Here is a 144,179-nt window from a genome sequence, read left to right as displayed (position 1 = left end):
TTGCGTGCTATGTAGTTCCTTGATATATATTTTAATTCGGTGTTGGCAAATTCATGAAAGGTGTCAATTTTCGATCTAATGTCAGGCAGTAGCCTAACATCTTGCATAGCTTCATATTCAAACTCCAATTGTCGTATTTCAGATTCTACCTTTGCCAGTTTTCGTTGAATATCCTTCAGGATACCTGCGTGTTTACCAATACAATAACCCCGTACAGTGACCTTAAAGGCCTCCCATAGCGTTCCCGCACTTCTCACAGAACCGGCATTGTGTTCAAAGTATTCTACAATAGCCTGGCGGAGTTCAGATCTAAACACCTGGTCTTTTAGCACTTTCTGCTGCAGCCGCCATGTGAACTGTCGCGTAGTGTGAGTGGGGATGTCAAGTGTCAGCCAGATGGGTGCATGGTCTGATAGCGTCTTGGGCATGTGCTCTATGGGGGTCGTCCATGTGCAAACCTTCTGCGTAGCCAGCCAGTAGTCTATTCTAGACCATGAGTTATGAGCAGTGAACGTGCAGGTACCTTCCCTGCAGCCAGGGTTGCGTAGCCGCCATACATCTAGCAAAGCACAGTCCTCCATGCCATCTCTCAATACCCCTGCCGCTTGCTTACCATACCTATCGACTCCCGTGGATCTGTTCAGGGCTGGGTCTAAACAGGTATTAAAATCCCCTCCCCAGAGGATCGCGGCAGGTGGGAGCGTGCGTAGTTTGGCTAATATCTGAATAAAAAGGGACGGATTATCAGTATTAGGTCCATATACTGTAACGATTGTCAAAGCAGGGCCCCAAAATTCCCATGTACCAGCGCATAGCGCCCCTGGTCATCCTTGAGTGAATGGATGTGTTGGAAGAGAGTACCTCGCCTAATCAGGATTAGCACTCCTCTACCACACGTGGAGTACGACGACGCCACCCTGTATGTTGCCCAGCGTGCACCAATTTTACTTTCTGTAAGAGATGTTAGATACGTATCCTGGAGGCATGCCACATCTACTCTATGATGGTCTAGGCATGCAAGGACTTTGTGTATCTTTTGTGGGTTATGAAGACCCCGTACGTTCCATGTCATGAATGTTAAGGGTCTTGTTTGTCTAGTTTTCCGCTCTGTACTCATACAACGTGTCTAAAGCAAGTGCGAAGGCAATGTGTGTGAACACTAATGTCTGAGCAACTGAGAACACTGTCCGATGGCCGACAAGGCTTTTCTGTGTTTTTCCCCTGCCTCCCCCCTCCCACTTCGCTGCACCCACAATTGCGAAGACAATACCCATACAGTTACATCTACCCCAACCTACCCTCATCCCTCCCCCCCATCATAGAAAAAACTAACTGTGGTATACACAGGGTGATGAGAGCTTCCAGACCGTTGCCCAGTGATATGAAAATCACATGGGTAGTCGCTCGCATATCAATAAGTCCTCTGCTCACCTCAGCCTGCAGGGCAATAGCTATAAGACAATTTTAACTTACACCAAAACAAATCAAACATTTTGGTTACCACTATGAAGCTTATACATATTCATGGCATAGAAACATATTAAGTTAACACTATTGCATAGTACATGGGTACACTTAGCTGTTGTCTGTTTTTGGAACTGTATTTTCTGTCGAGCACCCTGCCTTTGAGCTATACTACGCAGGTTTTGTACCGTGACTCTATCGTAATCATTGACCTTGATTCTGCAGCTGCCACAGACTTCAGCAGACTTTTCCGCCGAGGCACTTGACATGAAACAATTCCAAACAAGTTTTTGCGGTTCTTGCCACAGTCCAATAAGTGTAGTCTCTCAGATATCTTGTGGGCTGTCCAAATAGTCTCCTTATTCGACATCAGAAGTGTTACTCCAGTTCGCCTCTTGGCGACCTCCTGCGCGCTCCCCGCAGATCTCTTTGTTGTAGAAACTTCACATCTTTGGGGTCATTATACACAGTATTTTTACCACCATCTGTAATCCCGAAGCAGGCTGGATAGAGCATTACGTATGATATATTGCGGTCTCTTGATTTTTTCTTCACAGGCACAAACTTCTTCTTCGCCTCCTGGACCAATGGCGTAAAGTCTGGGTAGATAATAATGTCCATCCCTTCGTGTGACAAGCTGCCTAATTCTCTAGCCCTTCGGAGCGCCGCATCCCGGTCTCTATAATTTAATAGCTTAGCTATGATAGGGAGGGTTCTGGCTCCAGGCGGTGGTGCGGATGCCAGCGATCTGTGTACTCTTTCTATAATACATACATCTGAAAAAGACTCCCTACCCATCAGGGATATAAGTAGTTGTTCAACATAACGTTCCATTGCCCCCGTATGTTTTGTTTCTGCTGTACCCATGAGGCGTATGTTACTCCGTCTAAAGCGCGTTTCAATATCCTCATTGTTGGAAAACGGGGCAGCATCTGTGAGGCCTGCACAAATAACATGACTACATTTGTCCTTCACTGGGAACCAAACACCCAATTGTAGCGCCTGACTCTCAGAGGGTAGCGTTGCAGAGCAGTCTGAGGCTTACTCAAGGGAGGTGGTGTGGGCTAGTAATCGCCATTTGCAGGTGCACAAAAATAACACTCAATAATTGATTGTCCAGTCTGTACTTTGCTTTATAAAAGTAAGAGTACATTTATTAAACACACACACTACTCAATACTATGCACCAATTTACAAATATACATAAGCTGTTGGAATTACTTTGTGACATTGCATAACATCTCCACCCCTCCCGCAAAGGAGGGGTGGGGTCTAGTACCACCACTCCCATGTATGCACATCAACTTGCCCCCAATGCAGATAGTTGAACATAACCTGGAGCGAGGGCCCTGCGCACTGGCACCATCCCAGTGGCGACCCACCCCATTACCTCAACAAGCATTAAAAAGGGGTAAACCTGCCTTGGTGACACATGACCCTGACTGAGCATCTCCTATTGACCATACAGTAGGCACCTCTATATCTTAAGGGCTAGCAGTCTGGGGTCTTCACCTAAGCGCAGCAGCAAGGATCCATGTTTACGCATACTTTAGAATGACAGTACTCATCACCTTGGTTGATCATTTGAATGCATGGCAATTACAGCCCCTAAAGGCATCACAGATGAAATCACAGGATTACGCATCTACAGCCAGACAGCCTAGCAGGACTGTCTGGCAACATAACCCCACTTGGCTTATGACATCTCCTTACACATGTGACTTACAGTCCCTTCAAAAGAAGTACTCCTGCAGTTAGCCTCTTCACTTTAAAAGGAGTCACAGGTAAAAGCATGGGATTACGTAAATACAGCCAGACCCCCTAGCAGGAAGGTCCAGCAACATAACTCCATTTAGCTTAACATCACCTTACACAGGTACTTCACTTTACACGTGTGACTTTCAGTCCACCTAAAAAGAAATAACCAATAGTAAATGCATTTCGGTGCAATTACACCACTTCACCTCCAGGGGATGCCCTTCTCCAGACATCCCCCAACTCAGCCCTTCACTCCGTGATGCACTTCATAGTACACCCTCAGCTGTAGAACATAAGTTCCAGCCTAGAAGGTGTTAAAGGCTGGCTGAGCCCTTGAGAGGTTATTCTTTCAGATGCCCCGTGAAACTTAGGGGTGGACTGTTCTTCTTTATGCTGGGGGAGACTGCACCTGCTCCTGCAGCCCCCTGCACCCCTTTTCACACGTGAGGGTGACACCCCTCCTCTGGGGGCCACCAGGCACCAAAATGGCAGATTTCTTCGTGATGGGGGGGGGGGGAAGACTGCGCCTCTCCAACAGCTCCCCCAGCACCTTTTCACAAGTAAGGGTGACCCCCCTCCTCTGGGGGCTACAAAGCACCAAACGGCAGCTTTCCAAAGGCCTGGCGACACATTATGGGGCGCTTCATGCTCCTCTTTACCAGCCCCCACCACTGGGAACACTCTCCTCTGCCCTCTGGGACTCTGAGAGCGTAGATTCAGCAGTGTGCTGTCTTCACTGGCTCCCTGCGCCAGCCTTTCGCCAGGCTCTCTGTCTGGGCCCCTCTTGTCCCTGCGCAGAGGCCCCTGTTTCTGTGCACCAGTCCTGGGCTCTTCTTCTGGTGCTGATAGGGTCCTGGGGGCAGTCAGGGGGTCTCTCCTTCCAACTGCCCATTGCGCCAGGCTCCAGCACCTTCAGCCTCAGCCGAGCACACACCCCAGAGAGACCTTCTCTGCCTGTGCAAGCACTTTTTAAAAGTTGAGTAGGGGGCTGGCAGGAAGTCTCTGTTGGTCCTATCAAACAGCGACACATCACGTCCCTGCCCCTGCTTCCTCCTTCTTGTCCAGCCTCTGAGCTTGTTCAAAATGGTGTCGTCCAGGGTTTCTGGCCACATGTCTGAAGCCTCATCCCCCACGCTGCCTTCCCTCCTTGGTGCAGCCTGGTGCCTGGCACCCAGTGACAGCTGCTAATTGATGAGCCTGTATCCCCTCCCATCTTCTCTTCGTGGAGAGGAGGCCCTAGCTTGTGGAAGAAAGGTTATCAATCCATCCAGCTGAGGTCAGCCCTCAGCCTGGGTCTGGTCCTGGCTGGCTCACAGAAATATGACAGTTCTGGATGACCCAAAAGCAGTACAAATATGACTTTGGACTCTGCAGAATACTTCTTTTCACCTCCAATACAATGGACTTTAGCACATGTCTGGAAACTGTAGGCCTTGTGGAAGTTAATTTAGCCATGGGCCCCACATTCCCTTAGGGAAATAATGAAGTGAAAACACAGTAAAACACACTGACTTTCCCTGGCATGTTTCTTTCCAGCGTATAAAGCCTATTCCATATCACCATCCAATACTGCATAAGTCCTGCCACACCATTCACTTTGTAGCTGCTCCTGGACTGCGCACGCTAGGAATCTCCCCTGCGCAGCCCGTACACGTGTGCACACGCATGTACACATGTGTCTGCATGTAACCAGCCCGGTGTCCCTTACTCCAGCTGCTGCGCAGTGGCCTGGTCAAGCCAGGGGAACACCAGTAAAATCCCCATGCAGTCTCTTACATCCTGAGTTCACTGTGGGTGAGTCCCAACTTATGAGGCTCCCCCACAGTAAAAGCTCAACAATTAGGTGCTCAAAAAGCAAAAAATCCGGGCGGCCCATAGTGTCAGAACCACCTTCTAACACACGCCGCACCCAGCTGATTCCTACAGGGAAGAAGTAGCCACTCTACATGGGTACACTTCCCGTAGTCAGCGATAACTAGTTATAAGGGGTTCTGACCAGACCCCCCCTTACTGACCAGTTATCCGCTTAGACCACCTACTCCTCCCATCCATGAAATCTCCACCCATGACAGGGATCCCGGACTACCCTAAGAACCCTCCGGGCTCTAGGTTAGATACCTCTAGGTCACTCATGGTCTACATGGACTCAGCCTAACTATGCTCACCTTTGCCCTTGGGCATGCAACACTATGCCTACCACTTCTCCGGACATTGGTCCAGTGCCTCAGCACCGATGCGGTCTTCTGGGATAGGTCTAAATCCCATCCCCTGGGTCACTAGCTGGTCTCCCTTCCAGAGTTTGTTCCAACCAGTACCCTCTCTCCGTTTGGTCCTTGCACCCCAAAGATGCAATCTCTCTGGACCCTCACCCTCAGCCTGCCGCTGAGGTCATTCTGCTGCCACCACCCTTTTGGGATGACTGTCTTCCCTAAAGAAAGCACAGCCACTTGTGCTTCCCCACACAGAAAAGCATCCTTTGGCCACTGGCCTGGCTCCCTGATAGGACCTCAGACCGGCCTCACCACCGCACTGGCAGTGCCAGGGAGGAACACTGAGGGTGCCTCATCAGACATCCTACAGCTCATTCCCCCCGTCAGTAGCTCCACCCGGAAACTACCCTGGGAACCTAGACCCCTTCCTTGTTCTCCGCTGTGAGAACAGGGCCTATGTACCCTTCCCTCCGAGAGGTGCACTCTCCTCCCGGAGTACCCTTAGAGAGCCTGTGGGTCCCGAGTTAGCTAGACCCAGGCCCACCTCTCATGGCTCTCCCCGGTCTCCCTGCAGCGCCTTGGGAGACTGCCCAGGGACCCACATGGTCCCTGGATGGCCTGCACCACCCCTTATGCAGAGCAGGGTCCCTTCACTTAAGATAGGCCCCACCTGCCTTCAGGGTAGTACTACCACTCTCAACCAGGGACCCCAAAGATCCCGGCTAGGCCTGCACCACCCCTTCACGAAACACAGGGTCCCTTCACTTAAGATAGGCCCCACCTGGCTTCAGGGCGGTACTACCTCCATCAGCCAGGGACCCTAAAGATCCTGGCTAGGCCTTCACCACCCCTTCGCGAAACACAGGGTCCCTTCACTTAACATAGGCCCCACCTGTGTTCAGGGTGGTACTACCTGACAGAAGTCCACCTCCTGCCTCCAGCTGGGGGAACACCCCCATGCTCTTGGTCCTTGGGTCCAAGTCCCACAGGACCTACCTGACTGGTTACCGGCTAGGCCTCGCCCCAGCCACCACTTCAGGTTCCCTCCACCAGCTCCTGGTCCTGGGGTTCAAGTCCCACCGGACCTACCGGACTGGTCACCGGCCACCCGACCCCGACACCTCAGGATCCACCACTAACCCTTCCCCTGGAAACTAGGGAGCACATCGCCCCCACTAAGGACTAAGAAACAACTGTGTCGCAAATTAGAGAGAGCCTGGAGACAAGAATATTCGTATTTTAAAAAAGTGGAGTATCGAGCTGCTATAAAGCTCTACAAAAACGAAATCAAATCTGCCCAAGCACAATTTTATGAATCTAAAATCCATTTAGCTGCTAATTCCCCTAAGGAAATTTTCAAGATAGCTAAATCTCTAATCTCTCTCCCTCCCTCCGAGCGCCAGTCACCTGACGGCGCAAAAACCCGCTGTAATAATTTAGCCACTTTCTTTTCCCAGAAGATTTTATCCATCTATTCCTCATTTTCCTCAGGATGTGATGACTCGACGCCCACCACCACAATGGATTCCAATGCCGTGATCCCGGGTTCATTGGACAAATTCCCGCTCCTAGACTCCACCTTATTGGATGGCATAATCCTTAAAGTCACCTCGGGATCCCCTAACGACCCAGCACCTCCTCAGACCCTCACTAGAGCCATTGACATCATTCGTCCTGCTATTCTCGGTGTCCTTAATGCTTCCATTATCTCGAACTCTGTTCCAGCCTCTTGGAAGTGTGCGATGGTGCGGGCCTTGTTGAAAAAGCCCACCTTAGATCAAAATAATCTAGCCAACTTCCGCCCTATCTCCCTACTCCCTTGGATGAGTAAACTACTTGAGAGGCACATTAACAACATTTTAGTAGACTATTTAGAATCTAACAATCTACTAAGTGCTTCCCAGACGGGTTTCCCCCCCCCAGCACGGTACCGAAACCGCTCTTATAGCAGTTACAGAAGAGACAAAAGCCGTGCTGGACCAGGGAGGAAAAGCAGCCATCATTCTACTCGACCTCAGTGCCGCGTTCGACACTGTTAACCATGCCATTCTATTACATCGCTTGAAGGGCATGGGCGTGTCGGGCGCGGCCCTGGAATGGCTGACCTCCTTCCTGGATGAGCGTTTTTTCCAGGTATTTGAGGGCGAGATGGTCTCTTCTAAGCAACCACTCAGCTGTGGGGTTCCGCAGGGCTCGTCCCTGAGCCCCACCCTTTTTAATATTTACATGCAACCTCTAGCAAACATAGTTCAGCCCTTTGGTGTGCGTATTGTCACCTACGCAGACGACACCCAACTGGTGGTCTCTTTGGACCACACTGAGGGGTCGTCCAACACCTTAGGTCTATGCCTAGAGGCCGTTGCTGAGTGGATGCATTCTTCCTGTCTGAAACTTAATGGAGAGAAGACAGAGATCATGCTATTAGGCAACCCTCCATCCTCCACACTGGCTTCCATTTGGCCTACATGTCTTGGCTCTCCCCCCCTCCCCAAACCCCAGATAAAGAGCCTTGGTGTCTGGCTTGATAGTGCGCTAGATTTCTCGGTTCAAGCTAACAAAACTGCCTCCACTTGTGTAGGGCTAATGAAAATGCTTCGCAAAGTCCTTCCTCTACTTCCTTTTCAGGCCAGGAGAGTTATGATCCAGGCTCTGATCCTCTCCCGCCTTGATTACGGGAATGCTTTATACTTGGGTGCTCCCGCAACAGTGATCAATAGGCTCCAAGTTACCCAAAACTGTGCCGCCCGACTTTTGTTTAACATCCCCCGCTGGCAGTCAGCCAAGAAAGCTCTAAAGGAGCTGCACTGGCTTCCTATGGCTGCCAGAGCACAGTTTAAGGCCATGTGCATTGTGCACAAATCTTTTAATCAAACTGGCCCTGCCATTCTGTCTCCCTTTGTGGTGCCCTACGTCCCTTCTAGATCCCTCCGTTCCGGTTCACTGCACCTAGCAACTATAACAAAGGTCACAAAAGCTCGATGGGGTGGCCGTTCCTTCTCTCACACTGCTGCCAGACTCTGGAACTCCCTTCCCCAGGACATGAGACAGATCAACAATCGGCTGGCATTTAGGAAAGCCCTAAAAACGCATTTGTTCGCCAAAACGTGTTAATGCATCTTGGAGCCGTCATAGGACTCTGCTTAAAGCGCGACGAGGCCACCGGGCAGTTACGCGCTATATAAATATAATTTTTCATTTCACTCAGATCTCCACTGGGTCAGTTACCTAGCCCACCTAAGGTACCTAGGGGCTACCACTACACACCATCACTCAAGAACTCCCCTCCTTGGGGGCCACCCACTACCAGGGGCCACCCCTGGGTTGCTCACCTCCCCACCAGTTAACCTGGGGGACCTGCCTGACACTCAACTCTACCACACCCTCCTCCCACTGTGGGAAAAGTTTCTTGGGGTCGCCACCATGGGAACCCCTGGGGCGCTACTACCCGGGGTAAAGAAACCTCCTGCCCCACCCTTCCAGTGGTTTTGGCCTGCGCCATTAGCAAGAAACTTCCAGTGGGGGAAGGATATCTGGGGCCCCTCCTGTGGAAACCCTCCCTGCCCTTAAAAAGCCCGGGAACCTCCCAGGACCCCTACTTCTCCTGTCCCCCTTGAAGGTCAATCCACCCCTACACCCCCACCTGTGATGTAGGTATCAGTTGCTGTCCCTATCTCTTGAGGAGACACCCTCCTCATGCAGGTGTAGTATATGTAGTGTTAGGGTTCAAAGGTGTACAATATGGCTTAGAACATTTGTATGCAATCATTTCCTGGAAAGCACCATCCCGCTAGCACATTATAATCAACATAGCGCGGTCATATCAATACAGCTTACATTTAAACCATAATAACTTCACATGATACATATGGGCGCGGGGCTTTCCTTTACCATACCTTTAGTTCACATAACCAAAACGTTGAACCTTTCTAGGAGCCTTGCGCTCTTCCATTTGCTCATTGCTGCATAGGTAATGTTTGGCAAAACTGGACTTATCAAATGCTATAAATGCACACCAGAATGGGATACTATGTTTCCCGCCGCTAGACACCAATGTTGGAAAACGAGGCAGCATCTGTGAGGCCTGCACAAATAACATGACTACATTTGTCCTTCACTGGGAACCAAACACCCAATTGTAGCGCCTGACTCTCAGAGGGTAGCGTTGCAGAGCAGTCTGAGGCTTACTCAAGGGAGGTGGTGTGGGCTAGTAATTGCCATTTGCAGGTGCACAAAAATAACACTCAATAATTGATTGTCCAGTCTGTAATTTGCTTTATAAAAGTAAGAGTACATTTATTAAACACACACACTACTCAATACTATGCACCAATTTACAAATATACATAAGCTGTTGGAATTACTTTGTGACATTGCATAACATCTCCACCCCTCCCGCAAAGGGGGGGTGGGGTCTAGTACCACCACTCCCATGTATGCACATCAACTTGCCCCCAATGCAGATAGTTGAACATAACCTGGAGCGAGGGCCCTGCGCACTGGCACCATCCCAGTGGCGACCCACCCCATTACCTCAACAAGCATTAAAAAGGGGTAAACCTGCCTTGGTGACACATGACCCTGACTGAGCATCTCCTACTGACCATACAGTAGGCACCTCTATATCTTAAGGGCTAGCAGTCTGGGGTCTTCACCTTAGCGCAGCAGCAAGAATCCATGTTTACGCACACTTTAGAATGACAGTACTCATCACCTTGGTTGATCATTTGAATGCATGGCAATTACAGCCCCTAAAGGCATCACAGATGAAATCACAGGATTACGCATCTACAGCCAGACAGCCTAGCAGGACTGTCTGGCAACATAACCCCACTTGGCTTATGACATCTCCTTACACATGTGACTTACAGTCCCTTCAAAAGAAGTATTCCTGGCAACTACACTTCTCCTGCAGTTAGCCTCTTCACTTTAAAAGGAATCACAGGTAAAAGCACGGGGTTACGTAAATACAGCCAGACCCCCTAGCAGGAAGGTCCAGCAACATAACTCCATTTAGCTTAACATCACCTTACACAGGTACTTCACTTTACACGTGTGACTTTCAGTCCACCTAAAAAGAAATAACCAATAGTAAATGCATTTCGGTGCAATTACACCACTTCACCTCCAGGGGATGCCCTTCTCCAGACATCCCCCAACTTAGCCCTTCACTCTGTGATGCACTTCATAGTACACCCTCAGCTGTAGAACATAGGTTCCAGCCTAGAAGGTGTTAAAGGCTGGCTGAGCCCTTGAGAGGTTATTCTTTCAGATGCCCCGTGAAACTTAAGGGTGGACTGTTCTTCTTTATGCTGGGGGAGACTGCACCTGCTCCTGCAGCCCCCCCTGCACCCCTTTTCACACGAGAGGGTGACCCCCCTCCTCTGGGGGCCACCAGGCCCCAAAATGGCAGATTTCTTCGTCATGGGGGGGGGAAGACTTGGCCTCTCCAACAGCTCCCCCAGCACCTTTTCACAAGTGAGGGTGACCCCCCTCCTCTGGGGGCTACAAAGCACCAAAACGGCAGATTTCCAAAGGCCTGGCGACGCATTATGGGGCGCTTCATGCTCCTCTTTACCAGCCCCCGCCACTGGGAACACTCTCCTCTGCCCTCTGGGACTCTGAGAGCGTAGATTCAGCAGTGTGCTGTCTTCACTGGCTCCCTGCGCCAGCCTTTCGCCAGGCTCTCTGTCTGGGCCCCTCTTGTCCCTGCGCAGAGGCCCCTGTTTCTGTGCACCAGTCCTGGGCTCTTCTTCTGGTGCTGATAGGGTCCTGGGGGCAGTCAGGGGGTCTCTCCTTCCAACTGCCCATTGCGCCAGGCTCCAGCACCTTCAGCCTCAGCCGAGCACACACCCCAGAGAGACCTTCTCTTCCTGTGCAAGCACTTTTTAAAAGTTGAGTAGGGGGCTGGCAGGAAGTCTCTGTTGGTCCTATCAAACAGCGACACATCACGTCCCTGCCCCTGCTCCCTCCTTCTTGTCCAGCCTCTGAGCTTGTTCAAAATGGTGTCGTCCAGGGTTTCTGGCCACATGTCTGAAGCCTCATCCCCCACGCTGCCTTCCCTCCTTGGTGCAGCCTGGTGCCTGGCACCCAGTGACAGCTGCTAATTGATGAGCCTGTATCCCCTCCCATCTTCTCTTCGTGGAGAGGAGGCCCTAGCTTGTGGAAGAAAGGTTATCAATCCATCCAGCTGAGGTCAGCCCTCAGCCTGGGTCTGGTCCTGGCTGGCTCACAGAAATATGACATTTCTGGATGACCCAAAAGCAGTACAAATATGACTTTGGACTCTGCAGAATACTTCTTTTCACCTCCAATACAATGGACTTTAGTACATGTCTGGAAACTGTAGGCCTTGTGGAAGTTAATTTAGCCATGGGCCCCACATTCCCTTAGGGAAATAATGAAGTGAAAACACAGTAAAACACACTGACTTTCCCTGGCATGTTTCTTTCCAGCGTATAAAGCCTATTCCATATCACCATCCAATACTGCATAAGTCCTGCCACACCATTCACTTTGTAGCTGCTCCTGGACTGCGCAAGCTAGGAATCTCCCCTGCGCAGCCCGTACACGTGTGCACACGCATGTACACATGTGTCTGCATGTAACCAGCCCAGTGTCCCTTACTCCAGCTGCTGCGCAGTGGCCTGGTCGAGCCAGGGGAACACCAGTAAAATCCCCATGCAGTCTCTTACATCCTGAGTTCACTGTGGGTGAGTCCCAACTTATGAGGCTCCCCCACAGTAAAAGCTCAACAATTAGGTGCTCAAAAAGCAAAAAATCCGGGCGGCCCATTGTGTCAGAACCACCTTCTAACACTCAGCCTTTGCAAGTAGGGTAGTCAAGCTTTTGTCCATTTTCCCATGGCGCACTTCCATCTGCTGGTGTGCATCTTCCACTTCTGAGATACGGCGCTCTGCCATATCAATGCGTTCTGTGTGCTTGTCCAGTCTCTCAGACATTCAGTCCACCCTGTACGTTAAAGAATCTATCTTCCCGTCTATACTTGCAAGGGTGGCTTGAATTGTTGAAAACATAGCCTGCACATCGGCTGTCGCCCCACCATTCTCTACGATCGGGTTTGCCCATTTTGCCTAATTCTGCCACACCGACCCTGGTCGAGGCGCTCATCCTTGGGGCAGACCCTGTAAAGTTCAGATTAGCCAGTGCTTGTGAAGTCTAAGCAGGATAAGTGTGATTATGGAGCTTCGAGTTCCTTTCGTGATTCTTCACCACTGGAGCGCAGTGTCCTCAGGGATTAGTGGTATGTGTTGTAGCACACGGCGACTGCAAGCAGATGATGCGCCGGTTAAGTATCTCCCCAATCTGAGCATGCACTCTTAAATGCTGGCGCTTCAGCCGTTAGTCCTAGCACACAGCCTACAGTTACAGCCCAGTGACGAGGGCCACGTTTCATAGGCAGCTCACGGGGAGGACATACTGCTAGGATGGCGCTTCAATATGATGGACCCTCCGCACTACAATCGTTGCTGTGACCTCTCCTCCAGGGGATTACCTCCTTTAGCGATTGGGACAGCCGGGACCCCCTCAGTGCGTCGTAAGTCACAGTGGATATGGCCCTCAGAATTCACAGCACACGGTGGCACAGTACATTACCAGGCACCTTCTCCAAGCTCCCTCATTGAACGTGGCCTGGCGCGCACAGGAGGGCCCACGACGCCCGCAGCCGACCCGATTCCAGCGCCTCACTTCGTTCTTCGTAGCACTCTGGAGCCTTCAGCCGCTCATCCTCCACCAGCAGATCGCGTCTGAGCCGTAAGCAGCGGTCGCGGCCCTGCATGCCGCGCGTCAAGGTACTGCAGTTTGGTCGTGTCGAGGTGCAATTCAGTACAGGCAGTGTGCAGGCCTTCACTCCACGGATTATTATCTTTCATAAATATTATCTTTAAAATTGACTTCATTGTGTGCGGGGGGGCTGCGCAAACCCCTCGATGGAGCCGCACCATTGAGGCCCAATGCTCTTAGCTCTGTTTATTCATCCCAAATTCCAATCGCACCAGAGCATTTCGGGCGTGAGCGGGAATCTGAGAAAAAATTTGCTTAACTGAACGACAGTTGACATGTTCCATAATATTAATGAAAGCCGCCGGGAATACTATCTGACCTATGTGATTGACCGAAGCAGTTTGGCGTTTATAACCTTTCTGATTGGTTTGGTCGACGGCTGCTTAACTTGGAGTACAGTTTGCACAGAGCAAACGTCACTGCTTTGGCTTTTGTTTCAACGGAAGCGATATGTGCTGTGGGCTTCCCGTTGCTCATCAGCCACACCCCCAGGTAGTTGTATTTGGTGGCTGTTACTATTTTTAAATTGCCCAGTCTCCATTGTTGTCTGAGTTTGTTGGTATATTTTCCAAATATCACTATCGTTGTCTTTCCTGCATTCACTCGTAATTCGTTGTTGTTGTTGTAAATGTTTAATGCATCCAGTAATCTTTGCCGAGTGCACGCCTTACCAATTCGACCCTGCCAGCAAGTGCCCCAAAAATCACAATTCACCTGCCAACCAGCGCGGAAATACAATTGCAAAGCAATGCGGACACAATGCAAAATGTCATTTTTTTCACCAGGTGAATAGGGCAAATGTTATTTTTGCTCTGGGAGGTGGATGTAAATTTTATAATTGGTGCTATTATTATATTTTAAATACTACAAACGTCAGAACAAATGTAAGGGTTCTTGAACATTAAATTGCAAGCACTTGGTATTTAACAACACAGACAATCTAATTGTAATTTAGCCTCAGTGAATAAATATTGGATTAAAATTTTAGGGCAAGAAGAGTGAAAAGGTTTGAACGAACGGAATATTTTTTGACCTAGCTAATGTCTTTATTGGCAGCCCAGGTTCTGAGCGCGCGCTGATCCTTCTGTCAGAGAGAGGCTTTGCAGGGGAAGCCAGGCTAGCGGGTGTGCTGCTCTGCATTGATGTCTGAGAGATCAAGTTATCACCGGCCCCAATTCCCAATCATGTTAACACGCACTTCATAAACTAGCCGGACAAGCTGACAACATGGCGGGCCCAGAGGTTAAGTACACACGTTTGACCCAGAGGAGGCAGAGCACCGCAGATCGTTAAATACGCTGTGCTCTTGTGAGGCAGCTGGCCGCACTGAAAAGTACCCTGGGAGTGTATTTTAACGCTTAGACGCTCTACCTACATTTCTGTGACACAAAATCAATAGGCCTCCCTTGTCCTGGGTGGAATAGATTATGGGCCGCTATTAACTGCTTCTTTATGTCTCAATCACAGAAACGTTGCTCTGGGGACTGACTCCAAGACAAAAAAAAAAAACCTCACAGGATATTTGATATATTTATTTCGGGTTCATTTAGAGCTGTACATGAGAAAGAGGTCTGTTGTTTGCTGTTCACATCCTCTAGCTTCATACTCGGACCACTATCTGTCATTAACGTGCAGGGATCATTGGCAGTATTTAATTTGTAAACATTTTAAGTACCAGTGCCCAATCTTTTTCTCAGAAGCCCAAATAATGGAGTTGCTGAATACCAAGGCAGCCTGGTTTTTATCCTATCTCGTGCCACTTTCTTCCACCACACTACATACCTTGCCCTTTACATCACTCTTGCATGTTCTTTTGCATTCCTGCAGACTCTCTTTGTCACTGTTTTCCCATTATTCTCTTTATCTTCCTTTGCCACTTTTCTGCCTTTCTCTATCTTGTCCTGATTTAATTTAATGATGGAAAAATAAGTTCCAGTTTCCACTCGAGTGAAGGTGGGAACCACCTGCATCCCTGGCTGAAATTAGGCACTGGCCATTTGTCTTGATGTAGCTGTAAAGAGAAATAATATTGGGTGGGTTATTGCAACTCGATTACATCTGCTAGCCTCTGTGCATTTAATAAATAAGGAATTTCGAACACTTGCACTGGGAAACAATAATTATATAATGTACAGAGGCTGAATAGTACCTATGTAGTTGTGGTTAGTTTAGACTTTCCATTTAAATGACATTTTTGTTTTGTTGATACGTTTGATAAATCTGGATGACACTTAAAAAAAACATAAACCTTCCTCCGCTCTGGGTTTACTATTGAAAGTTCAGTGCAGATCTGTCAAGCGGTAGCCAAAAAACAGAGGGTCACAAAAAGTGACATTTCCTGCTTAACTCCAATAAGATTCTTTGCTCTTCAAAAGAGACAAGCATTGGCATAGCCAATAGGTCTCGCCTATGGGACCTTATAAGTGTTTAGCCATGCAACAGTTGATGTTGTTGCACCAAGGATATTGTGCTGCATAACTAAATACTTATAAGGTCCCAAAAGCGAGACCTATTGGCTATGCCAATACTTGTGTTTAGATGCCAGTCGGTTGATCCTGTCAATTGTTGCGTTCTTTCATCTAGTTTCGTATGTTATTTTAGGTGGCGCCAGTGACCTACAGACAGCTAGGTGGATGTTAGTGAAATGTAGATGTTTGAGTGTGAATTCGTCTGTAGGCGTTTTCATCAAAGGAATCGCTCGGCAGGATACGGCGACCTGTTGCTAAAATAAGGTATGCTGTTTGAGGGGGGATGTAGTAGCAGTAACAGTAATGCATAATGTAAGGATTTGTTCTATAGTTGGGAAAATCTAATGCTACGATAAGAAAAAGGCTGTAATTAAGTTTTGTAAGGTTGTTTCAGCTAAAGACCGAAAGCGCATGTAATTTTATTGTAATTTTAATTAATGCTTTGCATACAGTTATTTCTAATAAGGTAATGCATTTTTACAGCTGGTAGGATATGTTAGTGAGTAGAGTGTTTATTGTCGTAATTTGTGTGTAATATGCACGCTGTACAGTGGGGTACCCTCCAATTATTTTAAAACTTTTGTTTGCACACTTACTTAACTGGCGAGTGTGCATTTTGGGCATGTACCAATATTTCGGGTTTTTTAACGGAGCATTTTTTAAGTTGGAGAATATTTAGTTAAAAGGCCACATGTTCTAAACTATATTTGACCTAGCTGTACATTTAACAGTTTTACCAAAACATATCGTCTGCATACTGACTTCATTGGCCTTCATACAAGATTTCTTTGTAAACTACGTGATAATGTGAGGTAAGCAAGGGGGAGAGAGCAGAGGAAGGGCAGGCAGTAACACTATGTATATGGGTGCACACAGCGTGTGCTTTACTGAAATAAATGTGTGCACAAGCACTACATGTTAACAGCGCATGTGTTAGGCCCCAAACAAAAAAAACATGTCCCAGACGCAAAATACAAAGCGAATGCGCACCTATCCTAAAATGAATTCGGAGAATCCCGTCCCTCCTTACAGGCACAAACATTAGGGCCTTGTATACATCTCCATGCCAAAGAACCTTAAAAATAAAAACATTTCCTGGGGGGCGGTTGCGCCTCCACAATGGGACCAGTGGCTCAGGGACCTGGACTGGTGTCAGAGGGCGGAGGAAACAGTCTATAAATCCAGGGGCTGTGTGAAGAAATGGAGGAGGGTGTGGGGCCCATGGTGCAGATTCCGAACCTTCAGAGGCGGTGGGGGGCAGCTGTAGCGGGACCTTTGGGTAACTCTCCCGATCCTCAACTCTGTAATGTACCACTGTTGGTTTATGTGCCTTTTGCTCACTGCTTTGTCATGCATATGATCTTGAGCTATGTTAATAAAAAAAGATGTTTAAAAAAAAAAAAAAAAAAAAAATTTGCAAGCCTACAATGTTTACAGGAGAAAAGATAAAATAAAATGCAAAGCGTCCCACACACACCACCCTAACTTAAGCTCCTTCCAAGTACTAATATTACGGCCCTAATTTGACTACAGCCCAACAGATTTGCCTAACAACCGCAAAATCATAATAAAAATGGTAAACAGAATAGGATTATGGAGGAGTATGCTACAGCACGTGATAACACGTGATAACATATAAGGCCCCTGAACGCGATAACATTACGGCCCTACTAGAAGATTTATTTGAGAACTACGTAATAATGTGAGGCAAGCAGGGGGTTGGGGGAGAACAGAGGAAGAGGGAGCGGCGAGAAGCACTATGTATATGGGTGCACACAGCGTGTGCTTTAGTGTAGTAAATATGTGCACAGGCTTTGGATGTTAACAGCGCATAGGCCCCAAAAAATATATATATGTCCCGGACTGGAAATACAAAGCGACTGCAGGCCTATTCCCAAGGAATTTCTAACAAACCTGTCCCTGCTTGGCGGCGCTAACATTACGGGCTTGTATAAGTTTCCATGCTTAAGCACCTTAAAAATATAAGCCCTTTTGTGCCTACAATGTTTAAATGAGAAAAGCTTAAAACAGTGCTAAGCGTCCCGGCACACATCACCCTAAACTAAGCTCCTTGCACGTACTAATATTATGCACCTAATTTGACTACGACCCAACAGTTTTGCCTAATACAACGCAAACTTGGCATAAAACTTGTTAAAAAAAAAATAGGATTACAAAGGAGTATGCAGTGTTTACAAAGATGGAGAAGACGCAGCCTTGTTTACAAACACCTCGTCTGACTGCCTAGAAACAGCCTAAGGCTAAGTGGGTGGGGAGGTGGGGGGTTTGTGGTGAAACTAAGCAGACACTGTCTTGGAGCCATTCCACAGCCTTATTTGTTGTTCTAAAAAGTCTGGAGACTACAAACATGTGTCGACAAGTTAAAAGGTGGTCGTAAAAACATCCTAAGGGAGGACAGCAGTAAACAAACACCGGAAAATGTAAATTTTCTAGGAAGAAGATACCAGTTTAAGCAATGGCAGCAGCTTTTGTAAAGGCAATTCTTTTATCACAAAATGTTTAGTCTATTCCCATCATAAGAACATCTCCGGGTTCTCAGTTCTAACATATGTATTCAAAGTATTGGTTTATAAACGCATTTAATTCTTGCTAAAAACAAAACTGAATCGTGCATTTAAATACTAAAAACAAAACTTAAAGAAATAAGAGTCTCGGCATGCACCGCCCTAAATTGGCGCCATGAGGAAACAATCTCTCGGCATGCTGTGGCGGGGGCGGGGGAGCGCATTCCAGGCGGGGGAGCAGACCCTTTGAAGTATGATGCCGAGGCTGTGGCTACCTGTGCACGCGCCAGTGGGCTGAAGCGCTTTCCCAAAAGTGGATTGCGGCACGATGCACGTGATTGTGCGCGTGCTCGCCATGCAATCCACTTTTGGGAGCACTTTGAAATGCCCCTCTTACTAGAGTCTTGCATAGCGATAGCGTAAACGCAATAGCTAGGCGAGACCTAAAAAAACTGATGAAGAGTATTACACCAAGCATGGAATAGAAATAGAACTTTACTCGAGGAAGTGGGTGTGAACTCCTCAGCCGGCAAAACACTTTGAGGTCCTCCTCCTTATGACGAGGTAGTGCGTCATTGATAGACTCGGACCTGGGCATTTCCGTTTTAAGGCCTGAAGTGTCCAGCGATCAGTATCCATCAGTGATGCCTCGTCACAGAGTGGGGTGGGGTCAGCCGTCTCACAGACCCCTTCTCACAATTTGACATGGGAGGGACTGCTGCCTGCTCTCATTGGCAGATGCAGGGTCAGCCAATTGGAGGCGGCAGTAGTCCCAACCTTCCAGGAATCTCTGAAGCTTACCTCTCGTCATCCGAGATCACAGTTGCAGGCTGAAAAGTTTTTCTTTTCTTTAAAGTTTGCGGAGTTTGTGCATGTGTCTGTGTATGTATGAATATATGTGTATTGGTGCATGCGTGCTGGAATTGGGTGTGTGCATGGGTTTGCGATTTTGAATCGTGTGTGCATGTGTGCTTGCTCGTGAATGTATGGGTGTGAGTGAGTGAGTGTGCATGTAGATTGGTGAGTGAGCATACATGTGTGTGCATCTGTGTGTGTGTGGCCCGCCCACCATCCCATGTGGTTAAATTACCGGCTGCTACTGGTCGCTACTGGTCAGACTCTAATCAAAATGAAAGGTAGCTTTCCAATTCTCACAAGACGTTGTGGCTGATGTAATGTTGTTCAACTATAAGGAAGTACCTGAAGGTGTTTCAATATATAAATTATTTTATTCACCAAGTGAAGGTAAAAGGTATTGGTTGCTGCCATGTGCTAGTGCATAGTGTTTAGTGTAAAAGGAACAGTTTGACTGTTTGCAAGTTGGGCTGATGTTTTTAATGCTAGATTTTTGAATTTTTAAAAGGTATCCAGGGAAATCTTAAGGATTTTCGGGGACCAGGGCCAAACGTATTTTGGGAACCCCTGTCTGTAAAAACTTTGAATTTATATTCCAATGTCAGCTCTTTCAGGCTCTCTTTGGGCATTTCACTGTGTGCATCTGCACACTCGTCCAAATTCTAAATGTGTTTTCATCTAATTTTCAAGGATGGTAACAATATTGTAACACAGCAGCAGTTTACTATTATTGCTGCAAATAAACTCAGTGACACCCTCCAATTTCTCATATTAGAGGTTCTGTTTTGATCTGAAAGAAAATTTCTTTATGGATGTATCATAAAACATAAACACAACATTTCTCTTCATGATGCATGTAATAGACTCACACATAATCCACATTAAAAATAAATGAAAGGAAAACGATATTTGAAAAAATCTAAGAATTATTCAAGGTCATCATGGAAAGACTCTGCAGAACAGGGTTGGCTCTATCAGGGGCCCACTGAAAGGCTGGGGCCCTAGGCCAGAGCCCACTTTGCCCATGTCTGTCTTAAAACGTATCTAAAGGTATCATTTAACTTAATGTTCTTTTTTTTTTTTAGTCAATGACACATAAAACAATCTTACATTTCAATTAACTTCAATGTATGATTTAAGTGTGTGTCTTATGTTTATTTCTAAGCATTCTTTCTTTAAAAAGTTTTGTTTTTTCCCATTGAACTCTGTTGCTGTGCTGTGCTGCCCAGAGGCATGATACAAACTCTTGAAGCCCCTGCAGCGCAGGGGATCCCCACTCCTTTAGGGGCCCAAACCCTTCAGGAGACACTCATTCAGGGCCTCATTATGACTTCTGCAGGGGGATCCTTTCATTTTGCATCACGCCACTGCATTTGCTTCTTTCAAAATGCAACTTTGTTGGTTTGAGTGTTCTGTTTCTCGTAACGTGCCAGTGACATGTTTTTGGCCATTTAATTGTTGAATGGTTTAATGTCTAATGTGGACTGCTTTGCTGGATACCAGGGCCGGACTGGGAACCAAAACCGGCCCTGGCAAAGTGCTCGCGCCCCTTCCCCCCCCATGCCGCCCAGCCAAGCAAAATAAAAAAGTCAGGGAATCAATACATTCAATTTGTTTGTGCAGCTGTTGAAAAGGGTTCATTTGAGGCGCCTTGCCCCCCTGGAACAACTACTGCCCCAGTTAATGTATCACAAGAGGAGGGGATCCACCTAACTCCAGGGCTTTAAGTAAGCTGGGTCCTACCGGCTCTCAGCATCAGCAGTTCTAAAAAGTAGATGCTGAGACGGGTCCCTATCTGGCTCTCCATTTTTCCCCTGATCCTCGGGTGGGAAAAAAAATCTTAACAGCAGTATCGCCCTTCGCTGCTTTGATGTAACAGAAAAGAGATTTGTTATAGTTCTTTCACAATCTCACCATGTCAGAACTAAAGCATTTTTAGGTCTCGCCTGACCCAGCGCATGCGCTGGTCTGGCGAGACTTATTGAGAGGGCTCCAAAAAGTGCTACCAGGCCAGCCTAGAGCTACAGTGCATGTGCACGGGCGCGCGCGCCACTTTTACCGTGATTACTTTCACTTTAGCAGCCGACGGCCGCTTTGATGTTTGATCGCTATCGCTAGGTCTCGCTTTTGGGACCTTATAAGTGTTTAGTTATGCAACTGTTGCATGGCTAAACACTTATAAGGTCCCAAAGGCGAGACCTATTGGCTATGCCAATGCTTGTTAATATTATATAGAACAAAGCCGTAGTTGTTGCTTATTTATCGTATGCCCATAATTCAGCTTAACTCTGCTAAATGTGCCGATGTAGATTTTTTAATCCTCCTAAAGAATTTTTCACAAAGTATTTAAAAGGGCATGAGTGAAAGGAGGCTCAGCTCTTCAAACCTTTATTAGCGTCAATCCCTATCCTCATGACAATTGTGAAGTTTCTCAGCTCTCTTACCACTCTTCTTAACCACACAAGTAAATACACAAGCATGTGCACCAATTATGTAACACAAGGACATATTCATTTTTGATTGTTACAGGGAGATTAAGTGACAGCACACAGTGTACTACACTGCAAGAACTGCCCAGTCACAAACTCGGCAAACACTCCAGCCCCTGCGTGTAGACTGTGAAGGTGCCATCAAGCTTGGCTTGTGTAAGAGGCCGGGTTAATATATATATGATGCTTACGCTTCGTGGTGAAGGTAATTAACTTTATTAATTTCCGAGCGCCGGGACGCATCTGCCCGCTAGCTCTCCTCGCGGCTAACTGTCGCGAATGTGCGCCGCTACCCAGCATGCACTGGGGCGCTCTCAAACACTAGAGCGCATCGCTACATATCTCCCCCCTTTAGCCCCTTACAACACAAGGCCCATAGCTGGCCTAACGTTTACAGTCTTACTTGCTTTGCATGTCAAAGTCCTCGAACCTTCTAGGCATCTTGATCACTCTGCCCGATCTCGTACAGTTCTGTCCTTGCTCTTGAGCCGACCTTTGACCTCTGGTCAGGAGTTCTCCTCTTGCTTCCAACTCTCCTCACATCTCTTCTTCCTTTACTTGGGCCCCCACGCTTGTAGGGTAGCCCTGTCTGTTCGTTCCTCCTTCTCTGCTTTCACCTGATGCTCTCTGACATTCCCCATTCCTCCTGGGAGGAGTAGGGCTTTGCTCTCTGACCTCCGGACTTTCCTCTCTCTCAGGCTCATCTCCCTCTTCTGTACTCAGTGCTCTTCTGTCCTCCGGATCTTCCCACTTCATGATTTTATTGCACTTCGCCATCCTGTCTTGCGACCATACCTTCCCATCACTCAACAACGCCGACCTGGCATAGGGTTCTATCACTTGTAGAGGTGGGCTGAATTTGCTGTCTCCATTCCTTTTTAGCGTAGCTTGTTTTACTCTTACCCACTCCCCTTTTGCTAATGTTACCTCCTTGACGTTGCGTCGTTTGTTATAGTACTCAGTGTACAGGGCTTGTGCTTTATCTAGGTTGAGCCTCACCCCTGCGGGCGACCATTTGCTTTGCACCAGGAGGTGTTTCCACGCTACATTGTCCTTCGTGAAAGTGTCACGCCCCCGTAGGATCTTGAACGGACTGAACCCGGTGTTGGTCAGGGTGATGCGATACGCCCATAGCATGCGTTGGAGTTCCTTCTCCCAGTTTATTCCTGCACTTATTGCTGCTTGTACGGATCCCATTATTACCCCATTGAACCTTTCTGCGAGTCCGTTCCCTGCTGTGTGGTATATTGGGGTGTGTTTGACCTCTATCCCATTTCTGGTCATGAAGGAGTTCCATCTCGCTGATACAAATTGTGGGCCATTGTCGCACGTTCTCACCTTGGGTATTCCTTCCCTCAGGAACGTGGCCATGAGAAATGCTAACACTGCCTCGGTGTCTGCCGTTTCACATACTTCCACCTCCGGCCATTTAGAGTACCTGTCCATCAATACTATGACGTATTTGGGCACACCTTCTGCGTTCAGGACTGGACCCAGTATGTCCACGGAAAGCGCTTCCCATGGGCTAGACAGCCCCGTGAATTTTCCCAGTGGCGGGCGGAGTAAGGTTTGTGTTTTATCGGCCCTACTGCACTGTTCGCACATTCTGACGTGTCTCTCCACGTGCCCATCTATCGCTGGCCACCAGTATGCCTGCTTCACTCTCGCCTTGGTCTTCATGATCCCCAGATGTCCTTCGTGTAGAATGGTGAGGAGATGGCTCACCAGGGATTGCGGTGGAACCACCTTGTCCCCTCTCAGTAGGAATACGGGGTTGTCTCCAAGGGATAGTTCTTCTCTGACTTCCCAGTATTTCCTCAGCTCACTGTCGAGGTGCCGTTTGTCAGGCCATCCTTGGGTCACGTAGCTTTTTACTGTACCTAGGGTCTTGTCTGCCGCGTACGCCTCTTCCCACTCTTGTGCGCTGACGGCTCCTTCATGGCCCTGCGTGAGCGCTACCATGTATTCCTCCCATTCCGAAGGTTCCAGATTGTCTGCTGGCTCCATTGCAGCTGCTCTACTCAAGAAGTCTGCTACCTTATTCTTGGACCCTGGGAGGTACTCCACGTCATACACATAATCCAACAGCCTCAGGCTCATCTTCGCTATGCGAGGTGTCGCATGCGCATGTCCGCTTGAGGTCAGGACTTTCACCAGTGGTTTGTGGTCGGTACGGAGCAGAAACTTCGAGCCCCACAAGAACTGTCTGAATCGTTCCATTGCCCAGACAGTCGCCAGCATTTCTTTCTCTATGACGCTGAATTTCTCTTCATTGGTCGCTAAGGATCTCGAGGCAAAGCTGACCGTGGTGATATCTCCGCTCCTGGCTTTTTGCATTAAGACCGCCCCCAGGCCTTTGTCACTGGCGTCCGTGGTTAGTATAGATAAAGCTTCTTGATCAAACCCTTCCAGGGGAATTGCTGTGCAGATGTCGTGTTTTATCTCCTCGAACTCCTCTTGTTCCACCCGTGTCCATTTGAAAGTGTTCTTCTCTTTCAAGAGTTGCCTCAGGTGGTGCGTTTTGGTCGCGAAATGAGGGACAAACTTACTGTAGAACTCCGCCATGCCTAGGAAGGATCGAACATCTTCCTTCCTTGTTGGTATTGGTGCTTCTTTGATGGCCGCCATGTTCGCTCTTTTTGGTTCTATTCCCCTCCCACTGATTTCGTGACCCAGGTACGTCACCGAGTCCACTCCAAATCTACACTTTTGCCATTCCGCCGTGAGCCCGTTTTGGGCTAAGATTGCCAATACTGCGTGCAGTTTCTCATCGTGATCTTCTTTGGATTTCCCCATGATGAGGATGTCGTCTTGGAAGTACTGGACTCCTTCCACCTTCTGGAACAGCCGATGCATGAGTTTTTGGAAAACGGCTGCAGCTGACGCTAGGCCAAATGGCATCCGGAGGAACTTGTAACACCCAAACGGCGTGATGAATGACGTCAGATGATTGCAGGAGGCATGTAGTGCGATTTGGTGGTATGCAGAGGGGAGGTCTATTGTTGAGAACCACTTGACTCCTTTCGTTTTCGCCAACATCTCATTTATCCGGGGCAACGGGAACTTGTCTACTAGGATGTTCTTGTTAAATTCCCTCAAGTCCACGCACAGGCGTACCTTCTCATTCAGTTTCTGGGCTACCACCAGCGGTGCGAGCCATTCCACACTTTCGATCGCTTCTATGACTCCGTTTTTCTCCAGTCGTCGAAGTTCTTCTTGGACCGCTTCTCTGCTTCTGAAGGGAATGTTGCGAGCTTTGTGGCTCACTGGCCTTGCTCCTGCCTTGAGGCGGATTCTGTGCGTGAATTTCGGCATCGTTCCTATGGTACCCTTGAACACTTCCGGGTATTCTGTCTTCCATCTGCTTTCTTTGTGCACTTGTTTTGCTTCGATCATCAGCACTTGTGTGGACCCGCCCGGGTTGAGTTGTATCCCTAAATTTCCTTGGTCCATCCATCCTAGAACGGACGGTCCCTTCTCTGCCACATACAGCTTTCCTTCTGCTCTACATCCTTTGAATTCGAATCGTAGCCTTCGGTACCCCACCCTGGGTATGGGTTCTCCTGTGAACGTGACTGGGTGGATGTCTGTGGGTAGTAGCTCTTCCCCTACTCTGGGCCTGAACTCATTTTCCCATATGGTCCTTTGGATGATTGTGTATGGGGAGCTAGAATCCACCACCGTGTTCACCTGTACCCCGCCGATCTCCATCTGTAACGCTGGTTTCTTGGAACGCGTGCAGTTTACTTCCAACACCTGATCGTCAATGCATAGTACTTCGTCTTCCTCTTCTCCCTCTTCTTCAGTTTCCTCCTCACCCTCTGGTTCTTGGGCAACGTACTTCACTTCCGACCTGCTGAGCTTGCACCTGCATACTTTCTCGTAATGCCCCATAATACTGCAGTAGGAGCATTTGGCTCGAAATGCAGGGCATGCTCTGTCGTTGCCCGCATGTGTTTGGCTGCCACACCTGTAGCACACGTTTTTGCTCTCTCCCTGTGGTTTCTGGTTTCTCGTGGTCTGCTGAGGGTATCTTCTCTGGTACTTTGTGTTGGTAGGCGTCTGCTGCTTTGGAGTTTCTGGTTTGCTTCTGTCTGTTATCCTACAGACCGGTGTTCTGTCGCCACTCTCTCTTTTGGCCGCTTCCGCGCACCTTTTTGATAGCTCTGCCTTCTTCACCAACGCCACCACCTCCTTCAGCGGCGCATCGCCGTTGACCCATAGTTTCTCTTGTATGGCCGTGTTGGCCGTGTGCATAACGATCTGGTCTCTGATGAGTTCGTCATGAAGTGTGCCGAATCTACATGTCAACGCCAACTTCCGTAAAGCTGACACATACTCATCTATAGACTCTCCCTTGCTCTGTTTTCTTTGGAAGATATTGCATCTATCTATGGCCGTGCACACGACTGGGCGGTAGTGAGCGTCTAGGTCTTCCAGCGCGTGTTGGAACACTTCTGCATCAACCGCTGGTCTGGTCATCTTCACTAGGCTGTCGTATACCCTGATGCCCTCCGGGCCTAGGTTGTGTAGTAGTATTTTCTTTTTCCTTGAACTTGAGAATCCTCCTTCCCCTTCTTCTTCTAAGGCCTCAAGATAGTTCAGGAAATACCGCTTCCAATCCTCCAAGGGCATCGCCCGTTCTCCTTTCTTGGGTAGGAAGGGAACTAGGTTGGTGAGAGACGTCGCTTGGGCGCACATCCTGCCCCTGTCGCGTTTGGCTAGGCTGCGTCTGTCGTCCGTCTCCGGTGGACTCCCTGGAGCCTGCCTCTCGCCTGATCTGCCGGGTTGGGTGTGTGAAAGGCTTCCTTGCCCTCTCCGCGATGACCCTGGGGTCGCCAGATCTGTTGCTTCCCTTAGCTGGCCGGACGCAGGTTACCCACTAGATGGCGCGCTCTGTAGCTCCGCTTCTGACTTCCGTTCCTTCTTGCTCCCCGTGTCGTTTTGCGTGCCTCGCTGTGAGTCTTGCCCTTATTCGGTCGGGTCTTGCTCTCTCTGGGTGTTGCCCCCTCCCTTCGGGGAGTCCTGTCTCATTTGGGGTGTTGCCTGGGTCTTTCCCTCCAGGCCAAGGGCCTCAGGTGCTTGCGCGGCCCCCCCGTGACTCTCACCCCTGCGGTGTGCCTGGCCACTCCTTCTGTCGCTCCTCCTGCTCACTCGCAGTTCAACGGGGCGCCGGTGACTGCGCCGGACTCCTCTGTTCCGTGTGTCGGCCTGTGTTGATGATGCTCCTCTGCTACGCTCGGTTCTTCCCCGGTCTTGGGTGTCTGGGTCCTGTAGTTTCTAAACTCCCTCAGTGGTGACATCCCATCCTCGTCGCCATTTTGTAAGAAGCCGGGTTAATATATATATGACGCTTACGCTTCGTGGTGAAGGTAATTAACTTTATTAATTTCCGAGCACCGGGACGCATCTGCCCGCTAACTCTCCTTGCGGCTAACTGGCGCGAACGCCCGCCGCTACCCAGCATGCACTGGGGCGCTCTCAAACACTAGAGCGCATCGCTACAGCTTGGCTTTGAAGATGAAGTGGCTGGAGTGTTTGACGAGTTTGTGGCCGGATTGTTCTTGCAGCCACATATTGTTGCAGATTTATATAGCGCGAACTCGGCATGGAGGTACTTGAGCGATTTACCTTTCCGCAATAATTACATAATACAAGGACACATTCATTTTTTGCAGTCACTGGGAAATTATGTGACAGTACACAGTGCACTGCACTGCAAGAGCAACCCGGCCACAAACACGTAAACAATCCAGCCCCAACCACAATTGACTCCAGCCAATCACAAGCTGTAAGACCCTGCAGCTGAGGGGCGTGGCAAGTCAACTGGGCTGGAGCACGGTAGCACGCAAAATTTGCTAGTATTTTACCGCTACTAAATATAAATACAAAGGAAAAAAAAATTCCGTCTGTATTTATATGTAAATATCCGTTTAAATGGAAAACCGGGAGCCCTAATTAAAAGCGAGGATTCAAGACTATAAAGTTACATACCAGGCTTACCTTTTAAACATGCACATGGCTACTTTATTTTAATGGAAAAATATGCATTTGCAAAGTATCATGGGTGAATAAAACTGCAGTGGTTTGATGCCATTGAGCATTATTCAAAACGTTCCACTGCAGTTCAGAGATATGTGTAATAACATTCCAAGTGCATTCTGGTGTTTGCATGCCTTTTGCTGTTGAGTCATGTGTCAGTTTGGATTTAAATGCACTTGGGTATCTTACATTTTTAAATTTTTTTATTTTACAGAGTTTTATATAGCGCAAACTTGACCCGACTCGGGTATCAGAGTGCTTTACAAAGCACCAGTTGCGTTACATTAGTACATGTAAACCTGCTCACCTGTGAACAAGGCTGAAACGTGAAAGCCGAAACACGTCAGGAGTGTGAGCATGCTGCCATTTCTACCATCAAATAAACACTTGGTTGATTTCAGAATTGGATTTCAGCCCTTTCTTCTTTGCTTCTCATTTGCTCTAACGGGATGCTCCATCCCCGTAGCTGAAGCCGCCCTGCAGGATTGGGAGCCCCCATCGATGAAGGTTGCTTTGCTGGACATATATATAGTGATGTCATTTGAGATGTCACCAGTGATGTCATGAGTGATGTCACTGAACATGTCATGAGTGATGTAATATGTGAGGTCATAAGCAGTGGATTGTGATGGCGTAAGTTATAGTTAACTCAGTTAACTATAACTGCTGAATTTCAGTGGTTTTGTACGAGAACAATATGAGCATAATTATACGGTCTCTGTAACCTTTGTTTTTTTCAATGAATTTCTATATTTTTTTAAAATTCTATCCTCTAACCATAACGTCCCTGTAACCTTTGGTTTGTTTAAGTGAATATCTATGGTTTTTTTAATTAGTAGTTGCGTTTGCAGAGTGGTGGAGAAATGGGACGGGCCTCCAACCAGCTCTCAGGAATCCAGCTGTATGGGACTTACTGGGGGTAACAGGATGGCTTCTTGTCCTCCAAAGTCCTTCAGCATCCAAGAGGACTTCAACCCCCAAGTAGTGTGTCAGAACGTGCGTTTGCAGAGTGGTGGAAAAAGGGGGCGTGGGCTCCGGAGACCTCTCAGCAATACAGCTGTGTGGGACTTACTGGAGGTAACAGGAGCGGCAGTTGGCCTCCAAAGACCCTCAGGAGCCGGGGGACTTCATCCCCCAACCAGTTGTGCGCCAGGAGGCGCGTTTGCAGAGTGGTGGAGAAAGGGGACATGGCCTCAGACAACTTCTCAGCAATCCCGCTGTGTGTGACGTACTAGAGGTAACAGGAGGGGTAGTTGGTCCCCAAGGACCTCAGGAGTCAAGGGGACTTCATCGCTCAACTAATACTGTGCCAGGGAGTGTGTTTGCAGAATGGTGGTGAAAGGGGACGGGTCTCTGACTTGCGGGGCCTGCTTTAAAAAAAAATCTTTATTAAGGGATAGGGCTGCAAACTGGGTCCGACTTTTCTGAAATGGTGAAGGAGGGCCGTACAGCCCCCCTCCACAGGCCGATTTCGGCCCTGTGGACCCTATCCCCCGGAACCCAGCCTTTCTGAAATGGGGGAGGGGGCCGTGCAGCCCCCTCCACAGGCTGATTTTGGTCCTAGGGACCCCACCCTTAAGGCCTGGCCTCTATTTTGGGGGCCCTGGTCCCACCCAAGGCACTCACTCACATCTGTTGGGGACAACAGGGGGAGCCTCCAGGCGCTTGTTGGCCCTGCCAGCTCCCCACCTCTTGCGGGAGACATAGGGAGCTGCTAAACATGCAGCTGCCTCTGTCTAAAAGCAAGTCTGCTCCGCTTATAGTAAACGAGAGCATTAAAAATGCTCTCCCTTGTTGGAAGTGGAGCGTTTGCTTTGGCTTGGCGAGAGCGGTAAAGCTCCCGCCAAGCCACAGCAAGCACTTATGTCCAGGGTTGAGCACCCTGGGACATAGCAGGAACTGGTCCTGGGTGGTGGCGGTCCCCGGAGCCATGTTTGTCTCCTTTCTTCAATCTTGCCCCGGGGAGGTGGTGTACCGTGGGGCAGCAGGGAAGGGAGGTCCACGCTGCCCCTCTCGCATTCAATTTAAGAAAAGCAACAGGGTGGTGGCAGTCCTGGGTGCTGCAGGGGGTCTGAGCAGCTACCCGCATTCATTCAAATTAAAGACCAGGGGAGGTGGTGCCCCCCGGGACTGCGGGGAGGTCTGCATGGCCCCCTCATTGTTTTAAGATAAAGCCCGCCTTCCCAAGAGACCTAGGGGGTGGGTATTTCTACTTTGTCCTCTTTTCTTTTTTTAAAACATTTTTTCTGGGACAAATTGAGTCCCAAGATGGCTGCCAACACTTCCTGGCGTGAGGTGTTGGCAGACAATCACACTTGAGCATGTTTCTCTATAAATACAAAGATTTCGGTTAATAGCTCCACAACTAATGATCCATCAAGCGGAGGCCAAGAAAAAGGGGGGTCCCAAAACACTTTTTCTCCATAATTTAGACATGGCTACAGCCTGAACTGCTGAACGGAATTACACCAAATTTGGCCGGAAGGTAGATGTTGGTTCAGGAAAGTGCCTTTTTGTGATTTGGTGTAATTCTAATCAGTAGTTGTGGAGAAATTCAAAGAAATCTCCAGTTGTATATCTTTGGACACAGAGGATCCACAACCCCTTCCGATCTCGTGCTGAGATCTGATTGGCTGCCAACACTTCAAACCAAGAAGTGTTGGCAGCCATCTTGTGACTCCGCTTGAACAGAGCCACAGAAACAACTTTAAAAAGAAAAGAAAAGGGGGTAGGGTAGAAACACCCTCAACCCCTAGGCCTCTTGGGAGGTCCTGCAGGGCCAAAAAAAGCATTAAAAGACGAAACGCTTTATTTCTAATCAGCTCCGGCGTGGACTAGGTCCCGGGGGCATTTAAATGATAAGGAGGTAGGGCGCACCAGCCCCCCTCCTGTGGCTTACTGATGCCCTGGGGATCACCACCTCCCCAGGGATTCCCAATCCAAAAATTTGGAGGAGGTCCGAATGGCCTCCCCCACTGCCCTGGGGACCACCACCTCCCTGGGGCTTATTTAATTATTATTGGGGGGACCTCTTGGAACCCCCAGGGACCACCACCTTCCAGGGATTAGTCTTTAGACAATGCAGTTTCATGCAGACCACCCTGCAGCCCTGGGGACCTCCACCTCCCCGAGGCCAATCAAACAAAGGAGGGGGTGCACGCGGTCCTACTCTTGGAGCCATCGATGGCCCTGGGAACCACCACCCCCCAGGGCCGGCTCCTGCTATGTCCCGGGGTGCCCATATATCTATATCTATCTATATCTATCTATATATATATATATATTATCTACTGGCGGTCGCCAGTAGATAGTTATAGTTAGGACCGTGTTTCCATAGGAAATCTGAAAATTCTATTTTGAATAACTTTGGCGCCGGTGAAAAACCTGAAAAAAAAGAATATTAATAAATACATAACTTAGCATTTAAAAAACCGCACAAATTCACTTAACAAACCATAGGTTTCACACACGTTATAGTTAGGAATTAGCATTTAAAAAACCTTGCAAATTCACTTAAAAAACCATAGGTTTCACACATGTTATAGTTAGCTGGACATTTCCCTCGTAAAAAACCAATGAAATTCCCCCGTTATAGTCAGTGCAGGCAACTATAACTCAGGCAAAATCTGTGGTGTGTCTAGAGTCCTGTTTATGTACTGGCTATCGGTGAGTCTATCTTTGTTTATGCTCGCCTGGTAATTTGGAAGACAGCGCGTAGGAGCTAGCTCCAGATACTCAACGTATTTTTAGTGAGAATTCACAGCGCTTCAAGTGAACGTTTTTGAATATTAAGTCCTGGTCACTTTGAACTTTGCAATGATGTGACTGACAGGTTTTGGGGCAGAGCAGTCTTCTTTGAACATAGAACTGTTGCAGCGCAGGAAGGCAATTAGAATCTCTAGGCAGAGACAGTACTTGAATTGATACCGCATGTATGTAGAAATATATATATATATATTATGCTTACCAACAATCTTCAACTGCCAGCCTAGAAAGTATCTACATCAACTTCTTCAGCTCTGCATTATCTACTATATCTCCAGCATCGTATTCAGAGAGAGGCTAAGCCGCTGTTAGTTAAGGTAAGGGTGTGGTGAACGTGGGTGGAGGCAGCTTGGGGTCCGGAGAATTACTTTAGTAATATGTATATTTGTAATTACAGATGCCAGAGCAGTCCTAGATAGAAATTGAGGAAGCAGGCATTTCAGTGGAGTCTCTCTTGTTATCCCCTCTTCCCCCTTCCCCCGTCCTGCTGGAAGTGAATCCATTCGCTGTAGCGGGGCAGGGGAGTTGGGAAATATTTCATCACATTTGAGTCCTGGTTCTCCGACGTTTGCTGCTCCTGTGGAAGTCAAAGAGTTTCAGGTGCGTGGTACCTTCCTTCTGATACTTACGACACTGGACATTTCCCTCGTACAAAACCATTGAAATACCCCTGTTAGTTCAGCTAACTATAACTCGCGCCCCTGCAATGCACTGCTGATGACGTCACATATTACATCACTCATGACATGGTCAGTGACATCACTGATGACATCTCAAATGACATCACTGATGACATCACTAATGACGTCATTCAGTGTCTGTCTGTTTCTGTAAAGTTTAATTTTGTTTCATATATATGCCAAGCTGTAATGGGGAATAAGTGGGTGTATAAGTGTCTGTATGGAGGATTTAGTAGGTGCGTGACTGACTGTATAAGTGAGTGATTAAACGTATCTTACTGAATGCATGGGTTAGTGGCTAAACTGTGTGAATGTCTGTATGCGTCTGTCTGTTGGTGTGTAAGCGGGTGCATGGTTTTGTGAATAGGTACATGAATGTCTATATAAGTTATTGATTGGTTGTCTCAGTATCTGTATGGGTGCCTGAGTGTTTGTGTGGGTGGGATGTGTGTGACTCTGTGCATAGATGTGCCAGTGGGTGATTCACTGGGTGCATGGTTTCAACACTAGGTCTGTAATGGACTGTATGAGTGGGTGAATATGTGTATGGTTGTGTTAGTGTGTGAATATATATTTCATTAGTACATGTGTAATTTACTACATATGCGAACGGCAGTATATATGTATGTTGGAGTACAGAAATGACTATAACTGAGAGTGTGTGATAGTGTGAGTGGCTGTATGGATGAGTGTGTGCTTGTATCATTGATTGTATAAGACCATAAGAATGTGCTAGTATTTGTACGAGTAATTGAGCTTGTGTGTGTATAACTGTATAGGTGAGTAAATGGCAGTGTGATTAATTATTTGCATGACTGAGTATGTGTGTGAGTACATCTATGGACGAGTAGTGGTGTGTGAGTGTCTATATAGGTGTATGAGTGCATATGATAGTCCTATACTGAGTGACTATAAGTATGAGTGACTGTATGGGTGAGTGATTGGATGGGTGTTTAGACCTAAAACTCTGTGTGGGGTATTTACTTATTGGTGTTGAAGTGTCTATGATTTTGAGAGTGGCAGTATGTAATTTAGAGTAGGTGTATCAAAGGGTATATTAGATTGTGAGAAGATGCATCAAATGATCACATGAATGACGTCATCAGTGATGTCATTTGAGATGTCATCAGTGATGTCATCAGTGATGTCACTGACCATGTCATGAGTGATGTAATATGTGACGTCATCAGCAGTGCTTGCGGGGGCGCGAGTTATAGTTAGCTGAACTAACTATAACGGGGAATTTCAATCGTATTGTACGAGGGAAATGTCCAGATAACTATAACGCCCCTGAAACCTATGGTTTTTACAGTGAATTTCTAAGGTTTTTTAAATGCTAATTCCTAACTATAACGTGCCTGAAACCTATGGTTTTTTCAGTGAACTTCAAAGGTTTTTTAAATGCTAATTCCTAACTATAACATACCTGAAACCTATGGTTTTTTAAGTGAATTTCAAAGGTTTTTTAAAAGCTAATTCCTATCTATAACTTATCTTAAAACCTATGAGTTTTAATGATTTTCTAAATCTTTATTTTTCAATGTATCAATTACTTTAATTATTTTTTTATATTGTTTTTCCCCTTTTTGAAAGTTTTTTTTTCATTTATTTATTTTAAAAATTGAAAAATATTATTTGTTTTTAATTGCTAAAAAAAAAATTGTAAATGTTTTTAAACTATTTTTTATATTTTTTAAACTATATTTTAATACTTTGTTATTCATTTTTTTTTACAAGTATTTTTGGGATTCGCGCACCCTATGCGCACCTTTCTTGATCCCTGCGCGGAACATAGTCGCCATTTTACGATTGTAGTGTAGGATCTGCGTACGGTATGCGTTGGGTACTTATTTTCGTGTGTGATTGCTCTGCGACCGGTACGCGACTCCAAGCCCATACGCGACACGTACAAAGTACGTCACGCGACGCTCGTGCGCTTCCGCGAAACATCATGGGCGTGTTTGACGCAGTGGGTGCGCGAAGCCCGCTAAACATTTTAAATGTCAAAAAACATATATATATGTATTTCATGTAAATATTAGAGGAAGACATAATCTAAGCTACTCATAAAATTAATATATTTTTACTTCTAATTCCTATATTGCTTTTAAATACAATTTCGCGAATTTGCGCTAGGTGCGTGCTGCCTATGCGCATGGTGCGCGGATCCCATGTGACCTGAAAAAAAGAGATTTGATTGGTTCATTAGACTTCTTATTCTAACTATTGAAAGACCCCACCCATTTCAATCATTCTTCTTTGACCTTCTTTGGAGGAGCATCTCTGTGCTGAGAAGAACTTTTTTTTTACTAACTTTACACTTAGATCAAACTTCTTCAGGGCAGTAGGCATCTCCAGCATCTGCTCATTCATCTGAGGATGAATTTTTGGAAGAACCACCACGCGCACAAAGATACTCATCCGTGGTATGGACATTTTTCACTTTTCCTGAGGGGCAAACCAAAACCAATGCCACCTTAGTGACATGTAAGATCTGTCAGCGAGTGCTCTCCCGTGGGGATCCCACCAAAAAATATTCAAGTGGTACAGCCAGTATGAAGAAGCACCTGAAGACCATGCATCCGGTCAACCTGGCTCGTGAGGAATGCCGAAGAATGCGAGTTCTTCCTGGTCCATCAGACACATCACAGCTGAGTACTTCGAGGGTGGATCCATCTGTACAAAACTTGGACATCCGTCCACAGTGTGCCACATTAAAAGTGCTCTGCATAAAATGCAACTCTGTCCTTTGTTATGGAGAGCAGTCCATTGAACTCATTTGTCAAAAGCAAGAAAACTATCATTGCTATTTTTTTATTTATTTTTTCCCTGAAGTTCATTGTTTTGCTCCTCCAGTTCTGTTTTTTCCTTTTTTTTCAAGAAAAACCCCCAAAAGAAAAAAATATAAAAGAAAAAAGAAGAAAAAAAGTTCTTCTAAGAACTAACTTTCCTAGTTTAAAAAAAGAGCTATATTTGTTTGTTAGTGTTTGTTAGTGTGTGAAAGTTTAGATGAATGTATGAGTAGTGCGTAATTGACTGAATGAATGCATTAGTAGCGTATGGTGAATGTATAAGTGCAGAACTATGAGGAAGTGCTGCAGCAGCACACAGTAACCTCTTTAACTGCAGTGTGCTGTAGTTCTTCCGAAGCACAGGGATGCAACATATGTACATAAATATGTTGCAAATCTATGCTTCTCTCTGCACGGCTGCTTAAACTGCAGCCATATGGTGACACAGGCACCCTTGCACCATGGTGCAAGGATATCTGTGTCATGTGGAGTTTGTTTTTGTGCAGGAAGACACACCTTCCTGCACAAAAAAAACCAGTAAAGGCATTTTTCTCCTTCAATGTATGCTGAACATTTTAGCATGCATTGAAGGTTAAAAAATGAGGAGAAATGAAAACAATTCTCCTTGTTGTGCTTTGCTACACCAATTGGAGAATGGTGCAGCATTCACACTCATGTCCAGATTTATTGATTTTTGATAAATCTGGAGATGTGTCTTCCTCTATGAGTATTCTGTGGAATCACGCACAACAACACTTATAGAACACCCTTTCAACGCAAAGTGGTGTGTATGATGAGGTCTATTTACAAGGAGAAAAAAAAGGTACACAGAGTGCCTTTTCCTGTATTTGTAAATATAAAAGTGTGTCTTGCGTTATAAATATGTTACAAAAAGTAACATATTTCTGTTTGGAAAATTGCTTGTGAATGATAGGAGGTAAGTACCGATGTTTGTCTGCAAAGGTGCTCAAAGAAGAATGATTGAAATGATTGCAGTCCTTCAATACGTAGAATGGGAAATATTATGAACCACTCAAATCTGTTTTTATGGAAGTCATATGATATCCTATGACAGAGAGAGTTCAAAACTACATAGGTATAAACAGGGTGTTTTGAAAAACGGAATAAAATTTTGTACCTTCTTGCAGATGTGCCCATTGTCCATATTAATACTTAGTTAAACTTACCTTCACAGTATTAGAAATAAAAAATGGTACACATTTTTTTCATTTATTTTTTTGTCATGTAAATTGTGGTAAATTGATTATTTTAGAATTAGGATCTGTGAAATAAAAGAAAATATAGTTATAACAATAATAATACATTTTTAACAACACAACATAATTTAAACAAAATAATTTGTTTGCCTTTTTTGCTGTTCTCAGAATATATTGAATTTCACTAGAAATAGTGATTTCAATCGTACTCATCACATAACAGCAGGCAAAAAAAACTATCAAAAAGATAGTTTAAAAAAAAACAACATGCTATTCTCAGTAAATTACCAGAAAATAAAAATCACACATATATGAAATGCTTATTGCTAACAAAATGTTATAATTTTAATTTATAAAAACTGTAAATGTTGTTGCTTTAAAATATTCACCGAGTCAATGAGTAAGAAAAAGTCCATAATTCAAACATATACCTTTCCTTGAGGCCAAATGGTATTTTTGCACTGTTTTTTAATGTAAATTGTCCAATGGTAATCCTAATAAATTATAATAATAAATTCCTCAGAGAGTGAATTATCTTCCTAAAACTTTGCCTTTAAACATATTAGGTAGGAATTTGGTAATTCACTAGGCAAACGTTGTTTGAAAACCAACTGGGCATCATTACAAAGTGTCCAACCTTTGTCACATTTTAGGCAGTGTAATGTCCAGATGTTGTGGAAGGACCATCATGGAAAATTATTGCAATTGCTACAAAAGTCCTTCCTGATATTGATAGTTGTGTTGCTACAAATTGCTTTATTTAAGTATCCAATTTTCTTCCATCAGCTTTACAACGTTGCATCATTAAAATTATATATTGTCCATATCTTTTTTTAAATAATGTGGATAACATTTCTGATTTACATTGGCTACACTCCATGTTTTGATTTGCACCTTTAACTAATTTATTGAAAGACACTGATTTACAGTCCGGTAATGTGAAATATAGAAATCTTTCAGTGTCTACATTAGAGCTAGATGTATACATGCAATTTTCACAATGATGTTCCCATTTGTGACAAAGGCCAAAAATATTTTCTATTTCTACACCTTCATTTTCAAAAATGGTAAGCATATACATTAAAAATTCCTGAGTATTTTGTTGGATATGTTGCATAAATTGTGTAGAACCAGAACACACATCCAAAAGATTACGAACATCTGAAACAGTTTGTATTTTACTTGTATTTGTTGTCAATTTTTTATAAACAGAACAAGGAACAAGGAACAAAATCTTTTTTGCCGATTCTGCATAATTTGTTTTTGCAAACCTTCAAGATAAAAAACAACATTGACCACTACATTAGCATAGCAGTTGACACCTGAACTATTTTCAAACTAATAACCAACAATCTCTTCAATAGTGTCCTTTTTCTTTTTACTTGCTATCACAACATTATCTTGTTCTTTTCCCTTCTCTACACCTTCAGTACAGATATTCTCAAACCTTCTTTTTCGACCAACCACACGCTTTTCAAATACAGGATATTGACCTAAATTGGGAGCATACGCCCTTCTTAACCTATTATACTCTTTTACACAGTTTGCATCTGCAGTAACCTTTGTGTCATCAAAATCAATCAAAAACAAACCAGATAATGTTCTGACTCGCGACAAAGCAACATATGCCATACCCTCTTTAAACACAGTAGATCCAATGTTGACCAATGCACCGTCTACACTTAATCCTTGAGATTTATGAATAGTCACTGCGTATGCCAGAGAAAATGGAAATTCTTTCCTACGGACATATAAATCTTTAACAAGCAAAAAACGAACAGAACAAGTTTCTTTAACTTCTTCAATCTGATCAAATGTAATTTTTAAAAATTCAATTCCTTCTTTTTTCTGATAATTAACAAAATCCACCACTTTGCCCATTGCTCCATTAGCTAAACCTTTTTCTACATCCAAATTACGTCTTAAAATTACCTGACAGTTTACACATGCATATAGAGTCTTTTCTAAACCAGCCGTTTTAGATATCTTTTTTTCTAAAGAATCCAGTTTTGTTTTCAATTTTCCCGTCAAAATAATAGTGATTCCTTCATGCTCTATTTTATCGATGGCTTCCATTTTTATAATTACTTCATTTTCCAGTTTCAATAGTTCTTCATTGAATATAGAACACTCGCGCAGTGTTGGCATTAAGCAGATCACTGATTTATTTTCTGCAATTTTCATGTACACTTTCTCAGGAACAATATTTTCATTTGGAAACAAATTGGAAAGTAATTGACTCTGCAAAGCTTGTTTGCCATGTTCTGTCAGAAGTCCAATTCTTATATCTTGAAGAATACTTCCATATTCAGCGTCATTTGCCTGTCGCATATTTTTCGTCAGTTCTTTGTATTCAAAATATGTCCAAATGTTCACATTTCCAACACTACCGAGAGACTTTCTGGTATCTTCATGCGCAAGTGTTTTAAATACCAGTTGTCCTTTTACCGGAGTCAGTTGCAGTAGATCTCCAAAAACTATGACGTGTTTTCCTCCAAATAACACGTTATACTCTGTTTTAAGAATTTGCTACATTCTTAAATGCACAAAGGCAAGCATCAAGTTTGAGACCATGCCTCAATAATGAGAAGTTTCATTTTCTTCGGGACTCTTGAAACTTCACAACAAGCTTCTCCAGATAGCTTGTGGTATTCCAATTTGTTCTCATGCTCTTCTGGTAGCATTAGTAACCAATGTAAAGTAATTCCTTTAATGTTATGTGCTGCCAACCCAGTTGGAGCAGTGACAACACAAGACAAATGAGACTCAGTTGTTCTCTGCAGACAACTTGTAATTACTTTAATTAAGAAACTTTTTCCTGTTCCAGCTTGACCACTTACATACATTCGGATAGGTCGAAATGATGTACATGACCACTCTTTTTTTTCATGAAGTAATCCATGGTCAATCTGTTCTTTCACTTGCTGATATATTTGTTTCTGTTCAACATTTAGTTGTTCTTCCAAGTTTCCTAACTGCATTACATCTTCTTGAGCTTGATGCATTTCTGTATCCACCTCATTCATGGCAATTGCTGCTTCATTTTCAACAATTGGTTGTCCTAGTGGATCTTGACTCAGTGCAGCAGAACTTTGACTGTCTTGAGAACTGTCTCTATCAATCTCAGCTGCAGTTGTAGCTTCTTGATCAATTTCATCATTCAACATTTTCACATAATTTGCAAAAGCACTGCATTGTATGCTATCTTTACAAGCATTAAATGATTCTTCATAGCTCTGAAAATCTCCAAGTAATTCCAGTTCTGAACGCCATGGTTTGAACATTTGCAAAAGGGCTAAATAGTAAAATTCCCTTTTATCAGCAGTGTCGCAACTCAGTTTCCTGTGATTAACTAAATTTCCTTTCCTTTGTTTCACCAAACATCCTTCGGAACCAATCACTGCATATTTTCCATCATTGATGTTCTCTGTAGTATTCCGTTTAAAAGTGTAGTTTTGCAGCACTTCTTAGAGACACATGTTCTCAAGATGTTGACTTTTGTTTGGGTAATATGTGTCCAACATATTCGTTTTCAAAATATCTGTACTTTCTCGTTCTTTTTCTGCTAAATATTCAATTTCTTGAACAGATTTCCGTACCCGATTACGCATTGCTGCAAGACCTAGACTCACCCAAATGATTCTTCTACTTTTGGAGTATAGACTCGCAGCTGATAACCGATCTGAGCATTCATATGCTCCAATTTCACGATGCGATAACATCTTCAAACTGAAACTGTATAATTTCTTACTTAGAGTCTTCTTGTGAGAAATCTCTTGTAGGACGTTACATATCGAGCAACAGCAATGGAATTGTCCGCAACATACTGAATATCCATGTTAGCGTTCCACATGGATAAAATAACTGGATTGTAGTCATTTATGTATTTTGACTCTTCGCTTAAGTTGTAGGTATTTTTCAGAGACTTTCTTGTAAGGGTATGTCGCATAGCTGACATAAAACTGTTCACTCTTCCTTTGGATAATGCAGGACGTGGAAATCCAAAACGACATTTGGTATAGACCTTATCCTTAGACTTGTACTTTCGTCGACAGTATTTTCCACATCTATATCTTTGGAATCGTAAGACTTGTTGTTTTAAGTTTTTATCTTTTCTGCTATTGGGTACAGCACATGTGGCATAATCTTCAATGAAAGACAAAACAGTATCATCTAAATCTGCTCCAAATTTGGGGGCGTCCTTGATCCATAACAACATATGTATATGAGGAGCACCTCTTGCTTGATACTCCTTTCTCAAAATGAAATCCACAACTTCTCCAAGAGGAGGATTCTTTTTATTGCAGATGAAAGACATCATAGCTTCAAATCTATGATTGAAATATCTGCATACATTAACAGGATCCAAAGAGCACAATTCTCCAGGTGTCTTGTATTCAATATTTTTTATATTGGAATTTGCCTCTCGAAGAAATTCAAGTAAATCATCCCAAGCGTACTCAGCACAGCTTAGTGTAAGGAACCATGTAGGAGTTCCTAAGTTCCGTAGCATACATTTCAGTTCTCCATGACGACGGTACCAATATTCATTAGTCCCACGCTCATGTGCCATCAGGTTAATCAACTGAGATTCTAAATGATCATCTCTCTGATGCACTTTATCCATAAAATCCTTTGCAGTTACATTTTGCAGATGCATTCCAGTTTTTAAAATGTGATTTACTGCATATGAAAGTCCAGACAAATCACTTTCAAACAGAAGATGAAACATATAAGGGATACATTGTCAAAATCTTGGATCTTCTGCATATAATCTTGTTGTCCGATATTCAGATGCAGGAATCTGCACAGGACGTTCATCATATCATCCACCTTTTACTGTTGGAAACAACTGTGGGAAACAACGAGCTACCAAGCTCTCTTTCCATACACTCATGGGACTTCCTTTTGCTTTTTTCATTTGGAACAACTCAATCATATTCCCTATCACTTCTTTGGAATGAAGTGGATGTACACTGTAATGTTCATAGATTTCTTCACATCTGGACATGTCCACTTTTTCAATTTGTCCACTTGATGTTTCAGTATCTTCCGCTAAATCTATTTCTTCTTCTCCTACAAACACATTTCTATAGTACTCATTATTTTTTATCAGATACAATGATGCCTTTTGCACTTTTCTAACATCCACTAACTCTTGCCAGATTTTCTTATTCTTAGTAGGAACACCATTAACTAGAATAACTAGTGGTTCATTTTCTGCATGGTCTACACCAATAGTTTCAATGTTTTTCTTTAAATCTAACGGTAAATACACAACTCTTCCTTTCAATCATCTTTGTAACTCTGATGGAGGCAATTTACCTGATTTAGGCTCCATACGAACAAAAGCCTGAAACGGGTGCACACATTGAATGAGAATAGACTCATAGGTATTTAAATGACTCATAGGTATTTAAATGAGCCTGACTCATTTTATCAATGCATAAGCAATGACTGGCTTCTAATGCTACTAAAACATGACAATGTTATGTGCTGCCAACCCAGTTGGAGCAGTGACAACACAAGACAAATGAGACTCAGTTGTTCTCTGCAGACAACTTGTAATTACTTTAATTAAGAAACTTTTTCCTGTTCCAGCTTGACCACTTACATACATTCGGATAGGTCGAAATGATGTACATGACCACTCTTTTTTTTTCATGAAGTAATCCATGGTCAATCTGTTCTTTCACTTGCTGATATATTTGTTTCTGTTCAACATTTAGTTGTTCTTCCAAGTTTCCTAACTGCATTACATCTTCTTGAGCTTGATGCATTTCTGTATCCACCTCATTCATGGCAATTGCTGCTTCATTTTCAACAATTGGTTGTCCTAGTGGATCTTGACTCAGTGCAGCAGAACTTTGACTGTCTTGAGAACTGTCTCTATCAATCTCAGCTGCAGTTGTAGCTTCTTGATCAATTTCATCATTCAACATTTTCACATAATTTGCAAAAGCACTGCATTGTATGCTATCTTTACAAGCATTAAATGATTCTTCATAGCTCTGAAAATCTCCAAGTAATTCCAGTTCTGAACGCCATGGTTTGAACATTTGCAAAAGGGCTAAATAGTAAAATTCCCTTTTATCAGCAGTGTCGCAACTCAGTTTCCTGTGATTAACTAAATTTCCTTTCCTTTGTTTCACCAAACATCCTTCGGAACCAATCACTGCATATTTTCCATCATTGATGTTCTCTGTAGTATTCCGTTTAAAAGTGTAGTTTTGCAGCACTTCTTAGAGACACATGTTCTCAAGATGTTGACTTTTGTTTGGGTAATATGTGTCCAACATATTCGTTTTCAAAATATCTGTACTTTCTCGTTCTTTTTCTGCTAAATATTCAATTTCTTGAACAGATTTCCGTACCCGATTACGCATTGCTGCAAGACCTAGACTCACCCAAATGATTCTTCTACTTTTGGAGTATAGACTCGCAGCTGATAACCGATCTGAGCATTCATATGCTCCAATTTCACGATGCGATAACATCTTCAAACTGAAACTGTATAATTTCTTACTTAGAGTCTTCTTGTGAGAAATCTCTTCCCACATTTCTTTCAATTCCGTCTTTTCTGATTTAGTAATGTAGGACGTTACATATCGAGCAACAGCAATGGAATTGTCCGCAACATACTGAATATCCATGTTAGCGTTCCACATGGATAAAATAACTGGATTGTAGTCATTTATGTATTTTGACTCTTCGCTTAAGTTGTAGGTATTTTTCAGAGACTTTCTTGTAAGGGTATGTCGCATAGCTGACATAAAACTGTTCACTCTTCCTTTGGATAATGCAGGACGTGGAAATCCAAAACGACATTTGGTATAGACCTTATCCTTAGACTTGTACTTTCGTCGACAGTATTTTCCACATCTATATCTTTGGAATCGTAAGACTTGTTGTTTTAAGTTTTTATCTTTTCTGCTATTGGGTACAGCACATGTGGCATAATCTTCAATGAAAGACAAAACAGTATCATCTAAATCTGCTCCAAATTTGGGGGCGTCCTTGATCCATAACAACATATGTATATGAGGAGCACCTCTTGCTTGATACTCCTTTCTCAAAATGAAATCCACAACTTCTCCAAGAGGAGGATTCTTTTTATTGCAGATGAAAGACATCATAGCTTCAAATCTATGATTGAAATATCTGCATACATTAACAGGATCCAAAGAGCACAATTCTCCAGGTGTCTTGTATTCAATATTTTTTATATTGGAATTTGCCTCTCGAAGAAATTCAAGTAAATCATCCCAAGCGTACTCAGCACAGCTTAGTGTAAGGAACCATGTAGGAGTTCCTAAGTTCCGTAGCATACATTTCAGTTCTCCATGACGACGGTACCAATATTCATTAGTCCCACGCTCATGTGCCATCAGGTTAATCAACTGAGATTCTAAATGATCATCTCTCTGATGCACTTTATCCATAAAATCCTTTGCAGTTACATTTTGCAGATGCATTCCAGTTTTTAAAATGTGATTTACTGCATATGAAAGTCCAGACAAATCACTTTCAAACAGAAGATGAAACATATAAGGGATACATTGTCAAAATCTTGGATCTTCTGCATATAATCTTGTTGTCCGATATTCAGATGCAGGAATCTGCACAGGACGTTCATCATATCATCCACCTTTTACTGTTGGAAACAACTGTGGGAAACAACGAGCTTCCAAGCTCTCTTTCCATACACTCATGGGACTTCCTTTTGCTTTTTTCATTTGGAACAACTCAATCATATTCCCTATCACTTCTTTGGAATGAAGTGGATGTACACTGTAATGTTCATAGATTTCTTCACATCTGGACATGTCCACTTTTTCAATTTGTCCACTTGATGTTTCAGTATCTTCCGCTAAATCTATTTCTTCTTCTCCTACAAACACATTTCTATAGTACTCATTATTTTTTATCAGATACAATGATGCCTTTTGCACTTTTCTAACATCCACTAACTCTTGCCAGATTTTCTTATTCTTAGTAGGAACACCATTAACTAGAATAACTAGTGGTTCATTTTCTGCATGGTCTACACCAATAGTTTCAATGTTTTTCTTTAAATCTAACGGTAAATACACAACTCTTCCTTTCAATCCTCTTTGTAACTCTGATGGAGGCAATTTACCTGATTTAGGCTCCATACGAACAAAAGCCTGAAACGGGTGCACACATTGAATGAGAATAGACTCATAGGTATTTAAATCTATCAACTCTGGAGGAATAGCAACCAACTCTAGATTATTATGAATAGCTCTAGCAGGCATTTTATTCTCATCTAATTTGTTATAACAATATTTGCAAATACGCTGCTCAGATCCCAAATCAACACAATCATCTACCAACAAATAAGTTGCAAATTCCTTCCACTTATCATTATTTTCTGTTTCACGTTTTAAATGCAGATTGACACTCCTAGTCTGATTTTTATAGTGAGTTCGCCGACAACAAATACAAGAAACATTTGGTCTTTCACCTGAAATTACCTTAAACTTTGTGATTTGATCTTAAAATATTTTTGTAATCATGGGTTCTACATTGTCTTCAACATTTTGTTCTACTAATGTGTCAGTTTCAGCACTCTCTTGCTGAGGACCAAAGTAACAAAACTCAATATCATCACAAACCTTCTTCACATCTGATACTGACCCACACAAAAGAGCACTGTTCAACTAATTTAACTGTAGTGCTGGACTTTTTGCATAATGCAATTTTCTCACTAACTTCCGCATTTGAGTATGATGTACTGCCAACATCCTGAAATGGTGAAAAACACTTTGACAAACTTTCCTAGAAAGACAAGCCAGAGAATGACCTTGCAAACCAGTATTTTTTCTCACTCTGCAAGGGTCTAGTCCTTGCAACACCTTAATCTTTTGTTTAACACTTTTTTTACTATATGCTCGTAAGAAACTACATAATTTATCAATAGATTCTTGTCGTACACTACAAATACTACTGCAATCCCAAGTGTACACAGGGTGTTTAGGACGTCTCCCTAGAACTTCATCAGCTATCACTTCTTCTGCATTTCTTTCAACCATTTTCTCTTTGTCAATTGGACAAACATTTCTAACCTCATAACCTCGACCACTGGTGTCAACTGCATGCAATAAATTATAGCTCTGTAAATAATTCTCTTCATTAAAGAAAGGCTCTGAACTTGAGCTATGTTTCCATTCTCCCCAAAAAAATCACAAAAATGTGTTCTGTTAATTACTCTTTTCCTCCTACTTTTGGCCTTCATTAAATGGATTGGTTTCTCTAGTTATCGAATTCTGTTTAATACTAAAATGAATAGTTTCCTTTTTACTTCAAAAGCCTTTTCAACAATGGTTTCAATATGCTTCTTCTTTTTATAAAATAGAGCTCTCTTTTTATATTTCTTCACATCTTTCAGCAAATTATGTACTACTCTCTTGTAAAATATTTTTGTGTGTATTTCCTTATACTGATTTTGCTTTCTTTTACCATACTTCGTCTCCTTTGACTGTCCATTTGCTTTTTTGCTTTTCCTATTATTTTGAATATTTTTTCTAGTTGAAGCATTCTCAGAGGTTTCAGCATTCTGTACATTCTGTCTGGTCCTACAAACATTTTTTATAAATTGCTTTGTGATCTTACCAGAAGATTTTTTTTTTTTAGCCACATTATGTTGTTCATTCAATACTTGTGGATGATTTTTCTTCAAGTAACTGTCCTTTTTCTGTTCTTTTCTTTTTCTTACTTTTTCCAGCATGATTTCTCTATTTTAATGGAGATAAACAGTATCTGTAAAAAATAATCACAAATAAATGTATATTAATATCTTTATAATTTATATTTTTCTATTACTATACAAACACATTTTATATAAATACTGACTAAGAAATGATAGCCCTGAAGCAAAAGTGTGATGATGGTTAAACCACTACATGCATAGTGCATACTACTTTGAAGCAGTTCATGCCCTAAAGCCTGCCTCACTGAAAGACTACATGCTAACTGACTGAATGATTACAGTTCTATAAGGAGAGACACTGGGTGAATTCACAGTTGTTTGAATTTTACTTCATTGAATAGATCACTACATGCTACTAAAAGACTCACTATGGGTTTGCAACAGCAGTCACAGTGTGTTTGCTAGAGTGTATGCATAGTAACTGTGGAAAAGTAGGCCTGATGCACAAGTGTAAAACTGGTTAGACCACTACATACATAGTGGATAGTTACTTAAAACAGTCCTTGTGAAAAGGCATGCTTCACTGCATGAGTACCTGAATACTGACTGAAACATTAGAGTAATGCAAGGATAGTACCTGAATGAATCTTTTCAGGGTTTGGGTTTTTGTGCAGTGAAGATTAGTACATGGTGCCGGATGAGTCACTAGAGGAGAGCAAGGTGATTGACAGGGTGTCTGCTGGAAGTGTATGGATACTGACTGGCGAATTGAAGGTGTGAAAGACAATTGTGTACGTGGTTAGAGGCTTACATGCATAGTGGATACGCATTTGAATTAATCCATGTGCTAAGGCCTGCCTTACTCCATTACTACTTGGATATTAACTGAATGTTTACAGCATTGCAAGGAGAGTTCCTGGGTGAATGTATAAGTGTTTAGGTTTTGGCGCAGTAAATGGATTACTACATGATGCTGAATGAGTCACTGAAGGAGTGTAAGAGGAGTGACAGGGTGTTTGTAGGAACTGTATGAATACTGTCTGGGGTATTGAAGATGTGAAAGACAAATGTGTAGGTGGTTAGAGGACTGCATGCATAGTGGATTGGCGTTTGAATCAATCCATGTGCAAAGCCTGCCTCACTCCATTACTACTTGGATATTAACTGAATGTGATTCTAGACAAGCAACACTATCCCTTGAAGTTTACCAAAACTCATTCACTACTCTGGAAGAGGTAAGGGAACTGCACATAATCTACATATTTCAGTACTGCACTTTAGTGTCAAAGCCTGACTCATTTTGTGAATGCATAAGCAATCACTGGCTTCTAATACTACTAAAACTTGACAACATGACAGGGTTTTAAGCCATTATCTATCAGCAAATACATGATGTAACCAAATGCTTCTCTCACAATGGTTGCTCAAATGCACACAGACTCACAGTGTGATTCTAGACAAGCAACACTATCCCTTGGACTTTACCAAAACACATTCACTACTCTGGAAGGAGTAAGGGGACTGCACACAATCAACATATTTCAGTACTGTACTTTAGTGTCAAAGCCTGACTCATTTTATCAATGCATAAGAAAAGACTGCCTTCTAATGCTACTACAACTTGACAACATGACAGGTTTTAAAACAGTTATCTGTCAGCAAATACACGATGTTACCAAATGCTTCTCTCACAATGGTTACCCAAATGCACACAGACTCACAGTGTGATTCTAGACTAGCAGCACTATCCCTTGGAGCTTACGAAAACTCATTCACTACTCTGGAAGTGGTAAGGGGACTGCACACAATCTACATATTTCAGTACTGCACTTTAGTGTCAAAGCCTGACTCATTTTGTGAATGCATAAGCAATCACTGGCTTCTAATACTACTAAAACTTGATAACATGACAGGGTTTTAAGCCATTATCTATCAGCAAATACATGATGTAACCAAATGCTTCTCTCACAATGGTTGCCCAAATGCACACAGACTCACAGTGTGATTCTAGACAAGCAACTCTATCCCTTGGACTTTACCAAAACACATTCACTACTCTGGAAGGAGTAAGGGGACTGCACACAATCTACATATTTCAGTACTGCACTTTAGTGTCAAAGCCTGACTCATTTTATCAATGCATAAGCAATGACTGGCTTCTAATGCTACTAAAACATGACAACATGACATGTTTTAAAACAGTTATCTGTCAGCAAATACACGATGTTACCAAATGCTTCTCTCACAATGGTTACCCAAATGCACACAGACTCACAGTGTGGTTCTAGACATGCAACACTATCCCTTGGAGTTTACGAAAACTCATTCACTACTCTGGAAGTGGTAAGGGGACTGCACACAATCTACATATTTCAGTACTGCACTTTAGTGTCAAAGACTGACTAATTTTGTGAATGCATAAGCAATAACTGGCTTCTAATACTACTAAAACATGACAACATGACAGGTTTTTAAGCCATTATCTATCAGCAAATACATGATGTAACCAAATACTTCTCTCACAATGGTTGCCCAAATGCACACAGACTCACAGTGCGATTCTAGACAAGCAACACTATCCCTTGGACTTTACCAAAATACATTCACTACTCTGGAAGGAGTAAGGGGGCTGCACACAATCTACATATTTCAGTACTGCACTTTAGTGTCAAAGCCTGACTCATTTTATCAATGCATAAGCAATGACTGGCTTCTAATGCTACTAAAACTTGACAACATGACATGTTTTAAAACAGTTATCTGTCAGCAAATACATGATGTTACCAAATGTTTCTCTCACAATGGTTACCCAAATGCACACAGACTCACAGTGTGATTCTAGACAAGCAACACTATCCCTAGGAGTTTACCAAAAGTCATTCACTACTCTGGAAGGGGTAAGTGGACTGCACACAATCTACATATTTCAGTACTGCACTTTAGTGTCAAAGCCTAAGTCATTTTATGAATGCATAAGCAATGACTGGCTTCTAATGCTACTAAAACTTTACAACATGACAGGTTTAAAAACAGTTATCTGTCAGCAAATACACGATGTTACCAAATGCTTCTCTCACAATGGTTACCAAAAATGCACACAGACTCACAGTGTGATTCTAGACAAGCAACACTATCCCCTGTACTTTACCAAAACACATTCACTACTCTGGAAGAGGTAAAGTAACTGCACACATTCTACATATTTCAATACTGCACACTACTGTGAAAGCCTAACTCATTTTGCAATTGCATAAGCAATGACTGGCCTCTAATGCTACTCAAACTTGGCAAGAAAACAGGTTTAAAGCAGTTATCTGCCAGCAAATACATGATGTTACCAAATGCTTTTCTCACAATAATTGCCCAAATGCACACAGACTCACAGTGTGATTGTAGACAGCCAACTATCCCTTGTACAAAATACATTTACTAGTCTACAAGATGTAAGGTGACTGCACACATTGCAGAAAATCTTCTGCTACACATTAGTACTAAAATGTTTCTCTCAAAATGATTCCTAAATGCACACAGACTCACTGTGTGATTCTAGACAAGCAACACTATCCCTTGCACTGTACCAAAACACATTTCTTAATCTAGAAGGAGTACTAAATTTTAGTGTAGAAACGTGACTCATTTTGCAAATACATAAACAATGACTGGTTTCTAATTCTACCAAAACATAAAAACAGCACAGTTATCTGTATGCAAACACATGAAAAACACAAATGCTTATCACAGAATGGTTTCTACATGCACACACACTGACAATAAGATTGTAGACAAAAAAAAGTACTCCATGCACTTTAGCAGGAGAAATACATTAGTCTGATTAAAATCAAAATAGACCACATACATCCCCTCACAATTAAATAACTCACCTTTCAAGTTGTTTTGTAGATTAAGAAGTATGTCAGTCGCACACCAGATTTTCTTATACAGAATCTCTGCACTGTGCACCTGTCAGCAAAACCAAAGAATGGCAAAGTTTCCCTCTCATTTTGCACACATATACATGTAAACATCAAATCACATTCCTTCCCACATTAATTCAAAAGCGAACACACATTTCTATTGGTTAAACAATTCAACCCTTTCCAAATGACATAAATTTGAACCCTACCCCCAATCTGCCTTCTGCCTGCTACCATAGAAACAGTTTTTGGAACACTGAACTGAGCACACAGGTCACAAGTTCAGCACACAATGTTGCTAATCAAAACAGCAAGTGTGCTGGACTTTTCAACATATCAGCTTATCATATATAATGTTCCTATCAATCAGTTTTTGTTAACCAATAAGAATCATGCGTTTAAAAAACAGAAACATGCACCCTAGTTTTCAGTGTAGAAGGTTGTCAAACAACCACTCATTTCTTTTCTTTTTTCAAAACTGCATCTTATCCACCATTTTAGAAAAATCTTACTTTTCAAACTGCCATTTCATTTCCAGAGACCATCTGAGTGCATCCAGACCTCCTTTCAAGATGCTTAGAGTGTGGATTGTGGGACACAGTAATATTTTCTGGAGCTAAAGGTATGCAGAAAACAAAGGCATTCACAAGGACCTAGGTTTGCCAAATGTAGACATTAAATGGATTGGACAGAGAGGGTTAAAGTGGCACCAATTGATGCCATTGGTAAAATCCTTAATACATCTCCAACACCCTGACCTCATAATAGTGCACTGTGGTGGCAATGACCTAGGCACTTTGACTGGGATAGGTCTGGAAATGCTTATGAAGGACACCTTGGCAGAATTGATTTCACTTTTTCCCAAAACTGCCTTTGTGTATTGTAACATATTCCAAAGGCAGAAATAGAACTGGTCCAATCATTTTTGTCCACAGATTGAGAAAGCTAGGAAACATGTGAATAAATCTGTTTCTGCTTTTCTCCGAGACTATAGAATGGGGTCCATTTACAATAACAATCTGCATTTTCATATGCAAGAGATGTATAGGAGAGATGGAGTACACTTTAGTGATGAAGGAAACAGAGTCTTCCTCAACAACTTTAGACTCTGCATAGGTACTTACTTATAAGTACCAAAAACTCTCAATGAACACAACGGCTCTTTTTAGAGCCACTCAAGAACGAAACACATAAGCTTGATGTTTATCTCCAAAAAATGTCAGTTTTTTTTTACTTGGAGTCGCGCACCCAACGGGTTAGGAACCGCGCACCCTACACGAGAGAAATCTTGCACCCAACGCGTTAGGATGCGCGACTCCTAATTTTACCGTAAAAAAAAAATAGCCCTTATCACTAATTTTTATTATCCCCGGAGACCCCATCCCCCGGGGCTTATAAAAAAACGTTGGGGACCTTGGGGGGAGCCCCAACACCCCCACGGTCCCAGCCGGCTCCCCGCGTCCTTCGGGAGCCGGCATTGCTTTTCCACATGGGGAGCTGCTGGCATGCAGATCCCCGTGTGGAAAAGCAATATGGTTTGGATTTTGAAAGAGAGAGCAGGTTTCCTTGCAAAATCCAAACGAAGTTTGCTATGGGAGGGCGGGAGACTCTCATAGCAAACAACAGTGTCCTGGGGGTGGGCACCCCAGGACACTGTAGGAGCCGGCCCTGGGGGGTGGTGGTCCCCAGGGCCCTCGAGGGCTCCAGGAGGGGGGCCACGCAGCCCCCCTCCCTCAATCAATAAAGCTAATCAATAAGGTTAATTATTAAGGAAGCGCGGAAGCCCGCGCTTCGGTTTTTCTTTTTTTTACGTCCGGATCCGCGCTTCGTGCGCTCATTTTGCAGTTTAAAAAATAAATAAAAGGGGACCTGGGAGTCCTTTTGGGACCCCCTAAGCAACTTTAGAGGGTCAGAGTATTTCTACCCTGCCCCCTTTATATCTTTCACACACTTATTTCCCTTACTTCTTCAGCCTCGCTTCTACCGAGGCACAAAATGGCTGCCAACAGTTCCTGGTTTCGAATGTTCACAGACACTTGACAGCCAATTAGCATTCAGCGCGTGATCAGGAGGGTGCGAGCACGGTGCGCAGAAGGTGCGCTTAGGGTGCGCATAGGGTGCGCGGATCCTCTGAGGCCATAGATATATATGTACTTTTAACTCTAATTTTCTCAGGAACTACTGAACGGATTTACACCATTTAAGCAAAAGGTACGAGTCTGAACTGAGGACTACCTTTTTGCCAAATTTGGTGTAATTCCGTTCAGCAGTTTGGGCTGTAGCTGCGGCTAAAGGTCCTATGAGAAAATGCATGGGGAAAACACGTTTTGGGACCCCCCTTTTTTCTCGGCCCCCGCTTGTCAAATCATCCCAAAAGTTTGGAAAATTTCGCGAAGATTCGTCAACCGGCGCCAGACTTATTGGGAATAGAATATTGCGGATTTCCTATGGAAAATAGGTCCTAACTATAACCACCTACTGGCGACCGCCAGTAGGTGTTATATATATATATATATTACCTACTGGCGGTCGCCAGTAGGTAGTTATAGTTAGGACCCTGTTTCCATAGGAAATCCGCAACATTCTATTTTGAATAACTTTGGCGCCGGTCGACGAATCCTCGCGAATATTTCAAAATAGGTGGGGCGCTACGCTCCGCTCCTACCCTGAAACTCTCGGGGGGATTCGTCAAGCGGGTGCTGAGATAAAAGGGGGGTCCCAAAATGCATTTTTCCCATTCATTTTTCCATAGGACCTTTAGACACAGCTACAGCCCGAACGGCTGAACAGAGTTCCTTGAAATTTGGCAGAGAGGTAGTCTACAGGTCAAGGAAGTGCCTTTTGTAGGTTTGGTGTAAATCTGTTCAGTAGATTCTGAGAAAATAGCCTTTAAATCAATATATATATCTGAGCCAGCTTACGGTGCGCTTACGGTGCGCTTACCGTACGCGTACGGTGACGTGCGCGAGCGCGATTCTGATTGGCTGTTAGATCTTAGTAAACATTCGAATCGGTCGAAACCAGGAAGCGGCGGCCGCCATTTTCTCTCTCGCACTGAGAGTGTGGATTAAAAAACAAAGGACAAAAACATGTAAAGGGGCTGTTTAGACAGCTCCAAAGCACCTAGCCATGTTGAGGGAGTCCCCAAAGATCCCCCAAGGCCAAAAACGGAATTTTAATTTTTTCGATAATTTCGCCGATTACGCTTACCGTACGCGTACGGTAAAAAATTATTATAATAAAAAAATTATCCACACTCTCCCCACCCCATGTGCAAATTGTGCCCGAAAGGCACCGTTTGTGCATGGCATATTATATTTAAGAAAAATTAAAATATTACCTTTCACAACGAAGCGCATCATATGTCCTCCATGTGCGCACGGTGCGCGAAGCGCATCGTGCGTACATGGCCCATCTAGCGTAACGTGGGCACGCGGTGCACGTAGCGCACCGCGTGCCCACCGTGCGTGCACGGCACTAACTGCGTACTGTGCGCGCGGTGCGCGAAGCGCACCGTGCGCGCACGGAACGAACTGTGTTAAGTGGGCGCGCACACCACGAATGGCGTAAAGTAACTTAGCATTTAAAAAAACGTACAAATTCACTGAAAAAACCATAGGTTTCACACACGTTATAGTTAGGAATTAGCATTTAAAAAACCTTGCAAATTCACTGAAAAAACCATAGGTTTCACACATGTTATAGTTAGAGGAAATTTTACTGATAAAAAACCAATGAAATTCCCCCGTTATAGTTAGTGCAGGCAACTATAACTCACGCGACCGCAATCTTCTGCTGATGACATATGTGTCTTTATGAAAAAAAAATATTTGTAATATATGTATAGCTAAAAATTTATGGAAGAAGACATGGGCAAATAAGTGTCTAAATACAGTATTAGCATCAGCAGAGGATTGCGGTCGCGTGATGTCATTTGAGATGTCATCAGTGATGTCATCAGTGATGTCACTGACCATGTCATGAGTGATGTAATATGTGACGTCATCAGCAGTGGATTGCGGGCGCGCGAGTTATAGTTAGCTGAACTAACTATAACGGGGAAATTTCATTGGTTTTTTACGAGTAAAATGTCCAGCTAACTATAACGTGTGTGAAACCTCTGTTTTTTTCAGTGAATTTGCAAGGTTTTTTAAATGCTAATTCCTAACTATAACGTGTGTGAAACCTATGGTTTTTTCAGTGAATTTCAATGGTTTTTTAAATGCTAATTTTTTAATTTTTTTATTATATTTTTGAAATATTTCTTTTTAAAAAACTTCCCTATGCATACATTTATATATTATCTGTATCCTTTAATTTGGTGTGGCTTATTTTTTTTAAGTTTTATTTAATTTAAAGTTGAACAGCATAGTTAATATCTTCTATTAAGTTATGTCCACTTTCTTTTTTTTTTAATATAAATTCTTGGGGTGCGCGCTCAGAGCGCGCACCTAGTACGTTTGCGTACATTTTTCATGAATTCCGGCGTACGTTATTTACGTACGCATACATACGTATTACTGTGCGCTCGGAGCGCGCACCTAGTACGCATGCGTACGTACGCACGCTTACGTGCGTCGTACGTACTCCACGCGGTACACTTCCGTATACGCGTAGAGTACGCGCGCTGACGTTTACGCATACGCGCGTGCTGCGTATGCGCGTTACGTACGCGCATAGTACGTAAGCGCATGAGCGCATACGCGTTCGCGCATGCGTAATTGTACCGTGCGCGCAGGCAGCTTGCTCGGTGCGTGCACCTCGGGGTATGTGATGAATAAAACAACACTTCTAATTGGTTTTCATTACTTTCAGTTTCAGATTGTTTCAACACCACACCCAATCCCCTCATGGCAAGTCATGCGATCCAGAAACATCACTTTTCATTGGTTCAAAGTACTTTCAGTTCCAGATTCTTCCAAAATCACACCCACCCCCCCTCAATATTAGTTCTGATTCCCTAGGAGAAGGAGCTAATCTGTGTGTTGAGATACAATGGCAGAGCAGCAGCCTCCTTCTGAGAGTGAGCAGGACACTCTTGAGAGACAGAGGCAGAGGAAGCAGAAAGACTCCTTTATATGGCAGTTTTTCACTTTTCCTGAGGGACAAAAGAAGGTGAATGCACCAAAGGTCACCTGCAAACTTTGTCAGTGCGTCTTGTCACGTGGGAATCCAAACAAGAAGTAATCTTTTAGTATTCATACTATGACGAGACACGTTGAGAAAATGCATCCAGTGACTTTTCGTCGAGCTTCTGGAGCAAACCCTCCACCTGCTCACCCGACGACATCTGCAGCAGCTCAGCCGAGCACATCTTCAGCAGCTCAGCCGAGCACATCTTCGGAAGCTCAGGCAAGCACTTCTTCTGCAGTGGTGCCTTCACCTTCTACCACACCTCTGGATATTCGTCCTTGTTTTTTGAGGATGAGTACTCACTGCATGGATTGTGGATGTCTTATTACTTTGGGTGAGAGCAGTATTGATCTCATTCAAAGAAAATTTGATGAGCTTCCTTGCGAGAGGCCATAATTTTCTTTTTTTCTTTTTTTTTTCGTTTTTCTCTTCCTCTGTCCCTACATTAACTCAAGGGCTCTTTTTAGAGCCACCTAAAATCAAAACACCACAACTTGTTTTTTACAATCTATTTCCTTTTTTTTTTTTTTAGAGTGCGCGCACCCAGCGCGCACCCAATGGGTTTTTAAAAACAAAACAAAAAAAAAACATTTTTTTTCACCTTTACTAAACCTTCAGGAACTCCTTGAGAAAGAGAGGGGAGAGGCAAAGTAATTAAAAAAGAGATGGTGTACATTTCACAGATGAACGTAAGACAGTTTTCCTACTAAACTTTAAACTCTGCATCAGTATTTATGTATAGGTACCCAAAAAACATAATAGCTCATTTTAGTGCTGCATTTGAATTGGCTGTATTTACAAGGAGAGGAAAAGACACACAGAGAGGCTTATCCTCTCCTTGTAAATATGGAGGAGCACCCTGCGCCACTAGTACGTCAAGAAAATTGACGTAGTGGTGGCGCAGGTGGCTTGTAAATGTGCCTCAGAGATGTTAAGGAAATTAAGGGTGAAACAGAGAAATCAAGAGTGACAGATACAGACACAGAGAGCAAACAACTGACACGGAGTAAGGCAGTTAAAAAGACTAAGACATATGGATACAGAAAAAGAAACATGGATGAAAAATTAGTGATAGAGGTAGTAAAGGTAGGGGAGTAGTATAGAAGGAGTGAGGAAGTTACAAAAGAGTAGTAAAGCAGGAAGAGAGAGTGAGAAGAGAAATGAGAAAAGTAGAGTAAGGACAGGTGAAGAAAAGGAAGCATGAAACGAAACCAGTGACACATACAGATATGTTAAACTTACCTGACCATCAAAATAAATAATTTAGATTTAAATGTTTTTATTTAATTGCAAAGATAACTGAATAACATCTTCTAAATTTTCTTTCTAGTTCTGAAAAAAAGAAAAAAAGTATTAATATTCAACAATACACTTTATTAAACAGTACATGTTTTTTCATATTTAGCAAAGCAATTTGTTGCCCTTTTTTTGCTGTTTTCAGAATGTTTTGATTTTCACTGAAAATAGTGAAATCAATTGTATTCATCATTTCACAGCGGGCAAAAAAAAAAACAATCTGAAAGATTGTTTAAAAAAGCCCCAAATGTATCCTCACTAAAACATACCTTAATAGAAATGTTAAAAATACCTTTTAAGAAGAATAACAATTTCTAAAAAATAACCTCTGTCAACCATGTTGCAAAAGAAGATTTTCCAAAATAATATCTGTCAAACAAGTCCACAATTGTTTGTTTTACCTTTCCTTATGGCCAAATGATAAGTTTAAAATCTCTTTTGAGCGAAATATCCAATTTAAATCCTTTAAAATTTTAATAATGCTTTCTCCCAATGATGATGTTAGTATTTAAAATTTGGGTTTCAGAAAAATTAGGTAACAATTGGGTAAATCATAAGGCAAACGTTGCTTGAAAATCAATTGAGAATCATTAAACAGTGTCCATCCTTTTTCACATTTAAGATAAACTGTGTAATGACCAGAAGTTATAGAAGGCCCATCATGAAAAATTATTGCAACTGCAACAAAAGTTTTTCCAGATATTGATAATTGTTGTCCTGTAAACTTCTTTATTAAAGTGTCCAGTTTTGTTCCATCAGCTCTACAACGTTGCATCATTAAAATTACATACTGTCCATATTTCTTTAAAAATAACGTTGACAACATGTCTGATTTACATTGAGAACATTCCATGTTGTGATTAACATCTTTAACTAATTTACTAAAAGTCACTGTTTTACTCTCTGGTAATGGTAAATATATGAACCTTTCAGAATCAACATTACTACTGCTTGTGTTCATACAGTTATCACAACAATGTTCCCATTTATAAGAGACACCAAATACTTTTTCTACTTCTACCCCTTCATCTTCCAGTACCATCAGGATATACATCAAGAATTCCTGTGCATCTTGCTGGACATTTTGTGTAAACAGTGTACGTCCAGAACATACATCTAAAAGATTTCTAACATCAGAAGCACTTTCTATTTTAGTTTTATCATTACTCAGCTTCTCATAGAGGAGACTCAGCAAAGAACAGAATATTTTTTCATGATTTAGTGTTATCTGCTCTTGCAAAAATTCAAGATAAAATACAACATTCAGCACTACATTTGCGTAGCAGTTGACACCAGAGCTATTTTCAAAATGACAACCAACAACCTCTTCAGCATTGTCCTTTTTCTTTTTGCTTGCAGTCACATCACTATCTTTTTGTTTTCTCTTCCGTACATCCTCATTAGAGATATTCTCAAATCTCCTTTTCCGACAAACAACACGTTTTTCAAACACAGGATATTGACCTAAATGAGGAGCATAGCTTCTTCTTAATCTATTATACTCCTTTACACAGTTTGCATCAGCACTTACTTTTGAGTCATCAAAGTCTATCATGAATAAACCAGATAATTTTTTCACGCATGACAAAGCAACATATGCCATACCTTCTTTAAACACACTAGATCCAATGTTTACAAAAGCACTATCAACAGTTAATCCTTGAGACTTGTGAATAGTTACAGCATATGCTAGAGAAAACGGAAACTGCTTCCTATGCACATATAAGTCTTTCACAAGCAAGAAACGAACTGAACAACGACAAATGTCTTTAACCTCTTGTATCTGATCAAATTTTATTTTTAAACATTCAATTCCAACTTTTTTCTGGTAATTAATAAAACCCAAAACTCTTCCCATAGCTCCATTCACTAAACCTTTCTCTACATCCAAATTCCGTCTTAAAATTACTCTACAGTTCATACACACATAAAGATTCTTTTCCAAACCTGCTGTTTTTGAAATGTTTTTCTCCAGAGAATCCAATTTAGTACCCAATTGCCTGTCAATATAACAGTTATTCATTCATGTTCTATTTTATCCACAGCTTCCAGTTTTATAATCTCTTCATTTTCCAATTTCAAAAGTTCTTGATTGAATACAGAACATTCATGTAGTGTTGGCATTAAGCAGATTACAGTATTTTTTTCTGCAATTTCCTTGTATATTTTCTCTGGAACAATTTGTTCTGTTGGAAACAAATTACTCAGCAATCGACTCTGTAATGCTTTTCTGCCATGTTCTGTCAGTAGTCCAATTCTTATATCTTTCAGAATACTTGCATAGTCCTCATCATTTGCTTGCCTCATATTGGTAATGAGTTCCTTATACTCAAAATATGTCCAAATATTTACATTGCCTATACTTCCTAATGACTTTTTTGTGTCTTCATGTGTAAGTGTATGGAATACCGGTTGTCCTTTAACTGGAGTAAGTTGCAAAAGATCTCCAAAAACTATGACGTGTTTTCCTCCAAATAGGACGTCAAAGTCTGTCGTCAGAATTTGCTGCATTCTTAAATGCACAAAGGCAAGCATTAAGTTTGATACCATGCTTACCTCATCAATAATGAGTACTTTCATTTTCTTCAATACTCTTGAAACTTCCAAGCATGCTTCTCCTGCTAGTTTGTGGTACTGTATTTTGTTCTCATGCTCTACTGGTAATATTAGCAAACGATGTAAGGTAACTCCTTTGATGTTATACGCTGCTAACCCAGTTGGAGCAGTAACAACACAAGACAAAATGGAATCCATTTTCTTCTGTAGGTAGCTTCTAATTACATTAATTAAGAAACTTTTTCCAGTTCCTGCTTGTCCACTTACATACATTCTCATTGGTTCAAAAGATGTGCATGAGCACTCTTTATTTTCATGTAGTAATCCGTGATCAATTTTTTGTCTGACTTCTTAATAAATTTGTTTTTGTTCTTCATTCAGTTGCTCCTCCAAATATGTTAAGTCTACAAAATCTTCCTGAGCTTGATTCATAGCTGTTTCCACTTCGTTCATGGCTATTGCTGCTTCATTTTCGATGATCGGTTGTCCTAGAGGATCTTGACTGAATGTCCCAGAACTTTGACTGTCTTGAGAACTGTCTCTAGCTACTTCAGCTGCAATTGTTGCTTCTTGTTCAATTTCTTCATTTAACATTTGAACATAAGTTGTGAAAGTACTGCATTCAACGCTGTCTTTGCTAGCATTGAAGGAATCTTCATAGCTCTGAAATTCTCCAAGTAGTTCCTCCTCTGAACGCCATGGTTTAAACAGCTGCAAAAGTGCCAAGTAGTAAAATTCCTTTTTATCAGGAGTGTCGCAACTCAGCTTCCGGTGATTTATTAAACTTCCTTTTGTTTGCTTAACCAAACATCCTTCCTCACCAATGACTTTATATTTTCCATTGTTTTTTTTTTTTTTTAAACCTTTATTTACACATCAAATATTCACAGTCACGGGCCTACAACCGCCTGGGCCGGCCGCTAACATAGAAGAAGGAGGACAACAATAATACAGCAGTCATGAGAGCAGGAGCAAACTGCACGTGTAACAGCTGCAGACGCCCACAACTTAACCCAACACTACAAAAAGGTTTCTTATTAACTTTTTTCTTAAAAAAGACAACAAAAAGAAACTTAGACCAGGCATAGGAACTCCATTAGCAGGAACTTGCTCTCTCATGAGTGGGGGACAACAGCGACAATGCAGCACACTATACATCAACTTGTGTTATATTTTCCATTGTTGATATCTTCTGTGACGTTCTGTTTAAAAATAAAGTTCTGCAGCACTTCATAAAGACACATGTTCTCAAGGTGATGACTTCTTTGTGGGTAATATGTGTCCAACATGTTTGTTCTTAAAATGTCTGTACTTTCTGGTTTGAACTCTGCTAAATATTCAATTTCTCGAATAGATTTCAGAACCCGATTTCGCATTCCTGCAAGGCCTAAACTTGCCCAAATTATTCTTCTGGATTTCGAGTACAGACTTGCAGATGATAACCTATCTGAGCATTCGTAGGATCCAATTTCTCGATGCAATAACATCTTTAAACTGAAACTGTATAGCTTCTTACTGACAGTCTTCTCGTGAGAAATCTCTTCCCACATTTCTTTCAATTCCGTTTTCTCAGATTTAGTGATGTAAGATGTGACATAGCGAGCAACAGCAATAGAATTGTCAGCCACATACTGTATATCCATGTTAGCATTCCACATGGATAAAATGACTGGGTTGTAGTCATTTATATATTTTGACTCTTCTTTTCTTCTTAGGTTGTAGGTATTCTTAGGCGATTTTCTTGTAATAGTATGTCGCACTGCTGACATAAAACTGTTTACTCTTCCTTTTGAAAGAACAGGTCGTGGAAATCCAAATCGACATTTTGTGTAGAATTTATATTTACTCTTGTACTTCCGTCGACAGTATTTTCCACACCGATGACTTTGGAATCGTAAAACTTGCTCTTTTATATTTTTCTCTTCTGTGCTTTTAGGTATAGCACATGTTGCATATCCTTCGATGAAACTTAAAACTGCATCATCAGAATCTGTTCCAAATTTTGGAGCATCCTTGATCCACAACAGCATATGAATATGAGGAGCACCTCTGGCTTGGTACTCTTTTCTCCAAAAGAAATCCACAACTTCTCCAAGGGGTGGATTTTTTTTATTGCAGATGAAGGACATCATAGCCTCAAATCTATGATTGAAATATCTGCAAACATTAACCGGATCCAATGAGCACAATTCTCCTGCTGTCTTGTATTGGATGTTTTCAATATTTGAATTTGCCTCTCGAAGAAAATCCAGAAGATCATCCCAAGCGTACTCAGCACAGCTTAGGGTAAGGAACCATGTAGGAGTTCCTAAATTCCGTAACATACATTTCAATTCTCCATGGCGTCGGTACCAATATTCATTCGTCCCACGCTGACAAGCCATCAAATTGATCAATTGAGATTCCAAATGATCATCTCGCTGTTGCACTTTGTTCATAAAATCCTTTGCAGTCACATTACATAGATGTACTCCAGTTTTCAAAATGTGATTTACTGCATAAGATAGTGCTGACAAGTCACTTTCAAATAAAAGATGGAACAAATAAGGAATACTTTGATGAAATCTCGGATCTTCAGCATATAGTCTTGTGGTCTGATACTCAGAAGCAGGAATCTGTACTGGACGTTCATCATATCGTCCTCCTTCTGCTGTAGGAAACAGCTGGGGAAAACAACGAGCTTCCAAGCTCTCCTCCCATACACTCACGGGAGTTCCTTGTGCTTTCTTCATCTGAAACAGACCAATAGCGTTTCCCATAACTTCTTTAGAATGTAGAGGATGTATGCTGAAATGTTCATAAATTTCTTCTTCTTTTGACTTATCCACTTTTTCAAGTTGCCCAGTTGGTATTCCTGTGTCTTTTAGTATTTCTTCTTCATCCATATAAATGGCTTCATACCATTTATTATTTTTTTTCAAATACAAATTTGCTCTTTGTACTTTTCGTACATCCACCAGCTCCTGCCAAATTGTCTTATTCTTTGTAGGTACACCATTAACCAGAATAACTAATGGTTCAGTTTCCAAAGTATCTGCATCAATTGTTTCCATATTTTTTTTCAAATCTAATGGCAAATAGACAACTCTTCCTTTTAAACCTCTCTGTAAATCCGAAGGAGGTAATTTACCAGTTTTTGGCTCCATACGCACTATGGTCTGAAACGGATGGACACATTGAATGAGTATAGACTCATACGTATTTAAATCAGAAAGTTCTGGAGGAATATCAACCAATTCTAAATTATTATGTACAGCTCTAGCTGGCATTCTATTTTCTTCTAACTTGTTATAACAGTATTTGCAAATACGCTGATCTTCACCCAAATCAAAACAATTTTCCAGAAATATATATGTTGCAAAATCTTTCCACTTATAATTATCTTCATTTTCACTTTTTTTATACAGATCAACATTCCTTGTTTGATTTTTGTAATGGCTTCTCCGGCAACATATACAAGTAATATTTGGTCTTTCATTAGAGATGATAGCAAATTTTGTCATTTCATCATCAAAATTTTTACTAACAGTGAGTTCTACATTCTCTTCCACATTTTCATCAATAACTGTGTCATTTTCTGCACTTTCTTGTTCTGGACCAAAGTAACAAAACTGAATTTCATCAGTAACCTTCACTACATCTGATACAGATCCACGGAACAGAGCATTATTCAACTCATTTAACTTTAGTGCTGGACTTTTAACAAAATACAATGTTCTCACAAACTTTCTCATTTCAGTATGATGAACAGCCAGCATCCTAAAATGGTGAAAAACACTTTGACACACTTTCCGAGATAGACAAGCCAGAGAATGTCCTTGCAAACCAGTATTCTCTCTCACTCTGCATGGATCTAGTCTTTGAAGCACCTTAATTTTCTGTTTAACACTCTTTTTACTATATTCTCTTAGAAAGTCATGTAATTTATCAATAGATTCCTGACGCACAGTACAAATACTACTACAATTCCAAGTGTACACTGGGGTTTAGGACGTCTCCCCATAACCTCATCAGCCATCACTTGTTCCTCATTTCTTGGAACCATTTTCTCCTTTTCCATTACACAACCATCCTTAACTTCATAAGCTCTACCATTGGTGTCAACTGCATGCAACAAACTATTACTTTGAAGATAACTCTCTTCATTAAAAAATGGTTCAGTACTTGAACTATGCTTCCATTCTCCTAAGAACACTTTACAAAAGTTTTTTTTTTTGACTTCTCTTTTCCTTTTGCTTTGTGACTTCATTGCATTCACTAATTTATCTAATCTACGCATCCTGTTCAAAATTAAAATGAATAGTTTTTTTTTATTTCTAATGCCTTGGTAACAATATTTTCAATTAATTTCTTTTTCTTATAAAATTTGGTTTTTTTCTTATATTTTTTCATATCCTTCAGCAAATTTAACATCACTCTTCTCTGAAACATTTTTCGACGAATGTTTTTAAAATCTATTTTCCATGTTAAGTCACTCTTCCTAACTTCTGAGTCTATATTAGCATTTTGTTTTTGCTGTCGACTCTGTTGTTGTTTTGTACTTGAAACACTGTTTGAATGTATCTTCCGATCATTTTTTTTTTTGAAGATATTTTTAAAAAAATCTTTAGTTTGCTTACCAGAAGACTTTTTCTGTTTTCCAACACGTGCTTCGCCTCCTATTTTTTTTTATCAGTCGTCTTCAAATATAGTTGTTGTTTCTTTTCTTTTGTTTTTCTTGACTTTATAGGCATCTTTATATTTGTTCACTGTTCCTCACCAATACCTGCAAAAAACTAAAAAAAATACCTTTATGTAATTTAAATTCATTACATTTTTTTTAAAAAAACTTTTCAAATCCTATCACATGAGCTGATCCTTTCCTACGAGTCAAACTCTTACAAAATAGAAGAAACATGAATTAAATCTCTGACAACAATTCCTGTGTCCACACAGACTCATGGTCTGATTCTAGGCAGAAAGCGATATTTCCTTTGGCAATTTGAAAGCACATTTACTACTGGGGTAGAGCAAGTGATAATTACTGTAACAGACTGACACATGTTCCTTCTAGTTTAGACAGGCAGAAAGGAGCACATGTCCTAACAGCTCCTTGAGACCATGACCATGTGTTAGAGGGTGACTGATTAGACTAGAGCAAAGGAAATGAGCCTTGGTGATTTAGAATCTGTTTGCGTTACACACTGCTATCTGAAACAGCACACAGAGCTGACTAATACACATGGGAGTGTAGCAGAAGCTGCTGCGTGTGTGCAAAGAGTGTGTTTCTGGAGACTGTGTATTGTCAGCTGCAAGAGAGATCTGCATGGAGACTCCCACAACTGCATGAAGAGTACAGACATGTGTGTAAGAGTACATGTGTGGTAAGGACACAAATTAAAACGCTAACAACAATTCCTGTATGCACACAGACTCATGGTCTCATTCTAGGCAGAAAGCAATATTTCCTTTGGCAATTTGAAAGCACATTTACTACTGGGGTAGAGCAAGTGATAATTACTGTAACAGACTGACACATGTTCCTTCTAGTTTAGACAGGCAGAAAGGAGCACATGTCCTAACAGCTCCTTGAGAACATGACCATGTGTTAGAGGGTGACTGATTAGACTAGAGCAAAGGAAATGAGCCTTGGTGATTTAGAATCTGTTTGCGTTACACACTGCTATCTGAAACAGCACACAGAGCTGACTAATACACATGGGAGTGTAGCAGAAGCTGCTTCGTGTGTGCAAAGAGTGTGTTTCTGGAGACTGTGTATTGTCAGCTGCAAGAGACATCTGCATGGAGACTCCCACAACTGCATGAAGAGTACAGACATGTGTGTAAGAGTACATGTGTGGTAAGGGTTAATTGGAGTTTTCAAAATGTAGGAACCACCTCAGCCATTGCAAGAATTGATGAAAACTCTACCATGCTATTTTCAAATGTGTTTGCATTTGCATCACATTTTTTGAGATACTGATTTCTGCTGATTGCTAACCAACACATTGGAAGAAAACAAGCTGAGCCTTTCCTGAATGTGTAAGTTTTACAGAACAACAGCAAACACAAATTAAAACGCTAACAACAATTCCTGTATGCACACAGACTCATGCTCTCATTCTAGGCAGAAAGCAATATTTCCTTTGGCAATTTGAAAGCACATTTACTACTGGGGTAGAGCAAGTGATAATTACTGTAACAGACTGACACATGTTCCTTCCAGTTTAGACAGGCAGAAAGGAGCACATGTCCTAACAGCTCCTTGAGACCATGACCATGTGTTAGAGGGTGACTGATTAGACTAGAGCAAAGGAAATGAGCCTTGGTGATTTAGAATCTGTTTGCGTTACACACTGCTATCTGAAACAGCACACAGAGCTGACTAATACACATGGGAGTGTAGCAGAAGCTGCTGCGTGTGTGCAAAGAGTGTGTTTCTGGAGACTGTGTATTGTCAGCTGCAAGAGAGATCTGCATGGAGACTCCCACAACTGCATGAAGAGTACAGACATGTGTGTAAGAGTACATGTGTGGTAAGGGTTAATTGGAGTTTTTAACATGTAGGAACCACCTCAGCCATTGCCAGAATTAATGAAAACTCTACCATCTTATTTTCAAATGTGTTTGCATTTGCATCACATTTTTGAGATACTGATTTCTGCTGATTGCTAACCAACACATTGGAAGAAAACAAGCTGAGCCTTTCCTGAATGTGCAAGTTTTACAGAACAACAGCAACACAAATTAAAACGCTAACAACAATTCCTGTATGCACACAGACTCATGCTCTCATTCTAGGCAGAAAGCAATATTTCCTTTGGCAATTTGAAGGCACATTTACTACTGGGGTAGAGCAAGTGATAATTACTGTAACAGACTGACACATGTTCCTTCTAGTTTAGACAGGCAGAAAGGAGCACATGTCCTAACAGCTCCTTGAGACCATGACCATGTGTTAGAGGGGGATGTATGACGTTACAACGCACACTATTACAACGCATGCACTTACAACGCATTTTTTACAACGCATAATCCATTACAACGCATGACATTACAACGCATGACACTACAACGCATTTTTAAAAAATACCTTTACAACGCACTACCATTACAACGCATACTACCTTTACAACGCATACCATTACAACGCATAATATTAAATTACATTTAAGGTAAGTATTAGATAGTATAGGGGTAAAAATTACTATTCTAACTCCAGGGGGTGCAACAGTAGGGTAAGTGTTGGATAGTGTAGGGGTAAAAATTACTATTCTAACTCCAGGGGGTGCAACAGTAGGGTAAGTGTTGGATAGTGTAGGGGTAAAAATTACTATTCTAACTCCAGGGGGTGCAACAGTAGGGAAAGTGTTGGATAGTATAGGGGTAAAAATTACTATTCTAACTCCAGGGGGTGCATCAGTAGGGTAAGTGTTGGATAGTATAGGGGTAAAAATTACTATTCTAACTCCAGGGGGTGCATCAGTAGGGTAAGTGTTGGATAGTATAGGGGTAAAAATTACTATTCTAACTCCAGGGGGTGCATCAGTAGGGTAAGTGTTGGATAGTATAGGGGTAAAAATTACTATTCTAACTCCAGGGGGTGCATCAGTAGGGTAAGTGTTGGATAGTATAGGGGTAAAAATTACTATTCTAACTCCAGGGGGTGCATCAGTAGGGTAAGTGTTGGATAGTATAGGGGTAAAAATTACTATTCTAACTCCAGGGGGTGCATCAGTAGGGTAAGTGTTGGATAGTATAGGGGTAAAAATTACTATTCTAACTCCAGGGGGTGCATCAGTAGGGTAAGTGTTGGATAGTATAGGGGTAAAAATTACTATTCTAACTCCAGGGGGTGCATCAGTAGGGTAAGTGTTGGATAGTATAGGGGTAAAAATTACTATTCTAACTCCAGGGGGTGCATCAGTAGTGTAAGTGTTGGATAGTATAGGGGTAAAAATTACTATTCTAACTCCAGGGGGTGCATCAGTAGTGTAAGTGTTGGATAGTATAGGGGTAAAAATTACTATTCTAACTCCAGGGGGTGCATCAGTAGTGTAAGTGTTGGATAGTATAGTGTAATATTATGCGTTGTAATGGTATGCGTTGTAATGGTAGTATGCGTTGTAATGGAATGCGTTGTAAAGGTAGTTTTTAAAAATGCGTTGTAGTGTCCTGCGTTGTAATATCATGCGTTGTAATGGATTATGCGTTGTAAAAAATGCGTTGTAATGGTAGTGCGTTGTAAAAGTTGCGTTGTAAAGGTTGTTCCCCGTTAGAGGGTGACTGATTAGACTAGAGCAAAGGAAATGAGCCTTGGTGATTTAGAATCTGTTTGCGTTACACACTGCTATCTGAAACAGCACACAGAGCTGACTAATACACATGGGAGTGTAGCAGAAGCTGCTGCGTGTGTGCAAAGAGTGTGTTTCTGGAGACTGTGTATTGTCAGCTGCAAGAGACATCTGCATGGAGACTCCCACAACTGCATGAAGACTACAGACATGTGTGTAAGAGTACATGTGTGGTAAGGGTTAATTGGAGTTTTCAACTTGTAGGAACCACCTCAGCCTTTGCAAGAATTGATGAAAACTCTACCATGCTATTTTCAAATGTGTTTGCATTTGCATCACATTTTTTGAGATACTGATTTCTGCTGATTGCTAACCAACACATTGGAAGAAAACAAGCTGAGCCTTTCCTGAATGTGTAAGTTTTACAGAACAACAGCAACACAAATTAAAACGCTAAATTCCTGTATGCACACAGACTCATGCTCTCATTCTAGGCAGAAAGCAATATTTCCTTTGGCAATTTGAAAGCACATTTACTACTGGGGTAGAGCAAGTGATAATTACTGTAACAGACTGACACATGTTCCTTCCAGTTTAGACAGGCAGAAAGGAGCACATGTCCTAACAGCTCCTTGAGACCATGACCATGTGTTAGAGAGTGACTGATTAGACTAGAGTGTTACAAAAAAACAAGCTGCCCCTTTCCTGCGAGTGCAAGGGTAATAGAGCAAGACCAACCGGAATGAAATCTCTCTTTACATTTCCTATGTGCTCACTGTCTCATGGTATGAATCTAGGTAGAAAACAGTACTCCTGAGTGATACCAGTACACATTAACTTATAATGAAGACATACTCCATAATATATAACATGTTCAAGCCACTTAAATATTTTCCTTAACATGTAAACACAACTTTTAAAGTGGTAGGAAAATGTACCAGACTATTTCCAAACGTGTTTGCATTTGCCTCTCACTGATCAGTAAATGATACCCCTTTTCTGCGAGTGCAAGGCTAACAGAACAAAAGCAACACAAATTAAATCTCTGTCAAAAAATCCTGTGTGCAGACAGACTCATGATGTAATTCTAGTCACAAAACAATATTCCTCACTAATACCACTACACCTTAACTTCCAGTGAAGACATACTCCATAATATCTTACTCGTTCAAGACAGTTAAAGTTCTCCTAAATCACAAAATGTAAAACACAACTTAAAAACAAGAATGTCAATTCTAATATTTATATCAAAATACACCACATACTTCCCCTCTCAAACTCATAACTCACCTTTAAAATTAATTAGTTGAGAAAGAAATGTGGGACTCAAACAGCAGATTATCAGAGCCAGAATCTCAGAGCTGTACACCTCTCTCCTCTCTCAACAACCAGTAAATGGCAATTTTTCCCTCTCTTTTTTCCCACATATACATGTTAATGTAAAATCACAGTCCTTCCCACATTTTTTCAAATGGAATCACACATTTCTATTGGTTGCAACTTTCAACCCCTTTGCAAATCATCCCTTCCCCCAACATGACTTCTGCCTGCTACCATAGCAACAGCTCATGGAACACTGGTGTGAGCAGAGAGGTCAGAAGTTCAGCAGACATTGTTTCAAATCAAAACACCAAGAGTGCTTGACTTTTCAAACCTAGCAGCAAATCCGAAGTAATGTTCAGTGGGAACACATTTTTCTGTACCAATCCAAAACATGCTTTTAAAAATTTAAACATACAGCCTAGTTTTAACTGTAAAATGGTTTAAATCAGCCAATGAGTTCTTTTTATCAAAAAAAAGTGTGTATGCCTCCATTTTCCAACTGTGTTTCTTTTCATATTGCCATTCTACTGAAAGACACCTTCTGAGTGCATCCAGATCTCCTTGAAACATGTTCACATTGTGGATTGTAGGTCATAGCTATGTCTTCTGGAGTGAAAAATTTGCAGAAAAAAGAGGTATGGTGAGAGACCTTGCTTTGCCAAATGTAGACATTAAATGGATTGGTCAGAGAGGGTTAAAGTGGCACCAATTAATGCCTTTGGTGAAAACCTTTCTACATCTCCCACAGCCTAACCTTATTATTGTGCACTGTGGTGGAAATAACCTAGGCACTTTAACTGGGGTAGGTCTGGAAATGCTTATTAAGGACACCTTTGTGCAATTGATGTCGCTTTTTCCTCAATCTGCCTTTGTATATTCTAACATATGCCAAAGGCAAAAGTGGAACTGGTCCAACCAATTTTGTCCACAGATTGACAAAGCAAGAAAGCACGTCAATAAGTCTGTTTCTGCTTTCCTCAGAGACTATGGTATGGGTTCTATATACCACAACAACTTGCGTTACAACATGCAAGACATTTATAGAGGAGACGGTGTACATTTCAATGATGAAGGGAACAGAGTCTTCCTCTTGAACTTTAGACTCTGCATCGGTACTTACTTGTAGGTACCGAAAAACACTCAATGAACACAAGGGCTCTTTTTAGAGCCACCTAATATCTAAACACTTAAAAGTGATTTTTATTTCTTTTTTTTTTTAATGTTTTTTTTCGGGTGCGCGCACCTCGTGATGTTTTTAAGGTTTTTTCGGGTACGCGTAGAGTGCGCGCACCTCGTGATGTTTTTTAAAAAATGTAAATCTTTTTTTTGCCCTTCGTGGTCCTACTGTGCCCCCCTGACAATGACTAGGGGGTCTACAACTCCCTACCCTGCCCCCTGTTCACGGTCTCCACCTTTCTTTTTTAGTGCAACAGACAAAATGGCGGCCGACACTTCCTGATTTCGACCCATTCGAATGTATACTGACATCTAACAACCAATCAGAATTACGCTCGCGCACGGCAGGGTGCGCGCACAGGGCTTGCTCAGTGCGCGCACGGTACGCACGTATAGATATTGATATGCTTTTAAATGCTATTTTCTCAAGAAATACTGAACAGATTTACACCAGACCTGCGAAAGGCACTTCCTTGGCCTTATGGCTACCTCACCGCCAAATTTCAAGTAATTCTGTTCAGCCGTTCGGGCTGTAGCTGTGTCTAAAGGTCCTATGGGAAAATGCATGGGGAAAACGCGTTTTGGGACCCCCCTTTTTCCTCGGCCCCCGCTTGACGAATCACCCCGAGACTTTCAGGGTAGGAGCGGAGCGTAGCGCCCCGCCTATTTTGAAAAATTCGCGAGGATTCGTCGACCGGCGCCAAAGTTATTCAAAATAGAATGTTGCGGATTTCCTATGGAAACGTGGTCCTAACTATAACTACCTACTGGCGACTGCCAGTAGGTAATATATATATATATATATATATATATATATATATATATATATATATCACCTACTGGCAGTCGCCAGTAGGTAGTTATAGTTAACGTTATTCCAAATAGAATGTTGCGGATTTCCTATGGAAAATAGGTCCTAACTATAACTATCTACTGGCCAGTAGATAATATATATATATATATATATATATATATATATATATATATATATATATATATATATATATATATATATATTCACTGAAAAAACCATAGGTTTCACACATGTTAAAGTTAGCTGGACATTTTACTGATAAAAAACCAATGAAATTCCCCCGTTATAGTTACTGTAGGCAACTATAACTCACGCGACCGTAATCCTCTGCTGATGCTAATACTGTATTTAGACACTTATTTGCCCATGTCTTCTTCCATTAAATTTTAGCTATACATATATTACAAATATTTTTTTTTCATAAAGACACATATGTCATCAGCAGAGGATTACGGTCGCGTGAGTTATAGTTGCCTACAGTAACTATAACGGGGGAATTTCATTGGTTTTTTATCAGTAAAATGTCCAGCTAACTTTAACATGTGTGAAACCTATGGTTTTTTCAGTGAATTTGCAAGGTTTTTTAAATGCTAATTCCTAACTATAACGTGTGTGAAACCTATGGTTTTTTCAGTGAATTTATACGTTTTTTTAAATGCTAAGTTACTTTACGCCATTTGTGGCGTGCGCGCCCACTTAACGCAGTTCGTTCCGTGCGCGCACGGTGCGCTTCGCGCACCGTGCGCGCACAGTGAGCACGCGGTGCGCTTCGCGCACCGCGTGCCCGCGTTACGCTAGATGAGCCATGAACGCACGATGCGCTTCGCGCACCGTGCGCACATGGAGGTCATATGATGAGCATCGTTGTGACAGGTAAAATATATGTTTTGTTTATCTCTGATGAGCCATGCACAAAAGGTGCCCTTCAGCCACCTTTTGCACACGGGGTGGGGAGAATGTGGATTTTTTTTTTTTTTATTATTATTTCTTACCGTACGCGTACGGTAAGCGTAATCGGCGAAATTTTCGAAAAAATTAAAATTGCCTTTTTTCACTTGGGGGATCGTTGGGGACTCCCTCGACATGGCTAGGTGCTTGGGAGCTGTGTAAACAGCCCCTTTACATGATTTTCACTTTGTTTTTCAACCCCCTGTCAGAGTGCGAGAGAGAAAATGGCGGCCGCCGCTTCCTGGTTTCGACCGATTCGAATGTTTACTAAGATCTAAGGGCCAATCAGAATAGCGCTCGCGCACGCCACCGTACGCGTACGATAAGCGCACCGTAAGCGCACCGTAAGCTGGCTCAGATATATATATTGATTTAAAGGCTATTTTCTCAGAATCTACTGAACAGATTTACACCAAACCTACAAAAGGCACTTCCTTGACCTGAGGACTACCTCTCTGCCAAATTTCAAGTAATTCTGTTCAGCCGTTCGGGCTGTAGCTGTGTCTAAAGGTCCTATGGAAAAATGCATGGGAAAAACGCGTTTTGGGACCCCCCTTTTATCTCAGCCCCCGCTTGACGAATCCCCCCGAGACTTTCAGGGTAGGAGCGGAGCGTAGCGCCCCACCTATTTTGAAAAATTCGCGAGGATTCGTCAACCGGCGCCAAAGTTATTCAAAATAGAATGTTGCGGATTTCCTATGGAAACGTGGTCCTAACTATAACTACCTACTGGCGACCGCCAGTAGGTAATATATATATATATATATCACCTACTGGCAGTCGCCAGTAGGTAGTTATAGTTAGGACCTATTTTCCATAGGAAATCCGCAACATTCTATTTGGAATACGTTGGCGTCGATTGATGAATCTTCACGAAAATTTCCAAACTTTTGGCCAGCTCCGGTCCGCTCCTATCCTGAAAATGTCACAGTGATTCGTCATGCGGGGGACGAGAAAAAAGGGGGGTCACAAAACGCGTTTTCCCCATGTATTTTCCCATAGGACCTGTTGACGCAGCTACAGCCCGAAGTGCTGAACGGAATTACACCACATTTAGCAAAGAGGTAGTCCTCAGTTCAGACTCGTGCCTTTTGCTTAAATGGTGTAAATCCGTTCAGTAGTTCCTGGGAGAATCAAAAGTAAAATCACATATATATCTGGGCGGAGCCTAACCACACATCTCATTGTGAGATCTGATTGGCTGTCAGCACTTCATCCAAGAAGTGTTGGCAGCCATCTTGGGACCAATATACATGATAGCACCTAATTAAAAAGCATTGCAGTTAACAGAAGGTTTTAAGACGTTAGTTACATTATAAATCATTTGTTGATGGTACCATACTCATTTTAGGAATTGTGGTGTGTTCTAAGGCGATTTTACCATGTGAAAAAGCCTTCTGCTGTGATATCATGAATCATGTTTGAGAGAAAACTATTTTCTCATGCTTTTCCCACAGAGGTTTGGAAGGTGATCTATAAGCTAAACTGAGAGCATATTTTCTGTAAATTCACATTATCTTTCTCAGTCATGTGAGAATGAAGTCTGACATTCTCAGTAAAACATGTACTTCCAACAAGGGCAGATACTGTCAGTTGATTCCTTTGTGTTCTACTGCAGCTTCCCAGAGTGTTCTAAAGAACAACTAGAGCACTAACAGTCCTACTTATGACAAACATATGGTACACCTGAAGCCATCTTGGTTGGAATAAAGTGGTAACTCTTAAAACATTTAATTTAAAAATGAACAAAATGAGGGGGTTCATTTTGCCATAGAAAGTATGATTAGTGCTACAGAAAGAAAAATTAGGGCACATTTTGAGTTCTCAAATCCTCTTCTATTTCATAAACAAATTCTGACATGCAGACTGAAACATGCACTTTGAATACCAGCAGCAGACTTCCCTGGTGAGCAGTAGCTTTAATACAGTGATCTAATAAGCAACTAGAGTGCTAACATTCTGAATTTATGGCAAATGTGTGACACATCTGAATGCCTTCTTGATGGAATCAAAGTAAAAAACTGAAAGTATTTCCTACTGAGGAGACTGTAGTAAATGAGGAAATTAGGAAACATCATAACAAATAAGTCTCCCAAAATGGCCACCAGAGACAAAAGAGCCCAAATGTAGCCCAAATATCACCCAGATGTAGCCCAAGTATAGCCCAATGACAGAATGTCCCAGAGTGTTCTAACGAACAACTAGAGCGCTAACAGTCTTACTTATGACAAAAGTATGGCACACCTAAAGCCATCTTGATTGGAATAAAGTGGTAACACTTAAAACATTTAATTTACAAAGGAACAAAATGAGGGGGTTCATTTTGCCATAGAAATTATGATTAGTGCTGCAGAAAGAAAAATTAGGGCACATTTTGACTTTTCAAATCCTCTTCTATTTCATAAAAATATTCTGACATGCAGACTGAAACATGCACTTTGAATACCAGCAGCAGACTTCCCTGGTGAGCAGTAGCTTTACTACAGTGATCTAATGAGCAACTAGAGTGCTAACATTCTGAATTTATGGCAAATGTGTGACACATCTGAATGCCTTCTTGATGGAATCAAAGTAAAAAACTGAAAGTATTTCCTACTGAGGAGACTGTAGTAAATGAGGAAATTAGGAAACTTCATAACAAATAAATCTCCCAAGATGGCCACCAGAGACAAAAGAGCCCAAATGTAGCCCAAATATCACCCAGATGTAGCCCAAGTATAGCCCAATGATAGAATATCCCAGAGTGTTCTTAAGAACAACTAGAGCGCTTACTATCTTACTTATGACAAAAGTATGGCACACCTGAAGCCATCTTGATTGGAATAAACTGGTAACACTTAAAACATTTAATTTAAAAAGGAACACAATGAGGGGGTTCATTTTGCCATAGAAATTATGATCTGTGCTGAAGAAAGAAAAATTAGGGCACATTTTGAGTGACTTCTCAAATCCTCTTCTATTTCATTAAAAAATTCTGATATGCAGACTGAAACATGCACTTTTAATACCAGCAGCAGACTTCTGTGGTGAGCAGTAGCTTTACTACAGTGACCTAATGAGCAACTAGAGTGCTAACATTCAGAATTTATGGCAAATGTGTGACATATCTGAATACCTTCTTGATGGAATCAAAGTAAAAAACTGAAAGCATTTCCTACTGAGGAGACTGCAGTAAATGAGGAAATTAGGAATCTTCATAACAAATAAATCTCCCAAGATGGCCACCAGAGACAAAAGAGCCCAAATGCAGCACAAATATCACCCAGATGTAGCCCACATGTAGCCCAATGACAGAAGTGTGCAAAACACTTATGTTTGGTGTATTTGCAGTTTTATATAGTGCAGACTTGTCAGGTATTGGAGTGCTTTACATGAGCATTGGTTACATCACACAAGATCAAATTCATTTTGGTTGTAGACATGGGGAGATTAAGTGATTTGACCAGAATCACAGAATGTTGAGCTGAAGCAGAAACTCCAACCTGGTTCCCCAGTTGCAAAGTCTGCAGCTCTGGAAGTAACACCACATCCTCTCCCCTAGGTGCAACATTTAATCAAGTGGTCAACTGGATAAAAAAACATAAAGATTACAAATAATTAAAAAGTTCTTTGTCGCTATTTGAAAACTCAGAAAATATGTCCTCATTTTAGTTTTTTAGAGCACTAACCATAATTTTGATGCAAATAAGACCCTCTTATTTATGTAATTTCTAAAGGAAATACTCTAGGTATTACAGTTTTGATTACATCAAGATGACGTCAGGCGTTCCACGCTTTTGTAATAAATATAGAATGTTAGCAATCTAGTTGTTCATTGGGATACTGTTGAGAGGCAGAAGCCAGGGGCACGGACTCTGAAAATTGAAGGCAGGTAGGAGAGTGCAGAGGCAACAATTTGACCACACTGGGCAGGCAGGAAGGGCAGTGGCAGCACAACAGACTATGGAGGGCAGTGGAAAGGGGGTCAGGGGCAACAAACCAACAATACAGGACTGGCAAGAGAGGCTGTGGCAATATAATAGACCATTGTGGGCAGAAGGAAGAGGCAGTGGTAGTACAACCATACATGCCAACAGACCCGTTTCAGCCAGGAAACGTCCAATATTTTTAAGCTCAAATGGGCTTTATTTGATCTGTCTCCTGTCTACAATCTCCTCTTTTTCAATGTAACTCAAAGGGGAAAATCAATACCCCAGTTTGTTTTCAAAATCTCCCTCTTACCAACTTCAAAATGTTCGCAAGTATGGTACATTGGATCATGGTAGGCAGGAGGATTTGGGGTAGGGACATGGACTCGGAAAACAGAGGACAGGAGGGACATGGAGAGGTGCACCAAACTGACCCTACAGGGCAGGCATCAGGGTTTGCAGCAGCACAATACACCACACAGCGCATGCGGGACGGAAGTGCAGCACAACAATCCATGGAAAGCAATAGGGAGGGGACAGGACCATGCACATGGACAACAGAGAACAGAGGGGAAAGAGGCAATGGTAGCTAGCTGACCATAATGGACAGACAGGAGAGAAAGCTGCAGCATAACAGACCATAAAGGGCAGGAGGGATGGATCAGGGGCATTACAATGGAACAGACAAGCCAGGAGGGAGGGAATAGGGGTCTACACATGGAAACAGAGGGCTGGGGGCAAGGGGGCAGTGCAGGAGCAGCAAGATGACCATGGAGGTCAGGCAGGTTGGGCGCTAGAAACAAGATACATCATGGAGAGCAACAATGAGACTATGATGGCATACACACAGCCCAGGGAAGCAGCTAACTGACCACACAGAGAAGGTGGGAGGGGCCATGACAGCACAGAAGACCATGCATGGCAAGCAGAAGGGTTAGTGGCAGCACAATGGCTATGATGGGCAAGAAGGAGGGTGAAGGGGCATGCACAAAGGGCCATGGAGGATAGAAGGGAGGGTCAGGACCTGGGCACAGACAAGAGCGTTCAGGGGAAGTGGCCTCACAACAGACCACGCGGGGCAGGCAGGAGGAGCAGTTGCAGCACAACAGACCAGGGAGGGCAGAAGGGTGTGGCAGTAAAATGGACCATGGAGGACAGGAGGAAGGGGATAGGGGCATGGCATGTGGGCAGGCAGGGTGGAGGTGGCAGGGACAGGTTACAGTCATCTGACAATGCTAGGCAGGTGGGAGGGGAGTGGCAGCTCAACAGAACACTCAAAGTAGATAGGAGTGGCAGGTCCATGGAACATGGTGGGCAAAAAGGAGCAGGGGCATGCACAAAGACATCGGAGGGCAGGGGGAAGGAGAATAGGGGCAGCAAGCTAAGCACAGAGGCTAAGCAGGACGTCAATGATGGGCCATAGAATTGGGCAATGGAGGTCAGGAGGAGTGGACTGGTACATCATGCTAAATGGAGGGCAGTGGCAGCACATCAGACCATGCATGGCAGGAGGGAGGAGGCTAGTCCATGGATTCAGACAACAGAGGATAGAGAGGAGGTGGATGGGGCAGCAAGCTAACTGTTCAGAGCAGGTGGGTATTAGGAACTTTGTTGTTTTTAAAACGTGTGTCTGTGCGAACTACTTAAAATATGAACAAGTATGCAGCATAATCTCACTTTTATTCAGGAAGAAGAGGACGTTTGTGACTGTGACTCCGGGCTCACTTGGCAGAAACACCCCCTGACCATCCACCCCCCATCGCAAAATATAATGCCCGTGAAAAGGGTAGGTGGACGCAGTGTTATATAGAACATAGTCCTGAGAGCACTATTGAAAATGAAAACTAGATATAGTATATGGTATAAACTATGCACCCAAAAGTGTGATATAAGATGAACCGGGGCATGAAATATAATATGCAATACATTGTGCGCAATGACAGATTCATTGGAGAGCGCGAGATAGCACAGGCACTAGCGCGTGCTATGCGATATGCGCCTTGGAGTGTAATATGCAGATGGCAGTGTTGTGTAACCTAACTAGTCTCTAAAGTTGTAATATAAAATATGTGCTGGGGAGTGTAACGTTGCATATGCGCTGTGACAAAGATATGGATCCCAAATTGTAATATGTATGGCATAGCGCTGTGCGTTATAACATAGGCATCGAGGAAGGCACGTTAGATGGGGCAATATAACCCGTGCGAAGGCAAGTGTGGCATGACATATTTACGGGGTGGTGTTACAGTGCACATGGGCTAGAGAGTGTCATAGCATACGCACTAGCTGGTGGAATACAACACAGAGGTGTGAGGCACTCGGCGGGCACTGGTGGATGTAACACAGCATTGGGCTCAGCCAGGAGCACGCTGTGACTCTCAAGTGAGGTTTGTCTCTTTTCCTTTTTTTAATTTTTTTTTATTTAGTCATACCTGGAGTAAGCAGAAAATTAGAACATAATTCATATAAACTTGACCATAGTACATGTCGTCATATTAAATCAGATTCAATGTGCAGATAAATCAAAAAGAGCATCAACAAAAGAAAGCAAAGAGAAAAAAAAAAAAAACCTTAAGAATATTCCAAAGGCTATAGACAAACGGTATACAGAAAAGAAGGAAGAAAAGAACAGGTGTTATTATACATTGTACAAACCAAGGTTATTCTTACTGATTTAAGCTTCCTTTTATAGATAGATTTGTCTGAATATCCATATTCCTATTACTCATAAGCCTCCAACTTTCCCACTCCATTTTGCAATATATGCCCAGATTTGTAATCCCCGACTCCTGGCTTTCCTCCCTTTGCAAGCATACAGGGCTGCCTCTTGTTTCCATATCCCTAATAATCTAGCTAACCACATCTGATAAGTGGGTGGATCTTTATCCTTCCAACGAGCTGTTAACATTATTCTAAAAATAGCTATGCCTACAAAAAGGCAATATTCCTGCTCCTTATTGCACTCCAGCTTACTATCATACCCTAATATTACTAACGTAGGGGTAAGGTCAATGTTCCTACCCAATAGATGTTTCCAAAAACCAATAATCCTAGACTTTAGAAGGGCCAATTTCCCACAATCGTAAAGCATATGTATCAAAGTAGCAGGACCCACCCCACATCTAGGACACTTATCATTCAACCTTTTCCCCCATAGAAATAGCTTTGCGGGTGTAAAATAAAGATTAAATATGGTCTTATATAACTGAGCTTTTAAATTAGAGGATATAAAACTTTCAGCAGAAAGTTCTAAACTCCTGTAGATATCTACGTCTGGATTATTCAATTTCGTTGCCCATAAAGTCTCATTTGTTTCCAGGTCATCCGGCAATGCTGCTAGTAAGAGACTGTATATGCCTCGAATTCTACAAGAGGCGCTTCCTAACAAATCCATCAGGGGAATCCTCTCAATCGTCACCCTTGGTCTATAAGCCATAAGTATACTCCTAATCTGAATAAATTTGAAAAACTGTTTAGGGCATACCCCAAAATGATATTTTAATTCAGAAAATTGGGGTTGTTGTTTTCCACCATAGAATGCTCCAATAATAGTAACCCCTTTATTCTCCCATTCCCGCCCCGTAGAGTCATAAGCATCTTTTGGAAAAAATGATATATACCATAAAGGGGTATATTGCGTGACCTTAGGAATTTCCATAAATTTTGATATCTGCTTGCAGATCCTCCATGCACTCTTTAAAATTTTAAACCTAACTTTCTTATAATAACTTTGCTCCAATTCTTTTAAAAGAAGCCCATAAGCCTTGTCTCCTATTGCCAACTCAAAAACTGTTGGAATCCTCTCCCTTGTATCCTCATCACAATTTCTATCTATCTTTAATAAAAAAGCTAATTGGTGTAATAGTGCAGCCCAATAATATAATGTAATGTTTGGGGCAGCTAGCCCTCCTCGATCCTGTGTCAATGACAGAAACTTCATAGATCTCCTCACCTTCCCGTATTGCCACATAAAATTTGAAAACAAACAATTAATGCTTTTGAGTATTTGATCCTCCAACACAAGCGGAATTGACCTAAATAGGTATAAAAACTTGGGTAAAACAGTCATCTTCAAAAAATTTCCCCTTCCAATAATTGATAAATGCATTCCATTAACCCTCTTCAATTCTGGAGCTATGGTCTTAATAAGTGACCCATAGTTCAATTTAATTATATTTTCCACTTTTGCCATAATACACACCCCCAGATAGACTGCCGATTCTGTTCGCCTTGGGTCATCCAGCTCCACATTCTCCGTACAAAAAATAATGGTTTTCTCTCTATTCAAACGGTATCCAGATAACATACCAAACCTCTCAGTTATACAGTTGATTTAATCTAAGGCCTCTTTAGGATCTGATGTCAAAATTGCCAAGTCATCGGCATAAGCCAATATTTTCGTCTGATACCCGTTGGAGTGTATAGGTTTAATTTTGCCTGAACGTAGGAACTTCTCAACTAATGGATTAATGTATAGCGCGAATAAAATAGGTGAGCAGGGACATCCCTGTCGGGTTCCCCTGGAGACAAAGACCTCCCCTGACTCCATTCCCATCACTTGTATCCGAGCATTCGGGTTTTGATACATAGCTTTAATTGTTCTGATAAATCCCTGGCCAAACCCCTTTAACTCCAGGATACCCCAGAGGAATTCCCACTTTACGCGATCAAATGCCTTCTCAGCGTCGAGAAGGATCATGGCCATCTGGCCCCCCGTCTCGGATACAATGTTGAATAATTAAATTGCTCTCCGTATATGATCTGTTGTTCCTCTCTCTGGTATAAAACCATGTTGCCATGGGGAAACCAGACAACCAATGACCCTTTCCAACCGAGTAGCTAAAACCTTGGAGTATATCTTCGTGTCTATATTAATTAAAGATATTGGTCTATAAGACCCTGGATTATCTGGGGGTTTGCTCTTTTTTGGGAAAATAACAATACGTGTCTCCCTCCATGACTCTGGCGTTTTCCCATCGTACTGGATCCCTCTAAAGAGATCCAATAAGAGTGGTATAATTGATGTTCCCAATATTTTGTATATCTCAACGGGTATAGCATCGGGGCCGGTGGCCTTTCCTGAGGCCAAACTCTGTAGGGCCAATAGAGTCTCTTCCTGTGAGATCTCTGATTCTAGCTCTTGCTTTGTCTCTTCATCCAAGATCTCTCCCATATCCCCTGTTATCTGGATACTATCTTCCAGTGATAGCCTTTCCTCCCTAGCCCCCTCTTCCAAATATAGTGTTTGATAATACTGTTGAAAGGTTTGAACTATATCATCGGGGTCCGTGTATACCACCCCCCCCACATTGATAGCTAAGATTTGATTCTGCGCTGACTTTTGTCTAGTACGAAGAGCTAATCTCTTCCCAACAGATTCTCCACTCTCATATAAACCACCACGACGGGACTGGAATTCCTCCGCAGATTTTTGCGCCAGCCATCCATTAATTTCTGACTTGAGAACCAATATTTGTTCCTGCTTATGCGTTGTCTCCTTTCCATGTTTTATAAGTAGAGAATGCTCCTCTTCTGCCATTCTAAGCCTACTCATTAACTACTCTGGATTCTCCCCATACGTAATGCTCGTGCCTTGGCAACATAACTAATAGTTTCCCCTCTCAAGCCTGCCTTAAACGCATCCCAGACAACTATTCTCGAAGTGCTGTATCTGTTTATATCAAAGTAGTCAGTTGTCCATTTTTTAATATGCTCGGCGTAATCTATATTAACCAGCAGTTTTTTTATCAAATGACCATCTCCCCCTTTTTTTTGTAAAGCCCGGAACTTCCACCTCCAAGATTAATGGGTTATGGTCCGATATGATCTTAGGCATGATCCTAATGCTAGGTTTATTAAGAAGGATTGTTGATCCAAAAAAGTAATCGATCCTAACATATTTTTTATGCGGGAATGAATAATATGTACTTCCTGTATTCTGGGATGTATTTTTGGCCAGCCACATATCCACTAAACCATGGCTCTTATTGAGTGACGTTAGTGCCCTATAAACCCTTGGTTTCCGCCCCTGATACCCCCCTTGTTTATTATGCCCTGGCTGTACATCTAAGGCAATGTTAAAATCTCCACAAACAATTAAGGGCATCGGCCACATTGCCAATTCTAATTCAAGATCCTCAAAAATCTGGGGGTCATCATAATTTGACCCATAAATTGAACATAAAGTAAGTCCCAATCCCGAGTTAAACTATTGCCCATCTGCCTAATGGATCAGCTAGCTTCCTCTTGGCTTGACCCAAGGATGTTTTAGCAAGAATAGCTACCCCTCGAATATTTGAAGTTTGGGATGTAGATGTTAATAAATTATAGCCCTGAATTGAGAGCCAATGTCTTTTATCCCAGGGGAGATGGGTCTCTTGCAGGCATACAACATCAAAAGAGTATAATTTTACCAGCTCCCCCAGTTTACCTCTCTTAATCACATCGCTCAATCCCGCTATATTAATCGAGCAGATGTTTAGTCTCCCCATTTAAATCTGTTTTGAGAGTTCCTTGCATGGCAAACAATCCCCTTTTTCCCTTTTCCTCTTCTCCTTTCCCCCCTCTCCATCCCTTTTCTTTACCACTATACAAATCACATAACACATTTCTCTTGCTTACATATATGTTTTTTAGATTTCTGCTTATTTCATCTTCTACTCTGGATAAGTTATTTTTACATTTTTCCTCCTCCACCCCCCACCCAGCTCTGAACACCCCCGCCCAACCCCCATCCCCTCTGAGAGACACTCAGACAGAAGTCTGTGTGTGATGAATGCCTCACACATAACCAAAAGCCCTAGAACAACCATAATATTACTTGACAGATGCAATGCAGTTGCTATACCAGCCCCCCGCTTCAAGATTTCGACTAAATTAACAATAAAAAAAATAAAAAGGAAATGAAAGCTGAAAGATAGTACAACTGAGCAGAAGAAAACAAAGAAAAAACCACCCCCCCCAGAGTGAGAAAAAGAGAAAGAGACCCCCCCCAATTTTCTAATACCTAAATGTCTGTCCTCCTACTCATCCTGTCAGACTATCCAAATACTCCTTAGCCTTTATCTCAGACATAAAAAACCGCGTCTGTCCATTCCATATGACTTTTAGCTTAGCAGGATTATTTAGAAAAGCCTGAGCTTTCTTATCCTGAAAAGGTCTTATCATCTTTCTCAACCTCCACCGTCTTTCAACAGAAGTATGACAGAAGTCTGGACGAACAAAATAAGTTACCTCATTCCTAACACGTCTAGCCTCAGGCCTTGCCTTTTCAAAGATAGCTTGATGGAGCAAAAAGCTGCCAAAATAAACCAAAATAGCCCGTGGCAATGACCCTGCTTTTACTGGCTGTTTTCACACAAAGGGGAGCCTATGTGCCCGCTGAACCTCTAGTGGCCAATTCCAGTCCGTAAGCTCAGGGAGCGACTCCCTAAACAGATCAATGATATACCTGCGAACATCCTCCCCCCTCCAGTCCCTTTGGCACCCCAATAACGCGGAGATTATTCCGCCGTAGGCGGTTCTCCTGCTCCTCCAGTTTCCACTGGATATCCACTATCTGTGCCTCATGTGACTTAGCCTGCTCTTGGGTGCCTGCCAGATCTGACTCTGTGGTACAGATTCTTGACTCTAAGTCTGTCATCCGGTCCCCAAATGTACTACAAGTTTTTGACAATTTTCGGACCACTCCTTGTACTTTCTTTAGTGCAGCTTGAGCATTACGCCCATCCTGCCGCGTCTCTTCTCGATGAGTAGATATTGCTTGGAGGATAGTCTCAGGTGTAGGTGGGCTGGGGTCTCCTCCCTCTCCCCCCTCTAGTTCCTTTACTGGTTCCTTTACTGGTTCCTTTGCTGGAGCGCCTGTAAGTTGTACTGACGGAGAATAGTCCCATGTATTTGTATTTGTAATTGAATTTATAGGGCGGGCAGCTACCCGCAAGGGGTCTCCCGGCGCCAGTAGAGTTAATGATTACGCATCGCAGTTGTTAGTGAGAGAAGAGCCAGGTTTTAAGGTCTTTGCGGAATTTTAACAGAGATGGTTCGAGTTTCAGTGTAGCCGGAAGAGAATTCCACAACCTGGGGGCAATGCAGGAGAAAAATCATCCGCCCATTCTCGTCAGTTTGACGCGCGGAATCAGAAAGTTGCCATGAGCTGATGATCTGAGGAGGCGGGATGGAGAGTATTGTTGGACAAGGGCCTTGAGGTAACCTGGGGCCGACCCTTGCTTGATTTTATGCAGAAAACAGAGGGCCTTGAATTTGACACGGTTAGCGATACGGAGCCAGTGAAGGTCTCTAAGAAAAGGGGAAATTGGAGATCTCCACGGGACCTTGCAGAGGAGGCGAGCGGCTGAATTCTGTACAAGCTGAAGTCTCCTCTGAAGCTCCAGGGTAACTCCTAGGTAAAGCACATTGCCGTAGTCCAGGCGAGAGGTGATTAAAGCCTGGGCCACCGAGCGTCTTGTCCATACTGGGAGCATCCATAAAATTTTACAGAGCCACCCCAGGATGGAGAAGCAGGTGGCTGCCACCTTAACCACTTGATGTCGCATGGAGAGTGAATCATCCAGGACAAAGCCAAGATTGCGAACCTGGGTCACTGGGAGGGCTGGTGGGCCCATTTCTGATGGCCAGTGTGCAGGGCTCCAGAGGTGCTTTTGCTTGCCCAGAATGAGAACCTCCGTCTTATCTCCGTTCAGTTTCAGGAGGTTCACCTGCATCCACTCTGCCACTCGGCTAAGTCATAGTTTAAGAGCAGATGGAGCGTTTGCTGCGGCCGAAGAGAGGGAAAAAAGAATCTGAGTGTCATCTGCGTATGAGTAGAGGGAGAGACCAGAGTCTTCCACGATGGTTGCTAGGGGTCTCACGTAGATATTAAAGAGCATAGGGCTCATTGAGGACCCCTGCGGGACACCATACACAGATGAGCGAACAGAGGAGGAAGAGCCGCAAGAAACAACCTGAAAACTGCGGTGATTTAAGAAAGAGGCCAGCCAAGCAAGGGCAGGGCCAGTCACTCCAGCCGTTCTCAGAGCTCTCAGAAAAATGGAGTGTGAGACCATGTCGAATGCGGCGCTTAAATCTAAAAGAATAAGCGCCGCGGTCTCACCGTGATCAAGACGGGTGCGCAGGTTCTCGGTAATCCCCAGGAGGGTTGTTTTGGTGGAGAAGTGGGAGCGGAATCCCGATTGGGACGGATGTAAAAAACCTATAGTCTCCACATGAGATGTGAGATGTATGTTGATATGCCTCTCCAGGACTTTTGAGAACATAGGCAGCAAGGAGATGGGCCAGAAGTTGGCGAGCGTCTTGGGGTCTGCACCGGGTTTTTTTTAAAGTGGCACTACCATAGCTCTTTTCCATTCATACGGGACTATGGATTCCCGCAATGAGGAATTCAGGAGCTCTTGAATGATTAGTAGAGCGTCAGGGGAAAGCTGGCGAAGGATGTTCAAAGGAATTGGGTCCAGGGGGGAGCCTGAGTTGACCTTTGTTATGCAGGCGAGCAGCGAGTTGGAGTCTAGCAGGGGCCATTCAGAGATCTGTGTTTCCTGAGATTGCGGGCTCAGTGAGTCCAGAGTAGAGGGGTCGGGAGGGGGTATGGGGAAGGCTCGGGACAGGGCATTGTAGATGGTTTCGACTTTAGATATAAAAAAGTCAGCAATTTCATTGCATTCCACTTCCCCTGGTGCAGGTGGAGTAGGGGCGGTATTTGAGCCAGCCAGCTTCTTGACCATAGAGAAGAGGGCTTTCGGCTGGTTAATGGCCTTTTCAATAGACTCTGAGACAAACAGGGCTTTTGCCTTTCGACAGGCTTGGTGGTATTGCCTGAGTGCTGAACGATAGGTTAATTTGTCATTCAGGGCGTAGGTTTTTCGCCAAGATCTCTCCAGATGTTTGCATTCGGATTTAGTTACTTTCAGATCGTCCGTGAACCATGGGGCAGGGGCGAGATGCGGGATCGGTAGTCTAGGACGCGGCGGCAGATGGTGATTAATGTTAGAAGTTAACCAGTAGGATACTTCCTGAGCCAAAGAGGTGCACCCAAGATTGGTATCGGGGCAGGTGGCCATAAGAGAGGCGTTAAACGCCGAGATGTTCAGCTTAGACCAGGCTCTATGGTTATTCCTAGTGCCAGGAAGAGGCATGTACTTTGTAGTATCAGCAGGCAGAGTGAAATGAATGGCATAATGATCGGACCAATCGAGGGGGAGGGCAGGGGAGGTGCAGTCAAACAGAATATTGGAGATGACAGGATCAAGTAAATGGCCTGCCTGATGGGTAGGGCCTCGGTTGCGCAGTATTAGGTTGATAGCCTCGCAGTCGGATAAAAACATTCTGCTTAGTCCGTTCTGCGAATCCTCTAGATGGAGATTTAGGTCTCCCAGGATAGTGAAATTCGCTGCCTTCATAGCATGGGGGGCTACACACTCAGCGAATGAGGTTAGCCACTGTGTAGGCTTGTCAGGGGGGCGATAGATTAGGATGCCCGATAACGTCAGTTGGGGGGAAAATGTGAGATCTCTCTCTCGTATTCTCCTTCTCCTCTGGATTGTCCCAGCTTTAGCAGTGTCTGAAAGGTCAATTTCACAGTCACTTAGGTCAGGATTACTACTATCTGTCCCCACATCCGACCAATCGCCCCCATCCGAAACTGAAAAAAAATCCAAATCCTTTTCTGAATCTTTTCCGGGTCTCCTCCCTACCCCTACACCTTGGTTCTCCATTTCTACTAGCGGGGGGTACGGTGATATAGTAGTTGCTTCGATAATCTCCACTGTACTATTATCACCCTTGTTAGCATTTTTAGCACCCTCAACAAAAAGATTGTCCTCAACAAGAGGGAGTCTTATACCACTCACTCCTCCTTCGCCTACCTCTCCTGACCCACTCTGACCCCCCATGTCAGTCTCAAGGGGATCTTCTACATCCTGGGTGGGTAAGAGTTCCTTCAGAGTTTTCCCTCCCCCTCCCCCCTTCATCAGTTCCACTACGGTGGGACAAGTTAGTTTTACTATTGTTCCTGCAGTTGTTTTCTTCCTCCCAGAGGCTGTTCCAGCTCGAGTACCGGCTCCTTCTGCCCTACGCCTGGGCGTTGTGACTGGCTCCTCAGCCTGACCCAGATCTGTAGACACTGTGGATGCTGTGGGAATCTTCAAGGCCAGCCTCGCCTTAGCTTTTGTGAGTGCTGCCGCCGATTTTGGGGCCATTTCTTCTGCGTTATCAGGGTTATCAGCGTTATCAACGTTACCAGCCTTCATGAGCTCAGCTGCATCCAGGGCAGTCACCCGTGCAACAGCCTCTCCCGATGCCGCCTTTGTCCGATCCAACACTATGTCCGTCACGCAGCGATCCACCCCTGCTTCCACGTCCAGCATAGGTTGAGCGAGGACGCCAGGAACGCCTTCCTTAGACTCCGGCAGTATCTGAACAGGGCTAAACCAATACAAGTCCCCATCAATTGGAAAGATCGCTCCTGCGAAATACGTGACGTCCAGGTAAGATCTGACAACATAATTTTTAACAATCCCACAGCTTCTGTTCAATAGTAATTCTGCATCCGACACGCATCCGACACGATAATCACCGGCTCTTGATACGGTGCGAGCTACGGTCTCACTCGACCGCCATCTTGTCTCTCTCCCTCGGTTCCAATTCGTCTCCTTTCCAGAAAGTAAAATAAAAAGTATCACACATCCGGCGGTGGATGTGTATTTTATTAACTGTGAGGGAGGTTTCTTGCATAGTTTGGTCGAATTTTTTTCGAATCCCCTTTGAATGGCTTGGTGTGCGTGTATATTAAATGTGCCGGTCAATAGCTACCCATGTTTGTATAAATAAACGACAAGGGTGTCTACTTGGAGAGTACCCACCAGCGGGGGCGCCGGGATTAGGCACGGTAGGGCGTCAGACACGTCAGAGCTTCACTAGCGGTGTAAATACATTCCTTTTAATGAATATCACGCAAATCGTCATGGTGATAGGTACGTACGGTTTGTCCAGCATGTCCTAGGTGTTTCTATAAATATATATTTTTTTTAAATAATAAAAAACAAAGGCCGGCCCCGGGGGTTAGGGTCCCCGGGGCCGATTAAGGCCTTGGGAGGGCCAAATTAATTTTTTTCAACAAAAAAAAATAGGGTGCAGGCCCTGGGGGATGGGGTCCCCAGGGCCAGTAAATTAGAAAAAGAATGGGGGGCCACACAGCCCTCCTTGTCAAAAAAATATAATAAATAAAAGACCGGCATCGCGCCGGAGGTCACGCCCCCTCCTTGCAGCACTGTGCAAACGCGCCCCCTGGCCAGTTGTAAGTTGGGGAATTAATTCCCCTTCAATACTGAGGGTCCCTGAGGGCCAACTAGCCCAACAGGTATCTCCAGTATGCGCCAGGGAGCTGCGTTGCAGACAGGTGTTCTGAGGCTGCACCCCTTTTTACACCTCTATGCAACGCAGCTCTGTGGTGCTTACTGGAGGTACCTAGTGGGCTAGTTTGACCCTAGGGACCCTTAGGATTCAAAGGAACTTAATCTCTCAACTTAGAACGGCCACAGGGCGCGTTTACACAGTGGTGAAGGGAGGGGACGGGGCCTGAGGTGACGTGTGCAAACACGCCCTGTGGCGCGTTTTAAGTTGGGGAAATAATTCCCTTTCAATCCTGAGGGACCCTGGGGGCCAACTAGCCCACCAGGTGCTTCCAGTAAGCGCCACTGCTCTGCGTTGCAGAGAGGTGGTGCAGGCCGTGCCCCTTTTTACACCTCTCTGCAATGGCGCTTACTGAACGTACCTAGTGGGCTATTTTGCCCCTAGGGATCCTCAGGATTCAAGGGGACTTAATCTCCCAACTTAAAAAATGGCCACAGGGCGTGTTTACACAGTGGGGAATGGAGGGGACGGGGCCTGAGGTGACGTGTGCAAACACGCCCTATGGCGCGTTTTAAGTTGGGGAAATAATTCCCCTTCAATCCTGAGGGCCCCTGGGGGCTAACTAGCCCACCAGGTGCTTCCAGTAAGCGCCACTGAGCTGCGTTGCAGAGAGGTGGTCCAGGCCGTGCCACTTTTTACACCTCTCTGCAACGCAGCTCTGTGGCGTTTACTGGAGGTACCTAGTGGGCTAGTTGGACCCTAGGGACCCTCAGGATTCAAATGAACTTAATCTCCCAACTAAAAATGGCCACAGGGCGTGTTTACACAGTGGTGAAGGGAGGGGACGGGGCCTGAGTTAACGTGTGGAAACAAGCCCTGTGGCGGAAATAATTCCCCTTCAATCCTGAGGGACCCTGGGGCCCAACTAGCCCACCAGGTGCTTCCAGTAAGCGCTGCGTTGCAGAGAGGTGGTGCAGGCCGTGCCCCTTTTTACACCTCTCTGCAATGGCGCTTACTGGACGTACCTAGTGGGCTATTTTGCCCCTAGGGATCCTCAGGATTCAAGGGGACTTAATCTCCCAACTTAAAAAACGGCCACAGGGTGTGTTTACACAGTGGGGAATGGAGGGGACGGGGCCTGAGGTGACGTGTGCAAACACGCCCAATGGCGCGTTTTAAGTTGGGGAAATAATTCCCCTTCAATCCTGAGGGCCCCTGGGGGCTAACTAGTAGGCCAGGGCGGTAAATTCCGTTCCGTTCGCGGAATTTGCGGAATTTGGGTAATTTCGCGTTCCGCGGAGAACGCGAAATTGCCCCAAAATCTGCGTTCCGCGACTTCGCGAAATTTTTTGCTTGTTCGCGTTCTCAATATGCGTGTTCGCGAGATATTTCAACCCGAGCACGCAAACAGCGATCACGAACAGGAAAAAAGTATCGCGAACAAGCAATTCCGCGTGTTCGCGGAGTTTCTGCGTGTTCGCGGAGATTTTTTACCGTTTCGCGGAGATTTGCGTAACACGATTACGCGAATTCCGCCCACCCCTACTAACTAGCCCACCAGGTGCTTCCAGTAAGCGCCACTGAGCTGCGTTGCAGAGAGGTGGTCCAGGCCGTGCCACTTTTTACACCTCTCTGCAACGCAGCTCTGTGGCGTTTACTGGAGGTACCTAGTGGGCTAGTTGGACCCTAGGGACCCTCAGGATTCAAATGAACTTAATCTCCCAACTAAAAACGGCCACAGGGCGTGTTTACACAGTGGTGAAGGGAGGGGACGGGGCCTGAGTTAACGTGTGCAAACAAGCCCTGTGGCGGAAATAATTCCCCTTCAATCCTGAGGGACCCTGGGGCCCAACTAGCCCACCAGGTGCTTCCAGTAAGCGCTGCGTTGCAGAGAGGTGGTCTAGGCCATGCCCCTTTTTACATCTCTCTGCAACGCAGCTCTGTGGCACTTACTGGAGGTACCTAGTGGTCTAGTTGGACCCTAGGGACCCTCAGGATTCAAGGGGACTTAATCTCCCAACTTAAAACGGCCACAGGGCGTGTTTACACAGTGGGGAAGTGAGGGGACGGGGCCTGAGGTGACGTGTGCAAACACGCCCTGTTGCGCGTTTTAAGAGGTAGTTTTAATCCCCTGCCCTATTATATACTAGGGGCTTACAGAGGAGGTCATGCTGATCACAGGGGGACCCCAACGCATAGTGTTCCCTAGTGTATGTAGGTGTTTTCACTTTATTATGAGTGTCTTTTAACATAGCACTGGCTCTAGGACTGGTTAGTCAGACTCAGTTACCACCAGTATCCGTCTGAAAAAGTTGAGGGTACAGGATGATTTTGCAACAAGGCTTCTTTCTGCTCTTCTGTTTGTTATTTCTGCACGTTATCCTTCTCCCTGCACTTTTCTTCGTCTTTGAGGACTTCTGTTGCTTCTTTCTGCATTTCTTTTTTTTCTTTCTGTGCGTTTTTTCTTCTTTCTTCACATGTCCTATCTCTTAGGCATAGTTAGAAATTAGCATTTAAAAAACCTTTGAAATTCACTGAAAAAACCATAGGTTTCAGGCACGTTATCGTTAGGAATTAGCATTTAAAAAATCTTAGAAATTCACTGAAAAAACCATAGGTTTCAGGGGCATTATAGTTAACTGGACTTTTCACTCGTACAAAACCATTGAAATTACCCCGTTATAGTTAGTTCAGCTAACTATAACTTGCACGCCCGCAATGCACTGCTGATGACGTCACATAGGACATCACTCATGAAATGGTCAGTGACATCACTCATGACATCACTGATGACATCTCAAATGACATCACTGATGACATCATCCTTGTTATAGAGTGGCAGACCTCCTCTCCCCCTAATATAACCTTTGATACACACATTCAAAAATAGAAACTAAAATTTTCAAAACAATGGACATACCAATATCAGTTACAACAACCTATTCAGTAATTCTAAGATCCACATACACATCCACTCATTCACCAACAATCCTATATAGTCACTCATACATGTACTCACTCATCATATGTACTCATACACCTATACATCCTGTTACACAATGCCACTCATCCATAGAGTTTCTCACACACATAGTCACTCATGCTAAGAAAGAATCAAACATCCATTTACTTGTATTTACAGTTATACACACACAACCACACTTACTTCTACAGAAACTTACACATATTTAGTCTTTTAAACAATCACTTATAGAAACACAGACTTATTCATACAGGAACTCTTTCAATCTCTCACTCTCACATATACTGACTTATATACACCAATAGTCACATATACTAGTTTAAAACATATGTAGTTACTCATAAAGACACTATTGAGACAGTCATTCACTCACTAACACACCCATGCACACACTCATCCACCCATACAGTCCGGCACACATGCTGTCTTCAACACATACAAGCAGTGAGTCACTCATTCATGCACCTATGCACTACGTAATACCCCCACCGAACCATACAGACACTCAGACACTCATACTGATACTCAAAAAACCAACTAATAACCTATATAGACACTCATGTAGCTACTCACCAATCCATACAGCAACTTATACACAAAGTGAGAGACTGATACAGATATTTACATATTTAAACATTACTCACTAAGCCATGTATTCACTAAGATACACTTAATCAGTCAGTTATACAATCAATTTTTAAAAAACAAATCATCCATTTAGACATTTATATACCCATTTATTCTTCCATCGACCTTGAGATATACATATATAAAACATATGTAATTTTCAGAAAAACACACATTCACTGGATGATGTCATCAGTGATGTCATCAGTGATGTCATTTGAGATGTCATCAGTGATGTCATGAGTGATGTCACTGACCATGTCATGAGTGATGTAATATGTGACGTCATCAGCAGTGCATTGCGGGCGCGCGAGTTATAGTTATCTGAACTAACTATAACGGGGGAATTTCAATGGTTTTGTACGAGTGAAAAGTCCAGCTAACTATAATGCCCCTGAAACCTATGGTTTTTTCAGTGAATTTATAAGGTTTTTTAAATGCTAACTCCTAACTATAACGTGCCTGAAACCTATGTTTTTTTTCAGTGAATATATATATATATTCACAACAGGATCCCAAGGTAAAACCACGCCGGGTCAAACACGGGCACAGACTCCTTGGAAATTTAAAAAGTGAAGTTTATTGCATATGCATGTCAAGTTGACGCGTTTCGACCGCAAGCCTGCAGCCTTGATCTCATAGCGCGCTGCAGTGAATGACAAGGTATATATAGAGAAGACATGTAGTGACTCCTCTGTTTCTACAAGTGGTTGACATTTTTACGTTGGGCTCACGACAGGCTGAAAATCAGGTGAGTCATATACAGATGATTATGTGAAAAGCCGCTAAACAGCCTAACAGTGGACATAGACAATAAACTTGTGTGACATTACATAAAGGAACAATGGGATGAATAACTTGTAAACTGCCAAAATGCTTTTAAAAGATGAAGCACTTTGTTTCTAATCATCCCCGGCGTGGACTAGATCCTGGGGGCATTTAAATGATAAAGGAGGGAGGCCCCTCCTGGGGCTTACTGATGCCCTGGGGACCATACCCTCCCCAGGGCTTCCTAATCAAAACATTTGGAGGAGGCCCATATGGCGTACTCTGCTGCCCTGGGAACCACCACCTCCCTAGGGCGTATTTAATTATAATTGGGGGAGCCTCTTCCAGGGATTTCTCTTTGGACAATGCGGTTTCATGCAGACCACCCCCGCAGCCCTGGGGACCACCACCACCCTGAGGCCAATCAAACAATGAATGGGGGTGCACGCGGCCCCACTCTTGGGGCCATAGATGGCCCTGAGGACCACCCCCCCCCATGGTTGGCTCCTGCTACGTCCCGGGGTGCCCACCCAGTACACACATACAGATATATATATACATATATACACATATATATCTATATCCATATATATATATATATATATATATATATATATATATATATATATATATATATATATATATATATATATATATATATCCATCAAAAAAAGGTTGCCCATTGCTTGAGGACGCAACTCGAAAACAAAGACAGGACCTTGCTCACGGGCTGGCATAAGTGTTTGAGGCAGATATACGGGGAAGCAAGTCCCGATTCTTTAAATATAGTTCACGCCCCCTGATGGGCTTGCTCAGGTGCAGTTCATTTGCAAGCATCATGGGACTTGTATTTCTCCCTCGTAACATTGTATCCTTCGGTGGATTCTGACAGCAAAAACTACATGGCAATTGATTCTTACCCTCCAGTGGGTCACCAAGAAAAAGTCCGGTTTACAATACCGCTTTGAATCTTGTTTTCCTGCGTTGAGCGCGATGCCAATATCGCGCTGCAGCCCAATATATTCCTATGGCGGTGCAGTCCTCACGGCCAGGACCGGCCGTGGAGTTATCCATCAAAAAAAGGTTGCCCATTGCTTGAGGACGCAACTCGAAAACAAAGACAGGACCCCATCATTTGCAACAGAGTCCTTTATCTGCGAAAACCGGCATTTTTCTTCAGCATACATTAAAAGCCCTACGCGTTTCGAAGACTCTCTCTCCTTGCTCACGGGCTGGCATAAGTGTTTGAGGCAGATATACGGGGAAGCAAGTCCCGATTCTTTAAATATAGTGCCAGCCCGTGAGCAAGGAGAGAGAGTCTTCGAAACGCGTAGGGCTTCTAATGTATGCTGAAGAAAAATGCCGGTTTTCGCAGATAAAGGACTCTGTTGCAAATGATGGGGTCCTGTCTTTGTTTTCGAGTTGCGTCCTCAAGCAATGGGCAACCTTTTTTTGATGGATAACTCCACGGCCGGTCCTGGCCGTGAGGACTGCACCGCCATAGGAATATATTGGGCTGCAGCGCGATATTGGCATCGCGCTCAACGCAGGAAAACAAGATTCAAAGCGGTATTGTAAACTGGACTTTTTCTTGGTGACCCACTGGAGGGTAAGAATCAATTGCTATGTAGTTTTTGCTGTCAGAATCCACCGAAGGATACAATGTTACGAGGGAGAAATACAAGTCCCATGATGCTTGCAAATGAACTGCACCTGAGCAAGCCCACCAGGGGGCGTGAACTATATTTAAAGAATCGGGACTTGCTTCCCCGTATATCTGCCTCAAACACTTATGCCAGCCCGTGAGCAAGGAGAGAGAGTCTTCGAAACGCGTAGGGCTTTTAATGTATGCTGAAGAAAAATGCCGGTTTTCGCAGATAAAGGACTCTGTTGCAAATGATGGGGTCCTGTCTTTGTTTTCGAGTTGCGTCCTCAAGCAATGGGCAACCTTTTTTTGATGGATAACTCCACGGCCGGTCCTGGCCGTGAGGACTGCACCGCCATAGGAATATATTGGGCTGCAGCGCGATATTGGCATCGCGCCCAACGCAGGAAAACAAGATTCAAAGCTGTATTGTAAACCAGACTTTTTCTTGGTGACCCACTGGAGGGTAAGAATCAATTGCTATGTAGTTTTTGCTGTCAGAATCCACCGAAGGATACAATGTTACGAGGGAGAAATACAAGTCCCATGATGCTTGCAAATGAACTGCACCTGAGCAAGCCTACCAGGGGGCGTGAACTATATTTAAAGAATCGGGACTTGCTTCCCCGTATATCTGCCTCAAACACTTATGCCAGCCCGTGAGCAAGGAGAGAGAGTCTTCGAAACGCGTAGGGCTTCTAATGTATGCTGAAGAAAAATGCCGGTTTTCGCAGATAAAGGACTCTGTTGCAAATGATGGGGTCCTGTCTTTGTTTCCGGTTTGCGTCCTCAAGCAATGGGCAACCTTTTTTTGATGGATAACTCCACGGCCGGTCCTGGCCGTGAGGACTGCACCGCCATAGGAATATATTGGGCTGCAGCGCGATATTGGCATCGCGCTCAACGCAGGAAAACAAGATTCAAAGCGGTATTGTAAACCGACTTTTTCTTGGTGACCCACTGGAGGGTAAGAATCAATTGCTATGTAGTTTTTGCTGTCAGAATCCACCGAAGGATACAATGTTACGAGGGAGAAATACAAGTCCCATGATGCTTGCAAATGAACTGCACCTGAGCAAGCCCACCAGGGGGCGTGAACTATATTTAAAGAATCGGGACTTGCTTCCCCGTATATCTGCCTCAAACACTTATGCCAGCCCGTGAGCAAGGAGAGAGAGTCTTCGAAACGCGTAGGGCTTTTAATGTATGCTGAAGAAAAATGCCGGTTTTCGCATATAAAGGACTCTGTTGCAAATGATGGGGTCCTGTCTTTGTTTTCGAGTTGCGTCCTCAAGCAATGGGCAACCTTTTTTATATATATATATATATATATATATATATATATATTCACTGAAAAAACCATAGGTTTCACACATGTTATAGTTAGCTGGACATTTTACTGATAAAAAACCAATGAAATTCCCCCGTTATAGTTACTGCAGGCAACTATAACTCACGCGACCGCAATCCTCTGCTGATGCTAATACTGTATTTAGATACTTATTTGCCCATGTCTTCTTCCACTAAATTTTAGCTTTACATATATTACAAATATTTTTTTTTCATAAAGACACATATGTCATCAGCAGAAGATTGCGGTCGCGTGAGTTATAGTTGCCTGCAGTAACTATAACGGGGGAATTTCATTGGTTTTTTATCAGTAAAATGTCCAGCTAACTATAACATGTGTGAAACCTATGGTTTTTTCAGTGAATTTGCAAGGTTTTTTAAATGCTAAGTTACTTTACGCCATTCGTGGCGTGCGCGCCCACTTTACGCAGTTAGTGCCGTGCACGCACAGTGGTCACGCGGTGCGCTGTGCGCACCGCGTGCCCACGTTAAGCGGGATGGGCCATGTACGCACGATGCGCTTCGCGCACCGTGCGCACATGGGGGACATATTTTGCGCATCTTTGTGAAATGTATTCTTTGTTAACTTCTTAGATGTTATATGCCATGCACAAATGGTGCCCTTCGGGCACCATTTGCACACTGGGTGGGGAGAATATGGATAATTTTTTTTTTTTTTCAATTTTTTTCCGTACGCGTACGGTAAGCGTAATCGGCGATTTTCCGAAAAAAAAAATTTTTTTTTTTTGGGCTTGGGGGTGGTTTGGGGACCCCTGTATCAATGCTGGGTGGTTAGGATCTCATGAAACTGCCTCTTTACACATTTTTGGGGTTCGTTTTTGCTGCCCAACTCAGGAAGCGAGAGAGAAAATGGCGGCCGCCGCTTCCTGGTTTCGACCGATTCGAATGTTTACTAAGATCTAAGAGCCAATCAGAATCGCGCTTGCGCACGCCACCGTACGCGTACGGTAAGCTTACGGTAAGCGCACCGTAAGCGCACCGTAAGCTGCCACAGATATATATATTGATTTAAAGGCTATTTTCTCAGAATCTACTGAACAGATTTACACCAAACCTACAAAAGGCACTTCCTTGACCTGGGGACTACCTCTCTGCCAAATTTCATTAAATTCTGTTCAGCCGTTCGGGCTGTAGCCCTGTCTAAAGGTCCTATGGAAAAATGCATGGGAAAAACGCGTTTTGGGACCCCCCTTTTATCTCAGCCCCCGCTTGACGAATCCCCCCGAGACTTTCAGGGTAGGAGCGGAGCGGAGCGCCCCACCTATTTTGAAAAATTCGCGAGGATTCGTCGACCGGCGTTAAAGGTATTCAAAATAGAATGTTGCGGATTTCCTATGGAAACGTGGTCCTAACTATAACTACCTACTGGCGACCGCCAGTAGGTAATATATATATATATATATATATATATATATATATATATATATATATATATATATATATATAACACAAGGTTGTCCCACTGAAGCCATCGCACACAAAGGGGTTAACACACATATGCCTCAGGTGGCAGCAGGCACAGCGTTCCTCCCCCGCTCCAAATTTGAAAGCCAAACGCGTTTCAGGTATCCCAGTACCCTTGTTCACTGGCAAATTACTTTCAGAAATGTGCGCGGACGAGCAAAACTGATTTGGGACGTTGATTTATTAAATACACAAGCTCTGCCCCAATGGGCGTCACAGTGGCATCATGGTAATAGTAGTCCACATCATTTTCGCCATGCTTGTAATGTCCCATTAAAACCCCAGTGGGTGTTTTGTGAAGTCTGTAAATTTATCAAGCACATTTAAACTGAAACATTATTGAAAATCCATGGTAGGTGAAGCACTGAGCAAGTTCGCTGTGGTACTAACCAATATGTACCTGGGGCTCCGGCCCCCTTTGTTCCAAAACAAGTTCGCAGTTGCGAGCATTGAGGATCTACAACTCCGGCGGCGGGACGGCTTCACGGCTGGACAGGCCGCATTACATCAAAACACAAGGTTGTCCCACTGAAGCCATCGCACACAAAGGGGTTAACACACATATGCCTCAGGTGGTAGCAGGCACAACGTTCCTCCCCAGCTCCAAATTTGAAAGCCAAACGCGTTTCAGGTATCCCAGTACCCTTGTTCACTGGCAAATTACTTTCAGAAATGTGCGCGGACAAGCAAAACTGATGTGGGACGTTGATTTATTAAATACACAAGCCCCGCCCCAATGGGCGTCACAGTGGCATCATGGTTATAGTAGTCCACATAATTTCCGCCATGCTTGTAATGTCCTGTTAAAACCCCAGTGGGTGTTTTGTGAAGTCCGTAAATCTATCAATCACATTTAAACTGAAACATCATTAAAAATCCATGGTAGGTGAAGCGCTGAGCAAGTTCGCTGTGGTACTAACCAATTTGTACCTGGGGATCCGGTTCCCTTTGTTCCAAAGCAAGTTCGCAGTGGACCATGGATTTTCAATAATGTTTCAGTTTAAATGTGCTTGATAAATTTACGGACTTCACAAAACAGCCACTGGGGTTTTAATGGGACATTACAAGCATGGCGGAAATGATGTGGACTACTACTACCATGATGCCACTGTGACACCCATTGGGGCGGGGCTTGTGTATTTAATAAATCAACGTCCCAAATCAGTTTTGCTTGTCCGCGCACATTTCTGAAAGTACTTTGCCAGTGAACAAGGGTACTGGGATACCTGAAACGCGTTTGGCTTTCAAATTTGGAGCGGGGGAGGAACGTTGTGCCTGCTGCCACCTGAGGAATATGTGTGTTAACTCCTTTGTGTGCGATGACTTCAGTGGGACAACCTTGTGTTTTGATGTAATGCGGCCTGTCCAGCCGCGAAGCCGTCCTGCCGCCGGATTTGCGGATCCTCAGTGCTCGCAACTGCAAACTTGTTTTGGAACAAAGGGGGCCAGAGCCCCAGGTACATATTGGTTAGTACCACAGCGAACTTGCTCAGCGCTTCACCTACCATGGATTTTCAATAATGTTTCAGTTTAAATGTGCTTGATAAATTTACGAACTTCACAAAACACCCACTGGGGTTTTGATGGGACATTACAAGCATGGCGGAAATGATGTGGACTACTATTACCATGATGCCACTGTGACGCCCATTGGGGCGGGGCTTGTGTATTTAATAAATCAACGTCCCAAATCAGTTTTGCTTGTCCGCGCACATTTCTGAAAGTAATTTGCCAGTGAACAAGGGTACTGGGATACCTGAAACGCGTTTGGCTTTCAAATTTGGAGCGGGGGAGGAACGTTGTGCCTGCTACCACCTGAGGCATATGTGTGTTAACCCCTTTGTGTGCGATGGCTTCAGTGGGACAACCTTGTGTTTTGATGTAATGCGGCCTGTCCAGCCGCGAAGCCGTCCTGCCGCCGGATTTGCGGATCCTCAATGCTCGCAACTGCAAACTTGTTTTGGAACAAAGGGGGCCAGAGCCCGAGGTACATATTGGTTAGTACCACAGCGAACTTGCTCAGCGCTTCACCTACCATGGATTTTCAATAATGTTTCAGTTTAAATGTGCTTGATAAATTTACGAACTTCACAAAACACCCACTGGGGTTTTGATGGGACATTACAAGCATGGCGGAAATGATGTGGACTACTATTACCATGATGCCACTGTGACGCCCATTGGGGCGGGGCTTGTGTATTTAATAAATCAACGTCCCAAATCAGTTTTGCTTGTCCGCGCACATTTCTGAAAGTAATTTGCCAGTGAACAAGGGTACTGGGATACCTGAAACACGTTTGGCTTTCAAATTTGGAGCGGAGGAGGAACGTTGTGCCTGCTGCCACCTGAGGCATATGTGTGTTAACCCCTTTGTGTGCGATGGCTTCAGTGGGACAACCTTGTGTTTTGATATATATATATATATATATATATATATATAAAGCACAAAGTCCTGACCCTCCAATATCACTGAGGGGTTTAAGACAGGTACGGACCACAGTCAATGTTATCTTCCAAAGAATACTCCACAAGCGGTTTCAAAGTTTCCAATCCTTTTATTTTATCAGACGAATGTCCGCCTCAGACGTGCTTCGATCGCCTCCGCGATATGTATTTATATACACATACATGTTGTCACAATGGTGAGCAATTTAGGTCAATCCGAAAGAAGGGCAGCACTCACAGGAATTCTTTTGCGTGTGGTTTATTTTTTTGAAAACTTCCCCTACACCAACAGACGCGTTTCGGCATTGTCGCCTTACTCGATGTCGGCAAGAAGCTATACAAGCCACCATTTTAAAGTGCAAAGTGCTTACGTTAAAAACAGGTCATGAACGGTGAAAACGGCCTGATCCACTCTTTACACCTCAATACGGTGACTATCAGAGAGGCCATCTTTTAACATGTCTGGCAGCAATTGTATATATATACAAATCTATTTACAGAACAGTTATTTCATAGAAAACAGGTTATTGTTTGCAAAATAATCCATATATCAGCAAATGCAATTATCAAATACAAGATATAAAGCGACATATCAGAGTGTCATGCTTGTTCATAAAAGCTAATGCTTGTTTGTCCTCTGAACAGTTGTAACAAAAAAAACTGTTTTAATTTTTCAAACAAGCACAAACAATCAAGCCCTGAATGGGCGATAAGTAAACCTCGTAAAGTAAGAACGTATTAGCCGCAGACAGCCATAGTGGAAAGGTCAGGGGTCAAACAGAGGCCATACATGTAACTCATACTACTGAACATATCAATCTAGGTGGGTCCAAAGCTCTTCTGTTATGTTCAGACCTGTCGGTGCCATGGTGTTAAGGTCAATGATATATTTGGACTCCATTCTCCAGAAAGACCTGACCCTGTCCCCTCCTCTTTCTTGTTTGGGGGCCTGATCGATGCAAAAGAAAGTCAACAGGTCCCGATTACTGTTATGTGTTGTCTCAAAGTGGCGAGCCACTGGGTACGTGGGGTCCTTTCTCACAATAGCGCGTATATGTTCTAACACATGCTTTTTTGTCGGATGACTAGTGCTCCCCACGTGTCGTTTCTAACATGGACATTCTAAACAGTATATCCAAAAATCTGAGTTACAGTTTAACAAACGACTGATTTGTCTCTGTGCTGTGGATCCCTCATTGGTACTGTAACTGTTGACTTTTTTGCTAAATTTACAGGCCTTGCATTGCATACATGGATAAAATCCGCTAATGCAGTCTTTCCTGTGTGTCTGTGCACGATAGTGGCTTGAAACCAAATAGTCACCAAATGATTGGCATCATTTATAGGTGATTAAGGGTTGGACTTGAATGACATCCTTCATTAGGGAATCAGTTTTGAGAATATGCCAAATCTTTTTGAAAATACCCATTAATTGCGAGGATTTAGAATTATAGCGAGTAATCATTCTAGCGGGTTAGGTCATGTTGTTAGTCATGGTAGCATGTGTGGTATTTGGTATCAGTAGTTGAGTTCTTGTAACAATGTCTACTCTTTTGCCTGCTGCATCTAGTATCTGGTGTGAGTAGCCCCTAGCCTTAAAGCACCTGAAAGCATCATTTTTAGCTATTACTTATTATTGAGGTGTTGTGCAATTCCGTTTTAATCGCAGTAGTTCCCCATAGGGGATGTTGTTAATCATGCTTTTGGGGTGAAAACTGCACGCGTGTACCACGGAATTGCCCGCTGTGGGTTTTCGGTATAGTCTTGTCAATATCTGTCTTTTAGCTACATATACTTCCAAGTCTAGGTACATCACACTGGTTTTGCTATTCTGTCCACTGAATTTTAAATTAAGGTCGATTGAGTTAAGAAATGTTATATACTCCTCAGCCGAGGAGTAACTGCCTCGCCACGTGATGAAAAAATCATCAATGCAGCGGGTCCATAGTGTTATATTGTCAAACCCGTTGTTGGGTATATCCCCCAGGCCACGTGCTTCTCCCACCAGCCCACAAACAAATTTGCGTAGCCGGGGGCGAAGCACGTGCCCATTGCGGTTCCCCTTTGTTGCCTGTAGAGCTGACCTGCAAAGATAAAAATATTGTTTTCAAGACAAAATTGCACCATTTCTAAAAGCATTTAGCTATGCAGATGAAATGTTAAGGGATGTTTGTCTAAGAACCATTGTACCGCTTCTATGACTTGTTGGTGATTAATACAGGTATACAAACTTGTGATGTCAAGAGTTATGAGCCACATGTCGTCCTCCCACATTATGCCCTTAATTTGTCTCAGAAAGTCTTGTGTGTCTTCGATAGAAGAGTTAAGACATTTCACCCATGGTGCAAGGAAGGAGTCTATGTAAATTGAGCAATTTTCCAATAGACTATTAATGGATGCCACAATTGGCCTTCCTGGTGGATTCAACTCGTCCTTGTGCACCTTAGGAAGGTGATAGAAGGATGGAAGAACTGGATATTTACAGAGCAGGAACCTATATTCGTCTCAGTCCAACATCCCTGTTCTCTCCAAAATTTTAAGCGCTCATGAAATCTGGAGATACAGTTCACATAATCCACTCTTTTCACTGGTAGGTAACATTCCTTGTCCTCTAGTTGGCTCATCGCTTCTTTTAAGTAGTGTTCTCTAGAAAACAGGGCAATGTTGCCCCCCTTGTCTGAAGGTTTTATGATTATGGATTCATCACTTTTTAGAGACTGTATGGACTGCCATTGGGCAGGGGGGATGTTGTACTGTGCTTTGGCGATGTTTTTACTCTTCGCCAGTCGTTTCAAATCCATTGTTACTGCATATATGTATGTATGTATATATATATATATATATATATATATATATATATATATATATTCACTGAAAAAAACACAGGTTTCAGGCACGTTATAGTTAGTTGGACATTTCACTCATACAAAACCAGAAAATTGTGGCTGTTATAGTTAGTTCAGCTACCTATAACTCGCGCCCCTGCAATGCACTGCTGATGACGTCACATATTACATCATTCATGACATGGTCAGTGACATCACTGATGACATCTCAAATGACATCATTGATGACATCACTGATGACATCATCCAGTGATTGTGTGTTTGTTTAACCTTTAAATATGTTTTATATATATGCCAATGTGTTTTGAAGAATGAGTGGGTGTATAAGTGTCTGGATGGAGGATTTAGTAGGTGCATGACTGACTGTATAAGTAAGTGAGGAAATGTGTCTTAGTGAATGCATGGGTTAGTGACTAAACTGTGTGAATGTCTGTATCAGTTTGTTTGTTGTTGTGTAAGCTGCTGCATGGGTTGGTCAGTAGCTACGTGAGTGTCTATATGGGTTATTAATTGGTTGCCTGAGTATTTGCATGGAAGACTGAGTGTGTGTGTGTGTGTGTGTGTGGGTGGAAGGTTCTGTGCATAGATGTGTGAGTGATTGATTCACTGGGTGTATAGGTTCAAGAGTGCATGTGGAAACAGCTGAATGGTGGGTCAGTGTGTGTATGGGTGTGTTGGTGAGTGAATGGATATCTCAGTAACTGCATATGTGAAAGGTAGTGTATGTGAGAGTTGAAGTATATAAATGACTATACATGAGAGTCAGTGATTGTGAGAGTGGTTGTATGGATTAGTGTGTACCTGTATCAGTGATTGTATAAGAGAGTAAGTATGTGTTAGTATCTGTTTGTAAACGTGATGTGGTGTGTGTATAACTGTATAGGTCAGTAAATGGAAGTGTGATTGATTCTTTACAAGACTGACTAGGTGTATGAGTAACTCTGGATGAGTGGTGGTGTGTTAGTGTCTGTATAGGTGTATAAGTGCAAGTGATAGTGTTGTATTGATGAGTCACTGCATGTATGAGTGATTGTATGGGTCAATGTGGATGTGTGTGTAGACCTAGGAATCAGTGAGTGCGTATGTAGTAACTGGTATTGGTGTGTCGATGGTTTCAAAAATGGTAGTCTGCATTTTACAGTGGGTTTATCAAAGGTTATATTAGAGTGTGAAGAGGTGCATCGGATTATCACATGGATGATGTCATCAGTGATGTCATCAGTTATGTCATTTGAGATGCCACCAGTGATGTCATCAGTGATGTCACTGACCATATCATGAATGATATATGTGACGTCATCAGCAGTCCATTGCAGGGGCACGAGTTATAGTTAGCTGAACTAACTATAACGGACACATTTTTCTGGTTTTGTATGAGTAACTATAACATGTCTGAAACCTGTGGTTTTTTCAGTGAATTTCTAAGGTTTTTTAAATGCTAATTTCTAACTATAACGTTTTTAAAACCTATGTTTTTTTCAGTGAATTTCTAAGATTTTTTAAAATGCTAATTTCTAACTATAACGTTTTTAAAACCTAGGGTTTTTTCAGTGAGTTTCGAAGGTTTTATAAATACTAATTTCTAACTACAATGTCCCTGAAACCTATATTGTTTTTAAGAAATTTTTTAAAAAGTGCATACTTTTTGCAGTGAACAACTAACTGTAACAGTAGTATAAGTTATAATTTAACAATGTTTAAAATATAATTAGCACTAATTAACATCAAAGAGGTCCATTAGGAGAACGGGCGGATCACCACGGCCCGTATGGCGGTGGTGATCCACCCGCCAAAAACTTCCGCCTGCTACATATTTCCCCCTGCCACATTAACATGGCGGGGGGGACCCCGGCGGGTGGGAAGGCCGTCCGCCGGTTTTCCGCTGGTTGGCAATCCGCCCGATTGCCTACCGGGTGGAATAGCAGTTTATATGGTGGCGGTGTCTGGTAGACACCGCCATCCATATTACTATGCACGTTGCCGCCACGGAAAGGCAGGTGGTTTTTGCCATTGGGGCCTGTAGCGGGCCCCCAGTGATTCTGGGGGGTGGGGGGGTGCACATGGAGGTACCCCCTGCCTTTCAATGAACAACGTGGCAAGCACCGCGCGGTGCCTGTCAGGCTGTGCATTGAAACGCACTACCTGCCTTTGTGGAATTGCGGCGGGCGGTGCTCTCTGCACTGCCCGCCGCAATTTTGCAGATGCGCCATGCGCCCGCCAATGTGGCGGGTGCATACTAATCACGAGTGCGGGACAGCCGCACCCTCAGCGGGCGGTCCCATTTCCCGAGGGTATGGCGGGCGGACAAAGTACGCCCGCCATACTAATGGGGCCCTAAGTGTGGAAAAAGTGTGACGCAGCAGCTATGATACCTGACTTCGAACAACAGCGTTCACAGTTCGATTCCCGGCTCCAGCGGCACGTTAGCCTACCACTATGTCACTGTGGGCAATACTTTGCTTAATCTTCCTGATGCCCCTGAGCGCCGGGACACCTCTCTGGAGGTAGCTGTACTCTTTACAAGTACTGGCATTTTTTAAATTTAAAACCATAGTGATCAGAAATATTAGCACGTATGTTTTTTTTCTGCTATTCTGAACGATATTTTTTTTATATCTTCTGTTTACAATTACGGCAATTATTAGATGTTTTTAGTCACGAGAAAGGAAATGACACGGTTTGCCGGGTAACAGTTTTTAAGCTCTCCAATGTATGTACATATTAAGGAGCTTATACGTGTGGGTATCGAAATCGAAACCTTTACCGCTTCACATTTTGCAACTTTTCCCAACACGTGCACAAGTTAAACAGTGAAAACATGAGCACGTTTCAACTGTAAAACGTGACATCTAAATGGGCGGATCCGCATGTTCCTTCCATAGAATACTCAATAACCATAAAGTATATAAACCACACCCGTTGATCGATTAGTTTTGTTTTTGCGAGTTATTTACACGTGTCCATTCTGTGATGCAGGTTCCATTTTCTAGTGTCGGATTCTTCTTTTGCGACAACAAAACATATTACGGAGTTGTAAGTTGTTTGATTATGGCATAGCAGATATTTATAATACTTAGCTCTTTTTGATTATTTAAAGATTTGTATTTAGAAAAAAGTGTGATTGATTGTTTTTGCCATTTATATGTAACATCAGCAGCTTGTATTCAGAAACAGACAGAATAGAGAAAACACTGTTCCTTTTCTAACTCCTTTGAGCTCATATAGTGTGACTTTGTATATTATAATATTGACACTATACTTGACCTCAGAGGTGTTGGTGACCCGTGGGCACGAAGAATAAAGATTTATATGTAACATCAGCAGCTTCTGGTTCTTACTCTGTTTCCCCCGTGGGATCATATAGTATGAGTATGTATATTGTAATATTCACATTCATACTGACCTCAGTGGAGTTCATGACCCATCGACGCAAAGATGAAAAATGTCGAAGTCCCGGAGAAAAGAAGCTTTGAACATATTCACCGCTGGAAAATATTTCGTTATTCATCTTGCTTTGTGTTCATAACTTTCTTTACATTTTCCTACTGTCTGGCATCAGTGACACTCTGTATATTGTAGTACAGTGTTATTTTTTCAGACAACAAGAGTTGAAGATTTGTTGGCGCCAGGAGTAAACCATCTGAAATACAGCTTACTGACCTTTATAACTTACTTGATCAGATATTTTTTAAAGTGAGAATATTTTTTGGAATTGCACTTTAAAAAAAAGATTGTTTGCATAGATACTTTCTTACTGAATGCCTTTGATAAACCCTACCTTTCTGAATGATATTTTGGTATTTCTCTTTTTCTCTGTTGTGGTTCCTATTGCCTTCTCCTTATAGAATATATACCAATAGTAGTGTATCGTATATGTTCTTAAAGGAGTACGTGATCTCTTAGCGGAGCAGTGAGCGACGTCTAAGCACTACGACAGAACTTTCCCGAGTTCAACATTTTAGAAATTGTAAAAAAAAAAAGAAAATTGTTGTGGTCCTTATTCTTGTTCTCCTGTGGAATACTATAAACTCCCCCTGTATATTTTAATACTGTAACTATAGTAGTTCAAAGGGGTTGGAGATCTATCTGTGAGAGAAATTGACAACATATACTACAGTATTACCTCACAGTTTGTAACACTGCTAATGTTTTATAAAATAGTAGTTGCTAAAAAAAAAAAAACTTGTATACATAGGGCTTCATTTAATATTTTGATAAAAGCGTACATTTCTATGTAATATGACGTCATTTGTGTTTAACTGTTTTTTACTTCTTATTGTTGTTGTGGCCTGAGATGATGTAGTGCGGGAGTGTTTCTTGTAGCACTTCTTTTCTACTTTATCTAAAAGTAACTGATGCCCTTTTATATTAACAAGAATATGGGGCAACACTTTTACAAACTATAGGTGACAAAAAAAGGCAGGGTGTGGCCACGCTTAAGGTATATTTTATGAATTGCGTTTTTATTTGTCACCCCTCTGATATATACAGCTTCACTTTCCTAAGAAAGTATATTTGTGATTGCTTAATAAAAACTGTTTCAAACCTAGACTGACATTTTTGCAGCGCAACCACACCTCCCTGTCAGAAAAGTAAACACCACATTCTAAGAAAATATCCCACCCGCGGACTTAATAAAAAGAAGACCGCAACACACTCTGTTATTTTCCCGCCGTGATTTGTAGGCCTCACGCAAATAATATAAATGGCCCTTAAAAGATATAAAAAACAATTTTTACCTTCACAGTCCCTGTCCCCGACCTTGTGACCACTGTACAGAGTTAATAGTGTTCCTACCCTCCCCTCTACTACTTTTTTTCCCCGTATTCCTTTGAAGTATATCACAAAATGGCTGACAACAGTGAACCGTTCCTAGCCAATAAGGAGCAAACTTGTACTCGGAACCCTTTAGCCAATAAAATGTCCATGGTGTTCCGCAGAGGGGGAGGGAATGGCTGCCAACATATCTACTTTTAATGCTTCAATGCCAATGAACATTAAGCTTGAGAAGGTCCTGCTTGGAACACGTTACCCAATCAGATGTCCCTGATACTCCGCGCAGGGGGAGGGAATCGCTGACAACACTTCTACTTGCAATGGTTTACAGCCAATGAACATTAAGCTTAGGAAGGTCCTGCTTGGAACACGTCAGCCAATCAGATGTCCCTGCTACTCCGCGGAGGGGAAGGGAATGGCTGGCAACACTTCTACTTTCAATGGTTCACAGACAATGAACAGTAAGCTCTGGAAGGTCCTGCTTGGAACATGTGAGCCAATCAGATGTCCTTGCTACTCCGCGGAGGGGGAGGGAATGGCCAGCAACACTTTTACTTTCAATGGTTCGCAGCCAATGAACATTAAGCTCGTTGTTGGAACACCTCAGCCAATTAAACGTTAATTTTGTTCCGCACACAGGAACAGAACACGCCCTCCTACATAATATTACATTTCCTCTAACAAAGTGACACTATCCGTGATAAAAGTGAACACCACATTATAAGTAAACATTACTGCGCATTATATTAAGGAAGGCCACGATACGGCGCATTGTTGTTTTCCCGATATGATTTCCACAAGCCTACTGAACATTGCCGCAATACCATGCATCGTTGTTTTGTGGGCGTGATTTCCACGGCCTACGCAACATTCACACTACCTGTGTGGGCACCCTACACACTGCTTTCCGCAATACGGCGCATTGTTTTCCTGACGGGATTTCCAGAGACAACGCAACCTTGCTGCAATACCATGCACCGTTGCGGACGTGATTTCCACGGCCTACGCAACATTCAAACTCCCTGCCTCTGCACCGTACAGACTGCTTAAACTAAGTCCAAAGTGTTCTTACTATACCCTCTTATACAATTTTTCTCTTTTCTTCCCCCTACTGCTTTCAACTGAGTCACAAAATGGCTGCCACCACTTCCTAGTTTCAACCGTTCACAGCCAATGAGCTGCAAGCTCGTGCTCGTAACGCCTCAGCCAATCAGATGTCAGAATTCTCAACTATCGATATCTGTAAATTTTGATATTTCTCAAAGACTACAAAATGGATTTACACCATTTAAACAAAAGCATGCTTTCTGGAACAAGACATTTCTCCCTGCCAAATTTGGCGTATTTCCGTTCAGCAGTTTGACCTGTAGCCTTGTCTAAAGTTTCCTATGGAAATTGGATGGAGAAAACATGTTTTGGGACCCCCCTTTTTTCTCAGCCCCCCCTTTGACGAATCACCCCCAAACTTTCAAGATAGGAGCTGATCTGAAAAATATTTTTTTAGAAAGTTTTGTAAAGATTTGTCAAACAACGTCAAAGTTATAAGCAAATCAAAAAATGCTTTTTCTATGGAAACTTGGTCCTAACTATAACTAGGTAATATATATATAATATATTCACTTAAAAAACCATAGGTTTCACACACGTTATAGTTAGGAATTAGCATTTAAAAAACCTTGCAAATTCACTTAAAAAACCATAGGTTTCACACATGTTATAGTTAGCTGGACATTTCCCTTGTAAAAAACCAATGAAATTCCCCAGTTATAGTTAGTGCAGGCAGCTATAACTCACGCGACCGCAATCCTCTGCTGATGACGTCAGCTATTACATCACTGTATTTAGACACCTATTTACCCATGTCTTCTTCCATTAATCTTTAGCTATACATATATTACAAATATTTATTTTTCAGAAAGACACATATGTAATCAGTGATGTAATATCTGAAGTCATCAGCAGAGGATTGCGGTCGCGTGAGTTATAGTTGCCTGCACTAACTATAACGGGGGAATTTCATTGGTTTTTTACGAGGGAAATGTCCAGCTAACTATAACATGTGTGAAACCTATGGTTTTTTAAGTGAATTTGCAAGGTTTTTTAAATGCTAATTCCTAACTATAACGTGTGTGAAACCTATGGTTTTTTAAGTGAATTTGTACGGTTTTTTAAATGCTAAGTTATGTATTTATTAATATATATTTTTTTCAGGTTTTTCACCGTGCGCGCACCGAGCGCGCGCTGTGGGCACTCAGTGCGCTTTGCGCACCGAGCGCCCACGAAGCGTGTGCGTGCCGTGCGCGCACCGTGCGCACACGCCGCGCATTTTTGTCAAAAAAATAAATGTTTTTTACACCCTTGGGTGTCCTTCAGTGACCCCCTGACAAAGGCTAGGGGGTCAGGAACTGTCCACCCTGCCCCCTTTTCACGTTCTCCACCTTTGTTTTTCACTGCCTCAGACTGCGAGAGACAAAATGGCGGCCGCCACTTTCTGATTTCGACCGATTCGAATGTTTATTGACATCAAACAACCAATCAGAATTGCGCTCGCTCACGTCACCGTGCGCGCACGGTGCGCGCACGGTGCGCGCTTATAGATATATATGTACTTTTAACTGAAATTTTCTCAGGAACTACTGAACAGATTGACTCCAGATATTCAAAAGGCACATCCCTGACCTGAGGACTACCTCTCTGCCAAATTTCAAGTAATTCTGTTCAGCCGTTCGGGCTGTACCTTGGACTAAAGGTCCCTATGGAAAAATGCATGGGGAAAACGCGTTTTGGGACCCCCCTTTTTTCTCGGCCCCCTCTTGACTAATCACCCTGAGACTTTCAGGGTAGGAGCGGAGCAGAGCGCCCCACCTATTTTGAAAAATTCGCGAGGATTCGTCAACCGGCGCTAAAGTTATTCAAAATAGAATTTTCAGATTTCCTATGGAAACACGGTCCTAACTATAACTATCTACTGGCGACTGCCAGTAGATAATATATATATATATATATATATATATATATATATATATATATATATATATATATATATATAGATATATATTCCCAGGGGAATGATCCTGTCATGATCATGGATTCGAGGCACACACCAGGAATGCTCTTTTTAAAGTTTACTTGCCAGCACGACAAAAGACACCGAACAGACGTGTTTCGGCACAATGCCTTCTTCTTCTTCAAAAAAAAATATATATATACATATCATATATATATCATATATATTTCATATGTGAACTCTGAGACCCTCATTTATGGGTATTTGGGGTAGGGCAGCGCAGCAAGTCAATTTGCTGCGCTGCTCTACGCCAAAGTGAAAGGGCAGGAATGCTCCATATTTGTCCACGTTTGTGCATTCTTGTCATTTCCTCTGTGCTGTTGTGGTTTTGACAGGCTAGGGCCAGCACAGGCACCCTTGCACTATCGTGGGGCACCTTTATGTACAGAAACAATCCTAAGAGGTGTTTCCTCTTTCTATGTGTGCTGCAGAATGCAGGACACATAGAAAGAGGAAATAACGAGAATAAATAAATAAATTTCTCCTTGTTATGCCTCACCTCGGGAGGCGTAAGGATGTGGTGCTTTCCCAGGTTTGTATGCTCTTGTAAATCTGGGGAAGTGTCAAAATCTATGTGTGTTGCCTGGGAAAACCCACTGCAATGCCCATGGAAGGGCTCCCAAGTGCGGAGTAAGGCAAAGCCGAAATTTGCGCTGCCTTTTCTTACTCCATATCTATGAGGCCATTCAAAGCCATGCATTGTGGCTTTGCGTGGTCTCATAGATATGATTTTGTGATTTGCGCCGCTGGAGCATCACAAAAAGTGACGCTTTGGTGTCGCAAGCGACTCGTAAATATGCCCCTGAGAGTTCAGTAACCATACATTTGCTATGGGATTCAACACAAATTTTCTGATTTATTTAGAAGGATTCAAACATTTTTTACACACTGGCAGTGCGAGTTTTATAAGGAAGAGCACATTTTGTTTTGCTAATAATTTTGGTGCCATTTGATGAATCTTCCCAAAACTTTCCAAACACAAAGATAATTCCCCTCACCTCTTTCCTGTTGTGGGGTGATCCGTGAAGCTGGTGACGAGAAAAAGGGGGGTTCCAAAACTTATTTTTCCCAAACAATTTCCCACAGGAATTTTGGGAAGTGATACAGAAAAAAACAACTGATCGAAATTATACCAAATTTACCAGAATACTAGCTCTTTACTCAGAAAGTGTGCTTTTGTGATTTGGTGCCCATCCGTTTACCCATATTTAAGAAATTAAGGTTCTCAATATAGTGACATATGGAAGGATGGAAGGCTGGTCCCACTGGAGTTCCTTGGTTCTCCTGTGGTACTGCAAATTTAAAAAATAGAGCCCTCAGATGGAACAAGGAAGCTTTCCTTCCTGTAGATCCCCTCAGACATACAAGACCGAGTAATGAGTTTGACTAGCTGCAGCATAAAGAGAAATGTTGCACCGCTTTTTCAGAACAAGGAGACTCGTTCCCCGTGACATGAAGTTAAAATAAAAATCACACATAAGAGGACATGATAGGGTATCCTGGCCCCTGGCACTTTTAGGGGGGCCCAGAGTGACACCCCCAAAGGCCAAATTTTTAAAAACATTACTTCCTCAGGAGACTGGTACCGCAAAAGTAACAAAGCTTCAGAAACGGAAGATTGCATGGTCTCACGATACCGGGGGTTGGCACTTTGTGTTGGTACTGATGGAGGATAGCGGTATCATAAGCATTAAAACAATTAATATGAAAGATTGGGGGTAGGGGTGGGTGTCAGGGGATAGGTTGCTCACTAGGTGTTGGAATCAGTGGCCAGGACTTGTGGCCAACCCCACACAACGAACAGCGGAATGTTTTAGGTGTCACGGTCCGCGGTGCCCAATAACTGATACTGTTGTACCTGCAAAAGACAGAGAAACAGTCATTGGCTAATATGATTAGTTTAATATATAGATAGTTAAGTTCTGCATCCAATCCCCAACCCCTGCTGTGCACATGCGAAGGCGGTGGGCAGGGGATTTGACTGCTAGCGGGGGGCCAGGTGCAGGGCCATGGTCTGCTTACTGCCAATGGATACTCCCATAAGTTCTGCAGAGGTTATGGAACATTGAGTGAATGTGTACCCTGCTGCATGCCTTTCAGTATGAAAAGCTTTTAGCAGCCATCAGGGATATGATCAGTGATGTCATCAGTGATGTCATTTAGCATGTCATGAGAGAGGTAGCATGTGAATTCATAAGTAGAGCATGGTGGGAGTTAGCTCAGTATGCTATTACTGGTGACAATCTGTGTTTTTTTGAAACGTTTTTATAATATTACAACACCTGACTATAAAGTCACTTTAACCTTTGGCTTTGACAAAGACCACAAATTCAAAATGCATCTGCTTACGGATTAAATAAATTGGTGATTTGATTCCTGGAGTTCTGGCTTGTTGTTTTTTGTGGGTTTACATCAAAGACATTGTTCATATAAATAAGTATAAATATATATATATATATATATATATATATATATATATATATATATATATATATATATATATATATATATATATATATATATATATATATATTATCTACTGGCGGTCGCCAGTGGATAGTTATAGTTAGGACCGTGTTTCCATAGGAAATCCGCAACATTCTATTTGGAATAACTTTGGCGCAGGTTGACGTATCCTCGCGAAATTTTCAAAATAGGTGGGCCGCTCCGCTCCGCTCCTACCCTAAAAGTCTCGGGGGGATTCGTCAAGCGGGGGCTGAGAAAAAAGGGGGTCCCAAAACACGTTTTCCCCATATATATATATATATATATATATATATACACTGATGACAACAAACAATAAAGTGATATATGTATAGTTCCTGAAACAAACAAAGGTTAAAGTGATATTGTAGTTAGGTGAAACATGCCAGTTAAAACATAACGTTTTAAACTAATAAAACACTGAAATTCACCAGTCATGGGTAACTGAAATACTTATGGCTATAACTTGCGCCACTTGCATAGTGTTGTCATCATTGATGTAAATATTTCGAATTTCGCATTGATGTTATCAATTATGTCATGAGTGATGTAATATGTGAGGCCATAAGCAGTGCATGGCAAGGGTGCGAGGTATAGTAATTTATTTCAGTTACACCCATTGACCTTATTGCCTACTGTGTAAGGGTAAGGAAGGAGTCAACATGCAACCATAGTTGCTTATGTGACTGAAAGCTCTTCATGAATGCGCAGAACTGCTCCAGTGCCTGCCCACACCCTGCGCCCCCTGGAGGCCCCAGGAAGAGAAAGTCTTCAAGGTAATGCAGCACATGCCCATGACCTGTCACCTGTCTAAAAACCCACTCCAAGAACGTACTAAACATTTCAAAGTAGGCACATGACACCGAACACCCCATTGGCATGCACATGTCCATGAAAAACTTGCCCCCAAACTGAAAGCCCAGGAGGTGAAAATCGCTCGGGTGTACAGGCAGGAGCCTGAAAGCAGACTCTATGTTTGATTTCGCCATCAGTGCGCCCGGCCCCAGACCCCTCAGCATCTCAACCGCCTGATCAATAGATGCATAACGCACCGAGCAGCAATCATCATCAATGGAGTCGTTCACAGACTGCCCCCGTGGCGCCGACAAATTATGAATCAGCCTGAACTCTCCAGGTTCCTTCTTCGGGACTACCCCCAGGGGTGAACACACGAAGTTATGCACTGGAATGCTGTCAAAGGGCTCTGCTACTCTACCCAATCGACATTCCTTTGCAATCTTGGCCTCTGCCACCCCGGCATTTTGGGTGACCGATACTTGATTCCTGCAGAACGAGGGACCCACAAAATTCACCACCGGAATTCTAAAACCATCTCTGAAACCCCCAATTAAGGTTTTTGCAGAGGTTGCGCACCTATATCGATTTAACCAGGGCATCATGGTGTGGAGGAGGATGGGAGTCCTAGCTCTGGTGGAAACCCCTACCGTCTGGTTTCTTCCCCCCCCCTATCTTTCTGCTTCTTAAGACACTTTGCCTCGCCATGCCCTGCGTTACCACAGAAACTGCATGCATGTCTAAACCTGCATGTCCCTGGTGCCCTAACGCAGGAGCGTCTGTTGTAATCCCAGCAACATCCCTTCTTTCCGCCCCCCCCCGCCCTGCGCAGCTGGGGGGAACGCCCGAAAGGGCTGAGGTTTTGGCGAGTCACTGACAGCCTCCGCTGAAAGGCCGCCCACATGATCCAACCATGAGATCCCCTCTACCTGATTCCACTTTAACGTTGGATCAGAAGCCCTGATACGCCTGAACTTCTTATCATACTCCAACCACCCGAGCCCCCTTTTGTTGCCTGCGCCGTTGAAATCCTAGACATGTAGCATGCCATCGCCGGTGCCTCCTCAGGAAAACGCTCTGTCACCACCGCCATGTAGATGTTATATGCCAGCATCCAATGCCTAATGTTTTCCTCAACCCTATAGTTTGACATTTCATTAGCCCACTCCCGCGCAGGCATATAATCCTTTTTTCTCCTCATCTCCTCCCTCTCCACATCATCTATCAGGAGTGAAAAAATATCGATATAGGTCCCCTTCCAAATGCGTTCCTTCACCTCCTGCGACAGGTGGCGCTAGAGTGATTCGTAAGACGTGCGTGCCTCACCCATGCCCAACATTGGCAACGTCTGTGGCTTACCCTGCGAAGGTCCCGGGATTTCCTTGGGGGCCCCAACCGCCGGCACGTCTTTAGGCTTTGCTAGTTCGACCAGCTGCTTCGCCCTTTCCAACGCGTCCGCCCCGACAACACCCGCCGCACTCACGTTCAAACCCATGCCCCCCAGCCAGGGAAGCACAGCTGCTAAACTGGAAACAAAATCGGGAGTCAGCGTTGGCACCCCCCCAGGTGCGGGGGGAAGAGGTACCGAAAGCGCAGGCAGCGCCGGGACTGGCAGCGTTGGCGCCGGGGTAGGATTTGCCGGTGCAGGGGGAACAGGTAGAGAAGGATCTGGCATCGCTGGCACCGGAACCACTGGTATTGGCACCGCTGGCGCGAGAATGGGGACAGGGGGTGCAGGCGGGACAAGAGGCGTCGCGGGGAGCAAAGGAACAGGCCCCCCTAGCGGGTTGCTGGAGCAGAGTTTTCAGTTTGAAAATTCGTTGGCTTTTGAAGCTCTGGCATGTCTATTTGTCATACTAATTTAGTAATAACTAATTATTAATTATTTGTCTTGTGCAAGTGTGTTTATACTAATCAATCCGTTTGTTTTAATAAGAGAGAGTTACACGTGGGTACGCATAAATGTGCTGTTTAATAATAACGTGCGTGTTTTCATGTTTAAACGTTGCTAAGTGCTGTTTATTTTTGAGCACAAAACGCTTTCCGAATTAATGCTTTTTTATGTTGCAAGAGCTAGATAAATTCATACACATAAGGGTATTAGTGGGGTTAACACTGTTTAATCACTATGCTGTAGTAACGTTGTTTTTGTTTCTTTTAATTAAGATGGTCTATTGTGGCCTATGGAGGCCTAGATAAAGATGGCCGATTTTGTAAGCCTGGCCTCGATTTGTAATAGAAAAAACCGTGATGGGAGAGAGCCCTGCTGAATATGGTCCTGAAGTCAGCTGACCACAGTCCTTGCTTGCCTTGTCAAAATTTCCATGAGGACAACAGCAGCCTGGGTAATCTTCGAGTGAAATGGAACGTCCTTGGCAGTCTTGGGAAACAAAGAAGTCATAGAGAAAAACTCTGAACTGTGGCCTGATTGCCGAGGAGAAGTAAAACTGACAAGATACATTTTTTGCTTCTTGGTTCCTGTTCCGTAGTCTTTATTTTCTGATTTTTCCTGAGCGGAGATTTTCAAATGTAGCGATGTTACATCCTTTCCTTCTCGCTCTGCTCAGCAGGTCCGGCGGACATTACAACTTTGTATGTTTCCAATGTATCTTTCCTTTGTTAGAGTTGCTATAAGAATTGTTAGCCTAGAGAGGGTTTTTGCCACTTGCCATTTGCCTTTGCCGCGTACCGAATCTGCGTTGGTGAGGATCGATGCTGAAGGGACTTCGTCTTGAGAGACTTTACCGAGAGACTTGTCCTGACCCGTTCTGACATTTAGCTAGAATAGGTAACTATGAGAAAAATGATTTATTCTGATTTATTTTCCTTGACTAATTTAGATAAAGTACCATACTTTTGAATACGGTGTTGGTTATCATTTCTTGTCGATTATTGTGTACACTATTTGATTATTGTTGTATGGATTGTTTAGATTATGTATCAGGACAGTCATAATAATCAGGTCTTATCGACCTCGATACAGATGCAGGGTGTTTAGGAGTTTTCCTTCCACAGGTTTAGTGCTGGTAGAGTATTTGAGCGTATGTTAGTGAAATGGGCCCTAGCGTATGATGAATGTATGTGCGTGTAACTGTGAGATTACTCTATCTGTGATAGTGGGAATATTATACACATCCTGATCTCTATCAATGTCAACAGGCAGGGGCTCGCCCGCCGGTGCGTTAGGCAATGCGGGAAGTATAGGCAAAACTGGGGCCCCACCACTACCGGGGACAACCCGCGGGCCTTTCTTAACTCTACTCCTCTTTGCCAAGGGAGGAAACGCTTCCCTTGGAGGTAAAGCGTCCCTGCGCGATCTCCCAGATGGCCCCTCCTGCGCATCCAGCCTTTCTGCCAGCTGTGCCATGGTACTGTCCATCTCCCCAATCTTCCTCATGAGCGCGTCTAACACAGTCGCTATACCTGGGCGCCGCTCGCCGCGCTTAGCCTTTGGGGGCATGGCTACACTACTACCTGCACCAGACTTTACTAAATATTTTGATGGAGAAAACACGCGGGCCACTTCACCCTCGCTACCGGAGCCTCACTACTTGTTAACCCAGCAGGGCAGGTGGGCAAAAGGCTCCAACCCGCTTGGCTCCCAGCAGCGCCGGGGTGCAGTCCTCAGACTGTGTCCTCAGGCACTCTCCGATGTTACTGCCGCGTCCCACCGATGAGAAGGCACCTTCCTGCGCCTGGAGCTGCCTTTACCCGATCTGCGTAGTGCGTATAACAGCGTGCCTTCCTATGATGCAGGAAAAGAACAAGGTGATTAATAAATGCTTGGTATAATGCTATATTATTAAACCTCTGATGTCAAAAAGCGGTTAAAGAGCCTCCCGAGGGAGGTAACGCACATGCACCCGATGTGCTACCAGGGGGAGGAAAAAGAGAATGATTCCAGAGCTCCCCCCGGTTTTAAAGACCCGAGGGTCGCCCACGCCCCCGGAAGTGATCGGATCACTTCCGGGGCGCGGGGGAGCCTCACGTGACCCGGAAGTGATTCAATCACTTCCGGGGCACGACCGCCAGCGAGTGACCAGGACTGGGGGGCACAGTTCCGGTGGGGGCACAGCCGACCACCATAATGGCGGCGGGGCCGATGCTGGCCCCGCCTTCCTCATAGTGTGAACCTCAAAGATCTCTCCACTACACAAACCAGATAGAAAACCACAGTCACACCGGTGATCCCAGAGAGACATTATGAGGTCCACTGGTTTGCCACTAGACGTCCTCTCATCCACATTTTCAGGATTTGATATAATGAACACTTCTCTCAGCCAGAGGTGCCTTGATGTTATTCAGTTAGTAATGTTGTAGAATGCAAGCATATTCATTAACTCATTCATTGAGCGTTTATGTGATAGGGAAGAAAGACTGTCGTCAGTGGACACGTGCATTACTAGATACTATTTTTTAAGCCATCCATCAATGAGTCCACTGCTGTTTGGAACTTAAGTGAGCCACCAGTGCCAGCTTCTGGATGTGGGAGGAATACCGCAGATCTCAGATGAACCATCCAATGATCAGTTCTTGGCCAGAGTGTACTATTTACAAACCCATGGACAGCGGCGGAGCTACCAATGATGCAGAGGGTGCAGTGACACCAGTAAGCAGAGGCCTGAGGGGACCACGGAATCCTATATTTTACTAGTGAACTAGTGGTTATTCCTTGCACTAGGGACTGTGGCACCCTTGCTGAGCCGCTAGTAATCGACAACTGCAATCGTTCTTATCTGCCTATGGAACAGAAGTTGTTGTTAAACAGAGTGCACGGCGTCACTACAAAGTAAAGCCTCGAAGCACATACAGCTTCCCCTAAGGAAGTGACTATTAGCGTGATACTGCATGATGAGCGCAGTGTTAATCCAGATAATATCCTGCGCCTGAAAGTTACTCTCAAGGTATCCTTTGTAGGCAAAATCTCATCCACTGCCCTATAATTCATGGGCGAGCGTTCTTGAGGCATTAACATCTGCATTCCTAGAAGCCACAGCTGTCCACGCGCGCAGTGCCAGTATGCGTCCCATCTGTCCGCAGGTGCCCGGGAGGTACGCTCCAGACGGGCTGCCTTCACCTCAGCCCGCAGTCGCTTATTATGAAACAGTGTATCAGCCTTCTTCTCACTAAGCGGGCCGGGCCCTCTCCAGATCGCTGGAGCCATATGGACGAGAACAGCTCGAGAGATGGGTGTGCTACCCGGGGCCCGTGTCTGTGCTGCCAGCCGCGCCACCAGCCTGCTGACCCCTGCATAATACATTGCAGTTGAGAAAATGTTGCTCACTCCTCGACCGCGATGATGGATTGCGACATTACTGGGAATGGATGGTCTTACAAAGCGGTGGTGACGCGCCAGGTCTGACAGATGCCAGAGGCGGATGTGGTCAATAAATGGCACCATGTTTTAGATTAACCTGCAGCGGTTCCACGCCGAGGACTGTAGTTGGAACTTCAGACCAGAATTTTACCTCCCGAAAATGCGCTTCTGTCAGCAGTAATGCGCACTTAATACAATAACGCAGCGAGGGAGTCTAAGATTCGTGCCAAGTCCCGAGCAAAAAGAAACATAAAACTGACTGAAGAGCAACACTTCTTACGTTCTTTTTTTACAGGTTACCTTTAACGTTTGAATATAACTGTGTCTCATTCGAAGACCATGGCCAGCTAAAATCTAATGAAGGCAAGAATTCATTTAGCTGCTTTAATAAATCCTTTTTTTTAAATCTGTTTATTTGGCTTTTACTACAACACAGCACAGTAGGAGAAGGAAGAGAAAAGAAACATATAAAGAAAATCTCTGTGATTACATAGAACAATTGATACTCACAAACTTTCGCTCGAGGGCCAAAATTACGTGGGCCGCACCAGTTGGGCTTAGTTGGGGGCGGGGCTAGAGAAAAAATCAAACTCTTTCCCAAACAAATCAAAGTGGTACTGTAACCTTGTAACGACTATGTAACACTTTTTTGCAAGCAAAATCAAGCAAAATGAAACCTATAAATATCAGAGGAATACATATGATTTCTTTTACAGTCCTGTTTAGCATCACAAACGGGCCTTTGCAGACTATTAAAACAGCAACAAATAGTGTTTTTTCTTGTGGAAAGGTGGCAGCCCTACTGGCAGATGTGCGTAGTCCTGCACTTGTAAGTGTGCACCCACGCCAGCCCAGACCCAGGTGTACAACGCCCATTAGGCTGAAACGGCAACCCCCCCCCCCCGCTTTCCCCCTCCCCCCGTGTGTGTGTTGCAGCCCGGGCTGAGACAGCTTCCTGGGCACACACACAGCCACACCCAAGTACTTCACAGGTCTTTAAAATACCATTTACTTGTTAATGAGGCTTTGTTGTTTTTCAGCTCTTCTTAGCGCCCCTGCATCTCCACTCTGACTATTGCTGGAATCGCCCGGCCCCCATAGAGCAAAGTCTCTCGGAGTCCGCGCTGCTGCAACCGGCGGTGTTTGCTGACACTCTTTAAAAAAACAAACAAACACAGGTACGATGTCTGCAAGGTCCGCGAGCCACCAAGAAAGGCTTGCCAGGCCGCAGGCGGCCTACCCCTGTACTATGAGTACCCGTGACATAGAAGGTCCACATGGCATACAGCAGTCTCATATAAGTCAAGGGATATATCAGCCCTCCCGTACAGGCAGGGCATTTTCACGACCGAGGGCCTCATTTATGAGGTTTTGGCACAGGACAGCACCGCAAGTAATCTTGCTGCGCTGGGGGAACTTCATCAGGGCTTAAATGTAATACGAAGAATATTGCCTTTTCACTTATATGTAATCCTTTAGAGGGAGTAACCTCTCAGGCATGCGCCCACAATTGACTGATCCAGTCTCCTCACGGATCAGGTGAGAGTAAATTTCTTTTTTCACAAAGGTTGAAAGTATAGAGGGGATCCCCCACAATCAGGGTAAACAGTACCCCAATCAGTCTCCTTCATAAGGGAAGACTATATTCACCGCAAGTCCAAATTCACCCTCTATACTTTCGACCTATATGAAATAAAAAATGTACTCTCACTTGATCCGTGAGGAGTGAAAAGGCAATGTTTTTCGTATTACATTTAAGCCTTGATGAAGTTCCCCTTAGGGAATGAAACACGTTGGCTGATGTCCAATTTTTAGAAATTTTCTACAATAAAAGAAACTGCTGGACTGATTTGATGACTCTGCCTTCATTCCTGGTGCACCTTCTTTCTGTCAACAGAATCTGTCCCGCTGGACACCAGTTGAGCAACTGCGGCAGGCTCAAGAAGTGGATGCACAGGACACTTATTTTTTGTATATAGGGATTGAGGTGCTGAACCTCTGGTCAGCCGCTGTTGGAAGCTTCTTGTTGATAATCTTGCTGCGCTGCCCTGCATCAACAGAAAAGGGCAGGAATGCGAAATATCTATAAGATATGACACATTCCTGCCCTTTTCCCCTGCACTGGCGCACATTGGGGTGCCATGCGCCAACACAGCCACCCTTGCACCATGATACAAGGGTGCCTACTTTGTGGAGCTGATTGATTATGTACAGAAAGGGACACCTTCCTGCACAAAATCAATCAATTCAGGCTATTTCCTTTTTATATGTGTGCTGCAGAGTGCAGCACACATAGAAAAAGGAAAAACAAGGAGGAATGAAAACCTTTCTCCTCGTTGCGCCTCCCTAACACCACCCCTGTGGTGACGTAAGATTCTGACGCATTCCCAGGTTTACGATTTGTCATAAATCTGGGAATGCTTAAGGGCCTAATTTGTGAAAAGTGGTGCATTGCTAGAGAAAAACAGCAAGGCAACACTTTTCATTGCGCAATTCTTACGACACGATGGCTGCACCATATTTACACAAGGTCTTCATAAATAAGGCCCTCAGATTCCAAGGGTGTTGCCTGGGAACACCCACAGCAACACCCATGGAACACCCCTTTCATGTATTGTTCTGCGTGAAAGGGGCACATATTTTCAAGGCAATGAAAAGCCACGTGAAGTGGCTTTACGTGGCCTTATAAATGTGCCACCGCACATTGCACCACCGGAACGTCAAAAAAGTGATGTTCCGGTGGTGCAAAAGTGGCGCAAGGGGCCTCATAAATAAGGTCCAAATTCCATAAATCAAAATACCTGCATTTACAACAATGTCGGAGAGGGAGTCCAAGGCTGGACTAGGAACCCAAAGCAGCCTGGCAATATGGTTGGACCAGCCCCGGGAAGCATGTATGAAGCACTGAAAAACTGGCCCCCACCACTCCAGCCTCTTAGGGAAATACCCGATGCCCAGCATGGCCAGTCCAGCCCTGAGGGAGTATCTCCAAATGCTAAATAGGAGCTGAGCGGGTATCCTTGGGTCTTTTAGCCACTCGTCAAACTAAGGGCGTGTTCGCCTTCCCCAGTGTATCGCCACCCTTCTCCTCATGAGGACAAACAGCCCAACGATAGATAGCGATAGTCGAGTCCACATGGAGACCAGCTCCTCTAGCCCCATGACAGCCCTTCCATAATTCTCCAGCCAGATCTGAGTAATTTCTCTACCGATCTGGACCCCAAGGTTGCATAGACTACTGTGCACCCACTCAAGGGTGCAATCAGCGATGAAGCAGTGCGTATTCTGTGTGAAGGGGAAAATAGTTGACTTTGGGCAATTAACAGCTATATGCAGGTGAATTTGCTGAGTATAAGTGCATGGTTTGTAGCCGGCTCCCTAACATAGATGGCAACGTCATCCACCTACATGGAGACTAGCAGTTGATGGGAAGTGCAGTTGAGGCCAATCTCGGCATGGTGCTGTGGGAGGCGGGCGACTAGGAGCTCCATGGTGATAGCATATAGAATTGGGGCAAGTAGGCGTCTCTGTCTGGTGCCCCATTTGAAGGCAAATGGACCGGAGACCTTGCCATGACACAGAGTCTGGCTGTTGGGTGCATATACGGGAGCCTGATCCACTGGAGGAAGCTAGTACTAAAACCTAATTGCTGCAAGAGCTAGATAGATAAGACCACTCCAGGAAGTCGAAAACCTTGGTTGCGTCAAGAAATTCTGCAACTGCTGGATGGTGCAGATTCAGTGTGTGGATCAATGTGAAAAGAATACAGAGGTTAAGATTTGTTGAGTGGCCAGGGAGGAAGCCCGATTGGTCAGGGCGCACAATCATGGGGCAGAATTCGGGTGGCAATCATTTTAGCTTAGATTTTGTTATCCAAGTTTATCATGGAGAGGGATCTATAGGAGTTACATTTGGTTGATGGCTTCTCAGGTTTCAATAGCATAACTGAGGTGTCCCCCTAGCATTTTGTACATCGCCAGCAGGTGCGGTGCCAGGTCCTCTGCATAGGCTTTATAGAACTGGGCAGTCAGGCCATCGACGCCAGGGACCTTGCCCTCGGGCAAGTCCCAGATGTCCTGAATTGCATCGTCTACTGTGAAGGGATTGTCTGGGTATAGCCAGCGGTTATTGTCAAGCCAGAGCAGGTGGATAGAATCAAGGTATTCTATCAGGGCCTCTGGCAGTGTGTCTACCTGGATGTCTACAAGCCAGAGTAGAATTAAAGCATAGTCTGGGTGATTTCAGTAGAAGAGTGCTGGGACACTCCAGCCAAGTCGAATAATTCAGTAATGTAGGAACAGCTTCACTGCTTGTTGGGTAGAGCGCTGGTCCCCTCCCGAACTGGTGGGCACCAGCTTCCTTATGCAAGAAATGTACTTCACTATCCAAGCATTTATCATATTCTGTTAGTGTGTCTCTAAATTGTGCTAAATAGCTGGTGTCGGCCATTTCAAAATAGCCCGATTCAAGGTGTTGGAGTAGGCACCCCACTACATGCAACCGGTTGAGTATGTCGCAAAGAATGCCTGACTGTTTAGACATGCATATGCCATGAATGAATGCTTTAAAAACTTCCCAAAGCACCCCAGGAGAATCAACCGAGCCAGTGTTGTGTGCAATGTAGACAGCAATTTGCACTTCCTAACTCTGCATGAAAGAGAGCGTCACCGAGTGTGCCATGATGAAGTCGCCAGGTGAAAGCATGGACAGCAAGGTAATCCCAAGGTCAGGGTCAATTCCACTGGCGGATGGTCTGAGAGTGGGCGGGCTAATCGTTCAACACTCATAATGCGCCCACAGATGTTTTTGATCGTGAGCCAGTAGTGATCCAGAATCAGTCTCTGCGAGTGGTGGTCACACAGGTGCCCTTCACTGCACCAGTATTCCTAGCATGCCAAATGTCCACCAGGTCACAATCATCAATGAGGGAGTATATCTGAGCCACTCCGTGGGGATGTGGACACCAGCTGGAGGTGAATCTAAGGGTCGAGGATAGCATTCAAGTCACCTCCCAAATCACTGTTGAGTGGCTAAGGGAAACTATCTTGCCTCATACATCTGCAAAGAAGTCTGGGGATTCGACATTAGGGCCAAAGATGCAAGCAAGTGTGAGGCAGTGTCCCAGGAGAATACCATGCAGTATTACATGTCAGCTACCCTCTGTGCCAATCTGGGTCTTTAATGTCTGCCACTGGACTCCCCTTTGAACAATCACGGCCGAACCTGTGCATAAGCTGAGTATGTAGAGATGTGCACCTCCCTGATCAACCAGAGCTAAGGTGAACTTCCTGCAAGAAGGTAATGTCCACTCTATGCCCCCAGATGTATGCTATCATCTGCCTCACTTTCCTGGGGTTATTCAAGCTTGGATATTCCATGTCAGCAGCGTGACATTAGTTATGGCATCATATGGAGGGGAATTACTAGGCTGAGCTGTTGCAGCTCAAAAACAATGTCACCCCTCTGCACTCGGGTGTATGCCCAGGATCTTTGTGACAGACTAGCCACTTACTTCCAGGACAAGGTCCTCAAAATCTTTCAGGAGTTCAGTCATATGGAAATTGAAGAACCTGATGTTGAGGAGGTCATCCAGGACCGCAAGAAGTACGCTCTTACCGCCTTCCAGTAAATTACTGTTCAGCAAACCAAATATCTCCAAATGGGCCTTAAATCCGGCGCATCTTCGGATCCCCATACCCCCCTTACATTTAAACTGGTTCCTGACCCTGTTGCAGACTTCCTGTGCAGAGTGTTTAACAACATTCTTCTATGCAGTAGCTATCCGGCTACCTGGAAGGAAGCTATCGTCTCGTCACTCCTTAACAAACCCAACGCTGACCCGTTAGATCTGAAGAACTTTCACCCCATCTCCCATTCTCTTGGAGAAATTCATCAACACTGAGCTGATGAATCAGGTTGAATCCCATGAGATCTTCAACCATTCTCAAAATGGGCTCCGCACCGGTCACAGCACCGAATCTGCCCTCATTACAGCCACTGATCATATCCGCATGCAGGTGGATCAGGGTGGATCAGCGGTGCTGATTATGCTCGATCTTTCGGCGGCATTCAACACCGTCTCCCCGGTGCACATGGTTCAACGTCTGCAGGAAGTGGGAGTTATGGGAAAGGCCTTGCAGCTTCTCCAGTCTTTCATGACAGGGAGAACGAACATAGTCAGCTGCGGAGGTTTCAGAGCTAAGGCCTTCAGCCTTCCTTGTGGGGTTCCCTAGGGCTCCTCATTGAGCCCCACCCTCTTTGACATTTATGTGATCCCTCTAGGTAAGTTGGTGAGATCATTTGGGTTCCAGGTGATTTCCTATGTGGATGACACACAAATCATTGTTTCTATCTCCAATGATTTGCAATTGGTCGCAGAAACATTTAACTAGTGCATGGCAAGCATTATCTGCTGGATGAAGAATAATTCCCTAAAGATCAATGCTGATAAAACCGAGATGCTGTATTTGGTTTACAGAATTCCATCTGGTCAAATTAGAAAACTGGTGAAAACATGGCTCTTTTCATCCTAGTTGGATGGTCTGTGCCTTCCTCCTCCCCTCTGTCTGTCCAGCGCCTTGACACCCTTGGGTATTAGTGTGCTTTATACATTTTATCCTATCCTATCCTAGATAAATGTGATGTATAAGGCAACAGGAAGGAGAGCATGTGAACTTCAAATATAGGTCCAAATATTTCTGCCCCATCCACTTCAAAAGTACCAACTTGTTGAAAAGAAGCTCTTTCCCTTTGAAGAAAGAAACAGACAAAAAACTCAGCTGGAGATATCCCTCAAGCAAGACAGAGAAGGGGGTGGTCTCCAGTCCCATCAGTGGGGTCAGTGACTGGGGAGGGCATATCAAAGGCTGCATTGTGAGAAAGTTTAGTCATTATCACTGAGAGAGCTATCCCAGTCTGGGTCAGTCGTTAGATGGTGTCCAGGGCCTGCGGGACTGCTTGTGGCAGAGATTTTTGACTAATTTGGGATCTGTGAAGAATTGAGTTTTGGCATTGAGGGTAAAGCAAAGCTTAGCCAGGTAGAGGCGGGCGTAGGAGAAGCCTGACTTCATCAAGAGGCACTTAACAGGAAGTAGCTCTAGGCAGGTGGCAAGGACAACCAGGGAAAAGCCCTGGTAAATGGATAGTCTGTTGCCCTTATATTGAATCTTCCCTATTTTACATACAAGGCACAGGATAGTGTCGCTGTAATGGAGCAGGCCCGCCTGGTGGTGGGTGCAGTCCCAAGGAGCAATGAGCACGTTCAACTGAAAACATGGTGGTAAAGTAGTCATCAGATAGCGCCCGAAGGAGAATCTGCATGTAATCCTCTGTGGCAGTCATAGTGGTAGAGTCTGGGATGGCAAGTACTCTAATGTTGTTACATCTCGATCGCACCTCCAGGTCCTCATTTTTTGCCTTGAAAACCACCACCTTTTCCATTTGTAGAAGTTGCTCCCTACTCAACTTCACTCCATTCTCTGAGCCAGAGACGCGTTGTTCAAGTTTAGTAAGGTGTTCATCATTGCCATCAAGACGATTGGTCATTCTGTGAAGGCGACTAGCATATCTATTTTGGAGGTAATACTCTTGAGGCCATTGTGCACCTCTGCGAATACAGCCCTCAACTGCATGGCATCAGGTGGCCTGCTCTGGCCTCATCAGGAGCAGATTCTCCATGGGCATCTGACTCTGAGCCTTTCAAGGTGTACTGCTTTTCAAAGACTACCTTGGGCTGACGCTTATCTGGCTTTCCCATAGTAGAAGCCATTGGGCATGTAGAGAGTCCCATATGCATAAAGGCAGGTGTCTGTTGTGGTCGGCTATGCAGATATATGAAATTGAAGTGCTTCCTCTGACTTTGGCCAGCTATGTCACCAAAGGAGATGTGATAGGTGGGTGGGGGGCAGAGACTGGGCCCGCTGTGCCGTGACCTAGACCCCACCTCACCCCAGATTACTCAGGGGGCACAAGCAGGCCTCAGTTTTCCAATCAGTCAGGGTGGGCCCCAGCGGGGCAACCCCAGTCCCAGCCAGCACAGCTGCGGTCGGGGAGGCAGACGACAGCTGGGACACATCCTCTCCCAGGTCTCCTGCCTTAGCCAGCAGGCCCAACTCAAGCAGGCAGAGTAGGCGATCGGAAATGGCCCCTGATATCAGGCCACCCAGCAGGACAGACTTGGGGGGCAGCCACACAGCAGTCCAAAAATGTGCATCCCATGGTCCCCCACCTGCACAACTGTGACGGAGAAAAAAGAAATTCAGTCTCCTCTCCACGCCGTGGCGGCCAAGCCTGCTCCTGGCTACAACAAAGATCTTGCAAATATGGGCAGTCCTTGACCTGCATCAGGCCGCTCAATGCATCCTCCACCGGGTTAGGGGGTGCATCCACAGGCTCCAATGACAACGCCGCCCAATACCTGCAGGGCCTCCCAATACTAGGCCTCTGGCCAGCCTCCATACCACCAAACAACCTCCGTCAGCCCAGACAACACAAGACAGACCGTCGAGGCTCCAAGGGGCTACAGGCCAAAACCCCGATGCTACGCAAGGCAGACCCCAGTGTCATAGAATACAGATGAGGCATTTAGCAAGAGATTACTGATGGGTTGTTCTCCAAGCCAGCAGAGCCTCACAAAGTGGCGGCCTGCTTGCAGCCTGCCACTCTGGCTCACCCAGACAATTTAGTACATCTTTATGCGAATTAAAAGAGAATTAAAATATTGACGCAGAAACTGGGATGAAATTAAAACTCAAGCCAGAAAAACTCTGAGGTTTATATGTGTACTGCGATTGTTATGTTGATTTGTAGCATGCAGGGTATCCAGTCGGTTGAGCAAGTGTGTAAGAGTGTGGTACTCGCAGAATTATTTGAAGAGCCAGTTCTTCAACTTTTGCAAAACTCAAGTAGTGAAACAGATGAGACGGCTCTAATGCGTTTTAGGAGGTCGTTCCATGTTTTGAGTGTGATGTAAGAAAATGAGTGACCTCCTGTTCTTCTTTTGTGAATGTGCGGGTGTGTACGAGTGAGAGTGAGGCTGAGCATACGTGTCTTGATGGGTTGTGAAAATGTATGTGGCTGTTGACGTATGCGGGGCCTGTGTTGTGTAGCTCTTCGTTTGTGTGCGTGAGGAGTTTGAATGGCTTTTGTTTATGAATGTGGAGCCAGTGGAGCTCCCTGAAGAGAGGAGCAGACAAAGACAGGAGGCAAACTATTAGAGTCTGAACAGTGAGATCAAGTATTATTTTCGGGTGTGAGGGAACGGGTGTTCGTGCATTGCTATATATACTTTTATTGTTCATATGAAAGTGCAATACTGATCAGCCGCAGGCCGTGCAGGTAAAAGCTGTGGGGCTGGGTGGTGGGGGGGGGAAATTAAATAAATAAAGAATTTTTGCTCATCATCGTCCGTCAAAATGACCCCCCACCCTACCCCACCGCCCCACTGCTCTTACCTGCATGGGCCGTGGCCGGTATTGATTGTTTTTCTCCTAGGTGGATATGCGACTTAGAGAGTTGCAACTGGTTTCCACTAAATCTAGTTGCAGAAAATGAGTTGTTGGACATTGTTGTCTAAACGTCAGAGATAGTCACAATCAGGAAAAATGGGAACACAAAATCATGATGAGCAACTAATAGGAAAACACACACAAACTGACCTTCACTGGCAAATACAGTTATGAGCAAACAAACATACTAGTGGGAGATGGTTACCTGGTAATAGGCCAACCAGAGATCTCAAATGATATGAAACCGTTAACACCTAATTAGTATTACCACATGACTCCTGTGAGCAAACACTGTAATCGAGTCGAGTGAACAAAACTCATGAGTCGCCTGCACAAAGAAATATTTCGCTTGTTGAACCACCACCAACTAAAATCCAGTTAGGCATTAAGGGAACATATGCTCAATCTGTATGAGGACAATTTAGATATAAAGAAATCCAAAGGCAATTATTTAAATGTTTGTCAGTCAGTTTAAAAAACAGACTAGAATTTCACAAGCCCTCCCCTAGCACAAAGACCTGGAACATATTTCCGCACATATGGCTTTGTTTTGAAGGCCCTGGGTTACAAATTGTCTTAAATGACCAGACAGACCCAAGCGTTTTCCTGCACACATTTTGTGTGCCGAAATTTGTGCAGCAATATTCTTGCAACTAGGAATGGGCTGAGACAAACGGTATTACAGTGTTATCCCACATGCTGACCGGTGGAAGCTATAATGAGGGGGGATGCTGCACCCTGTGGAAAATCTGAATTCTATGATGTTGATAATATCCCTGTAGCCCTCAATGAAGGAGGGGAATCCTTCATTTACTCAATCTGTGGCCACTCCTGCATTTCATACTTATTTGACTTCTGCGGCACGATATTAGAAATATTGCCAACGCAATGTGTTCACTGCAGAAGTAATGCAGATTGCTATAGGGAAAAGCTGCTACTTGCCCAGTTCATACCCAGATACATCCACCACCGGCCATAGACTGCAGTTTTCCCTTGAAGAGCCTACTGACCCCAAAGACGACATGCGGATACCACACTACCACTCTGGCACCTGTGTGAGTAGCAGCTGGGGAAAATCTTACCTACAGATATACTGGCACTGCTGTTCTTGTCTATCTGTGCCAAGCCTCCTCTGCAGCTAATCGTGTGGCAGCACTGCCCAACCATAGGGTGATGACAACTCTCCAGCAGAAACAAACAATGTTGTCTCCACCTCCTGAAACTGTACCAGGCATTTTTCAAATACTGGGAGTGCTAGAAATGTGGACTTACCAGTAATTTGCCCTCTGCAATCTTGGCTGTTGGCCATTGTAGATTGGAATCATCCCTTTTGAATGATGTCTTATCATCACCAGGGCGTCGCAGTCTTTGTTTACTTTTGGGCATTTCCCTCTGGTTTTCAACCATAAATCAGCATCGATGCCTCCTAGAAGCACCAACACAGTACAGAATGCCTTTTTCACAACAAGGCTCAGTTTTTCTGATTAATCTGAGCAGTATTGATGTTTCTGCCATACTATAGTACAGATATCCCTACAGGTGATAACTTTATATTTTCTGTATCATTGACCATATAAATATTTGGAAACAAGTACTCAATGCAGCTTCTATTCTCAGAGGCCTTGGGAAGCACAAAGGGGTAAAAACACAATATTTTGCCCCAAAACACACCTAGGTGTCTATTATGTTGGGCTCTGTTATAAAGGAGCTCAAAGAGATCAAATCCTTGATAAACTTTGTGGAACTGGCCTCTGCTGATACAATAAAAAATTTAGAAAAATGGATATGGAGATGTCTGTATTCAAACTACAGTTAAAACACACCAGAAAATGGGCTAACAAACTTAGGGAAGAGGTTTTTAGATGCTCCAGACTTACAGAAGAAAGTGAATGACCTAAAGAATAGGAGCAAAAGGCTCAAGGTGCATTTCTACGGATTGCCAGAGGCTGAAGAAAGTTACAATATGCCCAGTTTTTTGCAGCCTTTATACCTAAGCTTATGGGCATTGATTTTGGGAACACTATAGAATTTTAAAGGTTGCATAGAACGAAACACAAACGGCAGGCCAATGCAAATTTTATTTATAGGCTAATTATTCCCTCCAGAGGCATAACTATCAATAGTGCAGTAGGTGCAGTGGTACAGGGTCCCAGAATAGCGAGCTGACAACTACCCCCAAATTATGTCTATTACCACCTCCAAGGTGCTTGGGCTGCCTTTATGGCCTATGGCATCCTTGCTATTCCACAGGGGCACTAGCATTATTACTGGAATTCACTCAGGTTCCTATGTGAAAAATTGACAATCTTCCATTTGATCAGAGTAGGGTTAAGCTTGTGATTACTTTTATGCTGGGAAATAATTACATGATTTGCATGAAAAGTTAGTAACAACTCCCTTCCCCTTACCTTCCTGCCTTAGTGTCGAAAGACAGATTGGACTGTTAGATTGTTTTTATCAATATCTCCCAAATTTCCTTTAAGCTGCCAATGTTCCTAAAGTTAATATTTAAAAATGAAGCTATGCTTTCTTATGTTTACAGCTATTACCCTAAGGAGTTACTTTATTTTTCATGTCCACATTTTGATTTGTATGTGCCTGTGGGATCTTTTTGAGAAGTCCCATTTACTGTGTTGATAGTGTACCAATGCTAGCCTTTCATCACTGATGTCCTACAGCTTTACCCTGCTAAGAAGCCCAAAACAGAACATCAAGTACACCCACCTAGCAGTTGATTACCAGGACAGCAAAGTAGGGCAGTCAAAGGCTTAATTGGGAAAGTTGTCTGGAGTAAAAATTAAGAATTCAATGAGATATACAATATGATTAAATAAATCATTATGCAGCCAGTGCTATTATTTGAAAAAACAGGGGTGCATTACTTTCAGAGCACAATACAACACTGTACATAAAAATCAGATGGCAACAATATGGTCCACATTTATCAATGTAATAATTATTGTGAAAGGGAATGAGCTAGTACCTGCTTAGGCTGCTGCTGTTGGTATTGTGTAGACTCACACCATGTATTGCCCTTTACGGGAAAAGCAGATGGTAATGCTCTTGTGACACCTCTCTGGGCTCCCCATCAATCCCTCCCAAATGATTGTGGCTAGGGAGAGCATGAGTTGTCCAAGGTCACCGTTCTCCCCACCATGTCTCCCCCTTGCACTGTACCCTTTGTCTTTTTAGTACTCTGAAGGTAGGCAGTTATACCTCTTGCTCAGGGTGGGGCTACCCAGCTCCTAGTAGTGTGTTGCCTTACAAGGCCCACTGGTGGGCACCGTACAGACTGTCTTCACCCTGTTGGCACTGGTTTCCCCATCTGGTGTACGCAGGCCAGTTTGATAGCGGTGGGTGGCGTAGACACTGTTAAAGGAGGAGGCCTCACTCCACTTGCTCCAATCGGGGCAGGGGAAGTTCAGCCTTGGACCCAAACACAAACTCAATAGCCAAACAAAGCAAGGACCCCGCCAATGGTTGCAGTGGGGATCAAAGCGGAAGCTGAAGAAACTGTCTTGTGGTATTTACCTTGGGTCTACACCAAATTTTCAACGTGCTTGTTGCTTCTGTTAAGACCGTCAAATGCAGTTGCGACTCTCTAAGTGCCAAGCCATCGCAGGTGTTTTGTCTTCTTTCAGAAAAAAACAGTTGAGTGATCTTGCGTTTTCTATAAGCATCAAGTTGCCACATGCGCGTCTGCTTCTGGGTATGGTCCAGAGGCACCAATGTCTCAAGGCTCGCCAGTTGACAAGCTTTACAGATTCTTATCTGGGACTAAGTGGGCTGCTTTCAGCTCTTTGTGCCCCAGCTCCTAATAGTCCTCGTTTTCTAGGCAGCCTGTCCTTCGTGCAAAGAGACCTCCCGCATCATATAACCGTCCCCACCAATCAATTTACCACAGCGGCTCCTCTGAAGGCACTTGTTTCTCAACAATAAACTCCCAAAGTTAGGGAACCGCGAGTTTGGTCTACATGATACTCGCCACATTTGCCAAACTCTTAGTAAGTCCCTACTTTCGATGTCAAGTGGATCAATGTTAGAACTACATGATGGTCGTTTGAGAGGAATCGATTCGCTTTTCGGCTGAGGTGAGAGTAGGTGTTTTCTAAAAGTCCAAATTGAACATGGCAGCAGGAAAAAAATATTAACTTTGATTCGTTTACATGGCAATAGACCCCTAGTGGCCTGCTTACTGGATTCCAAACTGCAATTCATGGTATTTAATAATAAGATTTCACACCGTGTGTTATATCAGCCCTGTATATGAATGTGAAACTACTAACACATCTCTTGAATCGTCCAAATCCCGGTGCACTTCAACCATATGATCAGGGCCACCAATTTATGTGTCAGGTTTACTAAATTATTCAGCAGAAAAAGGCAAATTATGTGGCATCATTTTCTCATTTTAACACCAATAATACAGCCAGGGCAAAGTTTCACCCCATTGGTAAAACTTTAACACCTTACTAAAGCAATCAGAGGTTAAAAAGTGACGAGTTCGGCTTTTCCAAGCAGGGGCAGAATCACATACTACTGCGGCCCTACAAAGAATTGGTTTTCCATTGTTACTTTGCAAAACAATACTTTTGCCCGAGAACAAGCAAATATATTAAATACTTCCTCCAATTATTGCACCAAAGATTTTGGTATATTCTCCTCCTGCAATCATCTGCAAAAACTGAGAGAACATGATTTGTTACTGTACTACAGCATCCGAGGCTGGAAAAGGAAGGACATAAACTCGGCCCTCACTGCGAGTGGCCTGGTCGGTAACTAACGTGCCAGATAAAAGCCTACACCAATGTGTGTAAGGAATTTATCCGGTGCCCTAATGATCACTTATTGCACATTTTGTCATCAAAATGAGGCATAACGCGGATTTTGATGCTTACTGCACCCGGTATGTACCTGACATGTTTCCCTCTTTAAATTCCGTTAGGTTTGATCCCCGACATTGAATGAGCGGTGAGATCGTCATCGCACCCATCAATTGCTAGGTGTGATAAACATTGCAATGCCGGGCCCCGGGGGAAGCAGAGTCGCGGACTAGTCTTCCCCCGGGGTCATTCGCGCGAGGGTAGGACCAGGTAGGGTCAAGGGGTGGAGTTAGGGGGTGGGTATATGAGCGCAGGGGAGGAAGGCGACTTCCTCTTCCTGCGCTCTGCACCATAGGGAGGGTTTAGAAAAGGAGTGTGTGTGGAGTAGTGTAGGGCTAGGCCGGGGAAGATTTCTTGCGGGTCGGCGGTTTGTGTACGGCGGGCGTCGCGGTTATGGAGCGAGACGGCTGTGACGGGACGGTGGCATCGGAGGAGGTGAGGCGGGCGTTGTTGGTCCTGGGGCGGGCCGGGAGGGAGGATCTTCTGCGGCCCGGGGTGCTGGGAGAGGCGTGGGTGGGTTATGAGAGGGCTCCGCGGGCGGCCTCGGCGGGGGTGGCGGCGGCGGTACTGGCGTGTCAGGAGGAGCCGCCGCTGCCGCCACCTCTGTGTCTCTCGGGTCTGCGGGGGAGGGGGCGGGGTGCGGGCCGAGCGAGCCAGGCGCGCGGAGGCCGGCGCAGGAGCCTGCCTCCGCGTCTTCGTTTTCCCCAATTGACGTTCCAGGCCCACGAGGCGGACGGGGGCGTGGCGTCGGCGTTGGCCGCGGAGGAGTGGCTCCCGGTGATTGCGGCTGCGGCCGGGCGGGCCGGCGATGTGGAGGGTGGGGCAGGTGGGGGAGTGGGGGGGCCAGGGGATGGGCTCGTGGCAGCTCGGGGGGGCGAGGTGGCGGAGGTTGTGTCAGGGGTGGGGGCTGGGGGGCTGGGGCCTGCGTGCGGGGCGGTGGACGTGCTGGCTAGTGGGGAGGGAGCGGGGGGGGCTTTGGAGTCTGAGGGGCCCCTTGATTTGTCTCGGGGGGGTCCCGGGCGTCGACCCCTGGTGTGTCGGTTGGCGGCGCGTGGCGGCCAGGAGGGGGGGTTCCCGCGGCTCCGCCTGGAGGGGTCGTGCCGCCGGTGGGGCTCGGACAGTCTGCCGCGGGGATTTTGGAGGGGGGGTCTTTGGGTACTCGCCCCCCCCACGGCTTCCGGGTTGGTGTGCGTGGACTTGGGAGGACGGGCTGCGGGAACAGCGCCTCTGGGCGCAAGTGGAGGATGCACGGCGGGCTGAGCAGGAGGGGTGGGTGGGGGCGGTGTGGGAGGCCGAGGCGGAGGGGCCCCCGTCGCCCACGTCGGAGGAGGAGCGGTGGGCGGAGCAAGAGGAGCGGGGGAGGGCGGAGAGGGCGAGGGGGCGGGTGGGGGGGGCTGTCAGGGGTCCGCGGACGCAGGCAGGGACGGCCAGGACGGCTTTGAGGCCCGATGGTGCCGGGGCCCGCCCAGGTTTGAGCGACCTGGGGGCGGGGGGGGATCCAAGCCGGCGGCTGTCGGCAGAGTTAAGGGGAGTACGGTGGGGCGCAAGACGGCCCCTTACCGCCGTCAAGAAGCAGTAGGGCGGTCCGCGGCGGCCGTCCCTCCAGCGCGGGAGCGGGCAGTGGCAGCGGGGGGGAAGGGGTCACGCATGTCTGGTGAACTGAATGGCAAGGGTGTGAAGAGAGCGGTGAGAGAGGTGTTGTGGGTGCCTGGAGGTGTGGAGGCAGATGTGGAGTTGGATTATGAGGCAGAAAGTGATGAGCTGGAGGACGGGGAGGTGCGGGATGACTGTGACGAGACGGGTGCAGGCAAGGACAACAGAGAGGTTGGTGTGTTACAGGTCCCCCGGAGATCGGCGGACAAGGAGACGGTAGAGACGCGGCGGGCGACCCCCTCAGGAGGACGGCTCAGCGAGCGACAGCCGACTTTGACAGGTGAGCGGGTTTGGTGGTCGGTGTGGGACGGGGGTCGCAATGGGGGAAGGAAGAAGGCTTGTAGGTCGGTTGGGGTGGGGGACGGTTCTGTGAGGGAGGTGGTGGGGGCTCCCAAGGGTGGGCTCCCGAATGAGGACAAAGCGGTTGGGGGCAAGGCGGTGGCGTCGGCAGGGGTGCAGACAGAGAAGGATGGGGGTAAGGAGGAGGCGTCGGGGAGTAAGCTCCCGAAAAAACTGCCCTATATGGGCCTGGCTATGCCGTTGGGGTCGCACTTGTCCGACAAAATAAAGGGAAAGATCTGGAAGCATGAGTACGTGGACGTTTTTAAATTACTGCATAGGGAGGTGCAGGCCAAAGAGGGCTCCAAGGAAGAGGAGTGGGAGCTGACTAGGCGGCCGAGGGTGCCGGTAAATATGGAGAATTGGACCTCGGCCTTTCTCATTTACGCGAGTATCTATTGCGAGAAGCATCCCGATAGGGCAATCGCATTGCTGAAATACATGGATATCATCAGGAAGGCTCAGATGCAGTTTGGGGGTTTCGCGTGGTTGAGTTACGATGAGGAGTTCAGGGCGCGGGTCAGTGCGAACCCCGAGAAGCATTGGGGTGAGGTGGACCAGGAATTGTGGATGCAATGGATGGCGTCTACGCATTCATCCGCATCAACTCACACGGCGAGTGGTTTGCCGGTCTCGTATCGGTCTTTTCAGTCGCGTCCCGCCCATACTGGGGCGGGGGGGACCACAGCACCCACAGGTGGGGCCGGACAGTCTAGCAAGCCCGGCACTTACAATACCGGGGCCTGTTGGAGTTACAATAGGGGGTATTGTTCCAGGTACCCGTGCAAGTTCAAGCACGAGTGCTCTAAGTGCGGGGGGAAGCACCCCCTTACGCAATGCCTTACACTCACCACTCCTTCCGAACAATGGCGGAATGCCAAGGGGAAGGGGCAGACTGGACAGAAGGGCCCCTACACCGGTTAGGGTGGAGGAGATGGCCCCGTGGCTCTCCCTTTACCCGGACAGGGAGGCCGCCTTAAAGATTCAGTGGGGCTTTACGGATGGTTTTCGGGTCGGGTATCAAGGTCCCAGATCACGGAGATGGGCCGACAACCTCAAGTCAGCGAAGGAATTGCCGGGGGTGGTGGCGGCTAAACTCTTGAAGGAGGTGGAGGAAGGGAGGATTGCGGGCCCCTTTTATGACTGGCCGATGGAGGATTTGATCGTTTCTCCACTGGGGGTGGTGCCCAAAAAGGAGGAGGGTGAGCTTCGGATGATTCATCACCTATCGTGGCCAGAGGGGCAGTCAGTGAACGACTTCATCGCGGAGGAGGATTCCCGGGTGCTGTATGCGTCGGTGGACGATGCGATCCGCCTTGTGCGGGTGTGTGGGCCGGGGGCGGAATTAGCAAAATGTGACGTGAAGTCGGCTTTCCGCTTGCTGCCTATACACCCGGCGGATTTTGCGCTCCTCGGGATGCAGTTCGGGGGGGCCATCTTCGTGGACAAAGTCTTGCCCATGGGGTGTGCGATTTCTTGCGCCTTGTTCGAGATGTTTAGCACCTTCCTGCAGTGGGCCTTCACGCAGCGAACTGGGCACCGGGATGTCACGCACTATCTGGATGATTTCCTCTTTCTGGGGAAGGCAGGTTCGGGGGACTGTGGCAGGGCTCTGTCAGGGTTCCAGGAGTTGGCGGAGGGATTTGGGGTTCCGTTGGCGCCCGAAAAGACGAGTGGGCCGGCTTGCGTTCTGACATTCTTGGGCATTGAGCTGGATTCCATACAATGGACAGCGAGGCTCCCGGCCGCGAAGGTAGAGGAAATTCAGGAGTGCCTCCAGTGGGCGATTGGTGAGAAACGGATTGCGCTGCGGGCGGTCCAGAGGCTGCTGGGGTTCTTGAACTTTGCGTGCCGGGTAGTCAGGGCGGGGCGGACGTTCTGCCGACGGCTCGGCATGGCCATGTCGGGGGCAGTGCTTCCACACCACAGGGTCAGGATCTCCATGGGAGTGAGGGCGGATCTGCGGACGTGGTTGCTGTTCTTGATGGATTTCAATGGGGTCTCATTGGACTTTGTGGAGGAAAACACGGTTTGGCAAATCCAAATTTACTCGGATGCAGCTGGGGCGGATGGCTTTGGCATTTTCTGGGACGGGAGGTGGTGTGCAGAGACCTGGCCGGAACACTGGAGGAAGCAGGGGAGGAGCATTGCCTTTTTGGAATTCTTTCCTTTGTTGGTGGCACTGGAAGTGTGGGGTTCTGAGTTTCAAAACAGGGCGGTGTTGTTCCATGTGGACAACATGACGGTGGTCGAGTTGGTCAACCGGCAGAGGGCAAGGGACCTGAGGGTGTTGCGCTTGTTGAGGAGTTTCATGCTGAAGTGTTTGCGGCTGAATGTGACTTTTCGAGCCAAGCATGTGCCAGGGGCGAATAATGACATTGCGGATGCTTTGTCTCGTTCGCAGTGGCAGCGATTCCGGCGACTGGCACCTGGAGCGGATCTGTGCAAGACGGGGCTGCCGGATGGCATTTGGGCCCTAGGGGAGTGAGGGTGGTTGACCTAGTTGAAAATTCTGTTGCTGTTACCACCAGGCGGACCTACAGACGGGCGTGGGCAGAGTTTGTCGCCTTTATGGGTTGGAGCGGGGTTTCTGGGGCTGGGGGACAGGTGGGGGTGGAGCGGGGAGTATTACAGTTTGTGCTGCACTGCATGGATAAGGGGTTGTCGGCGGCAACCATTTCAGGAAAACTGGCAGGGGTGTCCTTTTATTGCTGTCTGTTTTTTGGTTTTGACCCTACAAAAAGTGTGATTGTTAGTAGGGTGTTGCGGGGTTGGGGTAGGGAGCGAGTTGGGGGCACTGTGCCACGGGAGGCCATAACGTTTGAGGTGTTGGTTCGGTTGGTTGCGGCGTTGCCGCTCTGTTGCTATGATGAGTTTGAGGTTCGGATTTTTCGCTTGTGCATGGTCTGGATGTTTTTTTGGGCATTCCGGGTGTCTGAATTGCTGGGCACGCGGGCTGGGGAGGGGCGGAGGTATGAGGACGTCAGATTGGATGCGGGGCGCCTGGGGATTTGGCTCGGTCGGTCGAAGACAGACCAGTTGGGCCGGGGTAAGTGGGTTTGGCTGAATGAGAATCAAGGAGGGGGTGTGTGCCCGGTGGCTGAGTGGCAGGCGTTTGCGAGGGCGAGGCAGCTTGGGGTGGGGGAAATATTTTGTCACATGTCTGGGGCATGAGTGACGGCTGGCCAGTTGTTGGCGGTGTTGCGCATGGCGTTGGTGCGTGTGGGTTTGGAGCCGGCGGGTTTTGGAACTCACTCCTTTCGGATTGGGGCGGCGACAGCGGCTGCCCGGCTGGGGTGGTCTTGGGATAGGATCCGACAGATTGGGAGGTGGAGGTCAAGGTGTTGTGAGCGTTACGTGCGAAAGTGACGGGGGGGTGCAGGGTGTGGGGGGTTGGATGGAGCGGGGTTTGGCTTTCTTTGTGCGTCTCTAACCTCTGTTTCTCTCTTAGGTTGCGTGGGAGGCCCTGGGGCCAAGACGGTCACATGGATCGTGGGGCATTCTTTTGTGCACTGGGCGTCGAAATATGCGGAGCAACAGGTGTACGGCCGTAACCTGGGACTCAGAGGACAACTTCACGAAGTGCACTGGTGGGGGAAAGGGGGAATGCGATGGGGGGCACTACTGCCCTGGCTCGCGAAGATGGTCCCACAGAAGGGTTGCCCGGATCTATTGATTATACACTTGGGGGAAAATGACTTGGTTCGGCTGTCGGGTTTGGCGCTCTTACAGCTGATGCAGAGAGACTTGGAGGTACTAAAGCACAGACTGGCAGGGGCTTGCATTGCATGGACGGAGTTTGTCCCGAGGAGGATCTGGAGGGGAGCTGTTAAGCATGGGGCAATTGAAAAGGCGCGTCGGAAATTGAACAGAGCGATGCGAGTTTTTTGTGGGGAGAAAGACATTAAGGTGATCAGTCACCCTGGACTACGACTGGAGGAACCACTGCTATTTAGGGATGACGGGGTGTGTTGGAAAACCACTCCCACACTAGAAGGGGTGGTGGCGGTCTCCCGGACACACTGTGGTAGCTTGGCTCGAGTGGTCAGGAATCAGGCTCCGTGCTAAGCATACAACATACCCAAACAATAACCATGCGTGCATCCGTTCCAAAAACGACTCTACACCGTAAAAATTATGAAAATAACTTTCTTTATCTGCTTTTTCTCTTAGTTGCTGATTGGGGAAAATAAATAACAATCACAATATACAAACTTTTTAGAAAGTGCAGGACAAATAAATACTGGCTTAATGATCCAATAAATAGGGGTGATCATAAATACTGAAGGCATAAATAAAAGTGCAATACAGACAGGCAATTAAATATTCTGAGGCAATAAATACTGTAACCAATAAATATTGTGCATCAATAAATACTGTGGACCAATAAATACAGTGGAACAATAAATAGGTTAAATACAATAAATACAGTGCCCCTAATAAATACTTAAAAGCTGACAGTGACACTCATGGAATCAGATCACTTTTGAATTCCTAAGGGCTGATTTGGCCCAGGCACAGCTTGTGGGGATGTGGAAGGCTTGGGGGTGTCTACTCCCTGGCTTGGTCAAGGCTGAGGCCTAAACTGAGGTAGATAAAGGGGGAAATACCAGAGACCTGGCTCTCTCTCTCCACACAACTTCTCTAGATTAGTCCCAGTTCACCCCTGGCACAGTCAGGTTGGTTCCAGAACCTCCCTAGCCCCTTAGAGCAGTCTCTCAGGTCTCCACAGGGCCTTAGGCGCCCTCTACTCCACTTACTGCCCTTTTTCTGATGCTCCGACGCCGCTGGAGTCGTGTCGATGCCGTGAGGCGGTTCCAGCTCGATGTCGGCGGCCTCGGCACAATGTCAGTTCTTTGACGACGCCGGCAGGCGGCTCCGGTCTCGATGTCGGCGGCCTCGGTTCGATCTCGACCTCCGATTCGATGGCGTCGGGCAGTCTTTACTCGATGTCGACTTCGGGCGGCTCCGGTCCGATGGCGACCTCGGATTCGATGACGTCGGCCGGCCTTGCCTCGATGTCGACTTCCGGCGGCTCTGGAGTGCGATCCTCACTCCCGACCTCCGTTACCCTTCACCTCGGTCTCCGACGACTCCGGAGGGCGGACTTCACTCCTCCGATGACGCCGCTCACTCGACCTCGGGTGACTTCCTCCTCGACCTCTGGTATTCCTCACGACCTCTGACGGCGCCCTCTCTCGACCTCTGGCGGCTCCGGGTACGACGTCTGCTTTTCCAGTCAGCGCCGCTTCTCCACCTCTGGCTCCAGGTCTTAGGCTACTCGACGTCGGACTTCAGGGAAACCAGCTTCCAGGTCAGGATCTTGCTGTTATCTTGTTTCTAAGGCCTGTTCCTGCTGTCCAGGTCCTCAGAATGGTTTTTCTGACTTCTTCCCACACAGGGCTCTAGGCTGGGCTCCGTCAGTAGGGACTAGTATCAAGGGTGGGTTTATGGACCCCACTCCAGGCACAAGTTTCCACCCCTGCTGCTTCACTCCTTCCTCCTTCACGTTTGTGCTGCTCACTCTTCACCAGTCAGGTGCCAACTGCCAGCTCCAACTGCCAACTCTCTGTCTCAGCTTCCCAACATTCTAAACCGCCTCCAACTGTCACAGGGTTCTGGAATGTTCTGGAAGGTGCTGGTAGGTTCCAGTGGATGCTGGTGATGTCACAGGTGGCCACCATTTTGTGCTCCAGGCCCTCAGACAGAAGTTTCAGGGGTAGGTAAAATGGCTCCCTGAATCTGCCTCAACACTAAAAACGAAAACAAATGAGGGAAAAAGGGCCAAGTCCTACATAACCCCCTTCCAGCCAAAAGCCAGGGTAGACCGATCAATGCCTTGATGGTCTTCCCTGCTTGGGGCGAGAAAAGGTGGACGCAGGCCCGCAACGGCAGGAGCACCCGCAAGTTCTCCTCCGCTCTGGAACCCAATGGTTCCCTAACAAGCCTCCCTGGACCAACAAAACCACCCCACTGGGGCTCCCTAGCTAGTTGTGGCCAGGACCGGCCCCTGGGCCGTCCAGATGTCTCTGGCCCGGGTGATCTCGTGGAGTGGGGGGCAGTAGCCCCAGGCCTGTAGTGCCCGTTGACCACTCCGGTCCTCCTCCTTGCAGTCCTAAACTGCCTCTGGTCCTTCCTCCTGGGGTTCACACCCTTAGGCTGACCAGCCTTCAGGGGCGAGGCTCTCCTCCCCCTAACTCTCCTTCTGGGGTTCCTCACCCTACCCTGCGAGGCACCCTCAGACCAACACTTCCTCCTCAGTCTAGGGCCTTGACCCCTCAACTGATCCTTCAACCTAGGGTCTAAACCCTTAGGCTGAGTCGGTGCCCGAGGCGAGACCTTCCTCCCTCTGCACCCCCTTCCAGATTTCAGCACCCTCCTAACGGGAAAAGTACCCCTGGAAGTCAATTTCGGGGGGACCCGGTTAACAGAGGCCCCACCCGCCAGGTCAGGCAACCCCTGAGCCTGGCATCCCAGCCCAGGACCTAAACCCTGAAACTGGGCCAACCCTAGAACCTCAGGCGCGCTGGTTACAGTCGCCCTGGGTCCTCCTGACACTAGGGGCTCCCCTGCACTGGAGGGCACATCGGGACAGCCTAGGCTCCCAACCTGGGGCTCCCTTGCGGAACTCTCCAGGCCCTGAGACTTCGGTTGTGGCACCTCGGGACACCTCCCCGTCTCACGCCTTCCTACAGATAGGTCGTGAGGCCCTACAACCCTCTCTCCCTGGGACCTAGCTGGGCTATCTGCCACTTCTCTCACCTCGCTGGGTTGGGAGATCCCTGCACTACCCCCTTCAGGTTCCCACCCCAATGCCTCCTCAGACACCCTGGTGATGTCATCCTGGGGTAAATAAACTTCTAGCTCCTGTGGAGCTTCCGGTATGCTGCCACCAGTGTCCTCGCTGGACACACTCATCTGGAGGGCACGCAGCTCCAACTCCTTCATCCGAAGCTCGTGCGCCATCCTTCTCTCCTCCATCTCTTTCTCCAGCCTTGCTAAGTCCCATGTGAGCTGTCTTTTCTCCCTCCGGTCTGTTAACTCCACTTTAGACAAGCCACCGCTAGAGGCACTGCTGCCCTTCCTGGAAATGGTTCTGGGCCCCGCTGACAGGTTCCCCACCTCAGGTTGGTACATCTCAGCCCCCTCGGGGTCAGGCTCTCTATCCCTGTCCTCCTCCTCAGCCTTGCTTTCTCGGCGTGCCTCCCCCCAAGCCCTTAAGCTGGTTTGGAGTGCACCCTTCTTTGCTCCTGGGGGACAATACACCCCCTCCCGCTGGCAAAACTCCCTGAGTTGGGCCACAGTGTACGTTTCTAAATTCTCCAGTACAAACTCCATCTTGCCCACTCAGGTCAGAGGACAGTTATTTGCAGTAACAATGCAGGGGGGTACCTTTAATAATACCTCCTCCCACCACCAGAGTAAATTTGGAAAAAACAAAAACCCACAATTAGGAAGGCCGCTTTGAGAAAACTCCCGGTGTAGGCCTATGGACTACCCACAGTTATTGTTGAGTATACGTAGGCACAGCTCTATCCCACCACTGAACACCAATTTATGTTGGAAAACCACACTCCCACTCTGAAAGGGTGGTGGTGGTCTTCCGGACACACTGTGGTAGCTTGGCTCGAGTGGTCAGGAATCAGGCTCCGTGCTAAGCATACAACATACCCAAACAATAACCATGCGTGCATCCGTTCCAAAAACGACTCTACACCGTAAAAATTATGAAAATAACTTTCTTTATCTGCTTTTTCTCTTAGTTGCTGATTGGGGAAAATAAATAACAATCACAATATACAAACTTTTTAGAAAGTGCAGGACAAATAAATACTGGCTTAATGATCCAATAAATAGGGGTGATCATAAATACTGAAGGCATAAATAAAAGTGCAATACAGACAGGCAATTAAATATTCTGAGGCAATAAATACTGTAACCAATAAATATTGTGCATCAATAAATACTGTGGACCAATAAATACAGTGGAACAATAAATAGGTTAAATACAATAAATACAGTGCCCCTAATAAATACTTAAAAGCTGACAGTGACACTCATGGAATCAGATCACTTTTGAATTCCTAAGGGCTGATTTGGCCCAGGCACAGCTTGTGGGGATGTGGAAGGCTTGGGGGTGTCTACTCCCTGGCTTGGTCAAGGCTGAGGCCTAAACTGAGGTAGATAAAGGGGGAAATACCAGAGACCTGGCTCTCTCTCTCCACACAACTTCTCTAGATTAGTCCCAGTTCACCCCTGGCACAGTCAGGTTGGTTCCAGCACCTCCCTAGCCCCTTAGAGCAGTCTCTCAGGTCTCCACAGGGCCTTAGGCGCCCTCTACTCCACTTACTGCCCTTTTTCTGATGCTCCGACGCCGCTGGAGTCGTGTCGATGCCGTGAGGCGGTTCCAGCTCGATGTCGGCGGCCTCGGCACAATGTCAGTTCTTTGACGACGCCGGCAGGCGGCTCCGGTCTCGATGTCGGCGGCCTCGGTTCGATCTCGACCTCCGATTCGATGGCGTCGGGCAGTCTTTACTCGATGTCGACTTCGGGCGGCTCCGGTCCGATGGCGACCTCGGATTCGATGACGTCGGCCGGCCTTGCCTCGATGTCGACTTCCGGCGGCTCCGGAGTGCGATCCTCACTCCCGACCTCCGTTACCCTTCACCTCGGTCTCCGACGACTCCGGAGGGCGGACTTCACTCCTCCGATGACGCCGCTCACTCGACCTCGGGTGACTTCCTCCTCGACCTCTGGTATTCCTCACGACCTCTGACGGCGCCCTCTCTCGACCTCTGGCGGCTCCGGGTACGACGTCTGCTTTTCCAGTCAGCGCCGCTTCTCCACCTCTGGCTCCAGGTCTTAGGCTACTCGACGTCGGACTTCAGGGAAACCAGCTTCCAGGTCATGATCTTGCTGTTATCTTGTTTCTAAGGCCTGTTCCTGCTGTCCAGGTCCTCAGAATGGTTTTTCTGACTTCTTCCCACACAGGGCTCTAGGCTGGGCTCCGTCAGTAGGGACTAGTATCAAGGGTGGGTTTATGGACCCCACTCCAGGCACAAGTTTCCACCCCTGCTGCTTCACTCCTTCCTCCTTCACGTTTGTGCTGCTCACTCTTCACCAGTCAGGTGCCAACTGCCAGCTCCAACTGCCAACTCTCTGTCTCAGCTTCCCAACATTCTAAACCGCCTCCAACTGTCACAGGGTTCTGGAATGTTCTGGAAGGTGCTGGTAGGTTCCAGTGGATGCTGATGATGTCACAGGTGGCCACCATTTTGTGCTCCAGGCCCTCAGACAGAAGTTTCAGGGGTAGGTAAAATGGCTCCCTGAATCTGCCTCAACACTAAAAACGAAAACAAATGAGGGAAAAAGGGCCAAGTCCTACAGGGTGCATCTATCTAGACTGGGGAACGCCTACTATATGATGGAGATGAGGGATGTGGTCAGCAAGCTCTGGAATGAGGCAATCTGGTGTCGCAGGGATGTGTGAGGGGTCCTGGCCTAGGGGGTGGGGCAGGTACCCTCCCTACAGGGGGCTACCTGGTTGGCGGTACTTTGGAGGGGTGGGGGGAGTCATTAGCGGGCACACCCATCCCTCGGGGGGGGGAAGAGTGAACGAGGTGGGGGTATTGGAGGCGTGAGTGAAATGGCCGAGGAGAGCCGGGAGGATGCAAGGAGGTTTGTGGAATGGTGAGGAACGGAAGGGGCATGGAGTGGTACAAAAGGGGAGTGTGGAGTGGGTGAAAGGAGTGAAGGATGGTAGAG

The sequence above is a fragment of the Triturus cristatus genome, chromosome 3_2 (genome assembly GCF_964204655.1).
Source record: "Triturus cristatus chromosome 3_2, aTriCri1.1, whole genome shotgun sequence".
NCBI classification, from domain to species: Eukaryota; Metazoa; Chordata; class Amphibia; order Caudata; family Salamandridae; genus Triturus; species Triturus cristatus.
Note: the sequence above shows the minus strand (reverse complement) of the source record.